Here is a 144,179-nt window from a genome sequence, read left to right as displayed (position 1 = left end):
TGTAGAATGAGTAGGAAATGCTTAGTTTCTGTTTATTTCATGTATTTATTTTTGGATTTTATTTATTTATTTTTAGAGAGAGGGATAAAGAGGGAAAAAGAAAGAGAGGGAAAGAAACATCGGCATGTGAGAGATACATTCATCGGTTGCCTCTTGCAAGCTCCCAATATGGCATCCTGCTGGGAACCCAAGCATGTGCCCTGATTGGGAATCAAACTGGCCACCTTTCAGTTCTCAGGTTGGCACGTTATCCACTGAGCCACACCAGCCAGGGCTCTAGATTTAGTTTGAAGGTGAGCCAATAGGAAATAAGAAAATAAGGCTGAGAAAAAGAGAAAGTAAAGGATGGATCTATTAGTTTTGGCCTGAACAATTGGGAGAATGATAGTATTATTTGGAGAAACAAGAAACTCTGTGGGACAGACAGGAGGAAGGCAGACAGGAGCTGGTTTTGAAATGAAGCTGAAGTGATAAATTCATCTAGGGACACTTTAAGTTTATGGTCATAATTGTGCACCTAAATGGATTGTCCTGGATTTTAAAATAATGGGCAAGTCTGGAGGTTTAAATGTGGGAGTTTCAGCGCCTTCAAGCCATTGGAATCGGGCGAACTTGCCTAGGGTTAACTATGGAAGAAGAAGATGAGATGTAAGAGAACTGAGATATGAGGTGATAAGGTGCTCCAACAGTGTCAGAGAAGGGAAGAAAAAAGAAAAAGAAAGAGAAATAAAATAAAGTAAAATAAAATTTAAGAAAGGTTGGAAAGAAGGAAGGAAAAGAAACAGGAAGAGAAAGAGAAAATGGGAATAAAGATAGTAATATCTAGTGAGAACATACTTTCTTTTTATTTTGCATGTTTTCTTCCCATTTTCTACAAACCTCAGAAAGTAAGACTGATATTATTATCTAAACTATATTAGAATCATTCAGTTTGAAAATAGCACATTCAATCTCCCCAACTTGCTAAATGATCCATTGTAGAATTGCTATTCCTGCTTCAATCATTTAGGTACCCAACTTACCTTAAACTTTGTTGTAGAGTAGCCAGATGTTTACACTTATGTCCATTAGGTTAATTCAGACCACTCTCTGATGGGCATTTTGTCTTTTAAAATTAATTTTTTCCTAAAATTTATAAAGGCTTTAAAAGTAATTACATTAAATGTCTTCTTATCTGGCCTCTTCACCTAATTGAATATTTTCTATTCTCCCCATAAAATGCACTGACTGAAGACAATAGTCACCAACTGCTCCCAGCAGCAGGCTTCTCCTTGCAGTGTCCGTGTCCTTCTGTTCCCTCTCATGTGAGGGCGAGATACTCGAGATTGGATTTGTTCCCAAACTGTGTATGCCAACTGCACTTTTCAGGGACTGCCGTACGTGATGCAATATTTGTAAACAGACATAATATAAAAACAAAGTTTACTGTATCGCTAAGTGTTAATGGATGTGGGTATTAAAGTAATTCTACCTGGTGATGGAGAGAACTAAAAACTAGGATGAAACTATAATAATTAATAAACAATTATAACAAAGTCCTGAGCTGTAATCAAGTTTGGAATCCAGATGCTTCACCTACCTCTTCAGGCTCCAATTATATCTGGAGGGAGGGAAGGAAATGAGGAGGATACGAGTGATACCAAAATAAATTCTTAAAGAAAGAAAAAAGACTAATAAACAACAACAAAAAAACCCCAAATCAGAACTGTAAATGATGTATTTTGGATGTGATTCTTGTGAGAGAGACAATGAAAAACTTTATTTAAATCTAAAGAAAATGTCATGTATCTGTATCTCTAGAACAATATATTGGCAAATAAATGAACACATATATTTTTAGGTTAAAATTAAAATGATAAAAATTGTATGTATTGCTTTTATTAGAGGCAGTACAAAACTGACTTTTATACTTACCTCTGGTTTTATTATTATATTGGTATTTATGTGTATGCATTTATTTATGGTTTAGAATAAATGAGTAGTTTTATTCTTAAAGAGCCAATGTTGCTACAAAATAACTCAGGCAAAAATAATAGCTTATGATGATGAAACAAAATTTAGAATCAGTTGATTTGTGTCTCTTTGAACCTTCATTCTATTCTTGTCATTGCATATCTATCTAAATAAAATTTAAAGCTAAATTAAAAATACATACTGTACACTGAACAAATTTGGTAGTTTCAATAGTATAAAATCAACAATATTTACCAGTTTTTTATTTTTAACTTTGAAAAATTTAATACAAATAATTTAATTTGAAATGACAGCTGAGTCTCTTGTAAAAAAAAAACAGAGAATATTGACTCCGAAGAAGAAATGGCACATGAACTACAAAAGAAATGGTTCCTGTGTCATTTTGAAAACTTCAGAATAAAATGGATTTGTTTTTTTAGTTATGCAGAGATCTGTGCAGCTCTTCACAATTTTTCTAAAAAGATTTTATTTATTTATATTTAGAGAGGGAAGGGAGGGAGAAAGAGAGAGAGAGAGAAACATTAATGTGTGGTTGCTGGGGGTCATGCCTGCAACCCCGGCATGTGCCCTGACTGGGAATTGAATCTGTGACACTTTGGTTCGCAGCCCGTGCTCAGTCCACTGAGCTACACCAGCCAGGGCCCACAATTTTTTTTTTTAATTTGAAAAATTGTGTTAACACATCTTTATGTGCTTTAGTGAAAGTTTCAAGCTTAGCTTTATTGTTAGAGATAATTGCCATATTTGAGTATTAAGCCAGAAACTGTACATATCCCATTTAACCTTAAGAATCCTTCCAGGTAAATACTGCCATCCTCATTTCCTAGGTGGGAGATAGAGGCTTGCAAAGAGATGAAACAAGCAATCGATGACAACACGGGAGGGGGAAGGCCACACCCCGAGAGAGTGACCACACCCTGTCCTCTCTCGCTGCCTCTGTGTAGGCCTCAGTTTCTTCTCTAATTTGAGGGTAAAGCAGCCTCTCTTCCTCAGAGTAGATCAAATGAAATAAAAGAAATTGCTGGTGCTTTGCAAATGTCAGCTGGTATTTTATTATTATTATTATTATCACCTCTCAAAGCAAATTGGAGAACCATTGGAGAAACGCTGAGTAGAGGAGCTTGTCCTAAGTACACGAAAATGTATTCGGGCCACGGTTTTGACCAGCGCTTCCACTCCGCCCTGTCTTGTCCCCCGGTCCTCCCAGCAAGGGCTTCTTCAGGCTGGACATGTGTTTCTGCATTTTTCTTTTGTTTATCAGTGAGGTCAGAGGATCGTCAGATTGATTTTTCAAAGAACTTTCTTTTGTAAAGAGGAAGAACTAGAGGTGGCCTAAGTCTCAATTCTGTTTTTAACAGCATGGCTGTTTCATCTATCTGCCCAGCTTAGGAGAAATTCCTGCTGAAAGGGAAAGGTGAAATGGACACTGCAGGGAGTCATTTTACTGTCTTGCAGGTAAAAGGTAGGAACGCTATTTTGAGAGAACATTTGATCATAATAAAATTGGTTTTTTAAGCTGTGGCCTCAATGGCGAACATGTATAGCATTCCTAAAACAAAACCGAACAAAACCGAACAAAATCCTGAATTTATTTAGGAACAAAATCCGGAGTGAGGGATAACAAAAATTTAGTATCTTTTCCAATAAGGTCTAATTAAATCAGTTTTAAAAAATTTGTCACCGAACTAAATAGTTTTTTATTATACCAGAAGTAAACAAACAAACAATCAAACAAATACAGGGCTTAGACATTGAAATGGATGATCAGATGTAAGTGGATTAGGAGTAATTATAACTGATATTTTACTAACCAGGATTGAATGTGATGTATAGGTACACCTTGTTTTATTACACTTGGCTTTATTGCATTTCACAGATGTTGCACTTTTTACAAATTGAAGACAAGACCCTCCACTAGCAGAAAGATTACAACTCATTTTATTGCAAAACAATGTTTATTGTTTTATTGTGGTGATCTGAAACTGAACTTGTGACATCTCTGAGGTATGTCTGCACCCCCAAAGTGAGTTTCAAGGCAGAAAGTGTGAACCATATTGGCATAAAAGTGGTTCCAAGAAAGAAATTAAGATATTTTCAGGAGCATGTCCTTCAGGGAACTCACTAATGAAGTAAATCTTTATAATTATTATTTTTGGAATTGATACCTCAGTTAATAGAAGGAAGGTTGGGGCTGAGTAAGAAATTTATTAAATAAATAATAAAAAAAGAAAAATGTTCAAATACCCATGCTGGGGTGCTTGATTTCACAGTGTCAATAGATGCTGTTTTTTTTGCCTTGTTCCCCACAGTGTACTAAATAAGAAAGGTTTTCAAGATACTTTGCTGGAAAATATCAGCTTTTCAATCTAAATTCAAGTCAAATCACAAGAGAAAGTAAAAAGAATAGTTACAGGAAAACTCATTATATTCCTGACTCATGTACTGTGATGAAATTGTGAGGGGAAAAGTCTATTCATGAAATCCTCAAATGTCAATATTCTATAACATTTTCGTAGGAGAGTATGTGAGAGGTGAAATAATTTTAGGAATCTGAATTTTAGTTTTGGGGAGGATATTCATGATGCATGAGAATTTGTGGTATGATGTCAACTTTGTCCCAGTAGTTTTCATTTTTGCCTCCTAAGTACACTTTTATTTTTCTAATACAATGCTAAATACAAACTTCCTGAATATTTATGACATACCACATGTATTGGAGCCAATTTGTTATTTGTTCCCTGTACTCTTGCCTGTTGTTGTTACATGGGCAGGGAATACTTCTGTCTGTCTCCTTCATGTTTGGTGCCCAATATAGCACCTGGAAGGTAATAGATTTTTATAAATATTTGTTGACTTAAATTGAACAAATAGGTGTTTGGTTGGTTGATATTTAGTCAGGCATGTGGTCCTAATAATGAAATATTTACATTGAAAGCACACACATGCATCCTCATACGTGAAACTGGTATTTTAATTACAAGTTAGAGTTTAATGACATAGGTTTAGGTGTATCGACAGATTTGAATCCCATTAACACCTGTGAATTCACATGAAGAAGACAGCTACCTGGCCACCAGAATTTGTATTTCTTTTTGTGATATAAGTAGTTGTTAGAAAGTGACTATCTAAGGAAAAACTTTATTTCTCAGCCCCACTTCACTCCTGATATTTGGGTGTGACCATTTATCACTGATGCAGCATGAGTAGACGTGAGATACCACTTCTGGGCCAAGGCTTTTAAACAGTGTGTGTGCCCTTCTCTGTCTCCTGTCCTTCTTATGCTGCTGCATGAACTTGGCAGTCACAATGTAGAAAAAGACTGGGGTTTATATATTGCATAAAAGAGAGCTGACCACACACCTGGAACGATCCTATTGAGTTGTTACATATACAAGAAAAAAATTTAAACCACAGACACTGGGTTTGTTACAGCAGATACATTTCCCAGGTATCCTAATTATAAACAGCTATTGCTATTACAGTATATTTTAGAAGTTAAAATCTGGTAGGTGCAAATGCCTTAACTAATATCAGTTAAGGAAAACTCCATTTCAAATTCAGGCCTTCCATTACAAGGTCCGTGATCCTTTGAACACAGCAGTGTGATACCTCCCAGCCATACATGCACCTGGCATGGCCAGTCAGAGTTATTGATAGATCCGCTCCTTCTTTCTAAAGTCTTGAATTTAGTACCTTGCATTTTTGCAGTTGGTTTGAAATTCAACATGACAATGGTAAATTTACTAGCAATGATACTATCATGCATTTTCAGTTCTTTTAAGTTGATAAAGTATTTTCTTTTATGGCTTATTTAGTCCTCTCATAAAAATCATGCATGGTTAATCAAATAAACTTTAAATAAATTGTTTTGCCCCAAAGCCTATCATTTAATTTAGAACAGGGCAATGAGGACTGCAGAAGGGATGTCTTTTGGAGAAAAAGACGAGAGAGATGGTCTCCGTAGAATTCCTGACACCATGCGTGTTCGAAAAAAATGAGGTTATAAATGAGAAAGTGAGATAATTAAAACTTTAGGGAAAAAGAAAATACTGTGAGACAAGGAAAATAAAATAATAATTATCCTACGTGTCTCTCTAGAGCAAAATATTTACCTAAACACAATCATGCATGTGCTGTTTATTCATTCAACTGGAAACAGTGATAAAACCTGATAGCACCTACGAGAAGGGGAGGAGGGGCTGGGTTGTAAGAGACCCCAATCCTCAAAGCAGGAACTCAGTGGGTACATTTGAAATCACATAATCAGGAAACATCAGCCTGTGCATATTGTTGGTTCATAATGAAATAATTGCTGGTGAAAACAGTTTCAAAGGTTAAACATTGTTGCCTCTGAGGTGGTGCAGCTTAGGAGAGGCAGGGTTTAGCTATTCAGTATAGATTTTGGGGTTTAGATTCAGTCTAAAGAGTCAAATCTCTATAATACTGAGAAATAAATCACATGCAAAGATTACTCTGATTAGGAATAACATTAATTTTAAGTGATTTTAAGAAATGCAAAATGACTGCCCTGACCCGTGTGGCTCAGTTGGTTGGGCACCATCCTGCAAAGTGAAAAGTTGCTGGTCTGACCCCTATTCAGGGCATGTGTCTGGGTTGCAGGTTTGGTCCCCAGTCACAGCATACACAGAGGCAATGGATTGATGCTTCTCTCTCACATCAATGTTTCTCTCCCTCACTTTGCCCCTCCCTTCCCCCCTCTCTAAAAATGAATAAATAAATATTAAAAAATGCAAAATGATTGATAAGAGAATGATTGTAGATAGATAGATAGATAGATAGATAGGTAGATTGAGATATATCTGGTGTCCAGGCCTCCTCCCCAGAGGGCAAGCTTAGCTCTCACATGGCTGGAGGTAGAAGCAGCAGCACCTCTTACACAGAGATTCACATGTGCAGAAAATAGGCTGTAGGGAGGCAAGAATAAGTGCACAGAGAAAGAACATTGAGCATTGATTTTCACAGTCCAAATAACAGAGTTTAGGTTTGGACTAAACAATAGAATCAGTGAGCGTGAAGGATCCTAGACGTTTTGAAGGCAGAAACAAAACATTTGTGGATGGATTGGATGTTGATTGTGAAGGAAGGGGGCTGGTCAGCAAGGATTTCATAGTTTGTATCTGAACAACGTAAAGAATAAAATTGCCATTTATGAAGCTGCAGAAGACTGTGTGAGGGAAATATCTGGGAGACTGAAACCAGGAGTTTGTTATTGAACATAACAAACTTGCTTTGCCTATTAAACATCTAAGTGGAAATGTTGAGTAAGTGCTCAGATAGATGAGTCTGGACTTCAGGAATAGATCTCAAATAGGGATATAGACTGGAGAGACAGTGTGTAGGTGGTATTTAGAGTCACGAATGCATGAGGCCACCTAAGGGTGTGAGCACAGAGACTGGAGAAATACAGTCTGAGGGTGGGGGGCAGGCATGCTAAAGTTTAGAGGCAGGGACAGTAAAAAGGATCCAGCAAAGAAGACCAGGAAGTAATGGCCAGAGAAGTGGGAGGCTAACTAAACGACGTGATATTCAAGTAGCCAAGTAAAGGCAGTATTTTAAGGAGACAAGAATGGGCAGCTGTTCCAGATGCTGTTGAGGAATTAGTGGATACTGATAAGTGGTCCTTGCATATAGCAACATGTGGGCCATTGGAGTCTCTAGCTCAATGAGCTTTTTTAGTAAAGTGATTGGGGCTAATATGAGTCTCAAAAATGAATTAAAGTGCTGGAAACTTTGAGCATAGACATCTTTTTTTGAGTATTGCTGAAAGAGAAGCAAATGTATTAGGTGGTCACTCTAAGAGCGATCAGGGTCAAGGGGGTTTTTTGTTGATTTTTAATGAATTATGTTATAGTATCTTGTTTGCTGTAGGGAATAAGGCTATATCAGGGGGAAAGTCTTGGTGTGAAACACATGGGGAAAATTGCTGTAGTTACATGTTTGAGAGGGTGTAGAAGCTGGGGCACTACTATCAGACCTGAATGAATGTGGGATTTCAGATTTGTGGATAGGAGCACGCACAAGCTCTATCTTATCTTTTTGTTTCTATTTCTCCCTAGAGAATGAGAAGCAAAATAATCAGCAGAGAGTGAGAGGGAGGGGTTTTGGATATCAGAGTACAGATAAGATAGTATGAAGCAATTGTGCAGCAAAGTGAGGAGGAGAATGCTGCCTAAATAAATGTGGTAGGATTGCCCTGGAGCTCGAGGGGTCCACTTGAGTTTTCTGGTCATGACCTTGTGTGTTCCTGACTTGCCATATGCAGCTGCTCAAGTGTCTGAACATGAGACCTAGTATGTTGTTAACTGAGTTCAGCCAAGATTGGGCTTTTCCAACAATGTAAGAGAGGAGTGAGAATGGGGTGAGGTAGCATGGGTCCTGAGTGAGGTAAGAAAATACAAGAGCATGGGCAACGGAAAGGTGCCAGGGTTCACAGATCTTCCTTATTTATACGATTATGGAAATTGAGGTGTAAAAAAGAAAGAGTGAAAGGTAGAACATTGTAGCAACAATAAAGGGTAGGAGGTTGTGTACTGAAGACACTGGTTTCAAAGAGGCTGGAATATTGAAAGAGTCAGGGAAAAGCAGTGGTCTGGATGCTTCAATGAGGAGCAAATAGGTCTACCCACCTCCAAGCTGAGTGATACACAGAATATAACAGAAACAATGGCCAACATGTATGAGGGCAATAGGCCATTTAACCTTCTCCACGGATGAATAGATTTCATAGCACCTGACAAGAGAGAGAATAATAATTTATCCCAGAATTTTAAAAGAATGTGGTATTACGAGAATGTGTGTATTGTTTCATAGAAATAAAGATTTCTAATGCTTTTGTAATAGTTTTCTCTGAAGTGGAAAGTGTTAATTTACATAATACATGTGTCTTTATCTCTTCTATTTTAAAAGGAAAGTGATAGAAGGTAAACACAAGTTCTAAGAACCATTAGTATTGAGCACATCATTACATGATTGTCAAGCATAGCTCCATTTTCCCTGAATTTCATTGTTTAATTATTGTTTAATTTAAATCTTAAACATTAGTAAAAAAATTAAATATTTTTTATTTATTCATTTTTAGAAAGGGAAAGGGAGGGAGAAAGAAAGGGAAAGAAATATCAATATGTGGTTGCCTCTCACACGTCCCCTACTGGGAACCTGGTCTGCAACCCAGGAATGTGCTCTGACTGGGAATCAGACCGACCTTTTGATTTGCAGGCTGGCACTCAATCCACTGACCGGACACCAGCCAAGACACATTAGCAAAAATTTAACACTTTCCTTTGTCCCTTAAATATTCACCACGCAGCATTTTGCAAATGACTTTGTAGTACTTTGTTAACAAAAACTTCCTTTGGCTCCTTTGCCAAGTAGTTGATATCCAGATGCTTGTGAGCACAATAATGTGTAGGCTTAAACGAATTATCTGCCATGTGCAAGTATTTATACATCTTCACTACATTAGTAAAATATAAAAGCCACTTACAATTCCTTTTAAATAGCACATGCACCTGCAGGCAGCTTCTGTATTATTATTTCAATAATACAGAAATGAATAATAAAGATAGGTTAGAGATCTTTGCAGTTTATGGCTTTAAGAGTTCAAATGATTATGAACAAAGCATTTATTTTTTATTAAATTTATTGGAGTGATGTTGGCTAATAACATCATGTAGGTTTCAAGTGCACATTTCTGTGATACATGATCTGTGTATTGCACTGTGTGCCCACCACCCAAAGTCAAATCATCTTCTGAAACCATATGGCTCTCTTTCCCCTTTACTACCCCTCCACCCCCTTCCTTCTGGTTACCATCATACTGTTGTCTGTGTCTATGAGTTTCAGTTTTGTATCCCACATATGAGTGAAATCATATGGCTCTTAGCTTTTTCTGTGAACAAAACATTCATTTTACTTTGCAGCATTGCAATACTATGACAATCTTCTTTGTATATTCCTGAATTAATTCTGGAGTCGTATATCCTGGAACCAAAGAAATGGGAGTTCTATGGACTTAGAGTTTATGTTGATAAAGTTGTTATATTCATATATTTGTTAAATGTTGGAGAAGTAGAAAAACATGTGAGGTTGGTGAGTTGATGGTGGTCAAGAGGAGGGGAGTCTGGGGGAAAGACGTAGTTTTTAACTTGCTGCATAAGCCTGAGTGTGAGGGCTGTGTCTACAGATCCAACTGATTAGGTACAGTAGGTGTGGTGCTTCAGCCCCATGACATTTTAAGAGACTCAAAAATATCTTAATTCTATTTTGTCTTAAAATCATAAATAAATGATTGAATGAAATAATAATCAATATGTAACACGGAATCCAGCCTGGAAAATAATTGTACTTATACTCATGCATTAAATTTTTATTTTGTCATTTTTTAATGGAAAGGGGACCCACAAAAAAAAGTGACGGGGGCTTATGAAAGTCACAATACAGCTCTGAGTGCCTCTGTCACCTTGAAGGAATACCTAGATCGAACCTTATTTTTTGATTAAATTAACTGGGGTGACATTAGTTAATACTATGTGAACATGTCTATGATACATGATTTGTATGTGGTACACATAGACAGTGGCATACTACTCAGTTCTAAGATGAAATACTGCTATTTGTGACCACATGGATGAATCTTGAAAGTATCATGGTAAACAAAATAAGTCAGAGAGAAACTTATTTCCCTAATCTTTAAAGCAGTGCTAATACCTAAGAGGCCTCTAACAGGAAACTGGTGAGATGCTGTATATAAAGTTCTCTGTACAGTTTCATGCACAGGATAGTGGCTCAATAAATGTGAATTATTATTGTTCTACTAAAAATAATGACTTTGCTTCCATTACAGCAGACAAAATGAACTTAAGAAGCTCTGTATCTCTCTCTTTGTTTCTCTCGTTCTTTTAATCCGGCTTGCTACATCGTTACTGGATGAAGCTAATTAAGAGGTCTGGCAAATTCAATCAGAACAGTTCTTTATAAAGCTATTTAATGACTTTGTAAGTTAACTGCTTATTTTAACTACTCAACCATTAAACTGAAATATCTTGGGTTATACAACCAGGTCCCATGGCTGATGAAGAAGTCATGTACTACCCAGAACTTGTGTTCATTTATAGTCACTTATTTTTATTTGGATGATTTATGAATGAATGAGTGTAAAACTATATTTTGACCAAACACTTAAAAATGACTATAGGCAATTTGTTTAATTTGAAAAAATATTTTTTAAAATAAACTACTTCTACCATGTGAATATGGTAGAATATTTATAGAAAGTAATAGAAGAAGAAAATGAAGTCATGGTGTCTTTCTTTCTCTGGCACCCAGTGATGACAACCAGGGTCTTTGCCCAATGGGAAGAACTAGAGACATTTCTTATTCATATTTTGAGAAAGAGAGGATGGATAATGAGGAGATGGAGGTGCCCGAACACTTATCTTCTCCAAATAGGTGCTGATGAAATGTCATTCTGTAAGTGGGAACAGCGTAGACCTTCCCAAGGCCAGATGGTGTAAGATTCCGCGTGGCTTCCTGTTTTTGCAGTGTTTTAGCCTTCCCAGGCCTAGTTATTAACTCATTCATCACGCCTTCCCCTCAGTGGAGAATCTTAACAGAATCCAGTGATTTCTTTGTTAGTAGTTTAGGTTGGCTAACTTATCATCTTTCTCGTGAGCTCTGATTTAGGACTATATATCTGCGATCTTTCCATTTCAGTCTTATGCCAGCAACTGCCATGGTGAACTTTCTTTGGTGGAAGTATGCTATCATTTAAAATGTCTCTTTTTTTTTTGATATTGAGTTTTGTAAGTTCTTTATAAATTTTGGATATTAACTCCTTATCAGATATATCAGTGAATGTGTTCTCCCACTCTGTGGGTTGTCTTTCTATTTTGTTGAGATTTCATTTGTTGTACACAAACTTTTTAGTTTGATGTAGTCCCATGTATTTATTTTTTTCTTTTGTTTCCCTTGCCTGGGTAGATATATCCAAAAAATATTGCTATAAGCTAAGTCTAAGATTTTACTGCCTATGTTTTCTTCTAGGATTTTTACAGTTTCTACAGGTCTAACATTTAAGTCTGATCCATTTTGAAGTTTTTCTTGTGTGTGGTATGAGAAGGTGGTCTAGTTTCATGTTTCCACACATATCTGTCCAATTTTCCCAACAACACTTATTGAATAAACTATCTTTAGCCCATTGTATGGGCAAAGGACCTGAATAGGCAGTTATCCAAGTCGGACATACAGATGACCAATAGACATATGAAAAGATGCTCAACGTCACTAATCATCAGGAAAATGCAGATTAAAACCACAGTGAGATATCACCTCACACCTGTAAGAATGGCTGTCTAAATCAACAAGTGCTGGTAAGGATGTGGAGAAAGGGGAACCCTTTTGCACTGCTGGTGGGAATGCAAACTGATGTAGCTACTATGGAAAGCATTGAGGAGATAGCTCAAAAAATTAAAAATGGATCTGCCTTTTGACCCAGCAATCCCACTTCTGGGAATATATCCAATGAAACCCAGAGCACTAATTCTGAAGAACATAAGCACCTCTATGTTCATTGCAGCGTTGTTTACACTTGCCAAGATATGGAAGCAGCCCAAGTGTCCATCAGTAAACGAGTAGATAAAACAACTATAGGACATTTGCACAATTGAATACTACTGGGCCACAAAAAATAAGACAATTTTACCTTTTGTAATAGTATGAATGTACCTGGAAAACATTATGCTAAATGAAATAAGCCAGTCAGAGAAAGACAAACACCATATGATTTCACTCATATGTGGAATCTGATGAACACACTGAACTAGCAAGGAAAATGGGGACAGACTCACAGATGGAGAGCAGGATGACAGGTCGGGGCAGTGAGTTTAGCGGGTGGAGGGACTGAGCAAAGAGGAGAAAGGACTCATGGTCATGGACAACAGTGTGGTGATTACTGGGGGGAGGTGGGTTTAAAGGGACTAAATGGTAATGGAAAAATGCAAGAAAGATTAAACAAAAATAAATTCTAAAAAAATAAAATAAATAAAACTTCTCTGGCTCTGACTTGTGTACGAACAACCATATTCAACAGTTGCTTTCCCTATTATCTACAAGTCTTCTAGAAATAAGGCACGTTTTCTGCATCACGCGTTCACATATGGTATAAGTTTCTTGTCCCAGGGAGTACTTGCCCAAGCTCAAGGGCCTAGGCTCAGATGTGAGTAAGCCTTTTCTTTCTGCACCAATTCCAGCCAACTTATGTCACTATTGCTACCTTTAGTCCGACGCCAACTCTCTGGCCCTGGCAACATTTCCTTAAATCCCAGCTGCTCACTCCTTGTTTTCTCATTTTCAAACTCTGCAGTTCCTGTGAACACTTCCAAATTACCCAAGTATGCCAAGCCAATTTGGTCCTTCAGTGGAAGTCTGGTCCTTCTGGTAAGTATCAGTGACCACCTCCAGTTAGAGGGAGTCCTCACCTTGCAATCTATCAAACTTCAAGTCATAGAAAAAGCAAATTTTAAGCCACAAACTGTCAAACAGAAGACAATTTATTAACACACAGACATACAGAACTTTTTTAGCTTAATTAAGAATGGTTCACTCTTTTGCTGCAGGTTCACAGACCAGTGTCATCTGTGAAAAACACACCCACTGAGTGGGAACTAGAAGCTCGAAGGGCAGGACCTGTAGCTTTTGTCACGGGATCCGGTGGCAAGATGTCTCCAGGTCAAAGGCCCTAATGATGTAGTGCCTGTCATTGCCAAGATTGCTCTTCTCATAATTTTTTTCACAGAAACACATTGTATTCTCTTAAACTCTCCTTAATTTTTCACGCATCTCAAATCCCATTACTATCACCAACCAAAGGTTATGTCTCATAGGCCTTGTGCAAATTAATTAACCCAATAAGTTTGATTCATATTGAGACATTTGTTCAATTAATTACCTCCCTCTAGAGTGTTAGTCAAATTTAACTCATCCATACACATATGTCATACTACTTTTACTAAGATATTTAAAATTAATTACTTCCAGAAAGTATAATGAAAAAGACCTGGTGAGGTAGTGGTTGTAAAAGGATTCTTTAGTAACTTCCTAGATAACTTTATTTATTAAAGCCAAAGGAATATTGAAGATATTCAGCCCTACAGATCAGCCATAGTCAGAAGTAGAAGTAGATGACAGAACAGAAGGCATCGAGTGTTACATTTATTCATTTATCCATTCTCTCAACAAATACAAATTCATAACTCATTACTTGTGCCACAAAAGGAGACACAGAAATAAATCAGCCCCTGCCCTTAAGGAGTTCACCTTCCACTTGGGAAGATAGGTGGACATACTTTTGCAATACAAAATACTTGTAAAGCTAGCATACATATGGTTCAGGTGGGGCTGCTAATTAGCCCTGTATTCTAGCTGAACAAGAATAGACACACCATTGTAGGCAGAGAATACTAACATGCAAGCAGAGGGGGGTATGAGAGCCCAGGGGAAGGACACTCACCCACAGAGAAGATGTACACAGGACTTTTTATTTTAGGGTTGTTTTTTTTTTGGTGCAGATCACATACTCTTTCATCAAACTGTTTCTTGAGGGTTGATGACCCTGTTTGTTTGTTTTCTTCAGTTTTTAATTTAAAGTAATGCCTAATATTGTGCTTTACAACTCCACAAATTGATTGTAAATAAAACATTTTTCATTATTCTTTTGGGAAAAGAATGATAATTATTCAATTCACCAAAGAAGTTTTGATACTAATTGAATAATATTCACACAGGAGCTAAAAAGGAGCCTTCCAAATAGTAATTGTGGAAACAAGGTATGAAGACACCATCCTATCATACAACCCAACTTTTCTCAATTGCTACTCAGACCACAAGTGCAAGTCTGATTTAATTCAGAGGCTGGACATTTTTTTTTTTCGTCTTAAAGGCTTATACCAAAATGTTTTGGCCTTTGTGGGTGATATGGACTTTGTTGCAACCACTAGATTTGCCATTGCAGCACACAAGAACTATTAGACAATACATCAATGAATGGGAATGGCTATGACCCAACAAACTTTTTTGTACAAAAATGGGGCGGGGGGCAGGCCAGATGTGTGCAGCTACTATTTTATAGACTAGTGAGTTTTAATTGATTAGTTCAGATCATGCTGTAAATATGTGTACACCCAAATGTGCAAATATTAGCTTAGTTATATATTTATGCTATGTAAATACATTTCTCTGAGCATACACGTGGGCTTATAGAAACATGGGGCAGATAAACTGTTCATTTGACTGAAGAGTTTAGGATTAAGAATAACTTAAAAGAATTCCTATAATGGAAATTCTGAGAAACTTTTGCCTGAAGTGGCATTATTAGATGTTGTTGAAATACTACTGTAACATAAATTATTAAGTTGTCAAAAAGTAGGGTTTTTTGCCTTAAACTTTTATTTTGTGTGTCTTAAAAACTACAGTATTAAAAGTATTGAGATTGTACAAATGCTGGGCACACCTGGCATGAGGTATTCTGTTTTTTTTTTTACAAAATTGTAATATAACTATACAGGTATGTTTATTAAAAGGACTCAAACTACAAAAAAAATCCCATTTATAATAAAATCCCTAGGGAAATTAGCATCTTAGTAGACATGTAGAATTTTGATAATATAAGAATAATTAATAAATAAAACACATCTTATATTTTATCCACTAATACTCTTTCATGACATACATCCTTTCAGAGATTTGTAGATCTTGAGTCCATATGGTTCAGGTGGGGCTGCTAATTAGTCCTGTATTCCATCTGAATAAGAACAGATCACACCGTTCCAGGCAGAGAATACTAAGGCAAGATTTGTTGGGATGATCAATTCTTAAACACTGGAAAAGACCTTTGTCGTGAGCAAATAGCACAGGATGAGTAGAAATAGTCTTCCCTGTGCAGTAACCCATAGTTATCTTTCTTACCCTTTCCTCCTGCTCATCTTCCTTGATAGAATTTACAACCCCCACCTCGATATCAACACCCTGTGCCCTCTTCCCATTTCTCACAAATCCAGAGGGTCAGCAACGTGGTTTTCAATGGTTAGTTTACCTTAGATTCTTTATGAATGTGGCAAAAATTCCAGTTACTAGACTCTAGATTTATTTTTAAGGATATGAGATGCTAGTTTTGAGAGAAGCATTATACATCTAATCCTGTGTTTGTTACACATTCATTTAGTCCTTCATTTTTTTCAACAGCTGTTTATTGAGTGCTTACCCTAAGTTAGGCAGTGCACTGATTGCAGGGGATCCAATGTTTCATAAAAATAAACATGTTTCCTGAGTGTACAGCACAGTTGGTTAACATGTTAATGTTATGATCACACAATGTTGAGAAATGGAGACAATTCTCTAAGGAATTTAACTGACTAGTGGGCAGGGGGCCTCTGTTAAGGAAGTCTTCTTGAGGAAGTGCTTCCTATATTTTACATGAAAGATAAATATGTGCAAATCAAGTGAATGGACGGTGAAGAACTTTCCAGTGTGGAGAACTTGAGCTACAATGACCTATGGCAAAATAAGAAATAGCTATAGGAAACCTGGCACATTCCAGGAACTGAAAGAAGACTGATGTGAATAGAGCAAGAGAAACTATGGTTCCAGGCCAGGCAGGAATCAAGGCACACAAGACTATGGCCATGATAAGGATGTTGGTCTTGACCTTATGAGAAACAGGAAATCCCTGAACAATTGATTGTAAGTTATGTAGTAACATGAATAAATTTGTATTTTGGAAAGATCACTCTGACCACCTCATTAAGGCCAGACTAGAGAGGGTCAGAATGGACAAGGGAAAAACAGATGAGCTACAGTGGATAATGTTTACAAATACTTCAACACGTCCTTGCATTCCTTTATTAATTTCCTAATCTGTTTATCTGGTTGTGTGGTCTTCTTCTATCAACACGTACTGAGCACCTACACAATGAAAAGCATGGAAAGATAAAGAGATAAATTATAGTTTCTGGTCCCGTAAAAGCATATTAAAGATGCATATATTTTTATTACAATTTAAATGTTAAATGGCTGCAGTGCTTTGTATGAGAATATCTTGACTGACTAACCAAAAGCCGTTTGAACCTAGAAATTTTTGCTGCAATAAGTTGGGTAATGACAGCTGAATTTGGTGACTGACTGGCTTTTTCCAAATTGTTGAAAATCTCTGAAAATGGCATTAGAATTTGTACATTGTATGTTTAGGTCAAAGTCAGTTTCTTTTGTTTTCCTTTATGTAGTAGAGATATATTCTTAACATAATTCATCTTTAGAAGGAATTTAATCCATCCTTCTTTAACTTTAATATATAGCAGTTTCTATACCAATCAGACCTCTTTTTCTCAACTTTTCTTACCGTTTCCCATCCCATTTCTGGGTCCTGTTAGATGCTTCGGGAATGGGAGTTCCTGTTGTAACTCAATGAATGCCATCCTCTCACCCTCCCATCTTCATCACCATCACATTCAATGCCCGTGACTCAGAGGGAGAAGATAAAGCAGAGGTTAAGAAAAACTGTTTGCCAAAAATAACCTCAGGCTTTGCTTTAACTCCTCTGGATTTGTAAATGCCAAAAAAAAAAAAAAGAATGAACTAAGTTATGGAAACACCACACAAATGTTACCAAAGAACAGATATCAACTGGTAGAGTTAGGCAAGCTACTATTTACATAACGTGATTTCAGGATCTTTAAGAAACTCTTTCTTTCTAGAAAAGATTTGATGTGTTACTCCATCATTCAATTCTTGTATTCAAAAAACAGACACAACCAAGCTTACTGCACTCTTTTTCTTAATGTTTTTTTTAATTGTTGTTCAAGTGTACTTGAACTGCCTTTTGTACTTTTCTGCCTTTTACTCCTATAGCTTACTGTACTCTTCATCCTTTAGCAGTGAGGATAGACCGACTTATTTTGTGGTTATTTTATGATCTTATTTTGAGGTTGAACATCACCCCCAGATTTTAGAGGCTTAAAACAGCTAATGTGCCCCATGCAAGTCTGCTAGGCGCTCTGATACTTGTCGTTCTTATTGAAGGACACAGCGAGTGGCCACCATTTGGAGTATCACTGCCCATAACCAGGTAACAGGGAAGGAGCCCTGGCTCATCTGCCTTCCATCCGGAAGTGGCTCACGGTTCCTTTGCTCACCTTTCCCTGGTCGGAACCAGTTCCACTGCTGCCTCTCATTTCAAGGTGAGTAAAGAAATCCAGTCTTTTCATACACCTAGGCTGGAAACTGGCAATATATTCCAGAGAGCACTAATGTCTGTCATAAGTCATTTTAAAAATTTTGCCCTTCCAAAAGAAAGCCTTTAAAGATGATTTATTAACTCCTAATGCAAAAGTCCTTTTATTTCTCATTTCTAAATAAGTAGCATGTGGATACTATATACCTGAAAGTCACAGAAAAAGAAAGAGAAACTTGTAACCGTATTTTTATCTAGGGCATGTGATTAGGAGCACAGCTGGAAGCTTCTATGTTGATTTGTGACTGTGGCTTTCTGGATATTAGAGATATGGGTCTCTTTTAAACAAAATACCCAATTTATGACAATTTCTTTATTGCAAGCAAAGCAGTAACCAATTCAAAAGAGAAAATCACTTGACTTTTCTATTCAATTCATATAATGAATCAATAAAATACACTTGAGTGGACTTAATAGCATAACTTTATGCTGGGTCCTACACACAGAAACACAGATGGGGATATTCAGGCATTTGTAGTATAGGCACGCACACCCCCATTTGCCTACATAGATATTTATCTGTGTGTACTCTTATAAACAAAATTTCCCCCATATGCTAAAAAACAAGTGTGTACATCAATGCCAACTTCATGTTATATATGAGTATTAATGGGAAAGGGAGAGAAAAGGGACAATAGAGAATGCACAAAAGATGAAAATGCAGGCCAAACTAGAATAAAAAGGAGGGCATCGTACATTAAAAGGAGGACAGGGGAAAAAGCAAGAAAAACAGAGAGAAAGAAAGAAGGAAGCAATGCATTCGTGAGCCAAAAAAGTAAGGCAGCACGGGAGAATGAGAGCACATGTGGAGGGCTCTGGCCAATTCTTCTGCCAAGGTGGGAGCTTGAACGTCAGTGGGAAGAGTGGATGGGAATACATAAGAAAGATGAGTCAAAAATTCAGTAAATTCAAGAGGAAGGAGGGTAACTACACCCCACTTACTAAATCTTGAGGCAGTGAACTAACAGCTTTCAAATCCTTTAATAATATCCACAGATGCTGAGTAGTGTTGTCGCTGATCCAAGTGCTGTTCCGTGTACACACATACATATATATCAACCCACAAACTCTTTACAAACCATATGAGGTAGGTTCTACAACTATCCTTACTCTACAGGCAAGAAAACAAAAGCATAGTAAGGCTAAGGAATTTATCAAAGGCCGCTCAGCAAGTAAGTAATAGAACCAGGATCTGAACTTTAGTTTTTAGCTCCAGAGTCTGAGTGCTTAACCACTACTCTCTGTGGCATCTCATTTGCCCTGAAGAAAGTATATACATACGAAGGCACAGATGCTCATGTATTCTCTCGTTTATTCATTAGGTTTTCATTCATGCATCAATCCATTCTTTCTGTCATTTATTCCTCAATAATTTCCTGAAAGATTATCTGTGTCTGATTCCATGCTAGGCATTTGAAAAGAAACGATGATTAAGATGAGGCTCATTGCCTTTAAAGAGCTCGCAGGCTAATAGAGTGCGATAGAAAAGTTAATAAGTTCCTTGCATATTCTGGGTTTCACGTTCAATTCCTGTGATAAGTTCAGCAGAAGTACAAAGGATGATACAGATTATTCTTTTTTCTGGAAGGATAAGAAATGGTTTATAGGACTAAGGCTTGAACTGTTCACCAGGTAGGCAGTATGAAAGTAGTATTCCAGTTGAAGGGGGCAATGAGAATCAAAAGCATGGGGCATGAAGCCATTGGCTATTGAGAAAAATGTAGACATTTTCACTTGTAAAGAGCACAGGGGACAGGATGATAAGAAATTAATGCTGATTATGGGCATGTGTGTGTTCGTGACATGGCAGGCTTGAAGAAAGCAGAGTTTGGGCTGGAGATATAAACAAGGCTCAGGTATGATATACAAAAGTGTCTTCAACTTATACTTTTATTGACAAAGGATTTTAAATTACCCTATTAAATCCGTTTCAAGACACTCTTTTGTTTATTGGAACTGCAGTAGTTCAGGTGAAGAGAGAGCTAAGGCTGTGGAATTAGTAATGGCTAGAATGGATCAGATAGTAGATAGGGAGGAGTCATTTTCTCAGCACAACAAATGTGTGTTTATGAGTGTGTGTATGTGTGTGGTGTGAGTGCATGGGGGCACAATGTTCCCAGAAAAGGCTCTAGAGTGACTCCCAAATTCAGGACTTTGGTGGGGTCAGTGCACTAAGATAGAGAACACTTTTTCTAAGTACTAAGTACTTAGAACACCTGTACTAAGATAGAGAAGATGCCTTTGTGGAAAGAAGGTGTCTAGTGGTGAGATACAATGAGCTGTTAGAGTCGGACAGAGCTTTGAGAGTTACCAGCATATTATAACTGAGGCTGGACAAGGTCATGGCATTTTTGACGCTGGTACCAAAGCTCTCAGTACTCAACTCTACCAAGAAATCTGCAATTACTTATTGCATATCTATGAGCAGAATCTATGAACAAGTCTCTGACAAATACTAAGAGGTCTCTAGTAAGGAGAAATCATCTACATGTTATTATTTAAAGTCAATTGATATAGATACATAATTAATTTGCCATGGCATTATTCACATTTTCTTAGAAATAATTAGTTTCTATTTTTCTCTTCCATGTCTCTCTTACTGACCATGAAATATATACTCATAGTCTGATGATATTTTTCATTTATTTCTTCACAATGTGTATACCCTCTCTTCCACTCAAGATAAAAGAATTATGATGCCAAAAATAATGCAACTGGAGGAATAATCCCTCAGTTGGGGATCAATCTTATCCCACCTGAAAAGTACATGAATGGCCCTAAATCACATTCTGGACTACCTCTATCTTCTAATTTTGTTGTTTTTACTGTTATTGAATTCTTCTGTATAATTTTGTGTGATGAAATGTTGTTCAGAATATAGCCACATAAGATAGATATTTTTTCAATCTGAATATAAACTTTTCCTGGTCCTGGGAGCTTAAGTTGTTTTTTTTTGTGTGTGTCATAGAAAGTACTTAATTGTGTTCTTAATAATAATCCCCTTATTGTTATATGGTGATAACTAGATTTTCAATTTATTAATTAAAGCAAAAGCTCCCCATATTGCATTATTTTTCGTAAGCTGAAGGTACTTAGTAAAGGTAGTATTTCTCTGAAAACAAGTTTTCAGAGTATACATATAGGCCTTGACCTTAATTTGTTTGCAATTAACACCATAAGTTATTTTCTGCCTTTCCAGTTTGCTGTAAGCTCTTTGAGAGTAGGGAACATGCCTCAATCATTATTATATCCAGAATGGCACCTAACAGAGTATTGTAAGAAGCACTCAATAAGACTTGTTGAATGAATATACTGCTGTTATTAACAGATTCATACTATCCTGAAAACATCAACACATTAACAGTTAAGTATTTTGCCAAAAAACCTTCCATGGTGAGACTGTGCCTACAAAGCTAGAATTTTGGCTGCCGTGATGTAGTACAGTAGCTAAGCATGCAGACTCCGGAGTCACGCTGTTTGGGCTCTACTCTGGTCAGCTCCATCGGAAGACCTTGAGTCTGATTAAGTTTCTTGTGCCTCAAGTTTCTTGTCAGTGAAATGAAACTAATCATCTAACTCTTACTTATGAAGTTGAAATAAATTAATATACAAAAGGTATTTAGAATGGGATGTATATAGTTATACAAAAAAGACATTACAGGTTTATTTTTTATTTTAATTACTATGATTAAGATTTAAGGTACCTGCCTCACAAGCAAAAGAGATGCCAGTGATGTAGCTGCTTATCTTTCACGGAAATTTGTGGGGTGTTTTCCAATGAGAGAGCTTGTGGATTGTGCCTTGTCTTACTGAAATTGTTTTAGGAAGCAATCCAATAACCTATAAATAAATGCTATCTATAATTTCACAAAAGGAAGGCAAAAGTTTCCTTATGCAAAAGTTTCACTCAGCAAATGTGTTGGATGTAGTAGTTAGATTTTAACATCTGAGAAACCACCAGGATATCCTGAATCCAGTATATGTTTGATTTGCAAATTGAATAAGAATTCGTAAAATTATTTTATATTATGAACAGAGAGTTACTCTGAAGAATGTAATGTGCATAGTGTATCTGAGCTGGTATACATGACATATTTAGCTCTAATGAAATGTGGCCTAGATACATTAATGTAACAGAGTAGTTTCAGAATTATTTGTTTGTAAGGCTAATTATTCCCACTTTCCAGCTGTTTCTTTGTTCAGAATCTTAGATCCTAGTGGACATATTAACACTATCCGTCTGAATTAAACTCACAGGAAAAACGAAGCTTGACCAAGCCATGCTTCAGACTTGAGAATTGCCAAATGAGCATTTGCTCCAGTTTTTCTGAATGGTAATTGTGAATACATGAGAACAGACTTGCACTCCAAACATATTTTAAAATTGGGAAGGCATTCTGGATAAAAGTACAAGATGGTATTTAATTCTATGAAAAGAGGGTAATCTATGCTTTAGCTCTTAATTTTTCATCAGTTTATATTACCACTTGAATAAGTGACTCACATAGGAAAATGTGTAGTTAAAGTGTATATAAGTTTATTACGGGAACTTCATGTTGATATTTCAAAATGTATAAATACAGTAAGATGCCATTCTTGTTAAAGTAGTTCTGGTACTTCAAAGTATGTAAAGATTACTATGATCAAATCATGTGATAGTGAGATTAAATAATGTATTTGGTAAAAATGTGTGATATAAATATTATTCTCATTTAAATCCTCAAGACTTTTTATTCATTCAGATATCTACCTTCTAAAAACATCTATATGTTTGTATGTACATATAATGTACATATATACATATATACACACACAAACATATTATCTTATAGAACCTAAAGATTCATGGAGTCCTCTAGGTTACACAGAGTGGTAGATCCAAGAAACGGTAAAGCCAAGTCCCTAAAGAGCTGGGCCAGAAAAGGAGAAGCTCTCCAAAATATCTATTAAAAAAACATCAATAGTTTTGTAATGAATTTAAAAACTATACAATATTGTGAAACATCAAGAAAGAGAAATCAGATAATATCAACCCCCTCAATTCATCATCTTTCTTTTTATTTTTTGATTCTTACGTGGAAATCTCCTTAGCCGCTTGGGTGTTGGGGATGGGAAATATGTAAGAGAGAATTCCCCCAATCTATTCTGTGGGAGAATAATTCAAACAAGTTAAAACAGAAGGTTTTGTGCTGCCCTAGCCTGGGCAGGAATGGGTTTACCTGCAACCAACTAGTTGTCAATTCTTCTGCAGGACTGGCGGCCTTGGGACACGTTCCCGAAAAAGTGGGTGGGAAGAGCTTAGTCATGACCAATCCAGTCTGGATTCCAAAGCACAGGCAGAGATCATGGCATTCCATCATCACAGAGAAGAGACAAGAAAATGAGGCTGGATTTGTCTGCGGAAACTGGACACTTCTAGAAGAAAACTGGCTAGACTAGTGACACAGTAAATGATCAGTATAGATAGAGCAATAAGTAGACACCCACTGCCTGCAATCAGCTTTTCTGATTTCCATTTCCTTTATGTCACAGCTGTCCAGCATCAACAAAATAATAAAGCATTTTATAGGGGAAAATAGAAAATTGTGGTGTTGTAATATATTGTTTTGTGAATCTCTCTCAAATAAGTGCATATCCAAATCTACAGACTGCTTGAACATACAGGTTTTAAAAAAGCAAACGGTGAAAATCATTTAAAACAGCTTGAGCTTTGCGAAGTTACATATAAGTGGGTCATAAGGAAATGAGATTACAAATCTAATAAGGGAGCCAACTGAAGAAAGCTAATTCTTTTAGAACAAATCATTCCGGTAGATATAAATTTTGAGGTAAAGCAATTAAACTAAAATCTATAAATTGGCATTATGAGACTAATCTGTGAAGATGTTTACAAAAATTGTGACATTCATGAAGGAGAAATTTTGTCAGAGCAAGCAATTAAAGTTGAGAAGCAACCATACGCTGTTTAATTTCCATTATCAAAATATTAGCAATTAGTAGTCATGTAAATGGCGAAATGATAAGGAATCTTGATGAAGATTGACTTCCCTGGAAAACAGGGAAGTATAGTAACAAGTGAAGTGTTCTCACCAAGTAGAAGAGGTTTAGGTCCTCTAGTTGAAAGGTTTTAAATGGCATGCTTTTTGTCTTTGTGAATTTCAATTAGACTCTGCAATGGGCAAGTCAGGAAGGGCATATTAATGACAGGGGAGAAAGCTGGGTGGTGTTCCATGCTTCACAGAGCTGGCCCTACAGGACAGCAAATGTTTGTTTAGGTTGTAGCATATTAAATGCTTATTTAGAAGTTGGTGATTAATAGGTTAAAAAGCACGGCTTGAAATATTTATGACGTAGGTTTTACTTTCCTCACATAATCTTCAAAGCAAAGCCAACATTTATGTAGATTAGTGCTGTTGTTATGAAAACTGCACCATCTAGGAAAAACACCTGAATTTTTGGTTCATAGCTAATACAATTGAACTGTTTAGCACAGATGGACTCTGCACGTAATATAACAGAAACATGTCAGCATGCTCTGAAACGGTGAAAGTGCCCAGCGTTTACAGGGACTTCTCATAGAAATAAACACTGCTCTGCGTTGCCTTAGTAGGATAACACTGTCTTACGTGCCCTATGAAAAGGACAATGTCTGTTGTTCAAGTTGCACATTTGGATTTTACCGCCCCACGTAAAATAGAAGAGTCAGATCAAATACACAATGTTGAAAATGTACGATGGAGGCTGGAATTACAACAGGTCACCCTTTTACAGGAAAAAAAAATAGCCCTGATGGGGGGGAAACCTCACTGTGCCCCTTTTCCAACCCAGGGGGAAAACCGAAAATCGCAGGGGTAGTAGAAACACAGCAGGTCCAGTTTTGCTTTGGGAAAATGTGAACTTTTTAGAGTTGTTGATGAGTTTGATCACCAACTAGGGAGGAAAGGATGCCTGTGAAAGAGATCGGGGAGGAGAATTACTGAGAGTGTGTAGGAGGTTTCCTAAGTCGTATAATTTGCAAATGGACTTTACTGACCGGCTCCAGGGGAGTCTCCAACCCCCAGAGCTTTGAAGAGAAATCGGTCCTGCTGGCCAGGAGTGTGAAGGAATGAGTGATATATGCAGATGGCTCAGGCAATCAAAGAAACTTCCCGCTGTCTGACTCCACGAATATCGGTTGAACTTGGTCCTGTGTGGGTGTGCTGATGACAAAGTAAAGGCGTGATTAGTCCCCTCGCCCTCCAGCGGGAGCGGTACCTCTTTACCTCTGCTCCGCAGCCACGTAGCTCCAGAGCCAGGGGATGTTAAGGGCAGGCGGCAGGGCGCGGACCCGGGGACCCAGGGACGCACAGACACCCACCGGCAGTCCTCTAGGAACCTCTGGGCCTCCCGGGAGCCCCGGCGGGCCGCCTCGGGGAGCAGCCCCGGAGGTGCGAGGGCTCGGCTCCTCCCGCGCAGTGTGCAGCGCTCCGGGCGCACCGGAGCTCCCGCCGCCTGCCGCCTGCCGGGGCTGTGAGGCTGCAGGTGCCCTGGGGGCGGCTGCTTGGGCTCCGGGAGCCGGTGGGGGTCCCTGCACGTCCTGAAACCTCGGTAGCCCTCCTCCCGGGCCTGGCTCCTCCTCCTTCTCCAGGCTTGGGGCTCGTGCCCGCCACAGCCCGCGCGCACCGCGCCTCCGCTCGCGTCCCCCACCCCACCCCACCCGGCCCCGCCCGCCAGCCCGCCCGCTCCTGCCAACGCTTCCCCCTCCTCCTCCTCTTCCTCCTCCTCCGCCCGTCACCGCCACTACGGACGCCTTCGCCTCCTTCTACTCCTGGCGCTGCCGCCACCGCTCCTCGCGCTCCTCCCCGACTGCCACCAGCCCTTCGCTCCCCGCTCTCTCCGCGCTCGGCTGCTGCAGTCAGTATCTCTGGCGCTCTCTTCTCTCTCAAGTTTCCTATCTGCTCAAGATCAGGGCAAAGGGAGGAAAACACCCAGTTCTGCTTGTTGTTTCAGGTAAGGTCGCACACGTTAGTCCCAACAGGGACCCTTTCCATTTGCCTCTGCCCCCCGTGCATGCTAAATCTCCTCCACTCTCCTTGCTTCCTGGAAACCCAGGAGGTTCAGGTCGTCCCCACCTCCCCAGCCCATCTAAAAAATAATTTCGGTGCCCATCGTCAGAAGCATATTTACAAGTACAATAAGCTCCGAGACACCCTCCCGGCAGCACGTTAGCCTGGCTCTTTTTCAGTCTTCAACTTTGCACGCTGTGCTTGGCGAGCCTGCCGGCCAGGGCTGATCCGGAGCCTGGCGCTCCTGCCGGGGTTGTGGTCCTCCGCTCCGCGAACAGCTGTCAAACGCCGCGTTTCGCAGCAGTTGAACCGAACCCCTCTGCCTGCAAGATGTGATGTTAGGCAATTGTAGACAGACAGGAACGGGGATGCTTATATTTTATTTTACAGAGAGTGAAGAAGTGAAGAGGCGAGGACTGCAGTTCACTGTAATGAAAAGAATAATAATAATAAAAAAGTGGGCAGCTGTCCCCCTTGCTTTTCTCGCCAATGTCGCGGAGGTGGTCTTGGTCGAGGGGATGGTGGCATGAAGTGCCCATCTCTCCTCCCCCTTTTCACTCTCTCCACCAACCCATTCTCTTCTCTAGCTCATATGTCAGTTCAGGGTCCCGTGTGTTATTATTGCATGTCTGTGTGTGAGCACAAAACAGTGTTTGCTGACGATGGGGCTGGGGGAAGTTACTGGCAGAGTAAAATGTGATTATTTGATCATCTGGCTGTCAAAAAAAAAAAAAGGAAAGAAAAAAAAACTTACCCAATCATCATGTCCTAACTTCCTCCCGGGAATAACCTCCATAGCGTTAACTTCAATTTCCAGTCTTTTGGGCTATTTGGATAGTGGGACTGAATTTAATTTTTAGTGTATTTTGGTTTTCTTCTATGGCTTTACAATGAGCAGCGATGAAGACGAAACTGAACATCTACAACATGCAGTTACTGCTTCTTGTTTTCTTGATGTGGGACCCAGCCAGGTGAGACATTTATGGACTCTTTTAATTCAGGTTAAAGGTGTGTTTCTCGAATGGCATCAGGGCAGGGGTGGCTTTTGATAAGCCAGAGTATTTTTGAAGAGCTATTTCTAATGAAAAAAGATTGTACCAAGAAACTGAACTATGAAGTGTCAGAGATGGTAAAAAGTTCACTGCTTCTTGCTTTTAGCTATAAATGCAACAGTGAACAGAAATAATTTTCTTAAAAGATCACCAGAGGAAACAATGTCCTTCGAATGGCATGTTCTTGCAAGGAATTGAAGTGATTAATTTATATGCACTTATGATAACACCAAAATTCAATAATCAACAGTCTTCCTTTAAGCCAAATGAAAAAGCTTGAACTAAAATAATTTGTGTGCTAACTTATTTTTTTTGCCCCCCCCCCTTTTAAAACCCATCTTGGCTCTTTTAGTCATAATAGAAGCCTAAATGATATGTGAGCCTTAAACCTCTAGGTGGAGGTAGTATACAACTTCACAGTTACAAACAATAAAATAAAAGCTTGATTTATTAATCAACTTTTTATATTACTGATTTAGAGATCTTTTATTCTTAAAATGGTTACCATCATAAAGAGTACTGATTTTAAGCCTGTAACTATTTTTTTTGCGTATGTTCTACAGACATGAAATAATTCTTATTCCTTGCAACAACTTTATCATAGTTGTAGCCTTTTTATGATTTTATCACCAATGGACATCTTTTATTTATTGCCTTCAGAATATGTTTTTAAAATACCAGGGACTAAAAATACAAGACTCATAAGACTATTCATGAAACTATTCCTTTCTTTTTTTAGAGAAACAAGTCTTTATTATATGCTTATTTCCCTTTTAATTTTTCATTTCCCTGCCCAAACAATTGTCAAATTGTGAACATATTGTCAAATATGAACATATTTTCTAGAACTGAGAAGAAATCCCTTTAGAAAGTCTCATTTTAAGTGGAGAAAAATCTTGTTTAACATCTTAGTACTGACATTAGAAAGAAACTGTGATATGTGATTAAAAAACACTTTTGACTAAAAATCTCTATGTGGAACTTTATGACTATTTTAGTGATTGATTTTAAAATTACCTTAAGGTTACATAGAAACTGGAGGGTATGAACTAATTTGCTTGCATAATTTTTAAATGCTTATCTTCATATAGGTGTTTTAATATTTTCTCTGCTTTCAAGACAGTATTTTAAGTTGGTTACCCATTTAGAATGTATTGTGACTATTTTTAGCTACTAGCTGTATAATCATTTAAATGCAAATGGGCTGTGTCAGTGATATTTTACACAATACAACTTGATCAGAATGCAGATTACACAGAATCTTATTTTAAAGGAGTGAACAAACCATGGTCAATTTATAATCAGTGAAAATCCTCCGTGCTTAACTATATCTCCCTATATTAATTTTCTATTCTATACTTGGCCAGTAATGCTCATGCCAGTATTTTATTCTATTATATAAAATGTTCTCTCTCTCTGTCTGTCTCTCTCTCTCTCTCTCCTTCTCCCCCGCCCCCCTTCTCTCTCTCTCTCTTCTGGCTAGTAATTTAAATCTCTGAATCATTCTGGGGAAAAAGTGGCAGTGAAAAGGGACATTCTGTTTTATACATCCAGTTTCTTTTGCACCAATTTGCTGGATATCACAAAATTAGGTCTCCAGCTTTTGATGGAGAAATAATGGAGAAAATCACTGTTTCTAACCCTCTTTCTGGTGATATTTTGAGATGACTTGTTCTGTCTGCAGATTTCTTACAAAAGTAGCTGGGGCGTGTGAATTTTAAGTGACCCTTGTGGCTGTCCTCTGGGTCAGTGAGGAGGGGTTTCCTCCAAGGCTGTCTGCAGCTGTATATGTGCTGCGGATCCTTTCAGAGCCCACCTCCACTTCCTGGCTACACTGACGCCCGCCTGGCACACAGCCAGTGGAGTTCCCCTGATGTCTATATTGCACTTGGCCATTGGGTGGAGGTATACCCAAAGTAAGGAAATCATCTTGGCTTAAAAGAGAAAAAGACATAAAGAGAAAAACATTTGTGAGGAAAACAGAGGAATTTAGTGCCTCCAAGGATGCAATTTTCCCCCCAATTTATATTCGAATCACTGAAGATTTATTTCAGGAGACCCTTTGATTATTGTAGGTTTCTAAATGCAGAATAACATTCCAATTAGTGTCTGCATGTGATCATCTACAATCATAGCATATTGTATGGAATGGGCTTTAGAAAAAAAAAGGGATAGTCCACACACAATGCTAAATGGTAGCTATCTGAAATGATTTTGACATTAAACTTTCTAATAATCTGGTATTTAGTATCCATTTTCCATGGCATACTTATGTTCCCCATAAACATATTAGTATTTATAGAAATGAAGGAAAGAAAAAAATGGGTTGCATTGATAGTTTAGGGGGACTTAAAATTCAAATTAAGAAATAAGTGCATGTTGGCACTTTTGAAACACACACATGTGTATATATATATCAGCTTGTAAAATTATCTGTTTAGGTTGGTGCTGGCTGGCATCCAAGAAGATGAGGCTAAAAATAACATTACCATCTTTACAAGAATTCTAGACAGACTTCTGGATGGTTACGATAATCGGCTTAGACCAGGACTGGGAGGTAAAAATAGTTTTATTTCTTTTTGAACTCTCACAAAATAATGCCTTTAGAAGTTAAGGTTAATATTTATATTTTAATATATTTGATATAGAACTGCATTGCTGTATATTAAAAACCATAGATAATAGAAGGTAAAGTACATGAAATAAACATTTTCTGTGATTCTTTTTGTACACACTAAATATATTTAAAATACCTTCACAAAAGCCTAGACTTTCTGCATGAATAGTTTTTAAATTAGTTCGTTTGTAAACTTAGAATATGTAAAGGAGTAACATTACTGGGCAGAAATGCTTTTGTAACATCTTTGGTTTTCTTCATCACATTTTACAAATGCCTGTTTTAACATCAGTACACATTTGCAAAAATGAGTTACATAAATGAAAGAGTATCTGGGTTGTATTTCAACACATACTCTTTTTAGGATTCTGTGATGCATTTTATTATACAGCATGTGACATTTCTAAAATGTAGCACAGGTTGGCATTCTTGAGACTTTCAAAGGCATTTTAGAGATACATTAGCCACAGGCCTAAATTTACTGGGCTGTGGCACAGTTTGACTTCAAATTTAAACATTTGTTTTTGAATCAGAAAAACAATCTATTTTTATTTATTAAAGTGAAGAAAATTAGGCTTGGTTAATATGTTAAATTTTAATTATCCTTCAGTATAGCTGGATGATAACCTTAGGAGATCAGGTGAAAGTAGGGTAAATTTATAATTCATTAAAGGATTCAGAGTCAAAACATGGTAACTCATTACTTCTAACATGTGATATATGTCTGAATGCATGCACTGATCACGTGCATGTTATACTTATTAAGATGTTCAGTTTAACAATTAATTCAACATTGATACAATTTAGTTAAATGTGATGTGAATCAAAGATTTTTATAGTCTGATTATTACCAAGTTGGCAACCTAACAATATTAAATTGCTTGAAAAGCAATTGATTACATGCCTGGATGTTTTTGTAAATACTTTCTTTGACAAATGTAGGTAGTTGTTAATTTTATATATATTTAGCAATTGTATGGTTTGGATTATCTAAGAATCAGAAAAAGTCAGAAGAAACACAACTTGTTTTTAAATAAATAATATACCATTTAATTGCTATTAGTTTTTTACTTGTTTCCTGAATAGCACCTTGCATTTTAAGAGGGAAGCACTGGGAAAGAATAATGTTCAGAAAGATGATACATTTTTCTCTTAAAAAGAATTCAATTGATTCATCTACACTTAGTTTTCTATAAGGGAAAATTGAAAGGAACAGAATATTTCCTTAGTAATTAATATGTCTAGTGTGCATGAATATAAGGTATTACAGTCCACACTAGCATGTCTGAGAGTGACCTATTGCCAAACTCATCTAACAAAAATATGCCTGGCATAAAGCTTTCTCAATGCAGCATGGTGGTTCGAGAGGTACATTGTACAAAGGCAGATGTTTTCCTAAGCCGTAGACTGTATTATTATTATTTTTAAATTATGTACTGTACAAAATGAAAAATATTTGAGCCAGACCTTGGATTTTGTCTCTGAGGCTTTAGGAAAAATAATTACACTGTGTTTGTTTGGTGGGTAGCAGAAACTATCTGCTGCAGGATGTGGGTTTTGCCATTTATCTCTTTATATTTCTTTTGTAATATCTCTTACATTCATTTTTATTTCCATTGCTAGGATTCAAATATAAATCCTTGTCACCATATTATTTGTGTTAATGCAATAGCTTAAATGGATATTCTTGCCTAATGTATTTGTTCCCCAAAATGTATCTGACATTATTCATATGCTACTATTAGTAGTCTTCTTTTCTTCTTATAATTCTTTCATGTGTCACTCTCTTCTCTTGATCAGATACCTTCAGTGGCTCCCTATTGCCTTCAGTGGAATGCAGTGAGGAGCAGTGGAAGGAATATGAGCCTCGGAGGCTAGTAGATCTAGATTAGAGTTTCTGTCCTACCCATACACAAAAGTGTACCTTGGCCAGATAATCTCTGTTTCTTTTATTTAAAATAGCCATGATATAGCTCCCTTTCTCCCTCATAGGGCTGACAAGAGGATTATATAAACAAAAATGCACACAAAGTGTGTGCCACCCACTGGCAGTTCAACAAAGACCTATTTCCATCTCTCCTCCCCTAGATTTCCAAGTTGCCAGGCAAGGTTTTCTGCAATCTACTTCTCTGCCTTCACTTGTTGTTTGCCCTCTCAGCCACTCTGCACTTCAGATGCATCTATTCATTTTCCCTTGACAATCCAGTCACTTCTCCCTCGGCCTTTGATCACATTATCAGCTCTCATTGGAATTCTTCTTTATCCTTCTAATCTAAATCTTACCTTTCCTATAAAGATCACCTCAACACGGTCCACTTTAGCAAAGATTTTTCTTAACTGAACTGAAGTGCCCAGATTCAATTTTCTCTCCATTACATTTCTTTAGTAGTAGTTGGCTCTATATCACATTTGGTACTTATTATGTGCTATCTTGGATTTTTTTATTATCTTTTTATGTGTTTCTTGTTACTTTAACTAGATCGCAAGCTCATTGAAGCAAGATATTATATCATAAATTGTGTGTACTCTTAGCAACTAAATATTGATTTGCATATTGTGGACATAAAATAAATGTTGATGGCTTGATTAACTTTTCTATGACCAGTTAATCATCTATAAAATGGAGCTACTCATATCTGGCTGTCCATGTTGAAATGATATGTTGAGCATCATGCTGCAGGATTGTAGTGTTGCTTAGTGAAGAGACCTAACTTTAGAGTGGAGAATTTAGATAAAATCCTGGTTCTGTTACTGACGAATCCTACAACCTTTGAATACTAGCCCCTCTGGGTCCACATTTGTCCTGTATAACATAGGATCACTAACAGTAATATTCTTAAAGTGTTGATGAATCAAATACAATGATATATGCAAATTAGCACAGTGACTAGATATAGTAGAGAGTTACTAAATAACAATAACTAAAAGACTAAATGTACTGTTGTAAATTTAAATTATTATTATGATTACCTCTGTAATTAAAGTTCTTTGCCTGGATATCCATGTCATTTCAAATAGAAAGTTCAGGGAAATTACTTGTTTCCTTATGTCCGAGAAAGTAATAAGGTAAAATTGGTTTGATTCAATTTAAATATATCCAAGCAAACATCACTGTTGATGAATAATTTGGATAATTGATGTCAATTATTATTTTCTTTCCTTTGTGACTTTAGTATAAATAAGTACATAAGAAAGATCAATCAGTTTTGGACAACAAGTTAGAAAAATAGTTTATTTCACCTGGTCCTGCCACTTATTATGTTTTGTTTTATCCTAGACAAGTTGCTCAGAGATCCTGAGATTTGGTATTTTCTTTGGAAAAGTGGGAATGATTCTATTTTATTCTGAGAGAAGTGGGGTAAATTGGGATTCATACATATAACAAAAGTTATACAGTATATTGAGTGATAAAATTTTAAGACATTTAATAGTTAACAATAGATCCCCTTTAAACCTGTAGTAAGATCGTGCCAAACCAAGTGTTCAAATCCCTGCAATGGTTTGCACTTCATTCCCAACAAAGCTGAGACTCCCTGCAGTGGCCACCGGTGCCCAGTGTGGTCTGCCTCTCTGTGCTTCCTCTGACTTCACCTCCCGCAACTCTCCTTGCTGATGCCCTTGCAGTCACACTGCCTTCCTTTCTGTTCTTTGAACTCACTAGGACACTCCTTGGAGCCTTTTCTGTGGATATCCATTGATCTTATCTCCTCAATGAAGCCTACCAAATAAATACAAAGTAATTTATATCTTTATTAATGTTATGTCACCCTCTTATTTTTGACTCTTTTCTACAACATAGGCTTATTGAAGTAAGGAATTTTAGCCAGGGATTGTCGTTTGGTTCCCCAGCGTCTAGAATAGTGATGGGTGCACGGTAGGCACTCAAATACTTCTTGAATAAATTTTAATTTTATTTATTCTATTTTATTTTATTGTAGTGTTCTACCAGGAAAAGAATCAACTATAGAAGTTATTCTTAAAATAAATGGAGCAATTGTCATTTAATTACCACATTAAACTTTCACTGTTAATATCAACATATTTAAGGCTGAGTTCTTAGTGAATTGGAATAATTATTACACCAATTACTCAAACTCTTTTTTTAAAAGATTTTATTTATTTTATTTTTAGACAGAGGAGAAGGGAGGGAGAAAGAGAGGGGAAGAAACATCAATGTGTAGCTGCCTCTTGCACATCCCCTAGTGGGGACCTGGCCTGCAACTCAGGCACATGCCCAGACTGGGAATCAAACTAGTGACCCTTTGGTTCTCAGGTTTGTGCTCAATCCACTAAGCCACACCAGCCAGGGTCAATTACTCAAACAGTTGATTTAATGTTAGATGTAATCCTGTCATGAATTAACTGTGATTTTGGGTGATTAATTTATCCCAACTCTGACTTAATTTTCTCATCTGTGAAATGAAAGGAGAAGTTCTACTTATTTGGTTTATATCTCACAGGGATATTGTGGGCTCAAGTAAGTTAAAAGTCTTAAGAATGCATAATGTGATGTAACACATATAGGTATTAGTATTGTTAGGAATAGCAGAGAAGAGTTCTTCAAGAACATCATCTTAAGAGGTAGTATCCTTTAAAGTCATGGCCAGGAAATATGGGGATCTCCTGTGCATTTGTAGGCTTACTTCCTCGTGAGCCTGGAAGCCTGACGTGGGTCTTCCTTGATACCTTATTTGCCAAGACCACACATTCAGATCAGCTAGAACTAATACTTGAATCAATGTTTCTTTTTGTCTTTATTTTAGTCATTGGAGCTAACAATTCATGGTGTCAGCCTTTGATTTTTATATTTCATAAGAGGCTTTCCAATGGGTAACTGAATGAAGGCAGCGACATTTACATTTTGGACCAACTTTATGGGGTCATTGGAAAAATGAATGTGTAGACAGGTCTTGTATCTTTTGACAGCTAATATCCATGATGCTAAACAGTGGCAACTACTGGAAATGACAGGCCTTGGTATCTAAATTATAGATTCAATCTAGAAAATCTAGGTTGAGTACCATGTTTAATTGCATCCTGTTTTGAGGAGATTGTCTAGATAGATCCCCTCCCCAGCTCTCTTGTCATATACTCTGAAAACCTTGAAGAAATTTTCAGTTTAAGGCCATGAAAAACATGATGTAAGATCATAGATTTAGTGGCTGAAGGTAAGTTTCCTAACTTCACTCTTCAATATTTGTCCTCAGGCTAAAGGGAGAATGTGATAACATGTTCTATGAATTTTACTCTCCCACATTTATAAAAATAAAATATAGGCTATTCAGTGGGAAAAATGCTATAGACAAATCTTATCTCTTCCAGAACCTATGAGATAGTCTGACCTCAAAATAATGTCTTTTTACTCTACAAAGTAATGGTGAAGATCAGAGCTTTGGGATACCAACATCTTTGGATTTAAATTTGCATCATAGGGGTACCAGAAGGAGATAGAGAAAGAACAAGAAATTGAAAATCTATTTGAAAAAACAATAAAAGAAAATTCTCTAATTTGGTGAAAGAAATAGATATATAAGCCCAGGAAGCACAGAGAGTCCCAAACAAGATGAATACAAAGACACCCACTCCAAAACACATCATAATTAAAAAGTCAAAGTTTAAAGATAAAATGAGAATCTTAAAAGCAGCTAGAGAAAAGTCAATAGTTATCTACAAAGGAGTTCCCATAAGACTGTCAGCCAGTTTCTCAAAAGAAACTGTGCAGGCTTGGAGGGACTGGTAAGAAATATTCAAAATCCTGAAAAGTAGGGATCTATGGTCAGGCTTGCTCTACCCAGCAAAGATATCATTTAGAATCAAAGGGCAGATAAAGAGCTTTCCAGACAAGAAAAAACTAAAAGAGTTCATCATCAGCAAACCATTACTATATGAAATGGTAAAGGGACTTATTTAAGAAAAAGAAGAAAACTATGAACAATAAAATGACAATAAATATATATCTATCGACAATTGAATCTAAAAAACAAACTAAGCTAACAAAAACAGAGACCGAATCGTGGATACAGAGAACATTTTGATGGTTGCCAGATAAGAGGAGAGTGTGGGGGAATGGGTGAAGACATGAGGAGAGTAAAAAGTACAAATAGGTAGTTACAGAATAGCCCTGGGGAGGTAAAGTACAGTATAGGAAGTGGAGCAGCAGAAGAACCTATGCATGACCCATGGACGTGAACAATGGTTGGGGGATTGCCTAGAGAGTGGAGGGTACTGGATGGAGGAGGGCAAAGGGAGAAAACTTGCGACAACTGTAACAGAATAATCAATAAAATATGATTAAAAATAACATCATTTAACTCTATAAATTAATGATGAAGATCAGTGCCTCTGGATACCAGCACCATTGGATTTGAATTCTATTGCCACCATATATTAACTACAAAACTGTTAGTATGTTACTCAATGTCTCCTTGCTTTTGTTTCTTCATTTATACAATGAAGGTAAAAGTACGTGACTTTGTGGTTTTCTGGGATTTGATATTTCTAGTCTAAGTCTTTCGGACAGTTTCTGACATGCAGACTAAGACTTCAATTCATACTGATATTATCACTGTTTTTGTTGGTCCTACTATACTACTCCTACTATGAATGCAATAGAGGGCATCACTCAATGGTTCCCTTATAATAGCCACAACTTACAGAAAAGGATGAAATCATAGCATAGATAACCTACATTTAAACAAAGGAGATATTTGTATCTTATACAATCAATTTCATTGTGCAGACACATCTTTGTATGTGTATGTAATCTTTGGAAACAAAACTATCACAAAGAAATATGACAAACTTTTTGCTTTTTTATAATTATTATCATGATATATAACCATCGAGCATCATCGAGTCATAATAATAAATAATACCTATAGGAACAAAGTTATATTTACAGAAAAAAAAGCTTACTATTGATGTATGACACCAGTGATGATTTTAGAGACGTAAAACCGAAAGAAGCACATTTACTGACCTAACCTGGGACATGATGGGTCCAGAATGGCAAACTCTGGGTCCTGTGACCGCAGAGTGTGTGCTTCATATTTGATGATCATTTGAGGGGAGGCGTGGTGGAGGCATCAGGAGGGAGACAACGCACTGTGAGTGATCTGAAATCTCTGTAAAGAATTGGCAGAGGGAGAAGGGGAAAGTGGGTTGCAGGATGAGCAGAAAGGAAGAGATTAAGTTGTCAAGAAGTTCTAGTCTCAGATAGAGAGATCATGAACTCCAGGTACTGGGAACTCTGCTTTCTTGAAAATTGGTGATATTTGAAATTATCCCCCGCATTCAGCAGCCGCAGTTAAAGCTGATGCTCCCGAGTCACGAAGCAGCTGGAAACGGGTCTGTCTTCCCTTCTGACTTAGATCCCTGGGATTCTCTAAACTTTAGAGTCTAAAGTGTCCATAGGAGGATGATTTTTAGAAAAAGCCTTGGGCAACAGAAAAATTTCAGAGATTTTGTCACTTTCTACCACCAGATCTTCTCCAGTCACTGGAAAACTCTTCTCCAGTCAGAGTTTGCCTAAAGGTCATGGGGAACACTGCATTTGATTATATCATGAGTGAGAAAACGGAAATGAGTTAGGGTGATCTCACACAACGGTGTAAATAGCTTTCACTAAATGTGTAAATGACCGGTATCAAGTCATTTGTCATTTCTTATTCTTTTAAAATTACTTTGTGGAAAGCAGAAACATAGAAAGCAGAAAGCTCTTGGCTGCCTGAAATGAGATGCTACTAGGGTGGCTTTAAAAGTCAGTTCCTTCAACGTCATCGCCTGGCCTGCTGTTGTTCCTCTGGCACAGAACTCACACGGGCTTCATCACAGTGCATGCTGGGTTAAAAAAATGTGGTAACATTGGGTACATATTTTTGGATTCTTTCTAATATTTCAAGGGAAGACTAAGGACCATCTTTGCCTTCCTACACGCCCTCACTCGTGTTGTGTGTTGCTTGCCCACTGTCTGTCAGAATAATGCTAAGGCAGGCTTCTTCAGAAATGTTTAGAGTGAGGTAATTTTGCATACCTTTTTCTCAGTTTGTTGTTTTAACTATATATATAGCTTGTGATTATTTCATAAGACAGGCAGACTGAATGCACAGAAGGAATAATATGCATTAGATTGCATGGTGGAACTTACATTCCCAAATAGCATCTGTCCAGCAAAATGACATCACTGTTCGGGTGACATCATTAGTGAGCATGGCCCAGAGAATACTAACTGTGTTTTAGAGATCTAACTAAAACTAGGCTCTGTTTTTCCCTTAAAACATTTCTGATTAATAGCAGTTTGTTCAATCAACCATTGCTGCTAGAAAGGTGTTGCCTTCAGTCATAATTTTGAAGAATTGTTATTTTTGCTTTTTTAGGCACAAGTGTGCCTCACCCACTGTATTGTTTGCCTTCCAGCATTTAAACTCCGGCACAACCAACGTCTTTCTTTTTCTCTTTTTAAAAAACACAATGAGCCCTGGCTGGTGTAGCTCAGTGGATTGAGCTTGGGCTGCGAACCAAAGTGTCGCAGGTTTGATTCCCAGTCAGGGAACATGCCTGGGTTGCAGGCCATGGCCCCCAGCAACCGCACATTGATGTTTCTCTCTCTCTCTCTCCCTCTCTCCCTCCCTCCCTCCTTTCTCTCTCTAAAAATAAATAAAATCTTTTAAAAAACCACAATGGATAAATTGGACCACAGGCATGACCAATCCATTTGTTTTATTATTATTATTATTACTATTACTATTACTATTATTGCTACTACTCAACACATTGTAGAAATCTGTGTTAGTGGTGGAGATGTCCAGGTAAACAGGTTGGCCATCCAGCAGTTCATTACTTTTTAATGTATTAACATGGAACGAGTTAGGTGTAACTGTTCTTGCGCTCTGTTCCCTAACACATGTGTTCTGAAGGATGCTGATGTGCCAGGCATTCTGCAGGATATAAAGATGTAAAAGTGTAATGTTGGTCTCCTAGGGATGATGTTCCTTGGGGGACAGATAAAGTAGGTACATTAAAATTCCTAATATAAATTAAAACGCTAGAACACATTGTCCCATTATAAGAACATACTATTGAAGTTTAGAGAAGAAATCACTCTTACTTGTACCATATATATATTCTATATCTGTAATCATGGTCTGTTCATTAAACTGTTTCTTACTAAGGGCCAAGGCTTTGCTAGGTCCTATTTTAAAATCTGGAAATTCTGTGATGAATAAGAACCAGTCTGCAGAAATTCATATCACACCAGATTTTGCTCTTTCTGCCTTTGAGTATCCTAGACATTGGTTTCTTTTTTTTCCTTCTTTAATTGAGAATACTCTTCAATTACCCTATATTTCCTTTATTGAACTATAAGCCTTCTCTCAGAAAGGGAAAAGTTATTTCTGGTGTATTTACTGCCAGGCTGAGAGTTGTGATATCTACAGAAGTACTAGCAATCAGAGAGCATGTCTTCCCATCTGTCGAAGGGGTGGCTGTTGAGCAAGTCTGTGTTGTGTGGCATTCCCAGAGGTAATAAGTGAGTGTTCATTCCAGCTGAAACTTCTGGACATGCCTCAGTTCTCTGTTTAAGGCAGCCTTATTTTCTGCCTTATCTTAACTTGTTTTGAGCTACAGCTGAGTTAAATATTAACTAGACATGCCCTGTGAATTAAAAATATATGTGACATGAGATGTAATGTAATGAGTATTTGACTTTTTAATATTCCCCACAAAACAGAATTCTGAAACTTGGCTTACAACTTGATGTACTCTCATCCTTTGGAATACAGATCTTATCATTAAAGAGTAAGGGATGGAAAGAATAAACTTAATGCTTAAATTGAAAATTTTCATATAGAAGCTCATCAAACTAGGGAAATCAATTCATCATGACATTGATCCCTTAAGATCAATTCTCCATTGCATTTTTTCATTTTTAGTAACTTACTTTAGATGGTAGCTTTTTATCTTTGTAAGGTTTAGTATCTTTTAAATTTTTTTTAAAAAACCAGCATGTAGAAGATTTGACATGGTTTATGTGATGTGAACTTTTATCGTTTTTACATTTCTTCTTGATTTTTTTTCAATATTTAAAACATGTTGAGGTGGGAGGTGGGGGTGGGTAGGGCAAAGGAGAGTAATAGGGGAAAATAGGGACAACTGTAATTGAACAACAAATAAATAAATAAATGATGTGAAAGAAAATGCTTTCACATACAATTGAAAAATATAGTACTGTATGATAAGAGAATCCTTTTTAGTAAACATCTTCATAAATATTCAGGGTGTTAGCTCCTTGTTAAGGGGCTGAATGCAAGCTGTAGCAAAAAGATCGTTCCGGTGGTGTGTGTGGTGCACATCTTTCTGTATGAAGGTATTTCAGTATTCTTAGCAGATGTGATCAGTTAGAATATTACTAATTTGATTTAAAACATTAAAAAGTAAGATTTTTCTTCTTTTGCTATAGTACTCACAGAGAAATATATGTCCAAATTAAGATACTACTATTTTCAACTGTTTGGTAGAGATGGTTAGTAAAGTCTAAGAGATCTTAGAAATGTTTCAGGAATATGATGTAATGAGTGGTACAATAGATTTCTTCCATGAGTGGAGGAGTAGAGTTACTTCACAGGGTTAAGGAAGGGTGAAAAATGGTAAGAACCCTAAAGGTCTCCTAATAACATCTCCAAAACCATTATTTAGATTATGTTTTGTGTTGGTACCAACTATATTTTAGTAGGTATTGGGGAAGCATTTGACTTTCCATTAAGAAGGTGAAAGGATCAGGCACTGTTGCAGTGGTGTGCATGAAAAGCTTCCCCGGGAAAAGAGGTCTCCAGACCTGAACTGGAGAAGTGGTCTGGACAAAGGGAACAAATGTCATGAGAAACATTTAGAAAGAGATGAAACATTTCCAGTGTACTCCTAGTTACTCACAAGATGGTTCTATTACATCATTTTAAAAGTTTTTCTTTGTTAATTTAGAGAGGGAAAGGAAGGGCCGAGAGAGCGCGAGAGAGAGAGAGAGAGAGAGAGAGAGAGAGAGAATGAACACGAACCATCGGTATGTTGTTCCAGTTATTTATACATCCATTGGTTGATTCTTGTATGTGCCCTGACCAGGGATTGAGCCCGCAACCTTGGTGGATTCAGATGACTCTCTAACCAACTGAGCTACCTGGCCAGGACCTCACAAGGTTTTTGATTCTGAAACAAAAGAAACAGAATTATTACTCTGACATTTGGGTTGGGGAGTCCAAAATTTTTCAATTATATGAATTTTTAGAAGCCCTTACAATAGAATTAAGCAAATCAGCCATAGTCAGAGAACTGTGTTAAATGGAACAAATTCATTTTTCTTACTGTGATTATGTGGAGAAGCTCTCCAATTTCTCAAAAAACAAAACAGTGAACTAAAATGCCAGGCAGGTTTAAGAGAGATTAAAATTTGTATACCAAGAGAGAAGAAGTCTTAATTAAAAGAAAATGGAATTGCAAGGCTAGTGTTCAGGTCAGGTAGAGAGGAATATGGGAGGGTGCATTTAATTAGTTATCTAGGGCATGTAAGAGAATAATCATCGAAGCAAAAAATGTGAGGCCGGTGATTGCACTTTGTAGAATAGCAAAAGAATGGTCCAACACATATTAGAGGAGTTGGAGAATTAGAATTTTAATACAGTAAATGGGGTGGGCTTCGATGGTGAAATGTCATAAAGGAATGAGTGAATGTAGAGCATTTTAAAGGAAGTTGTCCTTAGAAATATTATAGTAAGGTCCCTTGATAACCGAAAAACAAAGCTTCATATTCTTTTATCGATTCGAGTAGCTTTTGCCTTAATAACCATTGCAGACTTGCAAGGTCAAAGATAACTAACAAGAAAAAGTAAATAGAACCATATTACTACTAATGTTTATATTAAAACATGGCACCATTTAAAAGAGAGTAAGTATCAAAAGAAGACTTGTTATTCTTAAGACATAAAAGCCAGAATAGCAATGTCAGAATTCTTAAAGGATAACATTAGGCAGATGAAGTAGCGAGAACATTGCTGTAGCAAAACTCATTTCAACTTGGGATTCTTTCAGGCTCCTCGGATAATCTGAAGGGTTCTTGAAGGTGTTCTTTGGCAGACACTAAACTGATCTTATGACTTACAGCTTCAGCACGAAGGGTCAAGTAGGCTTTCCACTGGTATCTGTGAAATTCAGAGATGAAGGAAAGTCCCAGGGGACCCAGTTGCTAACTCAGGATGGAGATACATATATTTTGATGTAGTTCCACTTATTACACTGATGTTGCCCGCTTTTGTCATTCTCCTTTAGCTGCTGCCACACCCAATCTACTACTTGTCATTTTTGGTGACATCTTCAAATACAGGCACGTCACACTTAGACATTTGACTGCCCCCAGTTACAGAGGGCAACTGCAGTTTCTGCCACTGTTGCTGCTGCCTTGGAACAGCTGGGAATGTAAGCAATACCTATCAGCAGAGAAGGAAAGTGGGCAGGTGCATGTTTAAGTGAGTGGATATGAAAGTTAGTCAGGCAGAAAGCACATGTTTCCTCATCAGATTCTTTCCCTTTGGGGATCTGTTTTGTGACCTGTCATTTCCATAATCTTCCCCACCACTCAGAGAGGGTAAGGTGCTGCTTTACATACTTGTATGTAAAAGGCTTTGTATGTGCTAAGTAAATGCTGTTGTTGTTGTTACCATTATGATTACTTCCTTGGTTTTCTTTAAGAGTTAGGAATTCACATTTTTGTTTCTAAGTTATGACAGTAATATGCCTTATTTTTATCAGAATATAATCACAGACAAATTTGATTTTTATGATATGCTTTTACCAAGTTATTAGTAAATATTAGAATTAACCATTAATTTCTGTGGATGTACTGCATAATGTTACATACAACTTCTCTATCCAATTATCAGTATATTTTAATTCTACCACAGTATACACATATGAATATATATGTATATATATATAATTAAAACTAACCTTTAGTAATTCCATGATAGTATTTGAATCTTCATAATAACGTGTTAGATATCCCAGCTGACTAGTTGTGAGAAAAAATAAAACACCGACATGAAGATTATAAACTAAATTAGTAGGAACAACTGCTTATAAAATGAATTGAATCCTGAATATAGAATTATAGCAAATAATGTTTTACTATGTATATAATCTCGAGGGAAAATAACAGAGCTCTATCTTCAAATCATTGTATGTTCTATTTATGTTGCTTCAAAATTTTCTTTTTGGGCAGATAAAAAGTATGATTTCCCTTTAAAGATATTATACATGATTTGTATTAGAGTGACTTACAAAGACCAGATTATACATCTAGAGGTTCCTAAATTCTTACAGAACTGTATTTAAGGACCTTGAGAGGGGAAGGGGCCTTTGTTTTGATCAGAAGAGGCTGCCATGGCAGAGCATCAAAAACACTAAGCACAGAAAGCTCTTTCTTTTTTCAAGTGTCCAGGGCCTTGGACAAGCAGTTATTACCTCTGTGCCTCGGTTTCCAAAACATAAAAATCAGGGGATTGTAGCAGTGACCTGCAATATTCCTTCCACCTAAAAATTCCCTCTCTTTCTTCCTTTTGTACCTTGTGTCAAGGCAAGTAGAGTGGAAAATAAGGTTCTTGGAACTGAAATCTAAGACCAGTTTTTCTTCATTGCAAGAGACACTGGGAGGCAGAGTATGGGCCTGAATACAAGCTAGCAGAATAAGGTTGCTAAGCTTTTAAAAATCTGTTCAGTTGAGAAGGGTACAAAGACTGTTTTGTCTTCCAGCTTCTAGCTGTTAGGAATTTGTGCAAACCCAAGTACTTCCATTGCATGAAAATTCCAGTGATGAGCTTCTCTTAAAGCTGAGTGAGATTTGATTAGGAAGAGATTGGTACAAGTGAAGGAGTGATTAATGTACCAAATTGTATTTACCAATATCAACGTTTACACATATAAACATTGCTCTCCACTTTATTTATATGTGAGGTAAATGGCAACATGCCTTCACAGCTCACTCTCTTTGACTTCTTTGCTCTGTTTGATGCCACAGACCCATCTCCTCCTGGAACTCACTCTTCTTTTCCTGGATCTGTGTCCCTCTACCCTTCTTCATGTGTGTCATTCTTTGGTTCCTCTTTATCTTCTCTCTTCTTAAATGTGCTCCCTAAGGTTCTGTCATTTTCACTCTTACTGCTTTTCACTTTAAAGGTTTCATTAGAACAATCTCACTCAATTCCATAGCCTTGAAATTAACCTACATGTATGTGATCTTTAGTCCTGCTACTGTTGTCTATGCAAGTTTGTTTCTTATTGCCCAGATGAACTCCCTGGTGTGATCACCCATTACTTTCAGGATCAAGTCTAGGGAACTTAATGTAGCTTATACAGGCTCTGGCCTCTGCTCACTTTCTGACCCCATGTCTCACCCAATATCACCATCTCACACGAAGGAGACTGAATTCACTGACCTTGTTTCAGTTTTTAGTTTTTAACGCATTTGGCTTTCTCTAGCCTGAGGGCCTTTATGTAGGCTGTTGCTTCTTTTGGGAACATGTTTTTCTTCCTTCTGGTTCTAGCTCAGATGTCACTGCTTTCTCACTGCCTCATACGACTATCACACACGCATCATGCACTCATGCACCACACATCTCCATTGAGCATACCGCCCATTACTCTATTTGGCAAAACATCATGCTGTTTTGTAACTCTGCTCCACCGATTGGACACTTAGATCTCTAAAGGCAGACATTTGTGACCCCTTGTCTGTTGTTCTGGCCCAGTAATGTGTAATACTTCTAGGAGGGAAACAGTAATTGTCATATTTCCTGAATAGATTAATAGACAATTGATAAACTATGTTTTTTCATACATGGCATTTCTCAAACTTCTAGAAAGTGAATTTGTAATTTTGTCACCTTAAACTGCATTTCATACTGTGATTCCCTTGCATGATTACTGGCCTCCCTACTTGTCAAGCTGAAAGAGCTAAAAATCCATCCGAGAATAACTTTTCAAACTCTCTTTACACCTTTCCAGTCTCCCGACTCTAGTAGTACTGTCCTCTAGTACGCAGGCACCTACCTGATCGATCAGCTTGTTTTTGTTTTCAAATAAACAACTTTAAACATTTAGAAATGAGGATACTTCCAATGAAAATGAGGATTTCTGTCTTCTAGTAATGGTGGATTTGGTGACCCCAGGTTGAAATCACCAATGACAGAAAGTGAAATAGAATTAATGACAGAATTTGAAAGTAAGCAACTGTCTTGCTATTAGAGGGGGTTTGCCCTCTGCATTCAGCCAGAAATCTCATTTAGTCCACGTCACCCTGTCCAGATACCTGCCTGGCCAGTAAATGACAGTAAATCCCTGTCTGTCCCTAAAGAAAACATTTGAGTATGAAAAGCTAGCTCTATCCTACTTTCTGTGTGACCAGATTTTTATTTTTTTATCAGATTTGATTATGTAATTTTTCAATGACTTTCCTTTTCCCCACTTTCCAAAACATAATCTCCAGTCTGTGTAACAGTGTTCCAAAATCAGAAAAAGGGGACCCAAACTCTTATGCTTCTCTGGGGCGGGGCAGACGGAGGAATGGGCTGACATTATGGAGACTGAGGAACTGGAGCGTGGGACTTCACTGGCGAAGGGGGCTGGTTTCATCGGACGATTGCCATGTCAGTGTCTGCACTTAGAGTTGCCAGATACTCCAATTATTTTTTAAAACTTCTTAGGAATACCAATTTTTCAAAAATTGTTAGAAATATCAATTTTTGTGGGGTGTTTCTTAATTTTTTAAGGGCAAATAATTCTAACTTAAATAAAAACATACAAAATCTTATGTGTCTCAAACAAAGTATATTAGGGCATTATTACTTTGCAGCCTCTGGCCCCAAATCAAGGTTTCTCATGAAGACTATGCAGGAGTCAATTGGATAACTAACAAATCCTTAAATATTCGATCAGTCTGGATTTGGGCCCAGGAATCCTCATTTCATCAGATATACTTAACTTTGATTCGGGTAGTTCAAACACGGAACTAAATCATCAGTCTTCAAGTTTCTGAGTACAAATTATGTTGTCTTTCTCTATTCTCTCACAGTACTTTACTTCTATCATTTTAGTTAACTATGAAAAATAAAATGCATAGTAAGATAAGTCTGCCGTCAAACAGATCTGACTAGCATATTCCGCAGTAACCTCCAAAAAAGGGCTTTTGCACCTCTGTTCTGAGCTGGCTCTTATTTTTGTAGAGTCAGAGACCTACTTTTGTGTACTCAGTGTATTAATCTGAATTAACTGGCTCATGCTGCAGTGACAGCTCTTGGCTCTCATGTATATTGCTCATAGCCCAGCCCTGCCCACTGAGCCTGGATGTGTAGGATGTGTAGGATGTGTAGGATGATGGGCCGGAAAGCCCACATCTCAGGGTCTCAGGCCAATGGCTGTCCAGCATGTAAAACAGTGCTGGGTACTGTGGCAGGGAGCCTACTGTCATTGGAAGCTTTTCCACAGATGTGAGCTAACATCATTCCTGCTCATATTCCATTGCTCAGAGGGACAGAGAAGTAAACTCTACCCTTACTCAGAAGGACAATTGGAGATATTTGGCAGCTTAATGACTACTATACTTAGCAAAAATCACTCATTTCTCAGAGTGCGATTTATCTTCAATGGTGACAGATAATATGGATTGCTTGGTGCCACAGGTCAAATCTTATTTCAAAATATATAATTCAGCAACAATATTTTGTATGTAACATGTATAGCATGTTCATGAAGTTAATTGTTATGGATTATTTTTTGATACAACTGATTTAATATACCTTTAAAGTCTTATTTCCCAGTTCCCAAGAATAGAGAGCTTTGGCATTTGAGCCATGAAGCCATAGCCCAAACTGCAGATATTTAAGGAGAGTCTTAGAAGTGTTAGTTTGAAATCTCAAGCCTCTGTGACAGTAATTGCTGGGGAGAGTGAAATTAAATGGCTGAGGAGCAGAGGTCATGTCTTCCTAGTTTGTTACTATGTCCTCGGTGCCTGGCACAGCACCTAGAATTCACTGTTTGTCAACTGATTGTGTGTGTAATCCAACAATCATTATACGCCCCAATATGTAGACATCTGTTCTGTGCAAACCTACTTATTTGGGGTGCCCAGTTTAGGCATTTGACAATCAGCTTTATCTATAAATCTTAGTGATTTAGACTTCTGGCATGCCTTTCAATGAGTCATCCTTCTCAGAAACTATGTTGATTGATATATGGGTTCAGTTGCTGTGCTGAGCCTTAAATTCAGTAGCACATAAAATTAGAACCATTAGGATGAGTTTGGATTTAATATTGTGCAATGCCCTAATTCAGTGGCCCTCGCTGTTACTGAGTTGGGGATCGTGTGAGCCATGATTGCTGAATAAAAGGTTGTATGGGCTCCGGTGTCTGTAGGACACACAGCACTGCATTCACATGTCAAAATGGGAGCTCGGGAACAGCCACTAGTTGCACATGATAGAAATGAGTACAAAAGACTACAAAAATGAATTTAAAAAGCCTGAGTAGTGTTAGGATTAAAATGTTTTCCTATATTGAGATCATGTAAAACTATTATTAGTTTTATATGGACTATTTAAAATTTTCTTTTTTCTTTCAGAGGCTAATTGAATATTATAAAATAATTATAATAATCATAATAAATTGACAGTAATATTATCATGCTTTAAGTATTGGGTATTACTCTATGTGTGGTACCTATAATTTAACACTCATTATTAGTTCCATGAGGTAGGTGATTCAATGATCCTCCCTTTGCTAGTAAGAAAATGAGAGCTTGAGACCAATTATTTGCCTTTTGTAACAGTTATTTTGTGACAGAGTGGACATCCCAAGTGATGCATCTTCCCCAGACCTTTGATCAATCTGGAAGTAAGGACCCCCAAATCAGCAAAAGTGGTGACTAGTAATGTATATATCTGTACTCTGAGATTCAGGAGGGCATTGTTTATTACAATTGTGTAATCATTAGCCTCTGAATAAGTATCTCTGGAAGGTAAAGGATGGTTTGCAAATTCACTCTTTTATTTTCATAGGGGATCTCATTATCACATTTCTTGATCAGCCTTGGCTTTGACAAATACCTTGCCTTGGACAGGGATTTAGATATGAATGGACAGAAGGATATTGATTAGTAGAAAATCTCTGAGAGTATTGGTGAATTAAAGCCAGAATCTTTGACTCTCACGCTGCTGGTTGTACCCCTCACTTGATGTAAGTCAGAGCCTTTGCTGTTATGTTTATGAACAGCTAATGAGAAGGACACAAGAAGACCATGTGGTTTAGCTAGATAATTGCAATATTGCTTAGTACATAATAAATTGGTTCTTACATTATTTGTGGAGTTAATAATGCAATGATGCACTCAGTCAAGTAACTTTTAGCTTTGATCGGCTTATAGTAAGTCACATTTAAAGAATATGACACGTGACAGAGGGATAAATCTGTAAAAGCCAAAGCAATGAAGAACTATTAAATGCAAGAAACCTTCTCCTTGCATTGGGTTAAAACTTCTTCATTTCCCTTTGTCCCCATTTGACCCTTATTAATCTTATGAGCCAGTAGAGTATATTTTAGAAAGAGGTCAGGCTTTGGAGTCTGACTGACCTAGGTTTGTATTCTGGGTCTAGCAAGTTCTAATTGGGTGGTTTTGTATGCATTAGTTACCTTCTCTGAGCATCAGTTTCTTTGTCAGTAAAACAGGTTTAAAATAACTAACATTCATATGGATGTTAAAAAGATTAAATTAAATGATGTGTATAATGTTCCCATAAGAGTTCTAGGCATGTGATAGGTGTTCCTTAATGGTGAACTTTCTTTCCTTTTTTGTTTTACATTTTTATTATTGTTGTTCAAGCACAGTTGTCTCCATTTTCCCCTAATGGGGAGCTTTCCACTTGCCCTTTGATACTTGCTAAAATGGCTTAATGTGGAGATTTGAGATTTGCTTACAATTTGGGAAATAATGAGTTAAAATAATAGATTAAAAAATAAGACGTAACTCAGATGTACATTTAGATTTCTCTGATTTCAAGTTTTGGGATTATATATAAACCTTAGTTGTGTAAGAATGGGCATTTCACTGAGGTGAGAACATGCCATTTGTAGGATAAGATATGACATAATGTAACACTTAATTTACAAAATATCTTTTTTATGAACCTCTAGCAACAAATAAAGAAATTTTATTTTACTTTTATATGACAAGATTGCCATCTATGGATGTTACAGTTTTAAAGCACTACATGTGAATTTATTTTTTTCTAAAAGTTTTTATGGACAAATTAATTATATTCAACATTTTTAAGATGTCAGTTACAGCTCAAAATTGATATTAAACTGAATTAAATTATATATTCTGAAATGACTGACTTTTAAAGTACACTATTGATATATTCATAATGTTTAATTTTATTTTTATCACATTTGCCTACATTGAATAGAAGTCTTTTAAAACCCTTATGAGACTGTGAATGTTCTTATATCTTTATTAAATACCTTAAAATATTCTCAGAAAATTAACTTTATAACTGAAGGGCCAAATTATTACACATTAGAAATACTAGATAATAAAGTTTATTGTTTTCCTTAACCTTTGGATTGCTGAATTGTGCTTTAAATAGTTGTAAGTCATTACATGGTCTCAAATGGGCCATTATCTTGTCATGTATTTTTAGTGAGTATTAGAGTGTGTCTGCCTTTTTTTCTCTCTGATGACCTCTTCTCTTCCTCCTTCAATACATCTAATGTTTCTTGCCTCCATTTTCATTCTCCATGTTGGTCTCATCCAGATGGATGCACATTATCACTTTACTGCATGTAATACCGCTAAGACTTGAATTTCCCTCTTACTAATAATGACCAGCAACCATACAGCTCATGTTTACAACCAGTGATTAAAACTTTAAAGATAATCTCAAAGCTTTACCTTAGCATTTTCTGTTCCCTGGGACTCGGCTGCTTTGCTGAGTACATGTCTCTGAAGCCTTTTCTTAGCTCGAAGACCTCATGCCTACTCTGCTTCTGTAGATGTAAACATCTCCTAGCTCTCTGTGTTAATGCCCACCTATTAGCTGTTTCCACTTATTCTTGACACTCCTCATGACTCTTTACGCTCTTGCTGGACCATGGAAATACCTTATTCTTTTATTCCTGCATTCACTGCCCATTCCTTATCCTCTATCTTGTTGGGCTAGTTGAGGTGAGAGAAGAAAAACCAAGGATAGTTTAAAGGTTTTTGACTTAGGCAAATGGGTGGGAATGGCTGACATTTACCTAAATAGAAAAGATCTGAATTATTGCTACTTTTGAACATGTCTCAGGTTCCTGAGTAGGTTAGAAATTTCTTTACCGTAGAAATTAAGTCCTCTAGATTTTCTTATCCCTGTGGCACTTAGTACAACATCTTACATCGAGTATCACTCAGTAAATGTTTAATAATTGAATACACCAATTTAACTTTATCATTTGTTCTTTGCACATTATTACTTTACTGCATGTAATACCGCTAAGACTTGAATTTCCCTCTTATTAGTAATGACCAGCAACCATACAGCACATGTTTACAACCAGTGATTAAAACTTTAAAGATAATCTCAAACCTTTACCTTAGCATTTTTTGGTTCTGTTATCATCATTTCATCTAATTATTTTTGGAGTTTGCTCTATTTTCAACCTGTGCTTTTATTGTCAGATGAGAGGCATTAGTTTCCTTCTCTTCACCCCTCTCCTTTCAGGGATGTGAGTGGCACTTCCCCTTTTCTTACATTCCTTTCATGCAGTCATTTATTATCTCATTGGGATGGAAAAAAGATTTACCACTATGTGAAGAGTCCTTTTATGTTGAAGGTAATTATTTTGAATGAATGGCATTCTAAACAATGGAGAACTCACCAAAAGTCATTCAAATATTAGTTGCTTTATTAACAAACAGAAACAGGCAATTGTATAGATGTTATTTCATTAACACATTACCGAGTAAAGAAAGATAAGACACTTGTCGATCATCTTATATTTGACTGTTTCAGGAGGAGCTGACTGCCCTTTCTTGGGCCCTACAGGTTAAGCGTAAAGAATATCATGAGCATCCACACTTGAAGGCAGGCCCTACAGTATTGGAGAATGTTAGATTTCAGAATCATTTTGTTTCTGAATAGCTCCTTAAAAGGCAGTGACTGATATTTATTAGATTTGACAACATAAATGGACAGTTTTGGTAAATGTCTGCAAACCAGTGTCTGTAGTTTGATAGACTGGGTCAGAAGGAAAATATTTTGGTTAATATCTCTACTAATTATTTGTATGACCTTATGCCCATTATGATGTGTAAGTTCTCCAAGTTTTGATCTCTTCTATCAAAATGAAGATAAAATTGCAGATCACAACATTTGGTGAATAGCAGACATGTGTTTTGATTGTTGAATGAATGGATGGAGAAATGAGCAGTGTTTGATAGTTATTCATTACCTGTGAAAACAATTCATCATTCCTCATGTGCAGAACATCAATGTGCCTGAGATGAATGCTTCTGTCACAGATGGTTAGACAGGAATTAAAATGGACAGAGCTGAACAAGTGACTACACTAGTATATCAGATCTTCATAACTGGTGTTGCATGTAGATGACATCACTCTGATGGAAGAGTGTGCAGAGTTCCGTCTGAGATGAATCTGTAGGAGCCGCATTGCAAACAGTGGCTAGGTGTGGACCTCAGGGCAGGAGTGTGCGAGTGTAGCCATGTCTGTACTAGAACCGACCCAGCAAACAGGTGAGGCTGGCATTCTTAACTAGCCAAAAACTTTAATGATGATTAGCATATTCCTAAAGAAATGTCGTATATTTATTTAGCAGTGTCTTATTGCCACTAAGAAGATTATGAGGTAATTTTTTAAATATTGCCTTATTGGCATTTAATTAAAAGTACTATATACAGAGCATGTTTTACCTAAATGTTGCAACATGAAACATACACACAAATTGAAAGCTCTGTATTTTCTCTTTTTTTAACATTTTATTTTTTTATTTGCTTTGTTTTTGAGAGAGAGAGGAAGGGAGGGAGAAAGAGAGGGAGAGAAACATCAGGGTGTGGTTGCTTCTCACACGTCCCCTACTGGGCACCTGGCCTGTAACCCAGGCATGTGCCCTGATGGGGAATTGAATCAGTGACCCTTTGCTTCATAGTCCAGGACTCAGTCCACTGAGCCACACCAACTAGGGCTGAAAGCTCTATTTTCAAAGTCAGAAAGTAATTCTTCCTGGCATAGTGTAACATTTAAATAACACTATCCTCTAAGGAGCTGAGTGTGGGGTTTGAGAGTGGGGTATAGAAATCAGAAGTTATAAAATATTTCACCTGAGAACCATCATTGCATCATGGGACATCTGAAAGCTCAGAGACAATCACAGTGAGAGAACTGTTTTAATAGCAAGAATCATTCCATTAGAGTTGGCATTGCTTCTCTCAATGAAGCGGAGGCCATTATCTATCATCATCAGTTATGGAGAGCTTACCATGCCCCAGGCACCCCCGTGAGTGCATCCTATATACTCACACACTGAATCCTCATACTGACCTCATATTTCAATTTTACAGAATGAAAGGTTCAGTCAGGCAGACATTTTTAGTCAGTTTCTTTATTGTATGTCCTCAGACCCTCGAGCAGTGTTTGGCGTATAGTATGTGCCCATTAAATATTAGTTGAGTGCATAATTGAGGAAACTGAGGCATTAATAGGTTAAATAACTTGCATGATGTTATACAGATAGTGACAGAATTCAGATTCAAATCACGATCTTTAAGCTGCATACATTCCAATCAAGTGAAAACCTACCATTTTGGGTGAAAAGCATGCATAATTGTTTCTCTCTAGCTGTTGAGGGTCTATGAAACCAGTAATGAGACCCCTTTATTTCCCTCCTAAATCCCTACTCAAACAAAATCTAGACATAGCAAGCATGCATATGGAACTCCGAATATCAGTTTTATCACTGACATGGATAATGTGACTCAGATGCTTGGTTATGGTCAGGCCCCATAATTCTTCACCCCAGGGTCTATTTGGGCTTGCAGATGAACACACATACTGCAGGTCACTCTTTATGTGTGTAGAACCCCGATAGTGTGGCCAGAAATGGACACTCTCGGATCTGTCTCTAGGTGCCAGGCCTAGGCTGCCGTGTGTGATTATCACAGGAAGCAAGAAAAGAAGACACAGCTGTTCTGGGGGCATGTAGACTTTATATCAAAGAAAGTGGCAGCATTGAGCATGTTCAATTTATTCTTTCAATTTTATTTCACAAAAGTTACTTCTTTCTCAGGGGAAGTATGAGTGAGCAGAGAATGGGGCTGGAAGTGTTATTTCAATGTTGTTCCTTCTAAAGAGGGAAAGGTACATGACAATGCGAGGAATGGGAATAAGGGTTCCCCCAATAGTAGGTCAGACCTCCACAGGGTGGCCATTATGTCTGGTTTCTTGTTCCTTCCTGGGAAAATAGAATATGCTAATTATGAAGCTATTAGATTTCTTCTTGATTGTCCTGTGACAACCTCCACAGATCCAGGGTTCGTGTGACTCTCAGAAGTGATTTTGATATGCAGACTCCAGATTCCTCAAAGGCATACTTATTCTGATACTGTTGCCACATGCCCTGTAATTGCTTGATAAACATCAAAGAAAGGAGCTGTTAGATACGATAAATTTGAGAAGCTGAAAAACAGTGGCTGCTCTCTGCTCAGTGAATTTGCCATACCCTCTAGATAATTGCAGATAAGTTTTCTGCCTGAATGTGGATGTGAAGAGGCTGCAGAAAACAGGTTCTTGAATGGCAGATATCCAGAAAGTCAGAAAATCGAAAAGTAGATGGGCTTTGGCAAATCCATAATGAGGGGCTGGCCGGGAGGATGAAATTAGGGGCCTTGGGTAAGAGAGTATAAGCAGAGCAGAAGAAAGTTACTTTTGATTTCCAGAAAACTCCAGTATTATTAAAGTTTTCTGAGGAGCACAGTAGAACAGAGGTTGAAAAAATTGATTTTAGAAGTTTAAAAGGTGAATGTGGGAGGACGTGGTGTTCCTTCATGAGGATTGCTACGGCAGGAGCATTGAGTACCATCATCCAAATAACAATTCACAGGGATAGGACGCTGGCACCTTCTGTGAAGCACGAAAGCTCACACTTCAGCAGGCTCAGCGAAGATGGAGACCAGTGCTCACGACTCTCGAAGTGCGCAATGCATCAGTGCCATTATGAAACTAATGGATAGAAATGTAAAAACACTGTTGTTACCACAGTTAGTTCCACACGGTCTAATAAGGTGATGAAGTATGCATTTAGAGCCGGAAAGAGTTTTACTATTGAACTGTCATACTAATGGACCTAGTCGTATTTTAAAGTAATGCAGAAAATTATAAATAAATGAACACAAGGCATGAAACTCATAGCCTATTAGACTCTAATATATTTTCTTCCAGTAGTGCTGAATATACCATACATCTGAATTATATGAGTGCTCTTGTGCCCAGGGGGGATCTTTGGCAATGGGAGAATCAGGAATCCTACATATTAAATAAGCTACCCTGCAAGAATTGCTTAAGTAAATACTTGGTACATGTAAAAATTCTTCTCTTGTTTTCTTTAATTTAATAATAATTTTGATTTAAAAAGAAATTTGAGAACCCATTTACGAAAAGTTATTTGCAGTTAAAGAGTCTACTGGGGGGAAAATTGAACACAGCCTGACCCCAAAGGATATATTATCTCTTCACTGTGCTTACAAAGGAAGGGACAACTGCTGTTTAAGGCACCATTTAGAGAGACAATTTGTTGGATGCTTTTAAAGCATGATAGATGTTTAATCCTAAAAAATATTGTTTAGTGCATTGAAATGCCAGGAGTCTGTTGACGGCTTTATACATTCTTCCATGTGTATACTCAAGAAGTGAGCGATTGCAGTTATAAGGATAATTTAGGTTAAGAAAATAGTGACAAAAATAGCAAAAAAAAATTGGGATTGAGGCCTTTAATATAAATTGCCAGTACTGATATGACTCACCAGACAAATGAGAAAGAAAGTGAAGTGTTGGTGTGGGTGGAGGGTGTCTTGGAAGGGAAGGAGTAGACAGATATTTTTATCGGGATGTACATATTAAAAGTCTATTCAGTTCACGGCTGCCTGTAAGGTATGTATAAAGTGAGTTAGTGTGTATAATTATATCTAGGTCTCTCTTCCTCCCAAGGGATTTTAAAATCTAAGTTCGGACATAGGTAGGGCAAAAGTGGATGAGAAGTTGAAATTTGAAATAAAGTAACATGCCCAAGTGTATACCCTGCCCCAGCCCCTCCGAGTGAGAGAAGTTAAAAGATTCTCTTGCTTCATCAAGGTGGGGACAAGTGACTTCATTTTTGAGACCAGAGCTGAACTCAAGAGGAACCACTGAGAGTAGCTGAGGATCAGCTGGTAGGTTGGTTTACAGGAGTCAAAACTAGTAGTTTGAATGATTGTCTAATGACTTTGCTGATTTTAAAATACTGAATTTACCACATGGTTTGGGTCTTACATGAATCAAAGGTTTGAGAACTGATGTCAAACATTAGAGAAATTTAGGAGTAATCCCCTGGGGAGAACTGAGAAAATGTTTAAATTAATTAAAAGGATAACAAATTAAAATTCACCCATGTTCTTTGTGGGTTGTTTTTTTTTACCATTTTCTGTAGAAATATGAACCAGTCTCTTGTTTTGAAAAATTCTCTAAATTATGACTAGTCTCTGGAATCATGTGTATCTTGATAATTACCTTTTGCTTCCTAGTTCACAAGGATTAAATTCTTTCCTTCGAATTGTAGAATTTATGACTATGCAGAAGCCTGTAGTGAAACTTGGTGGAGGTCATTACTTTCAACATGTCACAGTGGCCAACAGCCCAAGTCTCGGAGTTGGACATGAGTTTCCATCTGGGCTCTGCCACTTACCTGCTGTGTAACCTTGTGCAAATAACAGACTTTCTTAAGCATCAATTTCTGCATCTGCCAAAAGGAGGAGTAACACCTAGCTCTCAGTGTTCTATGAGGGGAGCTAAGGTCATGTATGCAGAGTACTTAGCAAAGCACTGGCATGTACTATGCACTCAACTATTTTTTAAATTTATTCTTTCTTAAGCTTACTCATTTATTTAAAAAGTACTTACTGAATGCCAAGTATGTGTCAACAATTGTTTTAATCCATTGGAATACATCAGTGAACAAAACAGATATCTGTTCCTAAGTTTACATCTTCGTGAATGAAGCATAAATAAATAAATGCAGTAAATAAATACATTATACAGTGTGGCAGTAACTAGTAAATACTGTAAAAGCATTAAACACAAATAAAAGTAGAGAGGAGAAATATGTAGTGGGGAAACAGAGGAAGATTAGCATTTTCCAATTAATATAGAGTCATCAATATTAGCCTCTTTGAGATGGTGGCACTTCATGAGGATTCAAAGAAGGATGAATGAATTACCTACATGGATGTTGGGAAAAGAGCATCTAGGTTGGGGAAGGGTGCAGCCAATTCAAAGGCCGTCAGGTGAGAGTGTGCCTAGGTCAAGAAGGCCAGGACCGCAGAGGGAGAAATCGGTAGGGATGACATTGGATATGTAACGGTGGGAAGAGCTCACATCACTTAGGGCATTGTCGGCCACTCTATGAGCTCTGGCTTTCATTCTCACTGAAATGGGGAATTGTTCTAGAGGTCTGAGCGCAGGCATGGCAGGATTCCATTTTCTTATGTTTTATGATACTCACTCTTTGTGCTGTGATGATAGTAGACTCTCCAAGGGCAAAGATGGAGGCCGAGAGACCAGTTATTTATGTGACAGCCTGGACCAGGGAAGAAGAGGTAGAGATCTTTACAGCTTGATTTGAGGTATATTTTAATGCTGGAGCCAACAGATTTTCTGTTGGAATGGTTGAGGATGTGAAAGAGGAAAGTCAAGGATAATTACAAGGTTTTGGCTTAAGAATCAGCAAGGCTTATAACAAATGTAATGATTTTCATCTTCTTGTTTTATACACTTAAAAAAGAATAGGGGACTCACTTGTACTTTTTTGTATCTTCTACAGCACTAAGAAAATGATATGCACAAAGTTGATTCTGAATAAATGATTGTTGAATCTTTGTAGGTATGGGGACAGTTCTACTGCTCAGAGAAAGCAATAAGGCATCTAAAGATAATAAGGGTTACCCAAACAAACAAATATATATGTATACACATGTGTATATAGGTAGGTAGGTAGATAGATAGATAGGTAAGTAGATAGATAGAGATATTGATATTACTCTACTGCTTGATCTAGGTCTAGCACTTCCTATTTATCCTCCATCACATGATCCAGGCACTTTGCTTCAGCCATTCTCAAAATCAATATGGGTGGCTACACCTTCTTGATTGCAGAAAATGGTCTCCCTTGTTAAGAGCTTTTGCAGTGATCTGGCTTCCCTGTTCTCTGGCCACGTAGAGACAAGTATTGTGCGGTCAGCAGAAATGGTGATGGACGAAATTACCTGGGTAAAGAAGTTCTGAAAAGTTGGTCTGAAATTTCTCCTCCATGGGGATCTCAGCTCTGCTCTTTATGTGGTGATGCATTCTTAGGGATTACAGAGAATTGCCACAGTACTTTCTGGAAGTGACGTGATTTGTTTTCTGTATTGGATTTATATCATTGTGAACATTTACGGATGATATACATGAAAACTTTCACACTGAGAGGAGAAGCAAATATTTCTGGGAGAACCAAAAAAAAAATTATGAAGCTTACTTACTATGTCTGTTTTTTTTTTCATTGTAATTAGTGAGTCACAAATAAAAGCAAAAGGTCAAGCCCTAACAGTTGTAAATAGAGCTCAGAAAGTGCTTGTGCGTGTTCCAAACAGCAGAGCTGTGGGTGATGAGTATCAGAGCACAAATGAAACACCCTCATTTTGCTATAACTGTCCCTATGACTTCAAACTGGTGTGCTTTTATGGCACGAGGTGCAGTGTCTCATTTATCAGTGGTTCTCTGCCCTTCCGGAGAAGGCTCAGAGTCCCATGTCTGAGCAGAGTGAAGGCAAAGGTGGGGTGAATTCTTTGACAAATTAGCTGAGGTTGTACCACAGCTGCCTTTTAAAGCTGCCTGGAGAGCTCAACCAGCACTTTCAAAGATTACTGGGAATGTCAGGAACAAGTAAGGGTGCACAAGTGGGAACCATTTTCTGATAAAACCCCAAATGTATAAACTTACAGGTTTATATAAAACACTTTTATAGGAAGAACTGCTGGAAACTGAATTTAGGACAGGGGCAAAATCAAGTGCTTATAAAAGTATATCAGAGCAAAGAAGAAACAGGATAACATTTAAATGCAAATCAAAAGGGAAGAAAACAACTTGAATATTTATATTAAAATATTCTGTCAGAAATACGATCAGAGCTGAGAAATTAAAAGTATGCTATAGACTGAGAAGTAGCAAATCCAATTTCTTATTTCAAATATGGCTAATAATCACTGTCCTTGAGGGGTCAGTTTTTTACATGTAAATCTTGAATGTTGTTACCTACACACATATCTTTTCAAATATTCTGCTTTATTTTAATTGTAAAATAATTCTCGTATCTTTTCCTGAGTACATTTTTTTCTAAAATAAAATTATTGTTTTGAAATATATAAAGGCATAATTAGGATTCAGAGACACATTTGGAACAAAGTAAAATAATGTGAATCATAAGAATGCTGAGTTTGAGAATTTACATTAAATTTAAATGATCATTTTCTGACCAGATCTAAGTGTAGCATCCAAAACAATTTTGAAAAACCACCAGAGATTCTTCCATCATTTTAATTTCATAGTTATCTTTTTTACTCCTTTATCTCACTCTTGTGTTGAATGAAACATCTCTGTTAAAGTTTCTCCTACTACCAATTTCCTGAATTCACTTTGTGGTCCAAGCCTGATACTATAATCTACTTCCTTAGAATTTCCTCCTAAGTAATAATGTAGTTCTCTTAAAATTACTTCAAAAGGGCCTGTCATAAGTATCACTATTCATTAAAGTGAAGAGCTATAATTTGTTTTTAGGTTGCAACTATGAGGCTTTGGAACAAATCGAGTTAAAGTGATAGAAGCGGAAGGTTCTGAGGGAAGATGAAAAATAAATAAAAAGAAGCACACATTACAGATCAAAAGATGGCTTGGTCAGCCTTTTTCTGACCCCCCACGCTTGAGCTCAGTGCCAGCTCTCTCCTACCACCACCCACCACCCGCCTCCTCACAGCATAACTTAGCACTTTTTAATTATTTTTGTCATTTATGCACACTTCATGGACAATAATATATTGGCTTGTTTTTCTTCCTCTGAGACATCATGGTTAGATATTATGTTCTTTGTCGTTTATCTAAGTGTATTACTTACTATAACACCCACTCATTATGTTTTTGTTTTGAAAGAAGAAAAAGAGGAAGGAAGAAAGGAGGAAAGAAATAAAATTTACCCATTTCTCAGTGTCACTCTACACATAGCCCTCTTTCAAAGTTCCACATTTCAGTTGGAATACTATGTCTTTTGGTTTAAATATAGGGCCGTTCAACACCAAAATTTGTACATTGGTATGTGTATACATACACACAAATATACACATATTCATTTATATATATATAAACACCTAAATACATGTGTGTTTATTTATTATAATGTATTTACTATATACTGTATATATATGTGTGTGTGTGTGTGTCACATGCACAAACATATACACTTTATCCTAAAGTTGAAATGATCTTATGTTCTGCAAAATTAGCCACGACTATTGAACTGGAATGCAGGTTTCTTTAGTATTACTACATGTTATTATACCACTCCAAGTATATAACTCGTAGCTGACATGTGTGTAATAAACCCAAATGGCTAGATTACATGGGCATTACTCACAGTTCCAAACAGTCTTAAACTAACTGAAAAATCTGTTGCATTGTTTGTATTTTTGAATGGCATTTTATTATTGGAATAGAGATGAGCATGAGTTTTTAAGTCAGAGAAAAATATTTTGGTGCAACTCTGTTTTATTAGTTGCTGAATGTGGATGAGAAAAAGTGAATATAATTCTGCACAGTTCATAAAGTGATCATGAAAATAAATTTAGATCATATATATAAAAATTTAACCTACTAGAGGCATGGGATATAAGCTTAATAGGTGGTAAGCTCCTTTTATGATCATATAATGGGAATTCAACAGATAGGGTAAGTCCTTAAAGGTTGCTACACCGGTTTCTAAAATTTCCTAGTGGCATGTTATGTGTAGAGTAATCATAACATTCTTCAATGCACATACTCTCGGGAAACAGCATCCAGTGATGGATGATAAAGTGAATTATTTCAGGGGAGTTCTTTTTTCCTTTTATACTACTTTAAGCTAAATTTATTTTTAGGAGGAAAGTGATACTACCATCAAATTAGAATATTAATAAGCTCCATATCATAAGTAGAGAGTTTCTTTTTGAGAATGATCCAGGAGATTCAGGGAAAAGTAGCAAGGGGTTGTAATATTGCCAACAAAGTTCTGCATGTCTTTAATCTTGGAGTACTGTTGATAAAAAATGTTGGATTGTTGAATGTGGGAGCTAAAACCAGGTGAAATAAAATCAGATAATCTTATGTTCTTAGCATGAAAATCTAATCTTGCCTTTAAGAAGTTTCCGTATATGATTAAGTTAATTCAGTAATTTATCATCATCACAATTTCCCCAATTTAGTTGAGATTACTTATAGGTGTAAAGGTAAATACTTTGATTTATTTCATATCCAAGTGTGAGAGGATTGTTGTGGCCTTATCCTTGATCAGAATCTGCTATCCTTTTAGAATCGAAGAAAAAAGATCCAAATGAATTCCCTACTTAAAAGCCACATTTCTAAAGAAAATATCAAGGGAAGTGGGGATGGCTGGGGTGGAGGGGAGTGGAGGGGGGAAAATGAAGACAGCTGTACTTGAACAACAGTAAAGAAAAGTTAAAAAAGTGAGAAGACTGAAAACAAGAAGAAGAAAATATAAGCTACATGACAGAAAATGAATAATAAGATGATTTTTAGGATGTTGCTTTGTATCATTCTATAATTATCTATGACATTCCAAGTTACTCACACAGAGCAGATTGCTAGGGACTGCTTGTCGTGTGGTGAATGGAACGGGAGACACACAATTGTTTCAGGATTTCTTATGCCTGGGAAGTTACAATGTGATTGATTATTTTATCTGAAGAAGTAAACATTCCTGGATCCAACAGAAAGACTAATTTAATACGCCAGGGATTGTAAGGGCAAACTCACAGAGAAATTGTTATTTGAGGTTAATTTTCTTAAGAGCCAGGGTTAAACTAGAAGACATTTTCTGTAGAGGAAAGAGCGACTGCACAGCCAGAGAGGGTGAAGGAGAAGGAAGGGTGGAGTGTGGCGTGACTAAGGCTCACAAGCGCAGAACGACACTGGGAAAGGAACACAGACAAAGATGACCATGAAGGGTCTTTTATGTCATGCTATGACCTTTGAACTTGATCTATAGGCAAAGGAGTGTCATTGAAACAAATTTTGCTTGGAGGAAAGACATCACATTACAGTCAGGAGGGAACACTTTAGCAGTATTAAGGAGGGTAGATAGGAATTGACAAAACTAGAGGCGGGACAAAAGGAAGCCACGCTAAAGGCCATTGCCATTGAGGGTGCGGTGGAAAGAGAAATTCAAGAAATATGCAGGAAATACAATCAACACAACCCTGTGAAAAATTAGAGTGTGGAATATGAGTAAGAAGTTCAGATTGAGTGTAAAATTTTGACAGCTGAAAAGATAATGGTGTCTTTCATCAAGACTAGAAATGGAGAAGGCAAGACTAGAAATTTGAAATGATTGAAACCAAGGCTTAGATGAGCTTTTGAAATTGGTTTGCATATACGATGTTAATATTTTGATTATATTTAAATAATTTTCTTCTACAAAATAGTAAAGAAACAGAAAAATTATTTTGCAAGGTAGGCAGAAATACTGTTTTCAGCAGCATATTTCTGTGGGGATGGTGAAAAGTTCATAAAAGAAAAAGTCAGTTAGCATGCTCACTTATATCTGTAATAAATGCAGTTAGATTTTTTTCATCCCTTGATGTTAGTAATATATAAATGAATTATAATCTTAGTGTTAAGAATCTTCAATTATATTGATTTGTAAAATAACTTATCTTTAAAATATAAACATTTATTTCTATTCTATATTGGGTATAAGAATACTTTCTTATTAAAATGTATTTTGGGAATAAAATGTAAATTTATATTAGCATAGTTTTTATCTTTAAATTCTTATGACTTAGTTGTCAGGTCAGTTTTTATTAGTACTTGGAGAACAGCACAGGATTTCCAGCTGGTGACTAGCACGCTCCAAGTTACTTATGAACCCAGGAGTCCTACGTCTGTAACAGCCTGTGGCCAGGCTGAACTTTGCACTCTTCATGTCCTGACATATCCCCTGTGATCTGGAGGCCATCTTTGACAACCTGAAATGGGGGTGGGTCATTAGAATCTCCTCACAAGAGAACATAGCTGAGAACATCTTTACTCTTTCCTTTGTCAGAGTTCCAGACTGAAAATGCAGCAATTGCTTGATGAGACATTACCTTGAGGAACATAAATTGCTCCTGGTACCACCTACAGCTTCCCTTTGGAAACATTTTCTCCCTTGTCTGTCAGCCTGGGAGTGTCTCTGGACTGTACTTAGTCAGCCCTTAGTAGCAATTTGTTAATTGGACTAGATGGTCCCACTAAACCGATGGGACTTGATGTGCACTCAGTCTCCTCTTCCCTTCCCACGTTGATTCCCTTTACTGGTGCTCTGGGGAGAGGTCGTGTCCTCAGCAGTAAGCTGGATCCTCAGGCAGCGAAGGAGCACATTTCAAAGATAGAGAAGGCACCGCAAATCTTCAACCCACTGATGGTTCTGGGGGCCAGAACCGTCCAAAACCTGTTGGGGATCCATAGACCCTGAAGATAGTCCCTGAAATGATTTCAAAGTCGAATTTGTTCGTAACCCATAACAGTGGCTGCCATGTGGGGCGGATGCAGTTTCTCCTTTAAGACTTTCTCTATCCTGTCCCTAGCATGCAGGCATATTGATTCTTGTTCAGGATTTCCAAATGCACTGTACTTTTTAAATCTATGTATTTTCATTAGTAGGGAAAAAATCAAAGTTTGACAAAGGAAACTATAAGAACAAACAATATATAAAGATGGAAATATTAAAAAGCACCAGGAATATTATGCTGAGAGAAATTTTCATATATTCAGTATATGTTGATATTTCACAGTTTGAAATCAAAGACCAAAATTTAGAATATATATACAAGGAAAAATGATTGTATCAATACATTATACTTAATGGTTTTATTATTGTTCTTAACTCTTCCTGTTTTCATGGACAATGTGTTGAAGTGTCTGCTGGAAGATACTCCGTAAGGGGCAGCGATAACTATGTGGAAGAATGGTGGCAAATATATTATCAAATTCAAAGTTGTCAACTTTTAGCAGGCAACACAAAGTGTCATATACACAAAAGTCACGTAATAAGTATTTTTTTACTTTAGTGGAATTGATTGATAACCAATGGGACATATCAGTATATGCAGATCATCCCAGAAAGCAAACTGTCTGTTGTTGCTGTGCCCAGTAAAGCAAAACACAGTCACCAGAGGGGAGGGAGAGGGAAATAACATGGGAAAGAAGGAAAAGGGATATAAATGAACCTGAATGAGGGACCCATGGATGGAGCAAGGGGGGTGGGATTGAGGGTGGGAGGTGGGCATGGGTGGGGCAGGGGAAAGTGGTGGTAGGAAAATGAAGACAAGTGTATTTGAACATCAGCAAAAAAGTATTAAAAACACAGAAATGATTAACTTGTCTTAAAATATGTGTATGACATCATATTTATGATACATGATGTGCAAAATTATTAGTGTCCCAAACTCCTTGAAGGGGTGTTATCTTTGATTTTATTCTTTGTACTGTAAGTTTATGTCCTCATTAACATTATTGTTAATATCTAAATAACAGGAGTAAAGATAATATAACTAATAAGTTTATGTGGTTAGCTCCCATGAATGCATGTTTTTAACTATTTAACTCTGATCAATTTTCCCCTTTGGGTACGTGAATGATATTTACATTTGTGCTTGTTTTCCCTCACAGGAGACTCTAAGGTACAGATTATTTTGGAAGTGATATCAAGAGGCACTCACGGAGGGGGCAGGAAAGTCACACAGGGAAGGGAAGGGATCCTAATGAGCAGGCTACTGGTGAGGGCCCCTGAGGTTTAATTCCACTGAAGATCTCTGGGAAATGGTGTGGCACATGGCTTAGAGTTTTTTCTTATAAAGGGGAGAGAAATCTGAGTTCTCTTTTATCCGACTCCCATCAGTCACTGGTTGATGGTTTTCCTCATGAGAACTCACTTCTCTGTACTCTGGCCTTCCCCAAATGGCCAGAGAAAGCCCTTAGGCAGAGAATCTGTAAGAGAAACACTACAGGAATTCTGTAAGGGAATACATTTGTGTTGCATTTGTACGGCAACAAATTAAATATCCTAGATGAAATGGATGCATTCCTAGGAAAATGAAAAATACTAAAACTAGCTCAAAAAGAAATTGCAAACCTAAATAGACTTGTACAAGGAAAGAGATTGAATTAGTAACAAAACAACTTCCCACAGAGCAAATTCCAGGTCCATATGGCTTCACTGATGAATTTTGTCTAACATTTAAAGGAGAATTAGCACCAAGCCTTCACAAAACATCCTAAAAATAGAAGAAAAGACAACATGTCTCAGCTCATTCTATTAGTCCAGTACCACACTGATACTAAAATGAGGCAAAGACATTTTAAGAAAACTGCAGACCAATATCCCTTATAAATACAGACACTCAAATGCTCCACAGAATACTAGCAAATCAAATCCAGCAACATATACAAAGTTGTGGACCAAAACCAAGTGCGATTATCACAGGCATGGAAGGTTACTTTAACACATAATAATAAATTGATGTAATGTGCCATGTTACTAGAATAAAGGGCAAATACTTCATGATTTTCTGCATACATGCATACAGAGTTTCTGACAGGATCCAACAGCCACTCACGGTTTAAAAAAAAATACAACCCTTCCCTATAAACTAGGCATAGAAAGAATTCTATTTATATGAAATATCTAGAATAGGCAAATCCATAGAAATAGAAACTGAATTAGAGTTGCCAGGCCTGGAAGGAGAGAGGACAGGGAATAACTGCTAATGCGTGCAGGGTTTCTTTCTGATGGTAAAAATCGTTCTCCGGTTAGAGAGCAGTAATGTTGTACAATTCTGTACTAAAAACTCCACTTAATTGACACTTATAAAGTATCTGCTTTATATTATGTAAATTATATCTCAAGACAGCGTATATAAAAAATCAAATAAGAGACTGTACGGGTAAATGAGTAGAAGCAGTTTTCATACAGAGAAATGAAGGTAACTGTAAGAGTGGGAAAAACAGCTTTCAAAGGAGGCAAGAAGTGGTCAGATTATAGATATCTTTGAGACTCAACCAGGCTTACTGTTTAGAAGAGAGAGGTCTTGAATGAAGCCAAGATCTGTAGCTTAGAGGGTTAGAACAACAACAAAAATGCTAGGGAGGGTGGTGAGTGCAGCTGATTCTGGAAAGGAGTATAGATTTTATTTGGGACATGATGAGCATGAGGAAATTAAGAGATAGGCAAGTGAAGACGTCAACTAGACAGCCAGATATGGTTGTCCAGATTTTAGAAGAAAGCTCTGGATTATAAATGGAAATTTCAAAAATCTGTGACTACATGAAACAAACGATCAAGAACTGAGTAAAGAGAACCAAACAATGAATGTTGGGACATTCCAGTATTGAGTTGGGGGCAGAGCAGTGAATGAGTCAGGGAGGAAGTGACCAGTGAGAATAGAATAAAATCAAGAGATTGTGGTGCTTCAGAGATTAAGTGGAGAAAGTATTTCCAGGAGAAGGAATATTCCCTTGGTATATGATTTCATAGAATGTGTCATTTCTGTGACTGTACATTTATTTGCTTTTCTCCTGATATTTCTCTTTACTAGCCTCTGCCAATTTCTATTGTGATAACAGAGGGCATGTCTACTTTCAGTGACTCTGCGAACAGGAATGAGAATTCATTTATTCAATAAAATAAGTGAATATACATGATGTCAGGGGCTGTTCTGTGTTGGGGTTTTATTTTTCTGAACAAATGCAAACCCATGTGTTCATGGAGCTTAACTTCTAGTGGGAAGATAGACTAGTATTACCTTACAGAACTTTCTGTGATCATGAAAATGTTCGACACCGCTACTTAATATGGTAGCCAAAGTTGTAGGTGGATAAAATGTGGCTAATGTGGCTGAGAAACTAAATTTTTAATTTTGTTTGATTTTAATTATTTAAAATTTAGATTTAGAGAGCCACACATGGCTTGTGTTTGCTGTATTGTAGGCATAGACGGCAAACTTTAACATTGTAAGTAAATGATCATATTGGAGGCAGGGAAAGACCTGGAAGGTCGCAACTCACAACGGGCAAGGTGTGCCTCATTAAGAGACAACAGAAAGCCCACTGGTGTGTTCAGTAGTGTTGAAAATTTTGCCCCCTCATGAAGAAGCACTGGGAACAACAAGCATTATTGCACAATTTCCGATGCATGCCAATCATTCACAAAATGCTGTACATAAAGACATGGTTTTATTCTTGCCAAATGTTAGAAATTTTTGCTTGAAGGTTTGATTGCTGGTGTATTATATTACCCAGTACAGGTTCAACTATTTATGACTTTGTCTAAATACTTTTTGACAACCATTGTAAAGAAAATATTTTCCACTTGTTCTTTTCATGTATTCACCATCCATTTGCTTACTAGTCTTCTTTCATTTGTTTCATGCAACTGCTCATTTCTAGGTTCTGAAGATTTTCTGATAGTCAAACAAAGGGGCCTATTTCAGCATCTTTTAATAATACCATCATAGAAAAAAACTCTACCCCCTTGATTTCGACACTTTTGTACTTGCATTGTTATTTTTCTCTTTTGTAGTAACTATTGCAACATCTTTCAAACTGGATACAAGTTTTTCAGTCTCCTCTGATTTGGTTTTCCCACTGTTATAAATGTGACATAACTTTCTATATCATAACCTTCTCTATATCAAATATTTTTGGTGAATGCTGTGCTGCTATACATGGAGAAAAAGGCCATCATTTTCAGGATTTTTTCAATGCAACCTCTGTCTTTACAGAGTAAAACCCCGCACATCTGTACATGTTAACTGTGTTCATGAGCCAGACTTAACCGTTTGCTAAAGGTCTTTAAAAATGAGTTTGTTATTGGATACTGTATTACCCAGTGAAAAACAATCCCTATGAATTAACTTCAACCTTTCTTGAAATTATTAAATTATATATATATTCACTTTGAATATCTTTCAGGGTCATTTAGTTTTTTCTATGAAGTATTTCAAACATTCAGAAAAGTATAGAGAATAATATGACTTATTCCATGACCAGTTTTATCGAGGCTTAAGACTTTGAAATTTGATTAACGTCAATTTGAGAAGAAGAAAAATGTTAGAAGTGTATGGGAAGCTCCGTGTACCTCTCAGCGGGCTCTTCTCCTTTCTCCCCTGAACCTGGCAATCGCACGCATTCTTCTGTGTTTATCGTATGCATTTCTTATTTCTCTTAAAGTGCCTGTTAGTAAACCCATGGTGTTTTGCCTTTTAAGAAAATCTCTATAGAAGACCTTACTTTTGTATATTATGCCGCTGGTATTTCTGAAGCCAAAAATTTAGCTGATAAGTAATTTCTTTGAAGTGACACATGGTGGATGTTTCTGTTAAAAACCTCTAACCGTTCAGCAGTTAACTTTCAGTTTCCATCAACAGTGATCCCTGTAAATACATTTCCCCCCTTTGCTTGACTCTGTCTCTCCACTGGGAACCTGTTCCCTAGGCTTTCAACCCCCTCTGTTGGTGGGCAGCCCGGCCTCTGCCTTTACAAACAACAGGACCTTTCTGAATGACTGTCAGCAGCTATTCACAGCCATTTTTTATGTTGATGAATATACTGGAAAAAGTTATATATTCTGTATGTGCAATAATTAGAAATTATTTGTTTATTCAAGTATAAAGCACCTAATATGTGGCAGGTGTGCTAGCATGGGTGATAGAACAGAGAACAGAAATGACACAGTCCTGTTCTCCAGCAAATTTAAATCCTACTTGGAGAGACAGACCAAACAAAGAACAAAGCAAAGGAAAACAAAGCAAAACAAAACAAACAAGGAAAAAAAACAAGTAAAAAAGTGTTAAGGCATAAAAATAATGACAAGTTCTAAAATGCCCTATGGGGGTGGAAACTGGTGTCAGAGAGAGAAAATAGGAGAAGAGGACTTGCATTCTTTGGGAGAAATAGTGAACCCCTGCTCTGAGGAAAGAACATTTAAATCAGACACAAAGGCAGAGCAGTAATTAACTACTATTGAAAAAGAAGTAAAAGCCAACGTGAAAGGCCTGAGGCAGGACAGTGCTTGGTGGGTCCATGAAGTGATCCAGATTTCGAGGAGTAACTGGTGGTACCTAATATGCAGAGATTGGGGTGGCCACCAGAATGTCAGTGTTATTTATTGGTTTATTTGTTACATATGTCTGTCGCATGGGTCAGAAAACTGTAACAGGCATTAATGACACAGCTTGACCCTGCCCTACATCCGCCAGGGAAAACAAAACCAGAAGATACTATGGGCTGACTTTGACAAATCAGTGTCACAAAATCCAAAAATTACCTATGTCTATTCATATAATCTTAGCCCACCTCTCCTGCTTTCCCTTTCCCTTATGAAAATCCAAATAGAAGATTGCACTTCAAATACAGAAGAACCCTGGCAAGTTGTGTTAAGATGCATCAAGTAGTTTTAGTCATCACACTAAAATATTTCACTGATGTCTATTAATTGTTTACAACTCTGGGCATCCATCTAAATGGAAATCCTCAAAGGCTCAATACCCAGAATCAGTCTCCCAGTCTCAGGTACATATTGTATTTGTGGTCAGTGTGTGCCTTGCTAATTTTTCTTTTCCTGAACTGTCATAGCAGAAGAATATCTCTTCCAATACATATATTCTTTAGCTATGATTATGAAGTCAATAAAGCATGAAATCAATTATTAAGGTAACTTTTCAGAACTATCTCCTGCCTCTTTATGGGCTGCTCTTACTTCTTAGAGCTTTGATGCTATTCATATTTTTCACTTTTTGGATATGTAGCTGGCATTTCCCTGCAGTCACTAGGCACTGATAATACCCTCTCTTCCTCGTTAATTTCCATTTGGCATATAGTGAATGTTTTTCATAGCCTTAAGCATGAATGTATTCACACATTTTTGTCTTCTCTCATTTTTAATTTTACTCTTCCAGACTAAGGAGGATAATTTCATTTGCTTCTGTTGGGATGAAGATGAACTTAACATTTTAGCTTCTCTGCTCTGAAGAATTTTAAATCACTCTCTGTAATTACTAAAATTGTATTATATTGTTTATCAAGTAAAGGTGATAGCATGATAGATTTTGTGTGAATACAAGGAAAAAACAAACAAACTTGGATCCCATTGTCTTGACTTCTTTCTAGCACCATGTGCAATTTAGGTCCATGACTGGCTGTCTAATTCGTGAGGCCCGGTCCAAGATTACAACGCAGGACCTCTTATTCAGAAAAATGAATAATAATTTTAAAACAGCAAGAACAGGACATTAAACCAAGCCTGGGGCACTTTTGAGGACAAGGCCCGCTGCCATGGCGCGAGGTGCGTGTCCCTGAAGCTGACCCTGTGCAGGTCTTTGGAGCAGGTGGCAGCTGGGACTTAACTTTATAAGGATATTAATATTTCAAACCAGTTTTATAATAAAATTTCATATTGTTTTTGCAATAGAAAAATTTATAAAAATAATAAAGTGAATGACTATATTTATTTAGAACGCTATCACTCTGTTTTGGCAGAGTATTGTGGTGAACAGAAATATGTAGTTAATGAGAAAACACTTTTATTTCAAATTAATTGTTGACTGTGATGTTACGATTTGGATTACCCTGAGCGCTCAAGAGCAAGATTGCTTGGCTTCCAAGTGTGGGTGATTGGGTGTAACTCCTTACTTCTCGATACCTAAGTGTACACACACACTGAGGGATAGGGAAAATCGATCTCATAGGTTTCTTATGCAGATTATTACATGTAAAGTCTTTTGAATAAGCCTACTCAGTTATTTCAAATCCTTTTTTATGTTTTAGTTTTGCATCGGCGGATACAATACCACAAGCTTAGTTTACTTTCTCCTTCCTGGTTATGAATTAATGTCCAGTATAATATTAAAAGTATTTCATGCTATTTGTCTAGAATTAAAAATTTGACAGTTACCAAATAAGACGGTTCACGATGGTAGAAATTAATGACTCATTTTTTCTGTAAGTATATTTAAAGGATTTTTAAAATCTGTACCCTAGGATATATATCTATTGGTTCTAGAGAAAGAGGGTCTGCAGGCTGCTTCTGATGTGTGCCTCAACAGGGATCAAACCCACAACCTAGACATGTGCCCTGACTGGGGATCAAACCTGCAACCTTTTGTTGTACAAGATGACACTCCAACCAAGTCACCCAGCCAAAGCTAAAGGGTTTTTCTTTTTAAATCTTTCGTTTGAGCTTCTCCTCACCCTCACCATTTGCCTTATGAACTATCAAGCAAAACAGAGATAAACTCATAGATCAGGAACAGGCTGACAGTCTTGGATAGGGTTGGGGTGCTGGGTAGGGGGGTGGAGGGATTGAGTAAAAAAGAAAAAATATAGAAAAAAGTCATGGACATGGACAGCAGTGTGGTGATTGCTAGGGAGAGGTGGACAGGGGGATGAGGAGGAGGGTATAGGGGGGTAAATGGTGTTGGAAGGAGACTTGGTTTGGGGTGGTCGCAATGCAGTGTATGGAAGATGTGTTGTGGAACTGTGCACCTGAAACTTGTATAATTTTGTTAACCAGTGTCACCCTAATAAATTCAGTAGAAAGGAAAATAAATCATTAGAGCAATCCAGTTAATTGTGTTACAGTTAAGTTACATAACTATAGAATCTAATTTAATCCAATTAAGATGAATTCTAAGTCTTGGTATTTTAGACATTCTTAAATGCATTTAAAAGCAAGCTTGTTTGGAAGCAATCCATTGTGATTAATGTGTGTTATTTTCTTTTATTTTTATGTGACTAAATAATACATCTTTTATATTAATATGAATTATATTTATTGGTAATGATTAACAATCTGTTTGTACTTTATTGGGAAGACACACTAATTTACAATCTACAAACTGAATCTCTACCATCCTGAAACACCATCTGAAATATTTAGTTTAAGAATTAAATTCAGGACTATACCAAACAGTAATCATACTAACTATATTTTATTTTCAGTACTGGTGGGAAATGTATTGTAAACTAGCTCAGATAAGATAGATTTTAAGAAACTCTTAATTTTGAGAAATATGCTTACAACAGAATACTCTAGTTAGAAATAGTTGCTAAGTAATAGGGTCCTAATGCTTGTAGGCATTTTGCATTTAGGGTTGTGAGAACCTATGGAATCATTGAATAATATAATTTCTTTTTGGTTTTGGAAGTAAAATGCAAGTAAAAAACAGTATTCTCAAGTATCACACAGTTTCTAACCATGCCATGAACTTGACCCCTTCTTTCTCCTGTGCCTCTCATTATATAATATCTATATTCAATCTCTTTTTCTTATATCAGACAGTATTACCGAAGTCTTCACTAACATCTACGTGACGAGTTTTGGCCCTGTCTCAGATACAGATATGGTGAGTTTTTTATGAAATAGTATTTTTACTTCACATAATGCAAAATTGAGAGGGGTAATTTTTTTAGAATAAACAAGTATGTTTAGTGTTATGGAATTATATGACTGTCCCATGCCTATTAAGGCTAAACCATCATATGGAGAGTTTTGGATATTAATTCTTTTGTATCTGTGGTGCACCATTCTGGCTTGGGTGTTCAGATTAGTGCTTTATATTTTACCATATTTTTCGGAGTATGAGACACACTTTTTTGCCACATTTTTTGCTTCAAAAATTGTCCCCCTATTTTCCTCCTCTAAAACCTAGGTGCATCTGGGGTCCGCACCATAAGATGCACCTAGGTTTTAGGGGAGGAAAATAGGAAAAAAATTTGGAAGCAAAAAATGTGGTAAAAAAAGTGTGCCTTATAGTCGAAAAATACGGGTACTTCCTTTCATAACTTGTATCACCAAAAAGGCAAGAGCTAAAAGCATTGGTGAGGATGTGGAGAAAATCAACCCTTGTGCACTGCTGGTGGGGATATAAAGTGGTACAGCCACTGTGGAAAACACTATGGAGGTTCCATAGAAAATTTAAAATTTGATCTGTATGATCCAGCAATCCCACTGCTGGGTGTATATATAAAGAGAATGAAAACAGGCTCTCAAAGAGCTCTCTGCAGTCCCATGTTCACTGCAGCATTATTCACGACAGCCAAGATAGGAAGCATGGTACATATGACCGCAGTGGAATATTATTCAGCCCTGAGAATAACAAAATCCTGCCATTTGCTACAAGATGGTTTGACCTTAAGGACATTATGCTAAGTAAATTAACAGAGAAAAACAAATTCCACATGCAGCACTTATATATGGAATAAAAATATCAGACTGATAGAAACAGTGCATAAAAATGTCATTGCTATGGTCTGGGAGTAGGGATACACCCTATACCCACCTCTCCCTGTCCCTACAGCTACAAAATAGTAAGGTCTGAGAGTCTAATGTAAAACACGGTGACTCTAGTTGATAACACTGTAATGTATAATTGAAATGTGAGAAAAGAGTAGAACTTCAATGTTGTCACACATACACACAAAAGATAAACATTTAGGGGTACTTGCCAGAACTGATTTGTCTGAATATCCTGCCTGGTGACCGAAAACTCACTGCATGCCAATTATTTGAAGCCATGCCAAGGAATGACAATACACCCAGACCATGAAGAAAAGCAGCAAGAAAAGTCCCTTGTCTTACTATGACCTCAGAAATTCCTTCCAGTCCCCTCCATTGACAAAGCCTAACATTGCACCAGCTGGCTAAAGAGCAATGTTTACAGCAGGAATGTCAAACTCATTTTCACCAGGGGCCACATAGGCCTCGTGGTTGCCTTCAAAGGGCTGAATGTAATTTCAACTCCTTAACAGTTAAGGAGTAGTTACTTTTATACAGTCCTAAAATTATTTTGGCCCTTTGAATGCAACCACGAGGCTGATGTGGTCCCCGGGGAAAATAAGTTTGCTATCCCTGGTTTACAGAGTCCCTCTCAAAGGAGGAATAGGAGGGTTGATTTGCAGCTGTAAGTTGGAGAGTCAATACACTGATAATCGATACATAATGATATGTAAAATGGGGAGGATTTCGAGTAAGAGCAAGAGATGGTTTGATCACTCAGCAGGTACTATTTGTTGATTGTCCAAATCTAGAGAAGTATTATGAAGCTGGAGACTATGAAACCTGAGTTATCTATATAAATATGTAACACAGACATGTACAAATGTACGTACTTACTCATATTGTAAATATCTTACTGAAGATAGAACTTATTTAAAAACATGTATATATTTTGTGGAAAGAAATGATTTGGTCTTTCTGATGATCAAATGGAGTGATTTTTCCATCTTGATATTATTTTTGCTGGAGAGCAAGATAATGAGGTACAGTTTGAATTTATATTAATACACATGGCCAGGTCAAGAAATGAAACTTGGCTCTGACACTTTAATTAGAAAGAAATTTATTATGAGGTGGAGGGAAAGTATACCCATATCATTATCAGCCATAAGTGGCTTACAGAAGCAATTAATTAATGGCAAAAAGTAAAGAATAAATTTAATTTCACTTTTGGCGTCTTAGCAGATACACTCATTTCCACGTAGTGTGCACGCAGAGCAGCAAGCCCTAAACCCCTAAGTCTTCCTGTTCAGGTCAGTGAAGTAGATTTGTTGTGACATTAGCCGGAGAGGAAAAACCAGTGTAGCAAAAAGAATTAAGAACCAAAAGAACAAGCACACACATGCACGCTCACACAAGAACTGCACTTCAGAGTTATTAACCAGTGCGATTGTCCGAAGAAAGTTGCAGGTCTAAATCATAATGAAAGATTGTAATTACAGTGCCTGCAAGTAAGTTGAAAATCTTTTATTTTAACATTTAAAAATTATGATTAAGAAGGTAATAATTAAACTTTGGAATGTGCTTAGTAGCTGATAATTTACAAAGTCTGTAGTAGGCGTGTGCATTTTAGCAATTTATAACTCACTTCTCATTAATTTTTCTCCTTGGTTTGTATAAGGATGACTTTTCCCATATTAGTAAACACTTTCTGTGTGTGTGTGTGTGTGTGTGTGTGTGTGTGTGTATTCTTAAGGTATAAGTGGTATAGCCACCAACTTTTCCACCAAAACCTAGGCTAAGAACTGCAGCTCAAATGGCTAACTCTTGCAATGCTAAGTGTTAAGGCTCAAACTTAAACAATGGAGACTTTGAAGTCATGAGGGGCAAATTCTGAACAGAGTTTATCATTAAGCTATTAAGCAAGCTATTAAGTGGTGATCTTGGTAATTTACTGATCATATTGATCTCATCGGTTCATACTTTTCTATCTTATGAAAACAGTGTGCAGTGCAGTATCTGATTCCCTGAAGCTATTAGGAAATTATGCATTTTGGTGATTAACATTATAGGAAGGTTTAGAGAGTTATTACATGTCCATAATTGGGTTAAAAATTGACACTGGATGTAGCTGTTAACCTTTATCAGAAGTTTTCATTTGCAAATGTAGCTAAAGAAACCTGCTACAAATATGGTAAATACTATACATTGAGGGTAAAGTCATGATGTTTACTCACTTTAAAGCTGTCATGCAGGAGTTAATTATTGGAAGGTTGTTGCTATTTTGGAAGGATAGTAATTAGACTTGGTGAACATTCACTCATTCAACTACTATTATTCAGTACCCATCTATAGTTTTAAAACTGTTTTTCAAAATGATATTCAGAGACACTTGCACTGGAATCACTAGGAGTTATTTATTAAAACCTTTATTTCCTAGACTCCTTCTAAAATCTGTGAGGTCATAATTGCCACTTGTAGGACATGACAGTCTATATTTTAACAGAATGAGTTATTTGTATAGGATGAATTCTTGGGGGATTGGGCAAATGGTGGCACCGTTCACTGGGATATGGAACAAGGAAAGTTTTCTGTGCTTTTGTTTTGGTGTTTGGGACCAAGTATTTATGTTGCAGACATACTGTGCTGCTGTGAGTAATTTAGTGGGAAATGTCTAGCTAGCAGGCATGGCTCAGGAGCTCAGGAGGGGAGCATAGAATGCAGATGGTTTGGAGAACCATGTGATGGTAGTCGTGACCACAGGCACATCCATAAACTGGTGTAGGAAAAACAGGTTAGTATGAAATGGTCCTCTGGCTTTCACAGAAACTTTAGAAAACGAAAGGTTGAAAAAGACTGCCTAGGAGACTGAGAAGGAACAACCGTGGATGTCTGTTAAAATAAAAGGGGATTTGAACAAACGTCAGAGTCCACTGCCTTTTATTCCTTATCAGATGCAATGATGATGTGCAATAGTCAGGTATCTTTCTCGCTTACAGCCCTCAGCCAAGGTAGGATATGTTTTGTTTGATAATGAAACAAACCCATAGGTTTCACCCACAGCAAAAACCTCTCCTAGGGAATGGGGTAACAGTTCCACAGCAGAGGGGAAATAAAGGTAGTTGACCTAGTTTGACTCTATCATTTTCCATTTTGTGGGAACTGAGAACATCCAGTCACAGCACTTATTCAGAAAAGAGGCATTCCCTACCATCCTCTCATTATTTTTGCATAAATACCAAACAGCTATGTCTTCTGACCATGAAGTGGTATTTTAATTAAAATATATATAAATTGCAGATGTTTCATGTCCTTTTCCCAGGTTGCCAGGGTGGAACCTGTCTTCTTGGGAGGGGTACCCTGAACTTCTATGCCTTTATTAAAGATAATAACTATTACCCATTGGTGTCAGCCCCATTCACTTTCCAGGAGACATCACTGCATTTAGATTGTTGGCAGACACAGAAGGTCTCAGATCCCATGATGAGGATTTTCCCAAGGGTTTCCCACAACACCAGGAGAATGTGGTTTTAATGCCAATGCAGGAGGGTATAGCAAAAGTAGGAAGAGAACAAGTGTCTCATATTGTAGTAAAGCCAAGAAAAAGATTCGAATGTGTCATTGGATGGAGAACAAGGAGGTATTTACTGATCGTGGTAAAAGCAACCAGATTGCAGCGGGCTGAGCGTGTGGGAGGTGAGGAAATGGGGAACGAGTGGAGGCGACATTTTCGAGCAGCATGACTGAGGAGAGGGGGTGAGACAGAGGGCAGTAGCTGTGAGCCAGTGCAGCTAACTCTCTGCGAGGCTTTTATGTTTTAAAGACTGCAGTGAACTTCTCACTGCTCTCTGAGCCTGCCATTATCTTTAACAACTCTCTGGCCTCACACATGTTTTTCCCTGTTTTTGTTATGCTTTGCTCCTCCTTTGCCAGCTGGAGGTCTTTCATGAACTCAGGGCCAAACTCAGATTTCACCCTCTCTGATGTTTCTCTTTCTCTAGACTACTCCAAGCGGAGTCAGCCCTTCTTGTCCCTGTGCTCTGCCACATGGCGTTCACACATTTCTCATGACTCTTCACACTGGATAATACAAATCTTTACATGTCTTTCTTCTTACTGCAATCCGAGCTACTCGAAGGCACGAGTTGTATTTGTTCATTTCAGCAAGACTGACTAAGTACACATTCTGTGTCTGTCACAGTGTCGGGAGCTGAAAACTGGTGGAGCCAGTGCTGCCTTCAAATTGTTCACAGTGTATGTGTGTGCACGTGTGGGTGGCAGGGGGAGGGTGGAAAAAAAATAATTTCAGAACAGTGTGATTCTGCTTTTATTAAAATATTTATGGATTAATATGGTAGTGGAAGGGATGCGGGTAGAGGATATCCACATCTGAGAAGAGTTCCCCAAAAAGAAAAGAGCAAAGGAGGACAAATATGGTTGGCTGGCCAGCGATATAATGAAAAGAGTGCTTGAGCACAAATTAGAACTGATTGAGTTTAGTAAAATATAAAAGTTCAGTGGAATAAGAGCCTAGAATGCTCTTAGAGATTTGAAAGGCGATGAGGCTAGAAAATAACTCAGAACCAGATCGTAAACAGATGTATAGCCCATTTTGGCTCCCCAAAAGCCAAAACATTCCTAAATAAAACTAAAACATACCGTAGTTACCAGAGAACTTATTATGGCATGGCTTTTGAAATATATGTCAACATTCTTCAAAATGTAACAATTATATATAATAAAAGCCCACTGTGATAAGTTTAATGCATTTATGCGAACACAACCAAGCCAACGTTTCCACTAGTGAATCTAAGAATCAGGGTATTGCATGCTGGTGACTTTGCTGTAAGATATCTGAGAGTTTCCTTCCATCTGATTCTGCTGATGACTTTCTCCTCATGCCCCCTTTGTGCTGTCATTGCCAGGATCCTTGTCACAATATTTAATTTCCAATGAATCCTCTCATTCATTCATTCATTCATAGACTAATTTTGCTTATTTCCTATGTTCCAGGCAAATTATTAGATGCTGGTGGCACAGCATGTAAGAAGGTGATTATGGTCCTTGTTCTCAGAAGTAAAAGTTGGCCAAATGTTGGGGTGAGGAGGGAACAGACTGCAGTAGAGATCAATGAGTAGCAAGATGGAGCACGAGGCATCAGAGGCGCCGCCATATCAGTGCTGCTGCGGGAGAGAATGGGGAATGGGGAGAGAATTGCTGAACACCAGGCCAGAGAGGTGAGGGTGGGGGAGGTTATACTGGGTCTTGGGGGCTGTGAGAAAGCATCTGGACTTCATTGCAAGGACTTTAGAAATTCTATGGTCCAAGCTCAGCAAGGCTTCATTCATGGTGTCAGGTGCATCCTGTAGTTTTATCTACACTTTTAAATATCAACGAGTCCGGGAAGTCCTATTTAAACCTCAATTTCTTATGTCATTTAGATCTTCTTTTTTTCTCAGGTGTGTTCACAGCTAAAGGATGTACAATGGGTGATAGTCCATGTTCTACTCTTCTCCACTTTCTGGGTCTCCCAGAGTTGAGGCAAGAAGGGAGGCTATAAAAAGGAGCATAAACATTTTTTACTTAACTTGTTCTATTGATAATTTCTCTTGGCAGTCAATGCCATTTGAATGGCTGGTAGATAAACACAGGGTCTTTCATGGGGCACACTTGGGATTCTCTATGATGTCCTTATTACTCCAAACACCAAAAAACAACCGCAGCTTATTCTTCAATGGGCTGCTTGTGGCCTCCTCCTCAGCCTCTGCCTGGTACTTTACTTTGTGACCTTTGGTATAGGTGTTCCCTCCCTCGTCAGGACATCCTTTTGTTGAGTATGGGAAATGGGGAGAAGAATACTTTGGAGGTGATTTAAACCAGGTTACTCTGAGGTTCAGTTTCTAAGAACTTTACACATATTATCTCACTTTATCTTTACAAGAGTTTTAGAAAGTACAACCGATTTTATTATTAACACCACTTTACAGATAAGTCAATTTAAATAGAGACTGAACCTGCTCAAGTTCAGATAGTCTGGTCTATCTGATTTAAGAGCCCACACCCTTAACATCTATTTCATATTACTCAATTTGTTTTTCTTATTGATATCCTTCAGTTTTGTGTGAGTCAGTTTTAAATGTGGAAAGACTTTGACAGAGATTATAAAACTCCAATGTCAGCCTTGCAACTAATTTCTCCCTGTTGTCTTTCATAATCCATGCATTTATTGATCTATAAAAGAAGGAAACTTCACTCTAATGTCCTGCCTCTGAGAATTTATTTTCTGTATGGTATAATGAAAAGAACTTGGTGTAGGAAACTTAAAGTTTGAGTTCAAATTTTGGCTTTCTCTCTATTATTTTTAAATGAATGTGGCTTTGAAAGTGGTCTCTATCTATGAAATGCTGATATCTTTGCATACTTAATAAGCTTATTATGAATTTTAAATAACAAATTATATCAAAGTGAATTGCAATGAACATGTTATAACTATTAACCATTTTGAATGCTTCGCTTATATGTATTTTAAAAATTTACTATTATAATCTGAATTTTTAGCATGAGTTTTTAATTTGCTTGTGAAACTTGCCTGGCATCCAGTTCCAAAGGATAGCCCAGACACCCCACCTGCACAGCGGTCTGAACGTGTTGCATCTATGCTATTCTGCATTCCATTTGTGTGAGCTTCTTTGCATGATAGTGTTTCATGATCTTGTATCAGTTGAATTTATGGACACTGTGCTGTTCTGTTTTTAAGCTTCTTACTTTCTGTGATTTTTGAAGTGCTAATAATACTGGCTTAAATTTGTTGTTCAGCCTCTTTGAGCATCAACAAAAGCATTTGAGTTTAACCATCACTGTATTTTTCAGAGTTGTTTAATTGCTACATACATGCTTTATAAATCCAATTTTTCTTTGTTACATAAGAAACACACTGATTGGAATTCACTCAGAGGAGACTAGCCTTTATGAACAAAAAGGGAATAATGAAGTAAACTTTGGTACTTTAAAATACACTCAGTAAATCAAAGTAAGTGAGAAATCACTCCAAAAGCAGTCCTACCGTTTGGATGTTTTAGTGAGTAGATACGATTAATCAGAAACAGGCTACAAGCAGTGACATAATTAATGTACCCAGGCACTAAAAATATGCTCTCTCCACTAAGTTAATGTGTCCTTGGAATCACGTTTATGCAACAAACTATGCAATAGAAGGGAATTTCTTTGTTTGCAATACAAGTCATGGAAATAATGGTTAGTGGTAGTAAAATATTGGACTGAAAACTATATCCTTCCCTTGGTTTTGCCCCTAACAAGCTTAGAAACAGGAAATTCACTGAATTTATCTATAACCTCATCTATGAAAAGGAAAGTTGGGTTACATTTCTTATAAAGAGTTCTTTAGAGCTGGAAGTTTATGGATTCTTTCACTTCAGTTCTATCTAACAATCCGTCTCAGGTCTCCTGTGCATTGGCCATAGGGTAGCTGCATGCTCCCATGCCCTTGTGAGTTTTTGTTTTTTCCTAACTTTGCTCTGTACTTGTTTGTGTACTCTCCGAAGGATTTTGTATATGGTTGTGTTATTATTTATTTCTTTTAGAATCTCAGTTCATGGGTTCAAGTCCTAAGTTTGGATGAAGAGGTTGCATTGTTCCCTATTGCTCTGGCAAATTTCTTGTAACACACAAATCGCGTTATTACTGTTACTGTACATACTTGTGGCACACTTGAAGTTTATTTCAAGAAATCTTTCAAGAATATTCTTTTTAATATTGAGAATATGCATTTTATATGAATTTAAGGCAATCACATGTAAATAATTGGTTTGGAAATACTGTTCTTCTTAGTGGATATCTAATTGGTTGTCTCATTATCCTTCCTTTTTAATCATTAAAACAGTGAGTGTAAACCTATATTTTAAATAGACTCAATGATAATTATAAATCTTCTTTTATGGATTTTGTTTGAGAGTTGATTATTTCATCATTTTTAATGTGGCTAATGAAAAGCTCATATTAGGCACACAATAAATATATCTTTTTCTTCTTCACTAGTGTTTATGTAACTATTAATGTTTTGTTCAATCCATTGTGTCATTTAGTAATAATCTTTTTGTGTGTTTGTTTTTTTATTATTGTTCAATTACAGTTTTCCCCATTTTCCCACATTACTCTCCCCTGCCTTACCCACCTTTCACCACCCACATTATATCCACCCCCCAGCTGTCCTTGTCCATGGGTCCTTCATACATGTACATTGACTGACCCATCTTCTGCTTTCCCCTGTTACCCTCCATCCCTCTCCCCTCTGGTTACTGTCAGTTTGTTCTTTATTTCAGCTCCTCCTTTTCTATTTTGCTTGCTTGTTTTGTTGATTAGGTTTTGCTTATAGGTGAGATCATATGGTATTTGTCTTTCACTGCCTGGTTTATTTCACTTAGCATAATGCTCTCCATATCCATCCATGCTGTCACAAAGGGTAGGAGTTCCTCCTTTCTTTCTGCTGTGTAGTATTCCATTGTGTAAATGTACTGCAGTTTTTTGACTCACTCATTTATTTATGAACACTTAGGCTGTTTACAGCACTTGGCTATTGTAAATAGCGCTGCTATGAACATTGGGGTGCATAGGTTCTTTTGATATAGTGTTTCAGGATTCTTAAGGTATAGTCCCAGCAGTGGTACTGCTGGGTCAAAAGGCAGTTCTATTTTTATTTTGTTGAGAAAATTCTGTACTGTTTTCCACAGTGGCTGTGACAGTCCTTGTTCCCACCAACAGTGCACTAGGGTTCCCTTTTCTCCACAATCTCACCAGCATTTGTTGTTTGTTGATTTGTTTATGATGGCCATTCTGATTGGTGTGAAGTGGTATCTCATTGTGGTTTTAATTTGCATCTTTCTGATGACTTGTGATGCTGAGCATCTTTTCATATGTCTCTGGGTCCTTTGTATGTCCTCCTTTGAGAAGTGTCTGTTCAGGTCCTTTGCCCATTTTTTAATTGGATTGTTTGTCTTCCTGTTGTGAAGTTGTGTGAGTTCTGTATATATTTTGGGGATCAAACCCTTGTCCAAGGTATCATTGGCAAATATATTTTCCCATACAGTTCATTGCCTTTTCATTTTGTTGATGTTTTCTTTAGCAGTGCAGAAGATTTTTAATTTGATGTAGTCCCATTTGTTTATTCTTTCCTTTATATTCCTTGCTCTAAGGGATGTGTCGGTGAAGATATTGCTATGTGGAATATCTCAGATTTTTCTGCCTATGTTCTCCTGTAGGACTTTTATGGTGTCATGACATATTTATGTCTTCTATCCATTTTGAGTTTGTTTTTTGTATGGTGTAAGTTGGTGTTCAAATTTGTTTCTTTTTTTTTTTTTTTGCATGTAACTGTCCAGTTCTCCCAACACCATTTGTTGAAGAGCCTATTTTTACTCCATTTTATGTTCCTGTTCCCTTTGTCAAACATTAATTGATCATAGAGACATGGGTTTATTTCTGGGCTCTCTATTCTGTTCCACTAATCTATGTGTCTGTTCTTATGCCAGTACCAGACTGTCTTGATTACAGTGGCCTTATAACATAGTTTGATATCAGGTATTGTGATCCCTCCTTGAAACCATCTGTCCATTTATGTGAGGGAGTTTAATCAGAACTAGATGTTGTAACTTGCAAAGTCACCTAAGTATAAGTCACAGTACCCTGTGAACAACTGAATGTGGCAGCACGTGACCACTCCTAGTTGCAGGTCCTTTTCTTCCTGTAGGACACTTTACATATGACCAGAATCTACTTATGGACATTGTGAGAATGCCAATATCATTCCATATATTATCTAATAGCAAAGCTTCATTTACTTCCTATATTCCCATAAGAATTCTGTATAAAAATAAAGATTCTAACAATTTCTTCCTGTACCCAAATGGATGTACATATTCTACTTTGTAAACCATTGCTCTAAGCTGATAATCCTGCTTCTGCTCACAGGTTTTGGTTTTCTCTTCATTTATGTAAAGTGCAGTTACAGATTTTTTTTAAACTAAGTGATAATGAGCCTGCCTGCATGGTATTAAACCCATGGGACTTTCACTGGAGTCATGTGATGAAATTACATTTTAGATGCTCTCAATCTGTTCATTCACAAATATTGTTTATTTTTCACTTAAAGAGGGCTAGTGTGATATATTGCAATGATGGTCCCCATTCTTTGCTTCTTTGTATATCTGCATCTATTTTTGAACTTTAAATACGTTTCCACTAAGAATGGGTGGACCTGATATAATATTTGTCACTCACTTCAACCATGTGACTTGCTTAGGCCAATGGATTGTTAAAAGACATTACACAAGCAATGACTTGAAGTGGGCTTATTCATTGAGGTTTGTGATTTTGCACTTACGCTATTGTCATGAGAAAAATAAGCCCCAGGTTGTCCACTGGTCTGTAGAGTAGGACAAGATATACTCGAAACACAGCTGAGATGCCCCAGTGATCATGCAAGGATGCGAGCCCAGATCAGCCAATGGCCAACTAACCCACATATGCATTAGTGAGAACAGCTGAGATCAATGGAGCCCAGGTGAGATCAGCTGACCCTTACTCTCAGGACTTCTGAGTTAATAATAACTGGTTGCTACTTTAAGCTTCTGTATTTTAGGTGGGCTTTGCTTGGCAGTAACAAAATGATAATAGCCAGTCTCTAGATTTTACTGGTGAAACATTGATTTCCATTAAAGGCATTTACCAATTCAGGACTGAGGGACTGTTTTTTTTCCCCAGTTGTAGTCTTTTTCCATTCCTCACCCCACTGCATTCCAGCTCTAAACTCTTCCTCCTTTCAAGATATTTCAACACTATTTTACATGGTAAATCTCGATTTGCTTCTTAAATTTTCTTGTCTCTTTACCCTTTCTACAAATGTCTGTGTTTTTCTGGTTCCTCTTCCTCAATTTTCTAGAGTTTTTTCTTGTTTATTTCCATCAATTAATCATGAAACATATATATAATTATTTTTTATTCTCACTATTTTAATTATCATTGATAAAATGATATAGTGAATATATGTTCAATATCTTAAAAGTTAATATTAAATGTTAATAGACTAAGTTACCATTAAAAAATGGAAATGGTCTGATTCAACAAGAAATATGAAGATATTTTCAAAAAGTTGGAAATAATTAGTATCTTCAGAGCTGATGCGTGGGTCACTGGCCAGCAGTGATCACGGAATGCTGCGGATGGCTCATCAAAACACGAGAAAAAACATGCACAGAGATAGACTAGTTTCTGTGGAGAAGTAGGGACGGAACGGCCACCACCTCTAGTGGGGAGCGTGCCAACTTACCATCCAAACCGGCTTTTATTGGTTTCGTTTGCATAAGAATTCAGGTAAAGCACATTACTCATTTCGAGGAAGTAAGGATCAAACGATAGATAACAAGGAAGTCTGAGGGCCTATTTTGAGTCAGGGTCAAAGAGCTGTAAGACTTTAAGGAACAAACTAACTTCCTCCTTGGACCCTTCTCATTGAACTGAGAGCATTCTAAACAAAGAAGGTTTCGCAGGAATTTACATGTTCTTTCTTAGGCCTGATCACCTGGGGAATCCGCCCTTTCCAGCACAGGGCGGCACCACCCTGTCATTGTTTCAGGCTTAGGTGGAGCAAGGGAAGAAAGGCAGCCAAGGGATTAAGAGATTTTCTTGCACAGCAGGAGGACTCGAGCTTTGTCAAAGCCAAAGGGCGAGAGTCCATCACCCCCTTTTGCTGTAGCCCCCAAAGTCCTTCTTTTGGGGGCCTCCTACATGATCGTGCCTGTCTTAGATCATTCCCCCCTTGGGGAATCTTACCCGTCATTGGCTAACGGACCAAGCATTGAGGTCCAGGCAAGGTGAGGTTTGAAGGGGCAGAAGCGGCAATCCTGTCAGGGAGATAAGCTTGTCTCCTGGCTGGCTTACGGTTCAAGGGCGTTCCCTTAGCCTTAGCCTAGGCGGGGGTTACAGCTTCTGATACCAGGCGGGGCAGTTCCCAACACAGAGCATAGTCTCTTATTACTTATACAGTAAAATTAAACATCATTGACAAGATATAAGTAAATAAAGCAATACATTTGGAAATATAAAGACCTGTCACAATATCTCCTACATAAAAAAAGGAAGAGCCGTAATGGAAGTTATGTCTTTGACTGAACAACAATAAAAACTCTATTAGTTTTACTTTTTATATAGCAATAGTAACCATGAGTTTAGAAACAATGTAGAATAAACAATGGGACAGAAATTTCAGAAACAGAGCCAAACCTATTCTGACTTTAAATACATGAGAGAGGGGCCATTTAGATCTGTGGGGAAAAATGGACCACTTAATAGAAAATTGTTTTTCCCATTAGAAAAAAAAAAGGTTGGATCTTTACTTTATATGATACAAAATAATTCCAGGACCTAAAGGTTAAAAGCAGAACTTTTATATCTTTATAGGAAGCATTCTGGGATATATCTATTATATATTGTATGGTTTACAATATTAGAATTCTTATAAAGTTTGTGTTTAAAAAATTCATATGTAGAAAATATAAAGAATTTCTATAACTCAACAATAAAAAGGCAACCTAAAGGAGACTGAGTAAATGAAATGAACAGAAATTCCATAAGAAAAAACTAGAGTATTTAATAAACATATGAATATGCATTAAATGTCACTAGTTTAACAGGGAAATCCAAATAGTTGCACTATGAAACATTTTACACCAACCACAATGGCTAAAATGAAGTATTCCACCTATCCCAAGTTGTAAAGAAACAAGGAATTGTATACATTGCCGGTGGCCCTAGGGTTTCCATTTGACAATGTTTTGTTAGGTTGAAGATGCACGTACAACATGGTTCAGTTATCCCACTTGTCATTCACTTACTGTTTGGGAACCTTCTGTGTCTCCTGTGTGGGATGTCTGTAGGAAATGATTGCCATAGCAATAGCTTCTAAAAACAATAAAAATACCATAATGTCATAGAAATAGAAACATGGAATTTGAAATTTGATAAAAAGTTGTAAAATACCTTGAGTTGGCCTGGAAAAGTACATGTCATTGGGATTCACATTCAGTTTGAATTGAAGGGAAACATAGTTGGAAAGAAATCCTTGCATAAAAGCTTCTCATATACACTCATTTATTAACCCAGCTTTTTGTTGTGGCTACTTGAATTTCAACTATATGTAATTAAATATTTAAGCAATGACTGACCCGTGGAGACTGAGGGTGTGTTCGATTGTGAAATTTTCTCCTAAGCTTCAGGAGCCCAAAGCTACTTACATGTCCTATTCATTGGCCAGTGCCCCTGGCTGATGCTTTTCATCTCCAGCCATTCCATTTCTGAGGGATCACTGAGAATCATCTACTTTCATTTGCTTGACTAAGATTTGTACAAATGCTTGATATTTTCATAAGCATATGGCCTTTCTAATCTGCCCCTTTCTACACACACAATTTTAAGTGAAATTGCTAACTGCTGAAGCATTTATTTGCTCACATGATAACTGTGACATTGTGCTCCAGGGGCAGTTTCTGAATTTCCAGTCTCAAGTGTGTAACTGAAAATCATAATTATTTATCATGTAAATGTTTGCACAAATGTGAATGGGCAAAAATTTGAACATCTAATACATTGTCAGCATTAATCACAATTGTGAATTGTGTATCTCATCTAAAATGTATTCATTCTCTTCTGTTAAGAGAGATGGAGATAGGAAGTGAATGGAGGGAACGGAGGGAGGAAGCAGGAGAGGGGTCAATGAAAAAGAGAGGGAGAAGGAAAGGAGGGAGAAAGATGGGGTGAGGGAGGACAGGACAGAAAGAGAGAGATTCAGCTAAGACAGTGTTGGGGAATGATAATAAAAGAATTAATTGCTAGCTAGTCTGTATGAATATTTAATAGTACATTTTAACCTGAAGGAATTTATTTGCAAAGTATTTGTCTTTGAATACAAATACAATAACTTGTCAAATATAGTAACGGGTAACTTAGTCTTTTTATTTAAAAAATTATGAAAATCATTGTTATCTTCTAATACATTCTTGCTAATGATATGATATTTTGCCATTTTTTTCGTATTTTAAAAAACAAGATATTCTAGTTTCTTTGGCAACAGGAGATGATGACTCATACAGATCTGACAGTGTGTTTAATACTTGTTTCTATTTTTTCTTTTCTTTTATTTTTTTCCTACTGAGAAGACTTCCTGATATTTCTTTCTTACGTTAAATGATAAAACAATCCACCCAATCTTGCCCCAAGCATGCCCCCTTCTCCAAGTTTTGAACTATAGAACAAAATAATGCAGTTTGCATGGAGAATTTGTTCAAGTAAATAAGACTAGATAAAGTAAATGTATTTTTATTTTCATAATAATATGTAGGTACCTGTGTAAATACATATGTTTTATCCCATTGTAAGGGAAAGGAATGATATGTCTGATTCAAAATTTACTTCTCTCAATACATTTCTCTCTTTTGAAACAATGTTACTGGAGTTTTGTATTCCTTGTCTTTAAAATATTTATTATTTTCAAAAGAATGTTATTTTATATTTCAGGAATATACAATAGATGTTTTCTTTCGGCAAAAATGGAAAGATGAGAGATTAAAATTTAAAGGTCCTATGAACATCCTTCGACTTAACAATTTAATGGCTAGCAAAATCTGGACTCCAGACACTTTCTTTCACAATGGGAAAAAATCAGTAGCTCATAACATGACGATGCCAAATAAGCTTCTTCGAATCCAGGATGACGGGACGCTGCTGTACACCATGAGGTATGTTTGTAGGTTTGGTATGTTGCATTTAGATGCTGAGAAATCCAAGTATCAAAAAACCAGTCAACCTCATTGTCAAATGTTAACACAAGTTGAATATTTTCATAGCAGATTATTGAGGTACCTATAATATTCTTTGTAATTGTATACATAATAAAATTTTAAATATCAAATAATATTTATGACTTTGATTCTCATCTTAGGGTGTTAAAATTTAAGAAGTGCCTTTACTATTAAGAATTGATTTTTTAACTATTTATTTTTCATACTATATTTTAATTAAATACAGCTTCATAGCATAACAATTTTTTTTGTACTAGCATGTAATTTTATTTTTTAAGATTTCATTAGATAGCCCATCAAAAATTTAAGGGATTTTTAAACAAACTTATACTTCATTTAATGTTTTGTTTCTTTTTATGAAGCTACTTGAAAGAAAAAACATTATTTTTTAAAACTCAGAGTTAGTTTTTTTTTAATAAAACTTGCAAGTAAATTGGATATTGTAAGCATATGTCTCAGACTGAACCATGTAAAATTGCCATTTTGTAAATCAAAAAATGTCATGTAACATCAACTTCATTGATTCAACCTTAAAAAACCAGCTAAAGGAAGGTACTGTTGTGGTGCTGAATGGACTGAATGTATTGTTGTTAACACCACTGCCCCATTTTAAGTATTCCCATGAATTCATCTATTAAAATAGGTTGCTTCTATTACGTAAAAAAGAAATAATCAGAAATCTAATAAAGTAATGTATAATGTAAAATTAAAGTGTTGAAAGTACCTTAAAGCATAGATGACTTTCATCAACATCATATTTAGACAGATGTGCATTGCAGGCATTTGATGCATTTTTATTTCATATGCAATGTTAAATGGTAGATTTCAGTTGTGAAAATTCTTTAAGAAAGGTCTTTCACAAAGTCCTGATCTTGAAAGAAAAAACTCCTGTGGACTCATTACTAATGACCATGACCTAAAATGGAAGTGTTAGCTCTTTCTTCTGTCTCTTTCTTGGAATTTTGCAAAACAGAGGCTGTACCTCTGTGATTTTGCACATTTTGATAATTCCTATGGATTAAGACAATAATTGGAAATTTGGAGTTTAAACAAAATACAGACAGAGAGCACACATAGTTTTGGAAATATTTCGTGGAGTTCTATTAGAAGTATATAATCTATAGTTAAATTTGCCCCCATTTGTTTTGGTCCTAAGAAATATTTTCATTTGTTCCATTTAACACATGTCTTATATACTTTACCTTTGTGTGAAGTGGAATGACTAATAACTCTGTTATAAATTTGCTGATTACTTTGTACTGTGCTCATGAGGGCACAGAAAAATACTTGGTATATAACACACATAATGTAACCTAGTGGCAACAAGATATTTTTGTGAGATACATCTAAATGTGTATCCACATACAATGCACACCCACAGTTTTGCCCCAAGCTTTCAGGAAAAAATTTTCATTTCAGTTTTTTCACTCAATTATTTATTTATTTATATTTAGAAACAAAACCAATGATCATATTCCAGGGTATTATTTTGCATACAAATATCTTTATTGCTTTGTAGAACTACACTTTTAATGCATAAGCATAAGTAAGAGAATTACAAACATTTATATAGATATAGAATTTACATTTACACACATGTAAAATGTGTGTGCTTATTTTTCCTCAAAAATTTATGAAAAAAGGATGCATTATACATGGGAAAATACGGACTATCTATTTCCATACTTATATTCATGTATCTATATATGATACTGGCTCAAAGCTTACACATTTTTGAAGGAAGCTCCTCTGAATTAAAATTGAATTCTTATATCAATTTTGTTATATGGTTGTTGATGAGATGGTAGAAAAAATACATTTTTTCATTATAGAGATTTTTAAAAATTTTTCTCTAACATTTCAAATATGAGTAGTAAAGGTAATGGGAAAGTAGTTATTCAAAAATGAGTATAAAACTTAACTTTTTAACAAGCCACAGAGTAAAGTATGGTTAAATATACCATCTTGGTAAATAAATATTATTGTTACTTACACTCAGATTTTACATATGTTAATGTCTTCTAAAGTATGATCTAAATGTGAGAGAAAAAAAACATGCTTAAATGTTAATTAACCTAATAAGATGCTATAAAGCTCTCCATCATCATTAATTCTGTTGACAACAGTAAGGAGTGATTTATCTTCACTTGCCAATTTACTTAAACAAAGAGTGGAATTTTGACTTTTAGGCTTACAGTTCAAGCTGAATGTCCAATGCATTTGGAGGATTTTCCAATGGATGCTCACTCGTGTCCTCTGAAATTTGGCAGCTGTAAGTATGGGGATGAAGTTACATGTTTTGGGTCAACAATATCAAGGATAGTCATCAGCACTGCTTAATTTTATATTTCTTATCATATTATTGAATGCTCAATTCTTGCACATTAAGATACAAAAGTAAATTTCCATCACAAAAAAGTTGGCTAACCCTCCTGTACTCTCAAATATCATTATATTTTAATCCTGGTATTTATATTATCACTTACATGACTGCTAATAAAAAACATCGTGTGTTTTTGTAAATATGTAAATTAGACCAGGAGGTCTTTGGTAATCAGGACTGTGCCATTTCTCCTGTTTGCCAAGTGCTAGTACATTAAAACATACAAAATAAATGTTTTATTTTTGTCAACTAAGTATGAATTGTAAAGGATAGATTCCATTGTTTATTAAAGTAGCCAACAGCCTGTTGCAAATGACAGGCACAGATGCTGGATCTGTGCAATTATCTTTCTGCTTTCTAACTAATAGAAGGTGTTTTTTTTTAATTTCCTAAAATAAATTTGAAAGAGGTAGGTAGCTAGATTGCTTCATGCGGACATCTTCTGTGTACATACACTATTGCAGCAATGGCTCTATGCATTTGGCCATATTTAGGTCACTGAGGTTATATCTTGTGTGTCAAGCAGAAGCATTTATTCTCCCGGGATAATTGGAAAGAGGGAAGGTCAAGCCATCTCCCTAGGCCCACAAGGCATGCAGGGCAGGTTCAGGATAAATTCATAGACGATACTAGACAGCTTCTCTCTTGTGTGAACACATCCCATTGCCTGACCTTTTAAGAAACATTGCTCTTTCCAGCGCCTCCATCTTTGTCCATTTGGGGCAGCTCTTGACATTTCTTTTTTCTTGAATAGAGATGCAGTTCTCAAACCTGATTAAAAATATTTCTGACTGAGTAATGTGCCTTCTCCCCACAGACTGTAGCAAGTGAAAGGAAAGAATGATGGTTAATATGAATGCAAAAGCCTCTAATTATTTTGATGACCATAGTTTTGTAGAATGAGAAGTTCAGACTTGTTTTTTTCTGTTCTTTCTTACAAAAGGTGTCAGCTCTCAATTTTCTTTGAGAATCTCTTCTTTGTTTAACTACAAAGCCTTCCTTTATTGTCATGGAAACCACCACTTCAATACTGGCATTTCTCCCAAAATTATTTAAGATAGTCAATCATGTTACACAACGTAAATATGATGTTGAAAAAACTCAGCAGATGTCGCAGGGAAAAACACATTTGCATTGCATAAGTGGCATTAAAGAGGAAATTGAAAAAAAAAAACTTGATACCAAAGAAAGGACATATTCATGATGCAGTAATGGTGTAAGAAGGAAACATATTTTTCAGTGGACAAGTTAGAGCTATTAAAACACCAGATATAAATGAGGTTGTGTTACTATTCTAGATATGAAATAAATACATCTGAAGTTATTTTAAATGAAAATAAAAAATCTTTATAGCGTGTCTACAGAGTAGTGGAGTATTACTTGCTTGAGAATATGGTTTTCTGTACCTAGAAATGATATGGGTAAAACATAAAATCTGTTATTAGACATTCTCTGTTTGATTGGCTTTATATATTTTTCTTTATGTTTATTTTCTGACACTTGTGTAATCTTTGCCAACAATAGATGCTGGATGCTTAAGTGTTAAAAGCATAAACACTGGAATGCAGTAACAGACTCACAAGGCCACCCAAACCTTGAGATACTGGTGCAACAAATGTTGGCAGAAGCAGTCATGCCTTTTTCTGTCCATCTTTTCCTGTCTTGCTTAAAAGCTCTTTTATTTCCCCCTAAATGATAGGATTTCTGGAACGTTATCATTGCCCTGAATGAAAGATGCATCTTTTCTATAGGTTTATGATTTTGAATTCATTTTTTTGTTTTAATTTTATTGCCTCACATTTTTATACATTTCCTTGCTGTTTAACTTGATTGAAAACTTGCTGAATGGGCCTCCAGATGTATTCTGTGCATTAGCCCAGAATAAATAAAAAGTTGTGATTTGGGATAAAAATGAATAATTAAAGAATATCTTGGAATTTTTTTTTGGTTACCAACTATTAAGAATCAGTCAGTATGCATTTGGTGTTTAACATGCAATAGTACTAAAAATGGGTTGTTTAATGTAATTAAAGAAAATTATTTAATAAAAAACTAATGTAGAGATGGAATTTGAGATGAAATTGGCAATACAGATGGTCTTTACCTCTTTTTTATAGATTACTGAGAAACATTGCCCTGGCCTCCTTTACATGTGTTAGTGTACCAGGGAGTGCCTCTCATCCTCAGTGCATAACTTTCTGCTACATCTTCTCTCTCCAGGCCCCAAATCTAAAGTACATATTCCACCCTAGCTGGTGTGGCTTAGTGGATTGAGTGTCAGTCTGAGAACCAAAGGGTCTCTGCTTCAATTCCTAGTTAAGGCACATGCCTGGGTTGTGGGCCAGGTCCCCAGCTGGGGGTGGGTGAGAGGCAAGCACACATTGATGTTTCTCTTCCTCTCTTCTCCCTCCCTTCCCCTCTGCCTAAAAATAAATAAATAACACTTACTTTTTAAAAATAAAAATAAAAAACATATTCCTATACAACCAATGAAATGACGTAATTGCTTTTTTATAAAAGACATGGGAGCGATCAGTCAATTGTCCTTAACGTATTATTTTGCTCTCATCCAGAGTTTTATCTTCTATGACGGAAATTAAGATAATAAAATACTATGAGTATATTTGTTAACCTAGCAAGAAGGAATTGGAAATGTGTTGTGCATGTCAGGCATGGTACGGAGAGCTGGAGCCACAGACATGAATCAGAGTTCCCAGCCATCCGTGTCTCACTGGTTTCTTAACATGGGCTCGTGTGTGCAGGGTTTTGTTTTCCCTTATTTCCATTCAAAAGTATTGTCAGACTCAAAAATGATGTTTGCCATTCCTTTAAAGAACTATGTAGTTTATTAGTATCCACAACTATTTGAGTACTGTGAGGCCTTCTAATATAAAGTAGTACATGTGATGTGTCTTTGAATTATTAAATTCTGTGCCATTTGAATTTTATTGAAAACAGGGCCATGATTTGTATCCACAGGAGAACAAAACAAGCCACTTGAAAATTTGCCAGTGAATTTATAGTTATCCACATTACTGATGTTACTGTAATTTTAGCCCTCATCAGTGACTGACTAGTTAAAGTTAACATAAAATTTAAACAGAGTAACTAGAATTTATTCATCTGGAAACTATATCAATATACCTCTACTATTAAATATACATATACAAATATATACATGCATTTTTAGAATCCTATTTCAAAAATTGCTTTATGTAATATATTTTACTTGTGAATGTAGATAAATACATGCACAACAAAACCAGCATTTTGTGGATATTAACATTTAGTAGAGACCATTAAAAGACCACACAGAAAGACACAAATTTACATATTCATTTTATTGTTACTGAAGTTTAAGTGGGAACTGAATTATGATCATAAACTTTAAATCAAGGTAAGTACCAGGGCTATTGCATCACAATAGTTGGAACTAGAAAACTTATACATGTTAGCAAAACAAGCTTCCCAGGGTCCTGGATAACTGGACAGAGATACTGCCAGAGACAGCTGGCCCATTCTCTCCCTTTATTGAGAATGTGGCCACGGTGCTGAGTTTGGCTCATGGACCAGGAGTAACTAATATTTCAAAACATTCCCATGAGCAAAAGTGCATACAGTTTCTTCACAAGGTCAGTAGAGTAGCAAGAGGTGTCTGTTTATTCAGCTGTGGGGTGACTGCCTGCATGAAAAGGTCAGCTGCTCCCCCACCAGGACCTGAGGGTACAAAGGAAATGCCAGGGCCAGGGGATGGCTAAGACGAGACGTGCTGCCAGCCCACCAGTCCTCAAATCACCTCGCTCCCACTAAGTTCTGCTTCTTTGGTCAAATAAAACAGGAAATTATGCCTGGTCTGTACGTCTTCCATCTTTTCCTATGAATCTGTAACTTACCTGAGATGCAATGATGGTAGAGTCCAGTGAGATCTAGGTGCATTGATTGATTTTAAAATGAAAATGTTTTAATAAATATTTACAACTTGAGGAAAGTATAACATTCTCATTTATTTTACTTGTTCCGCAATGATCAGTCCCTGTTTTTCTAATGAAATATATTGTATTATGTATGATAGCTATAATTTAGATCTTAACTAAATTGATTTATGCCCAGAAAGCAATATTATTTTCAACTGTGATTATTTCACAAGTAATTATTATTTCTTATTAACTGAGGTATGGGCATTCATAACCTCTTTACCACAATGTCTTTGTCTACCGCCTTGGGCTATGGGAGATGTTTTCATCACCTCAGTGCCCACTGAATTTTGCAGGCTCTAGCGGGACATTTGTTCTTCACCTCCCAAGTGGTTGCAAAGAAAATAATCTCATGATCTTGATTGTCTCTCTTTACCTGCTTCACACACTTTTTATCCTAAAAATATGCTCTGTACATATCAACAATGATTTTTTAGTCAACAATTATTCTATGAAACATTCAAGTTTTGGTGTTACATTTTATTGATGGTTCTTACTAAAGTGATAAAAATATTTTTTCCACTATCCTACAGATGCATATACAACCTCAGAGGTCACATATATTTGGACTTACAATGCATCTGATTCAGTACAAGTTGCTCCCGATGGCTCCAGGTTAAATCAGTATGATCTGTTGGGCCAGTCAATTGGGAAGGAGACAATTAAATCCAGTACAGGTTAGTAAAATGAGTCTGAAGAAAAGTTAGTTCCTAAGAAAAGTTAATGGGTTAAAGTCATTGGAAATGTATCAGTTCGCTTAAAATCTTGGGGGCTTTTTAGAAATTCAGAATCTCAGGCCTGACCCCTTGCTCACTTAGGATCTGTATTTTAACGAGATTCGAAGGAGATTCCTTAGGTGTGCATTAAAGTTTGAGAAAAAATAGTCTAAAGTATACTTCATATTAAAGTATGTGTCTTCTCAGGCAAGTCAATTTTACCTTCAAATAGTATTACAGCTTCCCTAGTGTTCTGATTCCTTTACCTTTATTCTAGATAGCTTATCATGATTCAACTCTTGGTTTATAGATAATTATTACTGGCCTGTGTGGGGAAGCTGCTGTCCATTCTAAGGGCCCCCCTCACCTAAGAAGGAGCAGCTGTGTGAGCTAATATGTTTACATCCTGCCGATGTAAAGCCAGAGAGCAGGAGGGAAGGTGGCTCTGGGGATGGGATAGAACTGACTGTAGTGAATAAAAGCTTACACACAAACTGAGAAATTCAGAATTGGTGACAGGGTCAACAGTGGGAAATCTGGACCAGTCTTGGAGATGTGACTAGAGATCAAAACCTTAAAGGGCCAGAGAGAACTGAACTTGAGGTTGGTACCAATGTGGACGAGGGCCCTCAGTAGGTAAAAGAGTCTATGGCCGGAGAGTGTTCATTATTCCTGTGCTCCTTGGTCAATAAGTATGACCTAGAGAGAAAACAAATTCCGTCAATAGTCATGCAATGCGAGTTTCATGGTAATATTAAATCCTCTTTTAAATATTCTTGCTATGTTAAGGAGGAGTTAGAAGATATATATTTTTCATGTCATATATGTGATAAATTCTTTTTTCAAACCAGACACTGCTCTCTCCCTCTAATCCCTTCCATTTCCAAAATGTGCAAACTATTGACTGTTACAGTTTCTTAAGCTTCTTAAATTTTTCTTCTAGGTGAATATACTGTAATGACAGCTCATTTCCACTTGAAAAGAAAAATCGGGTATTTTGTGATTCAGACATACCTGCCTTGCATCATGACTGTCATTCTCTCCCAAGTGTCATTCTGGCTTAACAGAGAATCCGTGCCTGCAAGAACCGTGTTTGGTGAGTGCACAACTACACACTTCGTTGTAAAGCGCATCACGTTTCACAGCACACTTTCAAAAGCATTCTCTTTCCTGATGCTCACACAATAATTTGTGGTGTGTCCGGCAGGAAGTATTGGCTTCATCTTATAGGTGAAGAGACTGGGGCTCAGAGAGGCCTATTGTAGAGTCAGTGCCACACTTTTAATAAGGAATATAAACAGTACTCAGATCATCTGGAAATATACTCAGCCTACTTCCTGTGGAATCATTTTCCTTCTCAACATTTGTCTCCATGCTAGTGTAAGGAGAATATTGTTATAAATTTTAAATTAAAGTAAAACTACTACATTGCTAGGCTTTCTATATTTATCATGTTTTCTTTTGTTTTCAGATACACAGAGATGATCTTAAGATTAGGGAGTGAAAGGGAGGGAAGTTTAAGAGAGACAAAGAGACCCCCTTGTGTACTACCATTACTGTGTTTATTTACAAATTTAAATTTCCTGATTTATACCAGGCGTGGAAAGTTGGTTACTGTTTTTCGTATGTACGAACTAGGCTGAGCACATTTTGTGACAAGATAGATTACTTTTGTGTATTTGGACCCCTCAGTCATTTAGGAAAGTTTTATTGAGCATCTACTATGCCAGGTAATGCACCAAACCCTAGAATGGAGGACAACAAAATAAGCAGAAAAGATAATGGCAACCCAAGGTGAAGATATCACAAAAGAGGCATAATCAAATTGTTACAGGGTGCAGCACCAAGATCGTCTCTAGGAGAACCGATTAAGTAGCTGAGCTAACATTTGAGCTAAATCTTGAAGGATGAGTAGGAGACTCTCAGACAGATGAGCTAGGGCAAAAATCCTAGCCAAAAATGACAGATTGTGTAATGAAATGACATCAAGAGATGGAAGAACATAGTGTGTTTGGTGACAGTGAGTTATTTTGGTGTCAGCAGAGGCACATACAGATAAAAGCATAGTTTAAAGCCTAGATGAGAAAGACCTTGAAAGCCATGTCGATAAAATTGACCTTCTTCCTGTGGCCTATAATACTGCAAGCCACTATGTTTTGAGGCCATGAACATATGTAAAGCTCTCAGAACAACCCTGGTATTTAATATGTGTTATCTACTTGTTGACTATTCTTATTATCAATGCAAAAAATAAAAAGCAGTTCGAGTTTCAACATCAGCAATGAAAAATTATAAAGGAAATTAAGGAAATAATTTTATTTACAATAACATCCCAAAGGATAAAATATCTAGGAATAAATTTAACTGAGTAGCTGAATAAATTGTTCACTAAAAAATATAAAAAAGATAAATTGTTCACTCAAAAAGTATAAAAGTATAATTGTTCTTACGGAAGACCTAATTAAAAGAAAGGCTGCTGTGGTCACGGATTTGCAGACAATACTGTTAAGAAGAGAATAGTCTTCAAAGTGATCTATAGATTCAATTCAATATCAAAAGTCAAAAATGACCTTTCTTTTAAAGAAAAGGCAAAATTGACCCTCAAATTTACATCAAATTCCAAGGGGATTCCAAACAAACAAAACAATCTTGAAAAAGAAAACAAAATTCACTGACCTTTCAGTTTCCAAACTCAGTACAAAGCTACCTTATCAGCGTGGTAGTGGCATACACATGGACACGTAGACCGAGGGAATAAAACTGAGAGTCCAGTGACAAAACCATACATCCCCGGCAAACTGGTTTCCAACAAGGGTTCCCACACCATTCTGTGGGAAAGGAGAGGTTTCTTCATAAAATATTGCCAGGGCAGCTGGATGGCCACCATGTGCAGAACAATGAAGATGCAACCTGGCATCCTTCCAGATGCATCATCCAATGAACTCAAATGGATACAAAACTTTAATATAAAATCTAAACTTATAAAACTATTAGAAGAAAATATAGTATAAATCTTCATGACCTTGGATCTAATCATGGTTTCTTAGTTTGACACCAACAGCATGAATAATAAAGAAAAAAATAGGTACATTGAATTTTATTAAAATTAAAATTTTTTCACCTCAAAGAATGTTGTCAAGAATGTGACAGACAACTTACATAGGAGAGAAATATTGAAAGTATTTTGAAAAGTATGTATCTGATAAGGATGTAAACTCCTGAATAAAGAGCTCTTGTAACTAAAAAATAAAAACAAAGACTGCAAATTAGATGTAAAATATGGACAGAGAACTGAAGCAGACTGTTAACTACAGAAAGGATACAGATGGCAAACTAGCACACGACACAGTGTTCAACATCACTGGACTTTCAGGAAATGCAAATCAAAATCATAATAAAATGCATTTTCCTCACACTAAGATGTCTACCATAATAATAAAAAAATACGAAATAAGTGTTGGCAAGGATAAGGGGAAATAAAAACTCTCATATATTGCTAGTGGAAATGCAAAATGATGCAGCATCTCTGGACAGTAGTTCAGCAGTGCCCAAAACAAGGTCACATAGAGTTATCACACCCGTCCATTCAACTTCTCAGTACGTACGCAAAATTAATGAAAACATATGTTCACATGAAAACTTGTACACTGATGTTTATAGTAGCATCATTTCTAATAGCCAAAAGGTGAAAGGAAACCATGTTTTCATCAGCAGATGAATGGATAACCAAAATGTATTATATACTCACAATGAAATACTATTCGTCCATAAAAAGATTAATACTTATGCATACTATAACATAATGAACCTCAAAAACATGCTGAATAAAAGAAACCAGACTCAAAAGGTTATATATTGCATGATTCCTTTCATATAAATTATCCAGAATAGGCAAATCTATAGATATAGAAAGTAGTTTAGTAAATGGAGGCAGAGAGAAACAGGAAGTGGTTACTTAGTAAGGAATAGGATGTTCCAAGCTGCTGAAAAAGTTTTGAAACTAGAAAGAGGTGGAGATTGCTGAACATTGTGAAGGCCTAAATGCCACTGAACTGCACACTTTATAACATAATGGTGAGTTGTGCATTATGTTAACTTCACCTTAGTAAAACCATTTGGAAACGCCATGAGTTGAAAAAAAACAGCATTGAATGTGCACAACAAGAAGGCCCAAAATTTAGACTTAGATGGAAGTTCTCAGATACCTGTTTCAAAATTTGCAAATTATTGAATCAAAGACAAAAAATTTGATTGGCTGAAAATAGTAACAAATTTTTTTTCAAGATGACTTGAAAAATAAGGTTACATGATTTTCAGAGCACAAGATTTACTACAGAGAAAAATCTTTAAGGGAAAAATAACACAATAATTAAAAACAGAGGAAGGAATAGGGCAGAATTGATATTCCAGAGAGATCTAACTTTATATGTAACTGTAGGACAAGTCATACAAAATAAAATAATGTTTGATACAGGTTGTAAGAAAAATAAAATTTTGCATGGAGATAAATAAAGATTTTGCAGGATAAATCACATAGATGCATATGTTAAAAGAAGTGAGTAGAGGACTCTGCCTGCCTATAGGAGAGGTAAATAGATGAATAAATATTTAAATTGGAATCAGCAGAATATGTTAGTGTCAAAGCTGCTAGATTTAACTATAACTAATGTACAAAAGTTGTAAAGATTGGCAATGAATATAAAATTAAAAATCCAAACTATATTTGAATGTGTAAATTTTATATGAATTATTTACAATTCAAGTTTAAGGATCAAAAAGTCATATTTTCATTTAAATTTAGACTGTTAGGTGGTAAAAAGCATCCTTAGTATTTTCTCTGCAAGTTCCTCTGCGAAGTTCATAGTAAACATCATTCCATGTGATTGTGTGTATGTGTGTGCAAATAAAAGGTAAACTTGGACTCTATATTGTACTTGGAATGGGACTGGAAAGCTGCTCAGTCACCTTATTCTACACCCTTATTCTACTCCTCACTGTCTGCTGCCTCCTTTGGAGTTTGAATATCATAACCTGACTGATAGACAGCAGGTACCGAAGTAACGATTCTACTGTCTCCAAATTTCGCTCTCTGAATTCACAGTCGTGTTTACAAGCTCATGAGAGATCATTAAATCACCTGCCCTTCTCCTGCCTCCAAGGCTTTCTGTGATGAGTAACCCTCCCAAGGAAAAACTATTACAGTTAAGAAATTAATATGCCCTGGGAGACAGATGTCAACTTTCTCGCCCTTTGAGGTCTGGCTTCACACTGTGAATAGAATAAGAAAACAGAGCAAACAAGACAGTAAGCAGAGGAGTTGAAATTAAAACGTGTGCCGCTTGATATTAGAGACTTTGCTCCATTATATTTGGCTTTATGTATTTCTTTTTTTAACTTTGTTTTTATTGTTGACATTATTGCAGATGTCTGCATTTCTCCCCTCTTCTCTACCCAACCCCGTCCCCTTTCCCTGTGGCCATCTATTCTTATTTTGTACATTGCGTTTATTTTATGGTTGTAGATCCGCTTGATATATTTTAAAAATGTCTTCAGTGGGCTCTCCGTCTATCTTGCGATGATGAAAGTCTGCTTTGACTTGCTCTGAGTGCTCACCCCCAATGCATTCAGCATCAACAAATACTTATTTTGAATGGCTATTTTTATCAGTGCTGTTCTAGATGCTTGAGATACATCCTTGAACAAAAACCAAATGCAACTTCCTTCATATGAAGTAGCTGCTCTCTGTTGCCAATTGTATAACAAAGCACTTGGGAAACTTTTAACTTTATACTTCAGGTTTTGTGCTTTTCAGGCTCCTGTGAATGAACAGTGCATCCACAACGTACAGACCTCATTTTGTGTTTGTACAAACATAGATTATACAAAAAAGTATATAGAGTGCACTTTTTTGCCCATGCTTTTGAGGGGAAAAAAGGATGCATATTATATATATATATAGGTAGTACTAATTCCATATCTGTATAAATGTTTTTAAGTCTTTTATTTATGCTTATGCTTTAAAAGTGTAACTCTAGAAAGCAATAATGATAACCATATGCAAACTAATACCCTGGTATATGGTCATTGGTTTTGTTTCTAAATATAAATAAATTAAGAAATTGAATTAAAAAATTAAAGTGAAAATTTTTTTCCTGAAAGTTTGGGCCAAAAACATGGGTGTGCATCATACTCAGCAAAACATGGTATTTTGTGAAATTGCAGCCTCTGGTTCTTTCAAGTTGCTTGACATCCTTTAGAACTTTATATAAATAAGTAATAATCATAAAGAATTTACCAATTGTATTTGAAGTCAAACTCTCTTTCAAATTTATGATAAGTAATTCAGATAAGTAATATATTAATATGTGACTGTCAGCTCATACATGGACATATGAACACAGGGTGTGGCAAAAGTAGGTTTACTGTTGTTCATATTAGAAAAATAATACAAGAATTAATAAATTTAATACAAGAACAAACTCTGTGTTTTGCATACTCACAACTGTAAACCTAATTTTTCCTCAATCTGTATGAAAATAAATTTATATGTAATAAATATGTCCTGATATTTTTGTGTTCATATTACATTCAGTATGGAACAGTGTGTTTTTCTATTAAAAACTAAAATTAAATAACCAGCATCTGTTAGGGTGTAGGTTTGGTAAATGAGTACAAAGAGTTCAAATACTTTATATTGCATACAGATTTCCTGGCATATGAAAGGGCCTTAGATGCCTGTGTTATATAAATTTTGAAATAATTAAAATGCCAAAAGGAGTATGTTTGAATTGTTCATCTTTCTTCTTAGTTACCCCTGCTCGTCAGGCCTTCACCACGTAGTGGTTGGTGTCCATGGGCTCTGCATACAGGCGTTTATGTTCCTTAGGTCCTCTCTCCCAGTCCTCCCGCCTCCCTCCCCTCTGAGATCTGTCAGTCTGTTCCATGTGCCCATACTGCTGGTTTTATTTTGTTCGTCAGTTTATTTTGGTCATTAGATTTCACACATGAGTGAGATCACATGGTACTTCTCTTTCTCTGACTGGCTTATTTCAGTTTGCATAATAATGCCCAGGTCCATCCATGTTGTCACAAAGGGTAAGAGTTTCTTCCTCTTTAGAGCTGTGTAGAATTCCATTATGTAAATGCACCATAGCTTTTTTACCCAACGTAATGGGCATTTGGGTTGTTTCCAGACCTTGGCTTGAATATAGGGTTATGTGTGGGTTATCAGAGTGTTATTTCCAAAAGAGAGTTGACTAGATATTAGGCAAAAAAAGTAAACAAAAGTTTCCATAGCAAAGGTTAGCCCACTGTGAAGTTTAGAAGGAACGCAATGCAGAGGGCTGCCGTGATTTTGACACTAACCCTAAGTTCACGGGGTTCCTAGAACCATCCGCAGTGTTGATCATTCACTAGAAGGACTCACAGAACAGACTGCAAGCTGTTACACGCACAGTTATGGTTTATCACAGGGAAAGGAGGCAGATTAAAATCAGCTAAAGGAAGAAGCACATAGAGTACACTCCAGGCAAAGTTGCAAATGCAGAGCTTCCTTCGTCTTCTCGCCGTGGAGTGAGGGCAGCATTACTTTCCTGGCATGGATATATGACACTATGTACAGAGTGTGCCAACCAGGGAAGCTCATCTGCAACTTAGTGTCCATAGTCTGTCTTGGGCTCTGTCACAATGGCACTGTTGACTGGTCTTACAGGGGATCTCAGCTTCTGGGGAGGTCAGGTTGATACCTCATGGGCTAAAAACTCCATACTAAATCCAGTTGTTACCGTCTGGCTGGCCCAAAGCCCCCAGGCCTACAGAGTCACACCCCTCAGGTATGACATTCCAAAGCCTAGAGATTACTCCTAGAAGCTGAGGTTAGTGACCAACCTCTCTTTGAGTAAGGTTAAATTTATTTATTATACATACCATATATATTATAAACCAGCTATTAAATGTCTAATTATTAGAATATCATTTTGAGTTATCAGTATATCTAGATTCTTCTTACATTTATCAGTATTGTCTCTAGTCCCTCATTTTTACCTTCCCTTTGTCCCGATTCCCTCCTCCTTGTCTACTTCCCTATAGCTCTCAACATGTTGTCAAACTTTGGGACATTTCGTTCTACCCACAAGCATCTCCAAAAAGTTACTTAACATTAGGAATATCTCATTTACAGTGAGGTTATGGAGGAAAAAACATGCTTCTTCATTTCCTTCTAGGAGGCTACACAGAAAATGGGCTCTGTATACCTGTTATATAAAATACAATGACATACTGTGGGTGACAATAAAATCAGTAAATAAGAAAACATTCCATTACAAGTTTCCAGAAACCAGTTATCTATTGGGCAGAAAATTCCTTAGTAATCAAATACTGTAGCTTAAGAAAGAGATCATCATAACCTGACTTAGTGCATATAGCATGTTTTCCTCTTATAATTAAACAACAAACACTGTTGAGTGCTTGCGACACATTTGAATGAACGTTGCACGGGGAATGGAGAAGGCTGCTGCCAGGCCCTGACTCCGCTTCCAGGTCAAGCAGGTGTGCAAACTCTCCAAACTGTAGATTTCTCTCCTGTACATGGATGTAAACAGATGCCGTCTCTCCCACAAGGGTCCATAAAACAACATGTGCATAGGGCTTCTTAAATCTTAAAGATATACTTTTATTGTTTTATATAGAGAACAAATAACAAGTTTGAGCATTTCCTGAGGGTCAAGGGTACTGTAGAATGTACTGTGAATCCAAGTAGCGTGTGTGTGTGTTTCTTGAATTCAAATCCCTGTAGCCTCAGCTTATAACTTCCAAATATTAATTACTTCTCATATTAGTATATAAGACTATTTCTTTCAGCTACTCTATCTGAATTAGCTGTTGAATTTCCTAGAGTTACATAGGAAATAAAGAATGTCAGATAGATGATTTTATGCTATGTATGTGATATATATACATACATACCTTTTATTACCTTTAAATATATATAAACTCTTGTGTGCATAATGTATAGATTCTAATAATTTCCATTATTTAAAAAAAGGGTGATTGAAATAAATAAAAAAATTGGTAAAACTAGAACTCATTCTTGCATGGCAACCCGGGACTGGAACTGATGAGAAGCAGTTTCTTTGGGCAAGAAATCCCTAGTTTGCCACAAACTCTGCAATCACGGTTGCCCACCTTACCTATTTGCTTTCCCTGCCCAGTCAGTCCTTATGGACATTGGAGGTTGAAACCTATAAATGAAGGCATGCAGAGATAAAAATAGTGTTCCATAAGAACCAGGAAAAAAGCAAAATAAATGAAAAAGAATGTCAAACTCATAAAAACAGAGAGTAAAATGGGGATTGCCAGGAGCTGTGGGGATGGGAGAAACGGAGAGGCTGGGGAAAAGGTACAAAACTTTCAATTATAAGATGAATAAGGTCTGAGGATCTAATTTTGACATGGTGGCTATGGCTGATAATACTGTATAATTGACATATACTAAGAAAATAGAACTTAAGTGTTTTCATAAAAAAAAGAAGAAAGGTTAATACAGGAGATGACAGGTGTGTTAATGAACTCTATTGTGGAAATCCTTCCACAATGTATATTAATTCGTCACTTTACACATGTTAAATATATCATGACTTTGTCAATTATACCACAACAAAGATGAAAGAATAAAGAGACTAAAAGAGAGAGAGAGAGAGTGAGAATCAGAAACTAACCTGAGCGCACCTTCAGCCTGTCCAGGCCGAAGAGGGAATCGGGGCAGCCTTAGGACACATAGATGGCCTAACTGGAAAGCAGCGAGAAGGTGGCAGCAGGCGCAGGTTGCCTGGGTGGTAGCAGGATATGAAACCAATGAACAGAAAGCCTGTGCAGGGGAGAAACAAACTCCGCAAAACTGCTTCCAAATCCCTGTGTTCCAGGAGGCCTGGGCTGCGGAGTGCTAACAGGCGGCACACCTGGCATCCAGAATTGACTTTGGCACAAGGCAGCACATGCTAATCAGCGAGCTGCCAGCCCACCAGCCGCCCTGCTCCCCGCTGTCAGAGGCTCATCCTAGTCAGCCACTGCCAATTAGGAAAGTGGCTGAAGCAAAATACAAGAATAAGCCCTGGCAAGGGAAATTAGAAAGCCTTGCAAGTTCATCCAGAGGCAAGTTTAAAGGTTGTTTCAGGAATATAGGTAGCCCGGTTAAGCCTGATTGATGGGAATGAATTAGTAGTAAAAGTACAGAAAGAGAATTAAACATTTTGTTTTGTCTATGATTTTTTTTCTTTTAGATTTTCCTAGAATGGGCAACTATCACTTCAATACAATTTTGACCACTCAGGTCACAGGGGCAGTTTATCCAGTCTTATGTCCTACACTGAAATCCAAATAGTCATCACAATGTGGAAAAAACTTACACAGCCTTTGGTGAACACTTTTTATGCATCACATACTGTGTAGGCCCTTCCACTTCACTCATGGTGAAATTTTGAAAACATATCTCCAGTTAGTACAGTAAGTAGCCCCGCTTTTTGGACAAAAACATTGAAAACCAAAGCAGTCAAGAGGCTATCGCGTTGTCGTAAAGCAGGTCAGTGACAAGGAAAGAATGTGACCTCATGTGGTTTCACTGTTTATACTGCACATGATGGCATCCAACCACTTTTTTTGTTGTTGTTTTCCTTTTTCCCTTTGAAAGCCTGAAGTCAGAAATATCTTGGGAGATTGTTTCACAGATGCATAATTTCTGTTTGAGGGTCAGACTCACTACGCATGGGCCAGAACTCCAGGTGAACGTTAAGATTTGAGTCTTAGTTAGCTGTTAGTGCCAACCATTGGCTTATTGAAGTGGTTCAGATTCCTTTCTCTATTCCTTGTCCAAAAACTGATGCTCTCAGGTTATGGTGGCAGCTAATACATTACATGGATTTTCCAAATTCATTTCTGCCTAAGTATCATATTCTCCATTTTTAAGTCAAATGAATTTAGTAATTCAGGTCTTTAAAATATAGCTACTTGTCATAGGATGGCCTTAGTTGTTAAAAGCTTTGCTTTAACCTGAGTTGAAGAACTTGATCACTAGCATCTGTGTATAATGTACTTTATCTTGAAACTCATCTGTGAGATCTTGGTAACCTTACAGAATATATGAAGGAGATTTCAGGTGTTTCAAGAGGAAAGTATTTTTGTTTTATTTTGATATTTGTACATTTAATTTTTGCTTTATTAAATTTTGAAATAAAGTAAAAAATAATGATTTTTCAACTCTAATTACATTACTATTTGTAGAGGTTTTGGTCATTAAATGTTTAGTTTCACTACAATATAATTTTGAATGCATGCTTATTCTTAGTTTTTTAACTTTCAAAAAAAGAATGAAAAGCTATTATTGCTTATTCTTAGTTTTTTAACTTTCAAAAAAAGAATGAAAAGCTATTATTTATTTTTATATAAGTACTAGTCCTTCAAGGAAATATTCCCCACTTGGGTGATATTATGTGAAAAAAGTATCTTTAATAATGCATTATTCATCAAGAGTAACATAATATCTCCCCAGTTAAATCATGTCAGGGAGCTATAAAAAATCTCCCAAACTATTAACATTTGAATAGTCACCCTGAATTTTATGGCATTGCAATTATAACATTGAAATATAAATGGGTTTGAAGACAATGAGAAGCTTACACAGCCTGTTTTCTGTTGTCTTCTGTTCTTTTACTGCCTTCTTGTCATTATACTGATTATATTATTTTTTTTTACTCATGAAATCAGGATATTACTGTTACAGTTCACACCGCTTGAACAGAGTACTGTAGACTGGGTGTCTTACCGGCATTAGAGTTTATTTCTCAGAATCCTGGAGGCTGGAAGTCCGAGACCAGGGTGCCAGCCTGGTAGGGTTCTGGGGAGAGCCCTCATTCCGGCGGTGGACTGCTGACTTCTCACCGTCTCCTCACAGGGAGGAAGGACAGTGAGCTAGCTCTCCGGCTTCTTCGCAGAAGGGCCCTGAACCTATCCGGGATGGCTTCATCCTCACAACCGAGTCATCTCCCAGCGACCCCACTCCCAAATGCTATCACACTGGGGATGAGATTTCAACAAATGAATTTTTGGGAAAGTCAGACAGGCAATTCAGAACAATTCCTGTAAATGCTAAGGCAGTTGCATCAGGTTGTGCCTTTTTGGGTAAGGGAGCCAATGCTGAGCTGGTCCCACGGCGATACTGCTGGCAGGCTGTGTTTAACCATCTTTAGAGCCAACCTTATCTTAATTGAGAATGTCCACCTCATTCCTGATTTCACTTGAGATTACATGTAGATCATACTAGATTTCTTGGAACTCACTTCTGAAATGTAATAAATTATAACTGAAGGGTATTTCTTACCAAAGGCTGGTGTTATGGTTGTAATGACACTGATTAATCTGTTTGATAGCATCAGGCTATCAAATAATGCCTATTTTAAGGAGTCGAATTGTATCCTTTTTGAAATCTGGGAACAGAATACTTCAGCCTAGGTGAACTGAAATGAAAATGATAAGTTTAATAAGACCAGAAATGTGCATATCCACTTTCAAAAGATTTTAGGTTTCCTTGAAACAGTGGAAAAATAGAAGGAAATCTGGTTCAAAGCTTTTCTTTCTCTCTCTTTGTGAGGCAATTAAATTATTTTTCAAGGGGGAAATGAATAAAACAAAACAGCCCAAGTCTTTCTAGGCAGCCATTTAAACAGTACAGTGTCTTTTGGTTTTTCTTAAATCACCACTAGATGGGGCTCTTGCATCCTTGGTCTGGATTCTTAGCTTCTTCATTCTCACTTTGGGGACCTGACATACTCAGAAACAACAGGGGAGCCACAGTGATCTTTATGTGACAGGTTCTGTATTGGTCATTTGAATATATTGTTTAGTGTTCAGGTCTATTCTCATTTTAGAGATGAAGTCACCAAGAGACACACTGAGAGAAGGGAAAATTTAACATGTGTTGGGCAAATCCATGTACTAGGCATACATGCTCGTATTTTCTCCTCCCAATAAACTCAGGAAAGGTCATGAAGCTGCCATGTCAGAAGCAGAATCCAAATTTTTGCCTGATTTTAGTGCACATTTATCATTATGTATAGCCACTTCTCAAGCAATTTATTTTATTTTTCCCAAGCAATTAAATGTGTGATATAAATTTAAAATTACAAAGGTCTTAGGAGCTACATCAGTAAAATGCAAAGGTTATATTCCTGACACTGAAAAATGCATGATATGGACGAGCAAGTGACATTGAAAGTGAACACCAGCGATAGGGAGGGCAGAGTGATTTGGAGAAGAAGAGTGTGGGCTTCTGAGGCAGACTGCCTGGGTTTGCATCCCACCTGTGCTGCCTGGGAATAGGGTAAGCTTCAGTGAAGTGCTCGAAATCACTTACCCTCAGTTTCTGCCTCTGAAAATGCAGGTGATGATAATATCTAACTCTCAGGGTTGTCATGTGGAGTAAATGAGTCAATATATGAAGAGTTCTTACAATAAAATATGGCATAGAGTAGGTGTTCCTTAGTGGTACCTTCTATTATCATATCTGGAGTAATGTGAGAATATGATATTTATGTTCAAAAGACATCAGTTTTTACTATTTTTACATCACATTTATGTTGTGATATTGTTATTAAATCTCTATTTCATGCCAAAGCTTAATAGATTTTCTTGAAGATTTTATTTATTTATCTTTAAAGAGAGGGGAAGGAAGTAAGAAAGAGAGGGAGAGAAACATCAATGTGTGGTTGCCTCTCAACACACCCCTCACTGGGGACCTGGCCTGCAACCCAGGCATATGCCTGACTGGGAATGGAATCAGCAACCCTTTGGTTCACAGGCTGGTGCTCAATCCACTGAGCCACACCAGCCAGGGCAGCTTACTAGGTTTTTAACTTGTACATTCCTTGTTGTAGGATCTGTAAATATGGGCCATCAGTGTTCCTTTTCAGTTTTTAAAATTAATTATTACATTTGGTGAACCAACAGATAATGAGTATTTACTGTCACTAGAGTCAGTGTTAGGAGGCAACATTTTAAAAAGACATGGTGAGTCACGTGCCCACACGCTGCTGAGTTTTGGAGGAATGAGATAGACATGTAAGAAATAAGTGAAGTGAAGGATCATAGGTGCCGGAGAGAACTATTCCAAAATAAGCTAAGGGCAAAAGAAAACAATTATATCTGAGTAAGTCAGAGAAGCCCAAAGGGAAGAAGCATCAAGTCAAGCCTAGCAAATTAGTGTAATGGAAAAGGCCATGCTCTTAGCAGAGGACACACAATTATCAAAAGCAATGTGGAGCATATGGATAAAAACAAATTAGTGACTGGTGTATCTCAGGCATGGGATTCATTTGTATGTAAGGATGGCTGGTTAGACAGAGGCCAGTTCATGTGCAGGCTTCTATCCCATGCTAAAACCATGGAAACAGTTTGAAGAGTGCTTTAGCATGGGAGTATAATGGATGTGTTTGAGTTTGGGGAAGACTATTGTGGAGAATATTGTATAAATAAATGGAAACACTATGAGTGATACAGAGCATTTAGTTAAGAGATATTTGGCATCATCCAGCGCAGAAATAATGAAGGCCTGAAATAAGACAATGAATACTGGTAGAGAGGGAGTTATAGATTTCAAGGATACTAGACCAGAGTGAATCTGAATTGTAGGCACTGCAGAATACTCCCAGATTTCTGAGTGACTAGATAAATGTAATTTTATTCACCACAATAGAGAATAATGGAAGACATTGATAGGTTTTGCTTCAGACTATAAATTCACTTGAGAATGTTTAAAAATCTGTAATTTCTATGGGACTTACCTTTGACTACTGTAAAAGACTTCTCTGTTTTCCCCATCCCTAGTTTGACCTTTCTTTGTTCTATTCTATGCAGTGGCAAGGGTGGCCTCTTAAAAACTCCAGTCTAGTTACATGACTCTCTTGTGCACAAAAGCATTCCACGGCTCTGCATTGCATGAGGCTTCCCCAGCCTAAACCATTGTGAGTCCACCTTTTGCAGTGCTAACCTACACTGGAGCTAGGAACATGCTTTATCTTCAATGAACATGTTCCAAGACTCTTCAGATCCCTTTTTACATGTCACTTCCTCTAGGAAGCCTTCCCTCAATCTACAATCTGGGGTAGGGAATCTTTAGGTAGTCTCAGAGCACCTATACTTTCTTCAGCACTTACTATACTGTCTGTGTGTAACTTGCTTATCCATTATCCATGTATTTTAGAAGGTTATAGTCTCCCTGAGCTCATGATTCTTGTTTTTTAAACACACGTCAGACAAAGTGACAGGCATATCGGTGACCGGACATGTGTTACTGAAACAAAGAGTGTCATAGGAGGCTCAGTCAGTTTTTTTGAGTCCATGCAGAGACTCCCAGAAGGCGGTCAGATGTTTGGCACTAGAGCTCATCATAAAATACATCCTTGAAGATCTTCATCACGTGGGATTAAATGGTATTGTCAAGAGAGAACATAAAGTAAGAAGAGCAGTAGAACAACCTGAAAAGTGGACAAAGGAAGAGTGGCCAAAATGGAATGTGCACAGAAGATTAGTAGCTCAAGAATCTCTGTTCAGATGGACCAAATAGCAGGTTGGGGTCTTTAAGCTGCATTTCCATAGCAAGAACATTGGAATGGCTTGCAGGAGGGTAGTATATCTATGTTTTGTTTAGTTTAGTAGGTAATTTGGTGTTTCAGAGGGTGAATGTATTACATTCCTTTCTTCTTGAACCAAATTTTAAACCAATTTGTAATCCGTGCCTGGATATTCTTAGGCCTCCCTCTACCAGATTAGCTTTCTCCTAATAATATACAGAATAATAGAAATCTTGATTCTACATATATGTCAAATTAAGATTACATTTCTCTGCTTTCATTACTGCTATAAATGGTCATATGTCTAAGTTTTCTAAGACATAGAATTTTCAGTTTATGGCCTTTAGCTCAGAAACATGCCCTTAGAGTGAATGCAGGTCTCTCCTCTCTCCTACCACCTTTTTTTGTTTTGTTTTCTGGAATGCAGACCAAATGTTGGTAAGCACTCTTGAACCTCAAAAACACAGGCAATACCTAAAAAATGGCAGAGAAATAAGAAAAAGTGTGCTTAGGTTTCTGATGCCAAGTCCATCTTACCCTGGATGTCTTAGTCCACAACTGGTAAGTGAGAGAGGAGCAAAAACTTTCATTGACTCTTGTCTGCCCTCCTGCTGTTTACTCCACAGTTGGTGCTTAGCTTAACATATTTTCTATGACTTATACTTTTCTTTTACTATAACTTAATTATACATGTAATGTTATATATTATGTATATAAACAAATATAGTATATATACTGTACATACTATTTATATATGTATGCATATATGTTTATATAAAATATTGCATGTATAATATTTTGAATAGAGCACAGGAAATAGTTACTTAAAAACTGTGTTGGAATTCACCTACCTATCTCTGCCTCCAAATCCTCCAAGGTAAGGCACCCATTTTCCTAGTCCTTGAATTCTGAAAGAATTTACTATCAGGCTATTTTTGAGGATCTGGGTATTTATCCCCAAACACAGACAAACATATCCCTTTATTTCTGTGTCTATATCCACACAGATAGGTGTATTTGTGATTATGAATATGTTTATTCCTTATTGAATTAAAAACATATACCAGGCACAGGCTGTCCAGACATGAGGTCAACGGGAAAGACAGGATCCTTACCTGAACAGAGGTCACCGTCTGTTTGAGGACATCGGCAGGGGACCTGCAGGGGGCTCTCCCAGTTTGGAGTATTAACTGGTCCTCACAGCTTATGCCCCACCACCGATTCCCCAGAGTTTCTGAATATTCATATGTATATGTGTGTATGTACTTTCGCATTCTGACTGGGTGCAAATACATTGCACTCTACATCCATGAACACTTTTAACATTTTAGTAATTTGATAGCTATTGTGCAGAGATGTAAAATTAGTGTTGGTACCATTACTGGATTAATTTTTCTTACCTTCAGTCTTAAGCAATATGTTTCTACTTATGCTTATGGTAAAACATTAAGAAATTTGGCCCATATCGATGTCATGTGTTTACCAAAAATGTAATCAATGCAGTGAGAAAAAAGTATTAAGAAAGCTGTCTGAATACATCAAGTACAAATCAATCAAAATTGCTTGGAATTTTCCTGTTCAGGTTCTTTTAAAATGATGGGGATACAGCAATGTCATAACAATACTCTGACACCACATTTTAATTAATTGTATTTCATTTTTATATGCTTTCCAATTTTCCCTTTTAAGATTCAGTTAGCAGGAACACGGTGAACTGTCAGAGCATCTGTGTCTCAGATTTCATCATGCCGGCCAAACTCAGACATTTTTGGTTTCCTTGTTGATTATCAGTCATCTGCTGATATAAGTTCACTTTTCACTTCCAGAAAATTGCCTATATGATATTGATTCATTGCCTTGCTAAGGATTACCTCGTTTTTCTGATTATCTGTCAAACTCAATTACCCAGAACACAACCAGAAACTCAAGCACACACAAAAATAGACATCTAACTAATGACATGGGAAGTTATAAAAAATCATGTATTCAAATAATGGCACTAAGCTTCAGGTTCCAGAGCTGACATGTGAGGAGCTTGCAAGTTATCGCTCCCATTCCTACAATAAGAATAAACTGAACAAACTGAAAATTAAAGACTTTTATTGCATTCATAATGGAATCAACGTGACAGGGAAGCTGCCATCCCAAATTGTGGAGAGGTAGGCATATTCAGAGACATGCAGCTAAATTTTTTTTTTATGTGGAAGAGATTCTGCTGAAGCATCATATAGGTAGAGACACTCAGATGGTCATTTTGATGAATTACTGGGAGTCTTCTAATATGAAAGTGAGAAACTGCCTGGGCCACAGTCTTATGGGGGAGCCCCACACATTCATGGGTGTCAGCTCCAGGAATCCCATCAGGTTCTGGAGGTAAAGATCTAAAAAATAACCCTTCCTGCCTATGGCAGGGGACGGGCAAGGAACAGGGAGCATTGTGAAATACACCCAGAGCTTTCTCCCTAATAGAATCAGACGTTTAAGGGAAGGGACTTGGCCAGAGACTCATCTCAGCTGACAGAAGGACTTTCCTCTCAGTCCAGCCCCTCTAGTCTTACTCTCTCACCTTAGGTGGTATAAGGAACAAAACATTGTCATCAGGCAGAGCTTCAAGGAAGCAGACGGGTCATGCTGCAGGAGAGGGAATACGGAGACTGGGGAGTAAAGCTGTGCCCATGGAGAAACGCTGTAAAAGTTACAGCCTGAGATGTAGCCCCACTAGAAACTAAGGTTTAATGGCAACATTTTAGAATGCCTTACCACCAAACCAACAAAAACCCAGTGAAATAGCTGTGGCTTACAGCAGAAAGAGCTGAAGGCGTAGACTCTGGGAGTGGGGCACTTAGAGAAGCCCAAACTCAAGATGGGAAACCACAAAAGAACACAAATGATGTATCACAGAGCAGAATAGTATACTTAAAACCTATGTAATTAGCCAATGTCACCCCAATACATTTAATTTTAAAAACAGCACAAGAGGAACTTGGATCCTATGGCACTTATAACTAGAGCAAACATTAAGCACACTCCAACTTTTAGTTAGATTAACATGACTCTTACACTACAGTTCTATTTAGCAGTTTCTAGTATTTAGCAGTTTTAAATCAACATGGCCAACTTACACCAAAAAGTTACCAGTGATATATGTCAACTGTGTTTCAATAAGTTGGGAGAAAAAAATTAGAAGGATGTCAAAAGGAAAAATAGAAACAACACAGTTTGTAGGGAAAAGAAAAACAGAACCAGACTTGGAATATGACACAGATGTTGGAATTATTCGATGAGGAATTTAAAATAACTGATTAATATGCTAATGCTAATGTCGAAACTAGTTTTACTAATTCAAACAAATGTCAGTAATGTAAGCAGGTATATGAAAACTCTAAGAATCAAAAGAAATGATAGAGATAAAAAACAGTAATAGAAATGGAGAGTGCTTCTGATAGGCTCATCAGTAAACTCAACATGAGCTTCTATATTAATCATTAGAAACTTTCAAAATTAAAAATTTAGCAGGAAAAATAAAACAATATCAGCAAAACCGAACAAAGCATCCAGGAGCCATGCTACAATTTCAACAGGTGTAACATGTTTCAACAGGTGTAACATATTCATAATTGGAATATCAGAAGCAGGAAGTGAGAACAGAGCAGACACCATATTTGAGGTGATAATGGCTGAGAACTTTCCAAATATTAGTGGACAAACCACAGATACAGAGAGCTCAAAGAACATCAAGGAAGATAAATTTACAAAAACAAAAAACGAGAAAAAAGATACCTAGTCTTTTCATATTCAAGCTGCAGTGAAGCAAAAGCAAAGAGAAAATGTTGGGAAAACAAGAGAAGGGAAAAACAATCATCTTAACAACAGAGGAACAGCAGCCAAAGTAATACTGCTTATGTCACCTCCGTTTAGAACAATCTCTGTGTGCGATGGCTGCCCACTGCTCGGGAAAGCAGATTGCATCCCGTCGGCACAATCTAACAAGGCCTGAGGGGTCTGGCTCTGGCCTCGTGCTCTGGCTCTGGCCTCATCTTCAGTGAAACCTTACCCGCTGCCTTCCCATCTTGTAAGCCTCTTTCTGCTCCTTTTAATGCCACATTTCCCCAGGTCCCTGGGCTTCTGGGCATGTTCTTTTCTAAGTCTCCTTACTTCCTCTTGTCAGGTGACCCCTTGAACTCTTCCCCCTATTTCCCATGGGAAGCCTAACCCAGCCTCCCAGTCTAGACAGAGCACCTGGTTACAGCTCATCAACAACCCAGCCCAGTTGTGATGTTCGTTTACATTGTGCTTTTTTGTTTTATTTTTAAGAAAAAAAATCATATGTGCCCAGCAAAAAATGGGGACTAAATGAATGCTTGCTTTATAAATGGACAAATAGAATTCTTGCAGTTATCCTACTAGATCAGTAGTTATCAATTAAAGATACTTGGAGGAGTAGTTTAAATATTTAATAATACATTTAAAAATTCTTGAATGACCTCTTACCCTCTCCTGGGCATCCCTTTGGGGAGCCCCAGAAATTTGGGGAGAAGAAGACACTCATGCTCTCATCCACGTAGTTGATTGGGATATACGATCATGTAAACCAACAGAAAATTCAAAATGAAAACGTGATCTGGCAGAGGTATGCGCGGGGCGATCTCATAGGAGCTTTCCGGGTAGAAATCCTGCAGCGCGAGCAGACTGGGCTGTGTGTGCGGCAGCATTAGCAGACTGTGCACCCCTTTTGGTGCGGGAATCTTCGCTGTCTGATCATTGGTGCGTCCCCAGGGCCCACAAATGGACCTCACATTTAGTAGGTGCCCATTAATTTATTAAGAGAAGGACTTGGGGCTAGCTAAACACAGCAGAGGGATGAGTAACAGGGAATATTTCTAGGCAAAGGAAACGGTGTGTAACTCAGACTAACAGACACCATATATCACGCAGCTTCAGCCCGGAATACGAAATGGCTTCATTTAGATTGTAGGTGCTTTTCACTGAGAAAAGGGCGTTGGGAAGAAAAACATTTGGAGAAAGGGATATGAGTTTTAGATTTATTAAAATCCATGACATATTCAGGTGAGCAAACAAAATACCTTTGTACTCCCTCATAGTTTTGTCCACACTATAATTAACCTTTTGGACGGTTTCTTCTAGATCATAGTAAATAGATTCTATCTAAGTTAGTGGAATTTAATTAGGTTTTATGACAAAGATTTGTTATGTAAGTTCTAAGTTCTCTCCATCATACACAGAAGTTTTGCCATTTTGATCATTCAGATATAGTACAAAGTCAAAATTATACCCTTAAAAATACAATAAATTAAAATTGCAACCTTTCATACTATATTTGTACATGCTAATCATATTATTATTGGTAGTTGTTGTTACTGTTTATTATTGTTGTTGTTATTATTATTACTGGTGTCATTATTTGAAAGGGAGGTATTATTTCTTTGTCCATTGAACTGAAAGGTGAAAAAACCCTCCTGTTATTAGAATGCCTGTTGTTTCTGCCATTTCTAGCAGTAACCAGCAGGTGGTATCAAATAATTTTACATGTTTGTTCTACAGCAGTTTTTGTGCCCGAGATGTCTGAGACGTTTCCTCCCAAACTTTCACCCCGCACCCCAGTCACAAATACCCACACAAAAACATTTTTGGATATAAAAGACTGAAGAGGGATTTTATTTTATTTTTATTTAAATTTGTTTTAGTCCAGCGTGATAATTTTTCACACATGCACTGTTTCTTTTTAAGAGAGTGACAGTGCTTTATATGCAGCAACTTACTGTTGCTCTAACAAGTCTATGGGAAACACTGTTCCCAGTCCCCACTTTACAAAGGAGGCAACTGGCACAAAGAGGCTAGGGAATTTCCCCACGGTCACAAAATTAGGTCTTTGGCATCTGCCTTTGGTGTCCACGGTGATGTCTGTGCTGAAATCACTTCCCCTGATTTGATTTTTCTCTTTTCAAGGTGTTTTCACTCAACACCTGTCATTCCTTTACGGTTCTATCATTCACTCAGCTACTACAAATTGAAATTTTTGACAGTTACACCTTAAAATGATACTACATAGAGTAACACCAGCATATAAAAAAGCTGTATGTTAGCTATTACCTGTGTATGGGGAATGTTCACATGTTTCAGATATATGTGTACAATTTTAGTGCTAAAAGCATTTTGAGGTACTTGCCTTTTATTTCACTGAAAAAGAAACATAAGCATCCCCCAAAAGCATTGAGTTACAGTGGTCACACAGAGGTGCTAAAGGAAGAAACTTTCTGCTAAAGAAATGTGGGAACATCGTTTCTGGAGGCCCTTCTAGGTAGAGAAAAATGCACATTGTTGGGATACAGGCATGTGGGAGGTTTGTGACCTTCCAGGGTAAGTGCACTCCTTATTTAACGCCTAGCTCGCTCTGTTCTCAGCGTGAGGGGACTGGGCTGGGCTTCACTAGCAGGCAGAAGAGCTGCCCAGAGACTCATCTTTCCAGCAACAGAAAAAAGGGAATCAGGGGAGGGCAGGAGGAAGGAACTTACAGTCAGTGGTAACAGTTTCCTTGTCTAGTGTACAAAATCAGGTAAAAAAATACAATAACATTTAGAGGTGGGCAACATTTGAATATGATGAAACACAGCAGATTCATACTGAAATTGCCCTGATATTTTATTGGCTCAAGTGACTACCAACTGCACAAGGGAACTAGAGTTTGTTTAAATCAATAGAAATTTAAAATATTCCTCAAAAGTAGTGATTTACATGTTACAAGGTTTTAGTTTTAATGTTTTTTTTGAATTTTCTATACATTTTAAACTTTATTATGGAAGAAATGATGTCCTTCCTGTGCTAAGCAGTCTGGAATTAACTTCATAGTGTAGTGTTCACACTGGGGATTAGGAACTTCTGACTTGTAGTTCCATTGTAATCATTGCTGAGAAGGATCGGTCCGTGGTCTAGCATGATTCACATAAATAGTGAACTAGCTAATATGAGACTTTATGTAGGGTTAAAAAAATCGATGTTAACAAGCTGTAGGTCAATTTAAAGTGACGGCTTTCCCTCATCAGAAATTCTACCTGAGCCTCACCCGTCCTTTTACCCTCAGCTGTCCTGAAGAGAACAGAGGGACTCTTACAAACAAAAATGAGAACTGAAGGCATTTCAGGGTCATCTCTCTTGGTAGTTTTTTGTTTTTGTTGTTTTTGTTTGTTTTGTTAGTTTAACTTAATTTTTTTTAGTGTAATAATGTGACCCTGAAAGTTGCTTCAGAAACAAACAAGCAAACAAATACTGCTTTCCACGCTGTCCTGCTAGGACCCGTTTATGTTGTGGTTCTAATCTTTTCTTCTGTAGGTGTGACAACTGTCCTGACAATGACAACTCTAAGCATCAGTGCTCGGAACTCTCTCCCCAAAGTGGCTTATGCAACTGCCATGGACTGGTTTATTGCTGTTTGCTATGCATTTGTGTTCTCTGCCCTCATTGAATTTGCAACTGTTAATTACTTCACCAAAAGAGGATGGGCTTGGGATGGGAAGAGCGTAGTAAATGACAAGGTAAGTGATAACTTCCTCCTTTCCATGATTAAGGCACTCCCCGAGAGATTTAGCAGATTTAGCATCTGTGTGTATGAATCATAACGATTTCTTTGAAAGGGTGCTCTTGCCTGAAACCCTGTAGGAGTGCTCGTGGTAGTGTACGTCTTTAGAGCCACTCCCTTGCATCTGGTGAGCTCTGACTCTGTGTCAGGAGCCATGATAACTTTTTTTTTAACACATACTCTTTCATGTAATCTTTTTTTTTAAAGATTTTATTTTTATTTATTTTTAGAGAGGGAAGGGAGGGAGATAGAGAGAGAAACATCTATGTGCAGTTGCTGGAGGTTATGGCCTGCAACCCAGGCATGTACCCTGGCTGGGAATTGAACCTGTGACACTTTGGTTTGCAGCCCGCGCTCAATCCACTGAGCTACGCCAGCCAGGCTCATGTAATCTTTACATCAACTTTGTAACTGAAGTCTCATATTAATTCTTTTTTATTCTGACGAAGAAGCTGAAGTTTCATGAAATTACTTGCCCACGCTCACACAAACAGTTAATAAGTATAATGGAACCCAAGTCTGATCATTAAGTTCACACTCTTAAACACCACATTGATTTATTTATTAAAAGTGGGTGCTACCTGTACCTGCTATAGAATTCATGCCTTATGTGTGGGTTGAGTTATTACCCTTCACCTACTTCCATCTCTGTTGCTTGGATGTAAAAGTCTATATATATATCATTGTTATTTCCCCCATGTTGTATGAAATAACTGAGTCAGTGCTGGAATGCCTAGACATTTTAGGTTGTTCATGTAGTCTGTAAGACAAAAGTTATTTAGGTTCAAGATAAACTTTTTTTGTGGGTTGTTGGTGCCCATTTTTAGGTTTCCAGTATGAAAGTTAGTGGTTAGTAGTTTTGTGCATTGATATACCAGCTGTTTCCTTTCTTATTCTATAGGTTATTATTCATCTACCTTAAGAGAAGGCTTTGGATATACCACAATATGCAATAAAGTTTCCTTAATAAGAATAAAAAGTTCTACTTGTAGGATCACTTTTAGCAATCTATCTACTTAAATGCTCTTCTAGTACATTTGGAATAATGTATTTGTTGATTTCATTTCTTTTTCAGTTATTTCAATATAAATATTTTCCTCATTTCTATGTCCATGTTTCAGCTTAAGCATACAAACATGTTATAGTTTAAAAGTCTTGCTCCTTTCCCATCATTTTGTAAACAAAGCTTTAATGAGTTCTGGTTTATTTCATTTATTTTGTAGGCTATATTTTGCAGACAAGTAGCCAATGAGCAAACATTAAGTTTGATTAAGTTTCTTTGTTTAACCTCCAGATTATTTCAGCATTTCCATTTCATTTTATTGTTAATTTATGTCCTCAACCCCCATGTGGTAAGCTGCTTTGTCATTACTATCTATGAAATTACTTCTTTTTAGTGATATTAGTTAGCACATGCACTTTCATGCTAATATATTTTTGAAGATAAGATGCTAGTTGGTCATTTGTGAGTGTGTCACAAATGGTAAATAGTAGTTTGTGGTATAAATTCCCCATGTCAAAATTCATTAATATATTTTAACGCTGTGAGTATGCCAATCAAACTGGCATTGTGTTGTGGCAAGTCAAAAAGTATGCCTTCTCAACCTCTGAACTTGGAAAAAAGAATTACCTATATATGCAAAAAAAAAAAAAAACAAAACCCCACAACAACCAACAATCCACAACCCATTTTTGAAAATACATTTTAAAAGCAATAACCTCCATGAATGAATACTGGATTTAAGTCTATCCACATATCAAATCACACATAGTGGAGAGAAATCTAGGTCAAAATCATTGATGCTACAACATAACATGTAGGAAAACAAATAATAAAGTTTATATTGTTTCAGTTCTTAGTGGTTCAAGTTTAGTGATGAAGTTAAAGGGTACATTACTTCAGGCACAATGCTTGTTTTTATTTCTTATTCATAGCTAGAGTGCCAAGTACAGTGCCAGGTATGAAATTTTTGTTGAATAAAAAATAAACAAATTTCTGATATTAAATCTGGCTATGTAGTAATGTGATATCAATGAGAAGTTTTAAAACTTTCCCATGATGAATTTACCAATGGGTGCCCAATACAATTCCCTGATTCAAATGACTTTTGGGATGTGTTTCTTAAACCTACATTGGAAATTTCCAGGTCCTTAGACTGGAAAAAATTCAAGTAGAATACCCTAAACTAACCCTTCACATATATGAATGAAATGCAATCTACCTCTGCTTTATCTTTCTTTCAATTTAATTTTTAAGTGAAAAATAATAATTTTTTAGAAATAGAGTTTTAATCCACCTGCCATTTTATTGGTGTCCTTTTATTCTAATCAGACTGACGAAGTCCTCTGCTTTCTTCAACATGAGGAAAATCAGTTAAGGCATTTGTCAATACAAAAAGCACATGAAAACTTGAAAATTTGTTAGTTGGCAAGTATTAATTTGCTTTATAAGAGTAATCATTGATACATACATATTAATGTTATATTTTTAAAAGTAATATGTATTTGACATAGTTTACATGTAGATTATACTCTGATGGTCGTTAAAGTTAAATAAATAAATATCCTCAAGTTACATTCACACTACTTTTGAGCGCTCTATTGGAAGATAAATCCTACCTTGTTTTGTAAGCTTGGTCAAAATTGTACATTCCTTTTAGGCTCAGGTGTAAAATCACACAACAGAACCTTGTTATTGTAAAAATGTGGTGCTGGATCAAATGGTTCAATTCCAAGTTTTTAAGTCTTTCCATACACAAAAGTATCTACTTATGTAACCCTCTGAGTTCTTCTGGAACCTTCCCTTATGCCCAGTGTTTTCCACTTGCCCAAGACTAATTATTCAGTGTCCTTGCCTTCTTGTTCCTTTCTCAACGTTCATCCATTGGTTATTATTTTTTCTTATTTATTCAAAGCCCGCTTTTGTTTTTTAATTGCCTCCTTCCTTTTAGTTTAAGAAGATGCTTAATATGCTCACCTTACCATAGAGACAGAAATAAAAATCTCTCCAGATCCTGTGTCACCCATTCTCCTATCCTCAGAGTCTACCCTCTTTTTTACCCTTTGAGCTTTTTGAACGCATTGCTTACACTGCCATGTCTCAATTTCAATGTAATCTTCAACCCACTATAATCTGATTCCCTTTGTATTTATTGTCCTGTCACCAAAGGATACCAGCAACCTCCACATTTTCAGATCAGATAATAATTTTCCATTTTTCTCAATGGAAACCCATTGAATTCTGCTATATTTGAGAAATCCATTCCAGGCCCAAGTTAGTGACATTTTCTCATCTTTTCCTCTTTAAAATGAGGTTTAGAATATCAACTTCCTTCCCTCAAGTTCTGGCAGCTGCCACTATTCATTCTATTCTTTGAAATTCTCTGCCCGAGTTCAGAGTGGATCCAGTCTCCCCAGCATCTGCTCTTGTTTATCCCCAAACAGACAATCATTTGGCTTTATTTCATGTTGCTTTAGTTTTTACTATTCACTGTGTGTTCTCACTCTAAGGGCTTTACTGACAGTATTTGCAGGAATGTGTGCCTCACTAAGCAGACTGTCCAGCTATTTACTGTCTCCAAGTAGATAGTCTTGCCTCATCCTCAGTACAAATGCCAACCCTCAGGAAGTTTCTGAATTCTTGCCCACCCCCAAATGATTAGGTCTCTTTGTAGTGTGCCTAGTACCCTCTCCTTTTGCTTCAGAGCCTTTATTATAACTTGTAATTGCATATTCAAGTCTCAATGCCTTTGTTGATCATGAAAACAATGACTATGATTATTTTAATAAGTCATTTATCCCTGTCCATTTGCACAAGATTTTGTATAAATTAATTGCTCAATAAATATGGTGTAGATTAATGAAGTAAGACAAATCAAATTTACAACCAACTTCTTTGTTTTACCTCCCAGGTATTATCTGTAAGTGTAACTCATACTTTCTTCTGTCATCATATACCCAATGTGTCCCTTAGGCTCTTATGCTGGAATATAATAACTCGATTTTTACATATCTTTTTTTAATAAAAGAAACAACAAATAAAAATAAAACTCCTAAATTTATTGTTTCAATCCTCCCAAAGCAGCCTATTTTTTATCTGTACCTCATTTCATGGCAAAACCTAATATCACATGCCAACAACTTGGAGGAACCCCTTAACATCACCAGTCATTAAACGGTGTCCACTCTCTACCCTATATGTCATAGATTATGCCTTTGCCATCTCTCATTTTTGAATATCTTTATTCCTTATTATTTCTAATCATTTCTGCCTTGAGTTCATTCTATAAATTAGGTCCAAAGTTATCTTCCTAAAACTAAAATCTGATTGTTTAATCTTTCAGCTCTTTAATTAATTATTGAAGGCAACTCTTCAAGCAGCTTGGCTAATATGGGTCCAGGTTTTCTCATCTACATTTTTCTATTTACATGACGAATAATAAGGGCACTATTATTTGCTCTTCATTGTGCACTTACTACTATGTGCCTGGGAATATCTCCAGTTTGGAAAAGAAGTCTATAGGTCTGGGCACACAGAGTGTTGACCAGGATCACACATCCACTAAGTGGTAGACTCAATATTCAACACAGATCTGAAGTCCATGCTCATAGTACTCCTCAGGCCATTCCACCTCCCCCTCCAGATGCCCCTGCTTCTGCACATCTCTGGGGCACTAGATGCACTAATAATCCCTTCTGTTGCAATTCCCTTGCCCTCCTTCCCTAACTAATGAACTTTCATTTATTCCATAAAATCCATCTGATTTTCCTTAAATCTTAAAACTTACCAAATGCATCTAATTGCCAATGTGTTTCTACAGAACCTGGTACAAGTTATTTTATATAACCTCATTAAATTACACATTTATTGTAAATAAATCTGTTTTTAACAGCAGGTTACATTCTCTAAGAAGATAATAGCTTTGTTTTATTCATCGTTTTTTCTGTCATTCCCTAGCATACCACTTAACATGTAATTTATTTCCATTAAAATTTTTAAAATAACTAACTTTAATCTGTTGATATGGTTTCCATTTCTAAACCTTAATCAGTGGTCCTGTACTGCCCAAACAAAGCATATTTTCTGGAAATACACTGGATGTTAAACTATTAGAACAGAGACATAGCAATTTGATACCCAAACTAACATGAAGTGTGACATTATTTTGTGATCCACTCCATGCAACTCATAAAAAGCATCCTTTTTCAAGTGTTTTTATTGATTTCTTTGCATTTTTAACATCCTGCCTTGTTCCAAAAGCATTTCGGGCAGTTTGCCAGAAGAACACATGTACTTAAATTATTACAAAATAATTTAGGAATAGAAGTAGGAAGTCAGAATGAAGGAAAATAGACAGCAAATAGTGCAGTCAGAATGTTAACTGTAGTTCACAATTAGAGTAGCTAAGTTTCAAATTCTGAGCTTCTTGGCTACCACAGTAAATCTTTGCTTGGTGGGGGGTGGTGTTTTTCTTCAATCAAAAAATGGAAGCATAAATTTCTTCAGAAAGAAAACTTTTCCTACACTGAATTCTCTTTTTAAAACAATATCATATGGATTTTATATCAGAGAAAGCTGGGTACTGTTGCAGGTAGGAATGTCAACAATTTCCCAATAAACGCAGTAATGAATTTCATATTGATGTTTCTTGTAGTCCCCTTCAATAAAAGCTGAAGGCAGTACATTAACATACAACTCAGTGAAGGCAATTCTTCAAGGAGCTAAGCTAATATGGCCCAAGTACATAGCTTTCTCATGGCCCAGTTTAATCCAAGGAAAGACTTTAGAGTACTTAGAGAAGTGGATGGACTATATAACCTCCAAACAATCTTCTGTAAGTATCACTTTTCTCAGCCAGGATGGTTAGTAAGTAGTTAATACCATTGTCTGACCAGGGAGCCTGTTGCTGTTTTATAGGTACTGGGCTTTCCAGTAGCCACAGTGACTGTAAAAGAGCAACATGCTATGTAAAAAGAGCATAGATTTACTGCTTTGGAGACCTGGTGTTTTCTCCAAAGCCTGTTGTACCTAGCGTTATATTTACAAAAGCGCCTTGCTCTAATGGACAAATCTGAGATTCTTTCCAACTCTCAAACCGTGTGATTGCTATTTTCATTTATATGCCAGGTCACTTCACTAATAAGGAGCTAAAGCAACCACTCAGGTTATTAACACACTACTTTGTCTAACATTATAAGGAAGCCAAGATTGATTTGACAGCATGGTATAAGACATTCAGATTGCTGTAACCAGAAAATTTCCAGTCTTGAATTTTTAATTATGTATTTAGAACTCTAACAGAATAATAAGCTCAGAATATTCTGAGTTCTGTAAAACATCATTTTAAAATTAGAACTTAATTACTGTGGGTTATATTTCCTTTTCATTCCACTTCAGTAGCAGCATCAACAAATACCATAGCAGCATAACTTACATTTTCCCCAGGTAGGGTATAAAAATACATTGTTTATTGATTTTGTTCATAAGCTATATTTGCCCCTTTCCCACTTGCATGTCTCAGTCACTAGTAAAGCTTCCAGAAACATTGTTTTAAAGTTGAGCTTATTTTATGATTTCCCAGTCTCTTACCTTTGTTGATGGTAGAATTGAGAACTTTCAGGAGAATTACATAATAGGCATGTAGAATAAACTATTGAAATCTAATATTTTTATAATAATAAAATTTTATTGTATTTTACAAAAACCTAATGTTCATATATATATACGAATATGTGTGTATATATATATATATATATGTATGTATGTATGTATGTATAAAATCAGAGTAATCATTCTACCATTCATTTACCATTAACCAAACATTTTTGGAGCTTGCTAGGATCTCTGCATTGTTTAGTTTATGCCTTCAAGGATCTTACTTGTAAGGCATAAGGTGGAACAGGAAACAAGGTGTGAAAAGTGTACATACATGCCATTATAGAGACAAGCACTAGGGTGCTGTGGAAGCACATGCAAGGCAGACTTATTGGTGTAGGAAGTGATGTCTCCACAGATGTGATTCTGAGCTGAATCCATGTAAAATATATCAGACAGAGGGGACCAATGTGGATTGATCACCAGCTCTTGGCACTTTTGTGGTACTATTCACAGGTTGGGGAATACAGGTGGGTATACAGATTTAGGTTGGGGTTTAAAGTAACCTTGATTCATTTCTGGATATTTTGTTTTAAACACCTGTGGAATACGTAGGTGAAGAAGTTCAGTGAAACACAACGTGTAAGGATTCTGGTGTTCTGAGTTGTCTGTGCCTCCGCTCTAGAGCCTGTTACGTATTTTCAGTATCGCCTGTGCGTTTATTAGCAATGGAGGGTATTTAAGTGGGAGGCAGAAAGGATGCTGGTAAGTGTTAGTACAGACTTCTATCTGTAGTTCCCCTTGGAACAAAAAACATTAACATTTTATGTTTCTTTGTCTAAAGTCCAAACCGTATACCATAATTCCTAATACAACTTATTGTAAATGTTCCTCTTCCACAAAACTTTCCTTGAGCTCTTCTGTACCGTGTTTATGTCTTCTTCCAAAAATATAAAGTACATTTTTAAATCTTATATGTCAGTAATCATTGTCTAGATTGTAATTAAATTATAACTTTCACTACTCTCTACTAAGGAGCTGTTTTCTAATGTGATTGAAATACAACTATTAGTCACTTTGATTCTCCCAACAGTTCAGGATGGCTTGGGTATAAGTATCTCCCTTTTTATCCAACTAGAAGCTGAAACAGGGATATGTTAAGAAGTATTCTCAAGTCCCAAATGCTTTATAAGTACAATTTGATGTTTTAAATGATGCTTGGGTAGGGCTGAAATAATATAAACACTATATGTTACATACTCTAGGGGTTTAAGAGTCATTTCAGAAGATTGAGGCAGTAACACAAACTTCAATTAGAATATTTTAGGGAAAGTACTTCCAGGTTTTAAACAGCTTCCCCAGCGTGAAAGTCACATAGCATGCTGTTCATAGTGGAGGTCGGAATTCTCACACACCTAGGTTTGTGTGCCTTTTCATCCACTTCATTGACAAGAGATCGGGCCATGCCACGAAACCTCCTTAGCCTCCCTTTCTGAATTTGTAACACGGGGCTAATAATAGAGCTTACTTCTCACCCATTAGTGAAGTTTGTCACAGATGACACCCCCAGGCTCACCATTCAACCTGACATGGCTTAATAATGCTCAAAAGTTGTTCGCTATTATCTCAGCAGTTACCCACTAGTACATCACCCTCCATTTGTCACATGGTAACTGCAAGTGCCACGACAGAAGAAATGCTCTTTTTTTTTAGCTTTTCATAAAAATACAAATGGTAGTCCCTCACCCCATTTCCTTTTGTACTCCAGGCAGGTCTGGAAGAACATCTCATCAGCAAGGGAAAAGGAGAGGGAAAAGCCCGATGCCAGTGAAGGACAGAAAACCCAGGCCTCTTTTCAGATGTCCTGGCTTTTCAGAGGCCTTTTCATATTTTATTTTACTTGAACACTTTGAGAATTTTTAATGCAAAGTAACTGATGCTCAAAATTCTGTTCTAGGCCAATTGGTCCTCTAAATCTAATCAATTGACTATACTATTCACTATTTTGCATAAGTCTTTGCTGGCTAATTTTGTTCACTTTGTGATAACTAATAATATTTAGTATTTATACTAGTGGAAAGTACAGGTAAATACAGTTTGTATTTTCCAGTTTCATTAATTCAGTACATATTATGTGCCTACTCTATGAAAGGCATCATGGTAAATGCTAAGTTACAATGGTGAGCAAGCCAGAAGTAACAGCAGCCTTCACTGAATATAGATTCTAATGAGAAAGAAGGATGTCAATAAAATAATCACACAAAAGAAGAAATTTACACATTTTAAAAATGACCATGATGGGAATGGAAATTAAATAAGCTGGGTGTTATGAAAGAACACGTTTGGGACCAAGGACTATGGTAGTTAAAGTGGTTAAGGAAGGCTTTTTTGAGGGAATGATGTTTAAACCAAGATCAACATATGAGAGGGAATGGGTTGCAGGAAAATCGGAACGTGGGGTAGGGTGAGGAAGTGGCATGGCCCAAGACCCCAAACAAGGAGATATTTTGCAAACTAGAGCTATTTCAGTGGCACTGGTATATGATAAGCAGAAGAAAAAAGCCATGGTAAGATCTGTTGGTTTTATTCTAGGTTCTATGAGATAGTATTTAACAGATTTAAGTGGAGAAGTGACAGGATCCAGTTTATGACTTAAATCCCTGGGGCTATAGTGTGTCTAATGATTGGGCGAGGCCTAGCAGGCCTGGGAGAGCGCACAGGGATATGCCCATTTGTACAGGCAGGAGACAGAATGACCTGGACTAGAGTTAGTGAGAACTGAAATGAGGATCCTAAGGAGAAACAGGTGGTGGATGAGCTAGCAAAAATCAAAAAAGTTTGTATTTCATTTTCCTTCTTCTGTTTTAGTGTTGATTACACCACCATCTGTATGTGGTTACAAATTTTCACCGTCTGAGTAAAGCATTGCTGTTTGCCATGAAGCGGGGAAATCCTGCTGTCAACTTAAAGAAATTAAATGTCTTTCTTCAGACTTCTCGATCATTCATGGTAGATGATCATGGTAGATGATCATTCCTCTTGTTAAAGTATTTCTACATTTCATGTATTCATTCACTCATTCATAGAACAAATATTTGAGTTACTTGTAATAGTCAAAATTGTCATTTGTTAAAGTTGCATTTGTATTGCTTCCCTGTGAACAACAAAAACATAGCTCTTTGGGAAAATGGTACTTTTGGTTACTTTGGGGTTCCCTCACCCTCATGGTTTTAGGACTTCACACACCCCTTTCATTTATTTTCCTAAATTCCTCCTTTCTAATGTTTATCAAGATACTTTTCTTCAGAATTTGAACTGGAGTTTGGAACATGTTAAGCAGCAGACTCAACCCACATTCTGTTAATTCTTGTATTTTTCAATAGAAAAAAGAGAAAGCCTCTGTCATGATACAGAACAATGCCTATGCAGTGGCTGTTGCCAATTACGCCCCGAATCTTTCCAAAGACCCGGTTCTCTCCACCATCTCCAAGAGCGCGACCACACCGGAGCCCAACAAGAAGCCAGAGAACAAGCCCGCTGAAGCCAAGAAAACCTTCAACAGTGTTAGCAAAATTGACAGAATGTCTAGAATAGTTTTCCCAGTTTTGTTTGGTACATTTAATTTAGTTTACTGGGCCACATATTTAAACAGGGAACCTGTATTAGGGGTCAGTCCCTGAATCTAGACACAGGTTAACTTTGGGATGTATAACACCATTCAGCTTGGTTTGTTTTTGCTATGTACAGTCTGACTAATAACTGCTAATTTGTGAACCAACATGTATAGTATGTATATAGCAATATAGCTAAACAGTACACCTCTAATGGAGACACGCATTTGCTAACTCATGGAACTGTAGGCTGGAAGCACCCCATGCCCGAATCAAGATTGACCCTAGGAACTGGTTTTTAAGGTGGATTTCAGGTGACATGATTTCTTTCCTCTTCTAATAGTGATGACAATAGGGATCCTATGCCACACTTTATGAACCCTTTTGATTTAAGTCTTATATAGGAGTGTTTTCTACTGTTGCCTAACTGTAATGTAAGACGACACTGTCATTGCAAGATAAATTCTTCTAAATAACAGGACCACATTTCTGCAACAGCAGCCCCTTCCTGAGCACTCAAAATCCCTCCTAGCATAATTGGAAGCTTAGCACACATCAGAGGAAAAAACTAGAAATTTGACAAAAGCTTTTAATTATTCTATAGAGTATCTATAGCCATGTGCATATTATAGCATGATAAGCTCAAATAATTATGAATAACCCCTGCCAGGATGTTAATTATGCCTAGAATATAGAAACTCCTGGAATGTCATGGTCATTACATTTTTAGCATCAGAGTTTATTTGAAAGTGATCATTGAAATCCCACGGATCATTTTAATCATTGGAAACTACCTTAAATTTTAGAAAGTAAAATTAAATGTGTGTTACACTTTCCAGGTTTGTGTTGTATTGAAACCAATGAGCTAAATTTTCTTGGTGCTGGGGACTGGAAAAAGCATCCAGTTTGGCTGCTGCAGAGCAACACTCATATTGGATTAGAAAACTGTGCCAAAAACTCCCACCAATGAGAATTCATAGGTGTCACAGAGAGTAGACGAACACTTATATGATTCTCTTCTTTCCTGTTTACTGCAAATTCTGCCTTAAGGCTTCTTTTCATCAGGACTCAGAAGCCACTAATCACAATGGAAAGGGCAGTTCATTGGCACATTTTTCTGTCTTGAAAGCAGCACTTTCAGATAAGAATTATTGTAAATCTGCTTTTGTAAATTGCAACTTTAAATTTTGCTGACCCAAATTTACAACAGCTTTGTATACCAGAAGAGGTTTTGGTAAGAGCTGAACATTTTTAAACTGAAATTACAAAGGATCACCAACAAATTGTGAATTCACATGCACAAATGTAACGTGCACAATTAGTTTAATTAGAACAGGTACACAAACATGTAGCTAAATTAAAACCCAAAATTTTCTACTTTATATAACTACTAATTATTAATGGGTAAAATTCATTTTCCTTTTAATATTTAAGAAGTATTCTGTATGCCCCTCACATATGTTAATAAAAGTTAACAATTGTGTCTTACGCCTAGATTCAGTGCTTTTGGCAAACTTAAGATCCTTTTGATTCACAAATAATACATTAGCAGTTATTAGTTGACTTTTACTACTAGATACACCTTTATGATGGTGTTTTTGTAGAAACATAAGTAGACCAATAGTGGCATTTCTTGCAGTTTTGTACATATTTCAGTATAGTGCATAAGTAGGTATATTCATAAATCAATAAAAGGAGTGTCTTATTGAAACAAGCAAAATCACAACAAAAATTGCTATTCCTTCACCTCGTTTAAATTTTATTTTTTTAAATTTCTTTCTTTTAGTGTGATTTTTATGATGTGCTTGCATGATTGTCTTATTGCCAAGGTCACAAATGCCCTGAAGAATTTACCCTGAGGACAACCTTGACATTAAAAATTCCCTTATAAAAAGTAATCCATCATCCTTAATAAAATAATATTATTACATGAGCCAATAAATTTATACCTTTAATCCCCTTTCAATAACACCTTCTTTATCACCTAAACAGTTTTAAAATGTGCACTTTATCTACACATTGAAATAGAAGATATCTTATTCTTATACACTTAGATACAGTGTAGCTCTTCTTTGTAGTTTAGGGAAGTGTGCAATAGTTTAAGAATGTACACAGTGCTTGAAAGAGAGCAATAAAAATGCTTTGTATGGTGTGCCATTATTAGACACTTGAAAAATATAATTTCTATAAGTTCTGCATTACCCCTTCATGTCTGACTATAAATTATAAACCTATAAATATGTACATATGTAAAAATAATTATATATAACAGTTTCTGCAGGACAAAAGAAGATTCATCTATACCTTTGACAAAAGGCTGCACCTACATTAATGGTACCAGTTTTATTAAAATTAATTGTAGATCAGAAAATTTATTATTATCATTATACCTAATTTTAGTTTCATTGTTAAAATCTTATTTGAGACAATGATGTCCTGATTCTCTGATCAGGATTTTCTATTATTTCTCTAACTTGTTGTATTTTTCACACACATTTTAATCTTTAAAAGTTGAGATAAATCACAGGGAGCCTTTGGTCTTGCTGAAGAAAAGGAAGATGCTCCATAGAAGGGGATTTTAAATGATAAAAGTGTAGTCTTTATAATTATTCTCTCTTCCATAAACTACTTTAAAAACACAAATTAAAAATGACTAGTTTGTCAGGAAACATGTTTTTAATATAGTAAGTTCTCTTTGGCCCATAACATTATGCCTATTTTATGTAGTCATGCATATACATAAAGAGTTATAGTATGTACAAAATGTAGACAAATACATGTACATATATAGAGGTATATTCTCATTGTTATATAGCTATTGCTCTGACTCAGCTATTTACTCCACTAATATATTTTATTTTTACCTCCTACTATGTGCTGTGCAGTGGGGAGGGTGTTAGTACTGCTCATATTACATCCACAGAATTTAGTTAAAATTAAAGTACATTGCACATTCTTATACAAACTTAAAATCAAAGACTCTGTTGAACACATAAGGGAATTCAGCACTGAGAGTCGTTTCATTAGCCATCAGATCACTGTGTGCTAGAATGACAGCTGTTTCTCTCTATTCTCCAATCCGTGCTCCTATTTGTTTGAATATAAAAATAGAATTACTATAACCATTCTATGTTGTTTTACCCTTTAGTGATTTGTTTTAAGTGGCAGTCTTCATGTTTAGCAATCTTTTCAGGGATCTCTGTACTTTGAATTTATCTCAGGTTTGAATAACTGATCCCCTTGAGCTATATTTGCTTAAATAGTTCATAGTTTATTTTTTAAAAAAACACAGAAACCATTGTTTCATTCACATTATATATATTATATATAATGTGTTTATGATGTGGCTGACTTTATATTCCTGGTTGAGGGAACTGAACTCTGCCATGATGCCGTAGATTGCAGTGGGGCACCACACCTCTATGGAATCTGTGGCTTGTGGCTATTTGACTTGGGCAGGGTCCGTCATCAGTCCAATGGGAGGGTGAGGGGAGCAGTTTAAGTCACCTCCTGCAGAGTCGTGGTTCTTCAGCATCTGTTAAGTGTTTTCTTCAGGTCCTCCATACTTGATGCACTCAGACAATGCCTGTGATACACTAAAATAGGTATTACTTACTTTGATATCTGGGACCATATTAATAGGTTTATTATACAAGTTGTCCATGTTATTAGTCTTCTGGCATTCCTATATTCATCAGCAAATTTTGAAGCAATTGCCAAATTTTTCATATAAAAAGATTCAGAATTTCAGGGGAATCATAAGATGACCCATTGCTACTTTACATTTCATTTATTTTCCTTTTAATTGAGATTTCTTTCATAGGCATCTTGGACACTGAGTCATACAATTTAAATTAGGGAGGGTGCAGTTATTTTGGACACCTGCATGCCTGGGAAACCAGGACACTACAAAACAAATCACTAATAGTGACATGGGCAAGACAAATCGTGATATTTTCCTCTTGTATCCATGCTTTAAAATTAAATTTGATATTTAATAAATATTTTAATATTCATTATCTTGTGTTATCAACATTATATGAAAATGCTAATATTTTTATTAGTATTAAGCACTCACAATTTAATTAATTCAAAGACAAAGTTAGGGCCTCAAAAAACAGAAAAGAGCCTGGCTTCTGTGGCTCAGTGGATTGAGCACAGACTGCAAACCAAAGGGCCGCCAGTTGGATTCCCAGTCAGGGCACATGTCTGGGTTGCAGGCCAGGTCCCCAGTAGGGAGTGCATAAGAGGCAACCACACACTGATATTTTTCTCCCTCTCCCTTCCCTTCTGTCTAAAAATAAATAAATAAAATCTTTAAAAAAAACAAAAGAGAGAAACCCACCAGATTAATGAGCTGTTGCTAATTAAACAATGTGAAACATTTTCCCTTTTTAATTTCCTAATGAAGAGGAGACATTATATACACACACACATAGAAGTACCTAATAGTCATGATTCTATCAAAGTATGAATCATGATTAAACCATAAAGTTCATATAAAAGACATATTGGGAAGGTAGCATTAATAAATTATTCAATATTTACTTAGCAGAATTTTATATCATGTTCCATAAAATTCTTAACTTCCAACTTATTTAGACCATTGTCCTCAATTATATTTAGCTGAAATATTTTGTTTGTATATATGAATAAAATTTTATTATATATGTAATATTATACTCCACTTCAAACCACTCCCTGCATATTTTATTTAATTCATTACATCCTAACATTGCCAGTAGGGAAGAACAGCAGGTCTGTGTTTTAGTTCATAGTAACAGCCCCAAAGAACCCTTAGGTCTTAGCTTTGATTAGAAGTGTGTGTGTGTGTGTGTGTGTGTGTGTGTTTGTGCGTGCATGTGGGTGTATTTCCTAGGTATGAAGTAACATTTTGAGAAATTCTGACAAATTTGTGAAATCTAAACCATTTATTTTAACAGATTCAATCATAAACATAGCTCTTATTAAACTTAGTCAATAAAATAGCTTATTCACTTAGTCAATAAAATAGCCTTTTCAATAGATTTGTAACAAACTTATTAATGGGAATCTGTCTTGAGCTATGTAAATGGTTAGAAACCATCCTTCTTGTAAAGGTGTAAACATTTTTTTCTGAGGTACTTCTAGTCAATTGTTTTGAGCCATTAAGTTAAAAGTGATATCACAATTCCGCTTTTAAGGCAGAATAGAAAAATCCTTTAACTCCAAGTTTCTCAGTGGAAGTTTGTGAAAGCTTTCATTAAATTAAACACCTGGTGGTTCATTTGCAAATATGAAGTCATCTACATTCACAACTGGTCAGTTTCACAACTTTTTTGAACTGAAGTAGGTCTAAGCATCTTCCTATAGAGAACTCACCTAAAGCCACATGCTACCACTCCGCGCTAGTCAGCGTTTCAGACCCTTTGCATCTATGACCTCGCTCAGTCCTCACAACAGCCGCAATCACTGTGTGATTCTTCATGTTGTGGAAGTTTAGAATTTCTAAATAGTACACCAACATGCTAGTCTAACACCTATTTTGGGCAAAGTGAAAAAAAAAACCTATATTTTTCTTTGCTTTAATTCAAATATATATTCATACGTTTTTGGGAGCATCAATCTAATAAGGCTACTATCTGATTTTCTACACAATAAAACCAAGCAAACCTAAAAACTGTACAGCAACCAATAATCTACTTTTGTGAAAATAGCTATTTACTAACATTTGTTACAATTTAGATTTTGAGAATACAGCTCATTTTTTCTTTTTGATCCATAAGTACTTATAATATATAAAATGCTTAAAGTTGATTAAGCACAGAAAAGGAACACTTTCCTAGTTTATTTTCATTTCTTTTTTGCCGGTTATGTTAGGGGTTGGATTGGTTTTTATTTACCATATTGTTGGTTTCATAACATTTTAATCCACTGGACTCCAAATACTATATATTTATTTTATTGAACAATTTGTTACAAATTACTATTAATAGAAAGAAATTCAAACTGACCCCAAATAAATGTCAGCGCTGGGGCTGTAAGTGTTGAATTAGCTTAGTTGGTGTGAAAAATTGAAATTTTTCATTCACGCTGTCGGATGCCAGTCTGTATTACCAGAAAGATGAGGACCTCTAACAAAAGTGTATCTGTGAAAACGATTGGTCCTAGGAAAGCAAAACCAAGTAGTTAGAATTACTTTAGGAATAAGGCGTTACAGATCACTTCCGATTACTTTATATTCTAAGTGGTCAGCACAGTAGTGGGAGCGCTGGTCTCCGTTCTGCATCCGCGGAGTGCGTAAGAAGTGTGATGTGTGATCAGGAGGCCTAAGGGGAACTGAACTCGCGGCAGTTTTCATGATTTAAACTTGACCGTCTATGGACAAGTTCTTCATTGTTTGTTGAACTTGGATGCTTGAGCCATAACTGATTTCAAGTTTCTTGGTGTCTGATTTTTTTTTCAAGATTTTTCTGAGCAGATGTGATTTGGTTTCGTGTGCTCCTAACTGAGGAATGTGACCATCATGAAATATTTCCTTCAAGGTGACATATGTGGAAACTTTAAAAAGCTATGTATTTGTTGCTAAATTAGAAAATGAAAAAAAAACAGAAAAGACTAAAATATTTTTCCCTTGCTACAAATCAATTTTTAAAAAGTTGTATGCATAAAGAATGCATGATGAAGTTCCAATGGTTATCTCTGACTATTCACATGAGGTGAAATTTGAAATTTTCTGGGTGACATTACCCTTGTGTGGTGGGTCTTCTAGTTTAAGGAAATAATTCAGGAGCTAATATTTATTTGTGACCTTGTTGTAATTGGGAAAAATCACTATTTTTATGTAAGATAATTTGACCTTTATTGAACATGTCATTATGCTTGCTGTTTAAAAAGTTCCTGATTAATTGATTACATGCAAATTAATGCTAAGCATTATCTTTTTGTACTTATTAAAATTAATTTAAATATATTTGATCTGAGAATTGTGTTTTTTGTACTTTAATCCTTATGTGTTTGCTTCAAGATGTGAATTTATTGTAAAACTGACTTTTTATATTGGGATATAAAACTGGTATTTTGTAATAGTGGTTTTAAACATTGTTTGTTTCTTAAACTTCTTTTAAAAATAAAAAAATCATAGGGCAAACAGGAAAAGTATAAACTTTTTCTGAAATTTTAGAGGGAATCATGAATTGCTAATGTTGACCTCTTTAACACATTAAGAGAGCAGTGCTATGGAAAATAAAAGTTCACCCAGAAAATTGACTGCATTCTATCATAAAAGTGTCACATTTACATGAAACTATTAAATAAAATAAATAAGATTCTCTATTTTAGGTAGACTCAGGTCATCAATCTATTTGTAAACTAGAAACATTACAGTTTTACAGTTGGATATAGTCTCTTAATGCAGTTTGATTTAATCAAACTCTTTAATTAGAGCTCCTCTTTTGATTGTTGTTATTTTTACCAATATCACTGAAATCAATTACTTTTAATTGTTAAAATGGTATAATTCTAGAGCAGTCTTTTATTAATATGGTAATTTATCATACAATATTTCTCAGCCCTAGGCACACCTTAAACCATCTGAGGCCAAATCAGTAAGAAGGAATTTTAACAGTCTTGAAAGGAGTTATGAAAATTTTAAACCCCCCAAATAATTCCATGGAACAGCTATGTGTATACATGTTTTCCTTTTATAAACCTATGTGTGGGCTTTTTCTAATGTCTGCTTGTTTTTTTGGATAGCTATGCTTGCTTTTCTGTAACTTTTAGTTGAACCTATGTTTGGAAAGAAAAAAAGAACCAACCAGAAAACAACATGAGCGTTACAGGTTAAATTTACATCCAAGACAGTGAATTTATGACAATATCAAACCTTGTACAACCAGGTATTCATTCTTGAAATTTTATTATCTAGTCAGTTAATTAAAATTACTACTACTCTTAATTTGTACCCCATAGACCTATAGTTAATTATAAACAATTGAGTATAAACATATTATCATTGCCATTTTCAGCTTATGCTTTTTAATGATATATTTTAAAAAATGTTTACCCTAATGTGTTTTTTCTGTTTGCTTGGGGAAAGCCTGCTCAATTCAAATAATATGGTGAGTATCTATAGCTCCAAATTCATACATCAGTAAAATTGAAGCCAGCAAAACACTACATTCTTTAATAGCATTCAGCTAGTTTCTCCAATATCAATTTATAGCCCAGGCTTTGTCAAATTCATGTAAATGAAAACAAACATGTCATTAAGGAAGCATTTATGTCATCTTTTCTCTGAAGGATTTAGAAAGGGAGGAACTAAGATTTCATAGGGCCCTTGCCAGTAAAGAAAACTGCTGAGAAGGCAATAAGAGAAAATGCAGTTGTCCATGAAGATTGCTGCCCTGTCAGATGGAACTAGACTTACATCTTTTTGTTAGTCCTCACTGGGGACATGCTTATTGATTTTACAAAGATGGGAAGGGAGGGAGAGAGGGAGAGGCCCAGCTATGTGAGAGAAAGATCAATTGGTTGCCTTTCTTACACATCCCAACAGGGGAGCCTCTTGAACATGCCTTAACCGGGACTGAACCAACAACCTAGGTAGGTGCCCTGACTAGAAATGGAACACAGGGGACCTTTTGGTTTATAGGATGATGTTCCAACCAAGTAAGCCACATTGGTCAGGGCAGAACTGGTCTTATATTCTAAGACTTGTGCTTGATATTAAGTCTTAGAGGTTTTTAGATGCAGAGAAAAAAGTAGAAAAATGAAGAACCAGATAAAGTAGTAAAAATAGCACTAAATCCCTCAATTGCCCCTTGAAGAACATTAAATTTTATCCAGCAGAAGGCGGCGTGGGGCAATACATGCTGATGGATGGAGACTTGGGGTGGTGAACACACAATACAGTATATGGATGATGTGTTGCAGAATTGTGCACCTGAAACCTGTATAATTTTGTTTACCAGTGTCACCCCAATAAATCATAAAATAAATAATGAAAACTAAAAAGATTTTAATACATTGAAGAAAATGGGGAAATGGGTACTTTAAAAAGATAACCTTTGTTTAATTTCAGTGAACATTTTGGAGCTTAATTTCTTGAAATTAATTTACCTGGGAAAATTTGTTATTGTGGAACACTGTGTTCTATTAAAAAGGCTTGAAATTCCATAACATTCACTTCATGAAATAATAAAATAATCTAAAGAGATTTCTTAAGATGTAGAATAATAAAAAATATAAATTAACAATGGAAGGATATCAGCTTTGAATTGCTCTTACTTTACTTCCAAACTAAAATACACATAAAATGCCAAATAGATAAGAATATAAAACAATTTATCTTTATTTAAAGTCCAACATGTCCCTCTAAATGAGATTACAGAAAGATTTCAGTGGTTGTGTATTGAGATATCCTAAGGCTCAACTCCAGTCCAACCCATTCCAGACAACCAAATCTGTACCCAGGAAGAAAATGTTTCTAATTTTCTCATGCCTTTCCATTTTTACTTTACATACTTATATTCCTATTTTTGAAATTCTAGTATCCCATCCAGTAATTATAGTGAACATTTTAACTCTTCAAGACAACTCTAGATAGTTTCAAAGTTAAGGTAGAGTATTATACAGAAAGTTGTATTGGACTTGGTAAAAGTCACTATCTTAGCCTTATATTTCTGACGAAGAGCAAGAGCAACTTCCAGGTAATGTGAGCACAGGAGGAACTCAGGGAAAGAGTATAAAATGTCCTATAGTAGTAAAGATTAAAGCCCCCAAACTCAGGGAAGGGAGGAGTGGGATACAGACTTTATTGATGCTTTGGAATAACAAGGCTCACTGCCTATCAAGCTTGTTCACATTTGTAAGTAACATAATCTGAGAGAAGCAGTTTGGTCCGATCAGCTGCATTATCTACAGTACAAACAATACGCACAGCTGCTGGGCCACTCTGCTGGAGGTAGAGAGGCAGCACCCAGGATAGAGGGGCCAGTGCTCAGCACACACCTCAAAACATTGATGACTATAGTCTAGTAAGATTTTTGTGTTACTTTGAAAACCTCCAAAACTCAAAATGAAATTTAAAAATATTTTTAAAGGGGAAAAATATAAAAGACTCTCTCCATGTTCATATACTCATTGTATTTTCCAACTGATATAACTCTACTTAAGGATGAATAAATTTATAGTTGAACTGTTAATATTCACATATCCAAATGTATACAACATAAAAGCCTAACTAATTAACATGTAGGAGAGCAGAGAACACATATATTCCATAGATTTTGGTAAATAAATCTCTTATTTAAGTTACTCATGCTTAGTTTCAGCAGGATGAAAAACCATCTGTGTTACTATGCTCACCATTGCCCTATCAGCACAATCCCTCAAAAGTGAAGGGGATTGGTGGCTCAGGTAAGTGAGTCGTGACCGAGATAAAGGGTCCTCCTAGGAGGCAAATTTTTATTTATCTCTAAAGAAATGTATCAGAAGTTGTATTCTGGTAGACAAAAGTGTACTTTACTAGAAGAGTGGAAAGAAATTACGTTTCCATCACAAGATGTAGGAAAGCAATATTCTATTGGTGTTCATTTTTTTCAATGTTAAAAGTTGTAATAAGATATATATGTGTGTATATATATATATATATATATATACACACACACACACACACACACACATATGAAACACATAAATGTTACCCTCTTAACCATGTTAAGGGTATGGTTTTGTAGTATTGGGTACATTCACATTATGGTGCAACCATCACCAACGTTCATTCCAGAACTCTTTTCATCTTGTAAATCTGAACTTCATACTCACCGAACAAAAGCTCCCCATGAGCTCCTCCTCCCTCTAGTCCCTGGCAACCACCTTTCTATTTTCTCATTTTCCTTTTAAACCCGCCATATCCTAGGCTCTAAAATCTCCTGTTCTACTCTCCATTACTCTAAGTTCAGCTTTTTAATTTCTTTTTAGATTCCATATATGAGGACAAAATTTTCATGTCACTTTTGTTCTAAAAGTTTTGGAAAGGGAGGAGCTGAGGTTTCAAAGGGCTTTGGTGTTAGTAGTTTTATCTTCTCTGTTTCCTATTCTAAAGGATCCAGGACTGGAAGGAGAAGCTTAATGCCAAATATCAATTATCCTGGCCAGGAATATTCTAACACAATTACAAACAATCAGTACCTCCACAGTGCAAGAACAAATAAGGCCAGAAGGAGAGGGTGGAGAGATGAGCAGAATGGGAATGGGACTGGAGCACAGGTTGTAAATGAAGGAGGAGTCCCAGGTGACGATCTACAGTGCAACTGCATCTTCCTCGTCATCATTACCCATTCTGCTCACAGTACATGCTGGGTGGCACCAATATGAGATAAAATAAATGTGATGAAATACAGTTATGAGAAGTGAATACATTATCATTTCAGTCAGAGAGTCACAGAAGAAGACAGTAGCAGAAGGCTAAAGTAATTAGTCTTGGAATTTGAGTATCACAAACCTGCAATCCAGATTTGAACACTTGGTCTTCCTTGTTAACAAAAAAATAGAATTGGTCATTTTCCCTTCATATTATATTAATTTGTATATATAATTTGTATATATAGCTAAATATATGGTTGTTCTATCACTGCTTCTTTATTCATAGGCAATAGTTTCTATAATTTTTATTTCACAGATATTTTGATACAAGAATAGGCTGACATCTAACAGATTTGATGTAAGCTTAACTTATTTGATTAGCATATTTCAAGGTAGTACAGTATTAATTTCTAAAAGCAGCATTTAATAATTTTACTATTTGCTCAGAAGAATGAAGTTCTGTTTATACAGGATGTCACTATTAATGACTCATTTTTAAGCATACATTATTATAATTTTTATAATATTGAACATCAGTACTTTAAATTTGATGAAGTTATAGCTAATTTTTATAACAATAGAGCTAAAACATTAGATAATAATTTATAGTTTATTATTTGATTTTAATACATCTAGATGAATTTCATTAAACTTTGTAAACTTATATTGGGCAAAATTAGGTTCTACTTAATTTCTTGTTTGTCTGCCTCTTCCAGCTTTCCCTCCTAGAGGCATCGCATTATAGGGGAGAAGTCCTATTGCATGCCTGGCCAGTTTATGCAGTAAAGCTAGTGCCAATCCCAACACCCCTCCACTGAGCTGGACTGTGCATGAGGCTCCAAGTCACCCTGGTGATTGCCTATTCCTGTGCTAATCATTGGGCTCTCGTGCTACTCACAATTACTCACTGTTTGTTTTCCCTATTAGACTTTAATATTTCAATGGCAGAGATTAAGCCCATCTTTTACAAAGCTTTTGATCGAAGTGCAGTGACACTCTTTGAATGTGTATGATGCGGACCCTGGCTCATGGGTTCCGTCACATTGTGGATGAGACATGAAACATTCACATGGACTACTGAGTCTTGTGGAGGAAAAGGGACAATGTGGCTTTTCTCTCAAGGGGAGCAAAAGCCGAGGCCCTTGCTGTGACCAGCCTTTATTGGGCTTCTTAGCACATTACTTGATGGTCTTCATTTACTATGCACAGGTTTGCTTTAGGTGGTTACCTTTTAGAGAAAACAAAGGAACCAATGCTGCTAATCACATCACAGAAGAGGGATATTTGCAAATGAAAAGGCAAAAGTAGTTGAACCAGTTACACTCCTCCTTGGAAGGTTTAGCATGGATTTTAGGAAGTTATTTTGCAGTAAATGTCCTCAGTTCAGGGTGAGGGAGATTTTTTAGCAAGAGCAAGACTCAAAGCAGCCTAGGCACATTGCAGGCCTGATTCCCCACAGGAGAACCTATCTGTGGGCATGGGTCCTGTGCATCTCCGAGTGGGAGCTGGGCCCATGCCATGCAGAATGGTCTCCTATATGTGTGGGTTGTTTCTTTTATCATGTCTGGAAAATTCTCAGTCATCATCTCTTTCAATAATATTCTTTCTGCTCTATCCTGTGTCCCCTTTCATTCTGGAATGCCTGTTAGATGTATGTTAGATCTTCTTACACTATCCTCCATGTTCCTTAATGTTTCTTTTATATTCTGTGTCTAACTCTCTGTACCATCTTCTGGACACTTTCTTTTTAACTAAGGCTAATTAACTTGTCTAAAATCATATTTTTATTATTTTAAATTTCCAATTCCATGAGGTTTCCATTAAATTACAGTGATTCTATAATTCTCTTGTCATAAAAGGAATTAATATGAATATAAGTTATTTACATGTTTTATAAGACTGTACATAAATCAAGTTGATACTATGATCTATTGCAAAGCACTAGGGAAGATTCCCAGGGAAACCGAGTCAAGTGGTTGTCTTCAGATCCTATCTCTTAGGGTTTTGTTTGCTTTAGTTTCTGCATGTAGTTGTAATCATAAAGAACATCATGGGCAAGTGAATGTCATCATTTCAAAATGTTGCATTACTTGTCTGTTGTATATTCTACTGAAGACTTCAGTTCCCTGCATATACTAAATGCTCAACAAATGTTAACAGGCTTTCTGACTAAGTCTCTACAAAGTAATCCTGGCAATTGACTTCAGCTGGATTGTACTTGAAAGCTCAAAAACAAGCAACTTCATGTTGATGATACCAAAACATTCAATCTTACATTGTTGTCTATGATAGTTGTGCCTTCTATTGCTCAATTGAATAACAAAACAGAATCATCTTATTAAAGAGACAAGTGCCTGGAAAACATCTCCAGATTGCATATATCAGGCTGCAGCTGTGGCCATCATGATAGCATTTGATATTAAAAACACACACACTTCATTTTTAATTAATATTCATGGAAAAACTGAAAATATCTTTATAGACATTGTGTTCATTTCTAAAATATGAAACTATTTAGAAAGTCAATGCCTGAAGAAGACAATTACTCAATGAATTAACTTTGATTTTAGGTTTGAAAGAATTAGAATTATTGCAGATAATTTTGGAACAAAATATACAGGAATGTGAAGAGTATTCATCTTATAGGCTCTTCATTAATAGTTTATAGGGCATTAAATGTATCTACTTTGTAAATAAAATTATAAATAATTATTTTTATAGAGAAAACCTAGAACACTATATTAATCAGAATCCAATCAAATAAAATAGTGTGGTGTAGGTATTTTAAGCACAAAATGACTTATTACAGAGTTTTAAAAATAGCCTACAGATTGTTAGGATATTTGTCGAAACAGAATATGGAGTTAATACTCTGGACAATGTTCATATCTCCACTATAGGACCAGACCAATAAGGCTGCTATCACTTCTATGACTAAGAAATCACTGGTCCAAGATCTAAAACACCCACTGTCACATCAAAGACACCCCTAACAAGGAATCCAGGATGATGTTGCTTGATCCAGAGCCATATTTTGCTTTCAAACTTCTAAAACAGAAGAAGTCATGCTGTTGTGAATTAACCACACTCACTATAATTTACCAGTTTGGCTACTCTGCACAAGTGCCCTTCTTTCCATTCCTACACTTACATGCACATGCACACCATAGAAATAGCAAGAAGCTCAAATTGAATGTAATAAAGCTATGGCTGAATGGAATATGTACATTCAACAACTCTACACAAAGAAAAAAAAAGAGTCTAGCAATCATCACATATTTCTTTGGGGAGCATTCAGTGTCAATTCTTCATTAGTACAGCGTCAATTCTGTGTTGACATTTCATTATTATATAAAGTGTATCTCTGCAACTGTAAGCTATGTGAAAATGTAAAATATGGACAAAAGAAAAAGGGTAAAAAATATATGTATATATCCAGGGCAAGAGAGAAATTATGGGTGAATACTTCTGTCCACTGTTTTCCAATGGATGATGAGATTGTTTTATAATTATAACTTTCCTCCCTCCCTGACCTTTTCATGTTTATTTTGCTCTCAGCCACATGGGGAGCACTGCCAACAGGTGCCCCTCCCCGTATATAGATCCCGGTTGGAGGGACCCGTGTGTGCTCCAGGACTATAATTCTTGTGTGGAAACTAGGCCCTAACTTGCATTCCTCAATAAAATGTGAATTGTGCTTTAGAGACCTTCAAGTATTTAAGGAAATATTGCCAGTAGATCACTTAGCTCTCAGACTACAGAGCTCTTTCCAAAACAAAGTTAACCTTGATTGTTCAGGAGGGCTTTCTGGAGAGATAACCCATGCTTTATTTATACGTATCCTGAGGGCAGTTTATTCCTACAATGGGAGTCATCCAATTTGAAAAGGTGGTAGGAAATTTGTTTCCTGACTTAATCTGAAGCAATCAATGACACCACCTTGACCCATTAAGACATTCAGGTCATCCTCAATTCACTGGCCAGGACTGTTAGAGATGATAAAATAGTCCTAGACTCCCTCCTTGAGTGCCTGGGCAGAGTCTGTGCAATTGTTAGTACATCATGTTCTCCGTGGATTAATGCCTCAAGATACGTAGAAAGGCTCACACAGAACTTTACAGAAAAGTGTCCTTGCTTGCTAAGCTATACACTGGTGATTTATAGGATTTGTTCAGCTAATGTGTGTTGAGAACTTGGAAGATCATTTCTGTGGTCAGTACTGCAGGTTTGCTCCATCCTGCTTCTTTGATAATGCCCGTAGTTAAATGCTGTATGACACAAAGTGAAGAGAGATAATCCAGCCCCTGTCAGTCAGACTTATCAGAGGAATCAATAAAGTAGCAGAGATGCACGAAAAAAATCAGCAGAAGCCAAGGTGGTACAGAAACAAGAGACAGATCTTTCTGAAACAGTTTTCCATGAGCTTCTAATGTCTAGGCATGTCTTGTCAAGAAAGACACTGGCTGCTTTTGTTCCAGACAATCTTTTCAAATATGTTTGTATAGCAAATAGCCTTGGAATACAAAGATAGTAGCAGTCCAGTATGATAATAATAATGTCTTTTTCTGTCAGAAAATTTGCGGCTCATTATAAAAGTGT

The 144,179-nt window shown here is 36.7% G+C and overlaps 1 protein-coding gene across 3 annotated transcripts; it reads left to right on the top strand.

Moving 5' to 3' along the window:
• Nucleotides 1-26,046: 26,046 nt before the first annotated feature.
• Nucleotides 26,047-135,186, top strand: GABRA2 (gamma-aminobutyric acid type A receptor subunit alpha2). 3 transcript variants are annotated; one of them, XM_045834266.1, is made up of 10 exons: nt 26,047-26,263; nt 27,218-27,290; nt 29,813-29,928; nt 71,938-72,005; nt 87,461-87,681; nt 89,934-90,016; nt 94,635-94,778; nt 95,761-95,913; nt 117,782-117,984; nt 128,007-135,186. In XM_045834266.1, exons 2-10 carry the CDS (start codon nt 27,220-27,222, stop codon nt 128,301-128,303), a joined length of 1,356 nt encoding a protein of 451 aa, XP_045690222.1. In that variant the 5' UTR covers nt 26,047-26,263; nt 27,218-27,219; the 3' UTR covers nt 128,304-135,186. The 3 variants fall into 3 exon arrangements, with proteins under 3 accessions (XP_045690222.1, XP_045690223.1, XP_045690224.1); XM_045834267.1 differs by lacking the exon at nt 94,635-94,778; XM_045834268.1 differs by lacking the exons at nt 26,047-26,263; nt 29,813-29,928.
• Nucleotides 135,187-144,179: the final 8,993 nt, after the last annotated feature.

The sequence above is a fragment of the Phyllostomus hastatus genome, unplaced genomic scaffold (assembly GCF_019186645.2).
Source record: "Phyllostomus hastatus isolate PE091 unplaced genomic scaffold, TTU_PhHast_1.1 phas_contig_196, whole genome shotgun sequence".
Taxonomy (NCBI): Eukaryota; Metazoa; Chordata; class Mammalia; order Chiroptera; family Phyllostomidae; genus Phyllostomus; species Phyllostomus hastatus.
Note: the sequence above shows the minus strand (reverse complement) of the source record. Positions and strands in the feature narration are given on the sequence as shown.

Coding starts and splice junctions, on each gene's coding strand:
- GABRA2 (XM_045834266.1), top strand. CDS start 27,220: ATGAAGACGAAACTGAACATCTACAACATGCAGTTACTGCTTCTTGTT. Junction 87,682..89,933: donor ACGCTGCTGTACACCATGAG/GTATGTTTGTAG, acceptor TTTGACTTTTAG/GCTTACAGTTCAAGCTGAAT. Junction 117,985..128,006: donor AGAGCGTAGTAAATGACAAG/GTAAGTGATAAC, acceptor ATTTTTCAATAG/AAAAAAGAGAAAGCCTCTGT.